The sequence below is a fragment of the Cryptomeria japonica genome, chromosome 6, assembly GCF_030272615.1.
Source record: "Cryptomeria japonica chromosome 6, Sugi_1.0, whole genome shotgun sequence".
NCBI classification, from domain to species: domain Eukaryota; kingdom Viridiplantae; phylum Streptophyta; class Pinopsida; order Cupressales; family Cupressaceae; genus Cryptomeria; species Cryptomeria japonica.
The window spans coordinates 459275168-459419346 of NC_081410.1; the positions used below are offsets into that span (position 1 = coordinate 459275168).

At 36.9% G+C, this 144179-nt stretch overlaps 2 protein-coding genes across 4 annotated transcripts; one reads left to right on the forward strand and one right to left on the reverse strand.

Moving 5' to 3' along the window:
* The first annotated feature begins 21484 nt into the window (after positions 1–21484).
* On the forward strand, positions 21485–102967 carry LOC131051017 (pentatricopeptide repeat-containing protein At1g52620). 3 transcript variants are annotated; one of them, XM_057985358.2, is made up of 3 exons: positions 21485–21730; positions 21845–24676; positions 102245–102967. In XM_057985358.2, the coding sequence occupies exon 2, from the start codon at positions 21940–21942 to the stop codon at positions 24325–24327; it is 2388 nt and encodes a 795-aa protein (XP_057841341.2). In that variant the 5' UTR covers positions 21485–21730; positions 21845–21939; the 3' UTR covers positions 24328–24676; positions 102245–102967. The 3 variants fall into 3 exon arrangements, with proteins under 3 accessions (XP_057841341.2, XP_057841340.2, XP_057841339.2); XM_057985357.2 differs by having other exon boundaries at positions 21485–24676; positions 102229–102967; XM_057985356.2 differs by having other exon boundaries at positions 21485–24676.
* On the reverse strand, positions 78417–79154 carry LOC131876659 (uncharacterized). Its single transcript, XM_059222102.1, has one exon. The coding sequence runs from the start codon at positions 79152–79154 to the stop codon at positions 78417–78419; it is 738 nt and encodes a 245-aa protein (XP_059078085.1).
* Positions 102968–144179: the final 41212 nt, after the last annotated feature.

Genomic DNA, 144179 nt, shown 5'->3' on the forward strand with positions numbered 1-144179 from the left:
TGCTCTAAATTCTTCTTAGACTTTCCATGTGATTCACCAAACTTCCTTAGTTCAAATGCAATAATCTTTCCAACCAGCATATCTCTTGTTATAGTAGTCACACTCTGGATCTCATCAATAGCAGGTACCTTATGTTTGTAAGCAGGAGGCAATGATCTGAACACCTTAGCAACAATTTCATCTTCTTCGAGGGTTCCACTGGCACATCTAATACCGAGGACAAGTTCATTCACTTTAGCCATAAAGGAATTTATGTTATGATCTTCTCCCATCCTTAACATCTCATACTTCCCTTTCAAACTTTGTAACTTAGAAACTTTGACTTGTTTATCTCCTTCATACAAGGTTTCAAGCTTCTCCCAGATCTCATGTACAGTCTGAAGTCCCATTACATTAGTCATCTCTGAATCAATCAGGGCACTCAGCAATGCTTCCTTTGCTCGAATGTTATTTTCAGCTTCCTTGATCTCATCTGCAGTAACTGGTCCCTTCGAAGGAACTAAATAGCATTCTTAGTAATATTCTAGTAGTCTTCTCCAAGACATCTCAAGTGCACCTCCATCTGGTTCTTCCATATATCATAATTGCTTCCATCAAATCTCAGACTCTCCTTCTTAAAGATAACACTTCCAGTTGTCATCCCAGATCACCTCAAATAGTTAAGCTTCTTCCAAAGGATCCAGCTCTAATACCAATTGTTGGCAACAACAATGAAGGAAAACTGGGGGGGTAAATCAATTTTCACTGGATTAACAAACTCAACCATAAATACAAATCTGATAATTTGTAACAACAACAAAGATAAGCAAATTGATAGCACACCACCAAAATTTTGACGTGGAAAATCCAGTTAAGGGAAAAACCATAGTGGGAACCTACCTACAATAAGATGATACTCTACAGTAGTATGTGAAAATATTATAATGGGGAATGCACCAACATTCAGGCACACTGCCTAGAGCTTACAACTCAAGATATAGTAACCCGTAAGGCTACAACCCTCAAGGAAGGTTCACTACCTTACAAGGAAGTCTCATTGACTTACAAAATGTTCAAACAACAATTCAGAATCAAATGAACTGCAATAACAACATCTTTTAATGCCTGATGACAGTTTCGGTTAAGTACATTTGTCTTCTCTACAACACCAATGTCTACTCAATACACCACATCAAAAGATGAATCCCTTTTTCATATAAACATCACTCTCTGATAATGCATACACAACCTCGACATCTAAATTACATGAATATGACACCTATTTATGCAAATCATCAACCTTGACAGCAAGGTCGGTTAAACCCTTAACTCACAATTACAAAATTATATCACACGATACAAAGATCGACCACCAGACCAATATAATGATATACATGATATAAAATAGACCTAATTCAAATCTCCAAATATGCAACACCACCGGAAATCACACCAAGGTCAAGCACAACATGCTACACCACCAAGGAATACCACATAACATGAAAAATATCACCGGTTCAACAAAATCACCAATAACTCGCACAACAATCAATGTGGATCATCAAGAGAAATAGGACGCAATTAGGAAACACCAACAAGCACGTTAGAATCATCAATAACAACTACACCAACACCACTTATCAAATCTTCATCAATCAACATCTAAAACTCAAGAACACTCAGACAACAACAACTGTCATGAAGAAAGATAACTTGTGGAGCACAAAATTATGAACCATCTGCAATGAAGATACACAGGATCATCCCAAACAATCTCCCAAAATCTCAGCTCAAGATCTGATCACACCAAAATATACCTAAGGAAATACCGAACTCTGCAAAGCACTCATCAGAAAAAACAAACTGCAAACCAAATCATATGATATGAACAATTAAGCTTTCCAGATCACTGAAACTAGTACAAAAAGAAATAATGATACTAGAAATACTCCATACACCAAACCATGATCCCAATAAACCAATCTGTAATCACTAGAGCAATAAATCACATGAATATGTTGACATCAATGACAACAACATATCCTAGTAGTAGCAATGTCCAACATTCACCATACATAGTAGGTCAAGAAGCATTTTGTGAAGAAACACATTGTATGTCTAATCCAATAAAATGATAAGACATGTTAACATTATCAAGAGATCTCTCCAATTTGATGCATGAAGTTGTCCATGAGTCACAAAGGAGATTGGCTCACGTTCACCTTTATTTTGATGAGGCTTACTTATAGCTTGTATGTCATTTAGCACGTCCTCTTGATCAACTTGGCATGTGCACTTAGCTTCCACCTTGCAACAATCAGAGCAACACATGGTTCAATCTTCATTTTTAAAATTCCATTGTCCTTAAAAATTGTCAATTATATGTTCTTATTCATCTATAGAAATAAAATTTGTAGATGCATGGGACAATGGTAATGGAAGATCCAGATAATTTATGTTGCATTCATTAGATGAAGGTGGTAGAAAATCATCACATTGGTTTGATGCAATTTCCCCACCAATTTCTTTTTTGGTTTGTAAAGTCGAAAGTGGGGGTCTAGGGGTGGCAACCCATAGTGGGGTCAAGGGGCAACACTCCTTGCAGAGTCCCAGGCGGTTGAGGTGTAGCACCCTCATCGCCAAGCACATTTTCCCTCTTGTGTGCCCTTTGGATTATTCATTTTTGAAGCACTTTTGACCCAAAATTGACATGTTTGAACTCCCTTGAAAATGCCAACTTTTTTTTATTGTTTCCTCAAACTTACGAATGACTCAAAACAAATAGTGATGATATATATAAATGGTGAGCTATCTTCTAAGATCTACCTACAAACTCAAACAATGCATCTATATGATTTAAACAACACAAATTGGGAGTAATCACCTAGGCGAGGTCGACAGTCATGCGAGCTTTCCTCCTAACACATTGGTCCTAACTCAACTCATCGAGCTAACAGGCCTTTGACACCTCTCCTCGGCAACGACGACAAAATGATAGGCCAACACTGGGGTACAAAATAAACTATGTTCGGCTTGGTCTAAATATCAATCTAGGGATCGTAGGCTTGTGAAAGGTGTCGTGGCTATCTGCACAAGGGTTGTAGGTAGCAAACCGAGTGGGGATGAAATGCAACTATGACAATAAATTAATTGAAAATCAAAGAGGTCTAGTGATAGGAACTATCACTTCCTGGCGACAAGAACTATTCTATTCTATTTAAGCGACAGGAACTATGAGGAAATTATGACAGAAAATTCTAAAACAGAAACTCGATCAAAAAATATTAGACATGAAAACCATAGTGATTAATTCTACAACATGGAAATGAAATGTAGATCATTAATACATGAAAAGTATTAACACATATCAAATGTAGAAATGTAACCATGCAAAATGTAATCAACTGAAATCATAACACATGTAAACATACTCTATAGAAAATAAATAAATATTTACACTTCATCAACAACTAAAGAGTGGGCACCCTTCCTCCCCGTCAATCAATGAATATAGAATTCGTGAAATTTTTGAAAGGGACTTCAAAACATTTCTTTCAATAATTATATCGAATGTATTTTGTTCATTTCTTAGCTTTCTTGTTATTACATATGAGATCTTATATAGTTTCAATGCACAAAAAGAAACACATTTTTTTGTTTTTAATTTTGTGGCTTAGATAAATCAGCCAGTTAAGAAAGATTTTGATGGCCTTGTGACCAATCTTTCCTTAACATAATAAATTGATTTCTTAACAATATATTGCTCACGCCTTTACTAAATTGATTTCCTAACAATATAATAATCATGCTTTGTTGTCATCAGAATAATATAATAGAAAATAACCATGGCAATTTATCAGATTTAATGATGTGGAGAAGAAGTTTAGTGTTGTATGGTTGGCAATTGAATTGTCTCAATCCATGGCACGTGACTGGAGGAATAAACAGGTGAAATTGAAGTCAACCATATTAAAGAGGAAACTATACCAATAAGCACGAGCTATATTCCTGTAAAGAAGGTGACAGGAAGTTCTTGTGATGAATGTGACAAAAAGTCTGTATGAAGATGACATGAAATTTGCATGCTACTAGGGGAAGAGCACCAATAGATAACATAGTTCCAATAACTGTCACCTTATTGTCATGTTGACCCCCTAATAGTCGTTATAGTGAAAACACCATTAATAAATTTGTTTTGTATCAGTAGCCGATCATTTTTGGTAATTAATTGGCCCATTTGTGCACAACTATTGGAACATTTGTCCCATTTGTGTACCACTATTGGAACATTTGTGCACCACTATTAGGATATTTGTCAACAAGTACTAGCGATTTTGAGTTGACGGTTACTGGAACATCTTTAGTTAGGTATCGAACAACACTTTGAAATGTGTACTTTTTGACCTTTGAGTGCATAACTGATTCCACAGAGTGCATCGTTACTACCCAGAAGCCAGATCAATAGCTATAAATAGTTAAGTTGCATATGAAGACAACTAAAAAAAAAAATCAAAATCCGATATACCGTTTAGGATTTGTGGGTGCGCAAAGTTAGCTATGACGGCTACTGGTGCTCTTCCCCTAGATATATTTTCCAAGGCTTAAAATGACAACACTTATTAGTAAAGATAATCAATAACTATTTTTCATATTTTTATCCCAAAACTATATTAAATACCACTCATATATTTAATCATATGTAGCGTAAAATGGTAAAATATTATGATAAATAATGGAAATGAAATATGAGGATGGGATTGAAGGGATATGGAAAAGGCTAAAATATGGCATAAAATATGACATAAATGGCTCTCATCAGAATGTGATACTAAAACTAATGAAAAATCAATTTGGTAAAAGTATTGTCTCTAAGCATTAGATCTCAAAAACTTAACACAAAAACTTCCATAATTTCATAAATGTGATAGACATTCAAGAATCACTCATTTTGGTAGGACTTTTAGTATTGTTGTTGGTTAATAATGATAACATTAACATTCTACAACTATCATTCCATCTTGACATCAATGAAAATATGTTTAACAATATCCACATAACTCCTTTGACATCAACGATAACAATAATGATAACATTAACATTATACAATTAGCATTCCATTTTGACATCAATGATAGTATGTTCAACAATCTCCACATAACTCCTTTGATATTAATGACAACACCATGTTCAAAAATCTCTCCCTTTGTCATTGATGGCAACAACAAAATGTAGTATGTGAGAACACACACATCAAGTACACTACCACCGCACATTCGAAACAATAACAACCAAAGATCCCAATGTTGCAACATGGGCTCTGATACTAAATGCAATAATCTATATGAAGGATGAAGACAAAACCTAATAGAACAATTTTTTTTGAAACACAACAACCACAACATTAAAGATGTGACACAACATCTTGCACTTAAATGACAACATGCACACGTGTCATGAAAATCAAAATAACAGGGAGGCAATAACAAGAAGGATGACCTCACAGTTTCATAAGCAAGGAGACAATAGAAAAAGACTAACAATCCTAGGACAAATCCATCACAATAAACAAGAGAGGAAGGACAACACCTCAACAATGATTGGATGCTAAATCATAATTATTTTTTCTTAAAAACCACACAAGTATGTGATGAGGGAATCATCAAACTCCAATCCACATCAAACCATATTTAACAACACTTAAGAACACACTCAAAAATCAACATCAAGAGAGAGATGCCTAGGAGCCAACATCGCTAGACTAGACAACAACTTTAGTGATTTCTTAGACAAGGAGTAGGATGAGATTCTAGTCACCTTAGTCCACTCAATGATAGCTCACGACTACCTCAAACAAAGGCCAACATGTACCAATGATTGCCTAACGAGGAGGTATATGTTGTTCACCCAATGGAAGGACAAGAAGTCATTTCCAAGGAGCTACACATTTACCAAGGTAATGAGATGTCCTAATTCTCATTGCAATACAGTCATCAACATCATTGACAACTTGGGAAGGTTATAGAGATCAAGGGGGGAAACATTCATACACATGGTCACCTTGAGAAATGGTCGATAAAAGAATACCGATGATCAAATTGTAAAACCAGGCAACCTAAGGACACTAATGCCTAGATAGGTTACTAGCACCCATATGGGACACTATCTCCTAGACAAGACACTAGTGCCTAGGTGTTGTGGTCATAGTCTGGAACTAGAGTCCCAATCTGGCACTATAGTTCCAGTCTAGTGTTGGAGTCCTTTGCTAGTGTTGTAATCCAAATAAAGCATTGTAGTCCCTACAAGGTGTTAGTGTCCAAACCAATGTGAAAATCCAGGTAGGGGTAGGATCTCCAAGACATTCCAAACACCCCAAACTATCCCAAGACAAATCTTGACAAACATTTAACCTTGAAATGCTAAAAAAGTCCAAATACAAAATTCTATCTCCTAAGCACACAATGACACTGATACATGAAGGAGAAGGTAGGGAGATGCATTAAGATCTTCCCAACAATCTTACTCACTACCATAAGAAAAATGACTTAATTATAAGAAGAAACAACACTAAAGGACTCATACAAGGCACTATAAGACACTACAAGAGGGTCTAATTTGGCTCGAAAAGCTCACAAGATCCTAGGAAAGAGAATCTAGGACCAAGACAAGGATATGATTGTAATACCCTAAAAATGGTCACCTAAACCATGGGCCCCTAACCTCGACTACATCACCAAGGTCCTAACCAAAGGCAAATTAAATCAATCATGAGCACCTAATTAATTAATTCTCAGTCATCAATGTCACATGGCAAATAAATCACTCAATATTAATTAAATAATCATTTAATTAATTAATCATTCCAAGTAAATCATTTTAATCAATTATCTTATTTATTCAATTAAATATCTTAGCATATTTAATTAATAAATCAATTTGCCATTAAATCATCAAAAAGGAATTAATTTGAAAAAAGAATTTAAAATTGAGAAAAGAAATCAAAATGGAATTAAATTCAAAAATCTCAGAAAAACAATTAAATGAATTAAAAATCAAAATTGAATATCAAAATATAAAATATGAAATAAATCAGTTTTTCTGATTCTATCTTAAAATTAGTTCAATTTCCTTTAAAGTTGAGAAAAGCAGCCAATCACATCAATTCACCTAGATTGTGCTTCCTCTTGGAGAACCTTTGCCGCTCATCGTTGATCGATCTTGACCATTGGTCTCTCTTTGGATTTTCTATAAATTCAGGCCTTCATCTCTCATAAAAAAAAAACCTGGAGATTATTGTTATTATGTTGTTTTTTTCTCTAGGCTTATTGAGATTTGTGCATTGAGATATTACATATTAGTTATTGCATGTTTAATGTTCATTAATATTTCTTAAATCATGTTAGATTAATCATGCATATCTAGCTTAATCTTGCATCCATTTACCTCAATTTCATACTCATATAGATTAAATCCTTCGTTTAGGTGTCGTCTAGTCATTGGTGTTGCATATGGAAATCTGAGAGCAAAACTAAACTCATGTCTACTAGAAGGCAATAGGTCGCTTTGTAATGGTTTATTGTTCATTATTGATTATTGATTTACTAACCATGCATCTAATGAATTAATTGAAGTGTTGTGTATTCAGATACAAATATAGATACAAATCCACTTTTCACACACACAATGATGAGTACACAACACTACTCAAGATGAGTCTAAGACCCATTACGTTCATTTTGAAGACAAATTAAAAGATTCCTACATTGATTTTATCTAATTGCATAAAAACTTAAAAGAGATACATGAAAGCACATGTGCTTAGTACCCACATCGATGCACATAAAAAATGATATAGTTGAGACCCCATATGTGGCACAATTAAAATATATCCAGTAATGTGGTCAAACAAATATTACAATTATAGGATAATAGGATGCAAATATCCTCAATTATACTTTTTACATATGAATGACAATAAATATATAAAGTAAATATAGAAAGAGAGAATTTAAGGAGCCAATTTTATCCACAAATCTTTAATATCTGGCCCCAATGATGGTTTACACACCACCCTACCATGTGGAATCAAAATATTTACTACCACCATGCTAGGAGTTTTCACAAGGCCCAAACAAAGAAACAAAACACATGGGGAGAAGGTATATACTCACACCAACCATGGAGTAAAAATAGCATCCAAGTATGCATCAAAATCATATTTTCAACACAAGTAAAAGATAGGGTATCAACTCACCTCCAAATGAAATAAATTTAAAATATATGAAAGAGTAGAGCCATCACAATGGTCTCATGTACCCACCATGCAAAGTACCACTATACAATTCACAAGAGATGAGGTTCGCAACTAATACAAAATGATAGGTTAGTCAATGACCATAAGAGGTGAAAAACCACTTCATACAAGAGTAGGTCAAGGATAGAAAACCAAATCATGAATGCATTACATATTCAAACTATAAGAGGACACAAAAATAAATGCAACAATAATTCTCATATTCAAATTTTACAACATGATTTCATTTGGTTTAATTCAACATCTCATGAAGGAGATTTATGATCCTACAATAAAATTCATTACGAAACTCTCACAATTTTTATTTTTCTAAATTATTTTCAATGAAAATACATACATTTTCCCAAAACTCCATTGAAGAAAAGCTTCAAAATTTAATTTTCAATTTAAAAAAAAATAAAGATACCTTTTTGCTCTAAACATGCCCATCACCCATTTTATATTGGAAACACAGTTGTCATTGCACCAAAAGATTGGCCTATTAATGCCCAATACAACCCCGAGACTTAATGAATCCACAAGAGGTGATTAAGCTATGTCACAAACCCAAGCATCGCATTGCACAACACAAGGAGACCAAGGGCACACACCTTGCAACAATCCCCCCAATGCAAGCAGGGGGTTTGAACCCATGACCCAAGCTTTGATACCACTTGTGTCATTGGAAACACAATTGTCGTTGCATCAAAAGATTGACTTGTTAATGCTTGATACAATTGAGAGACATAATGAATCCATGAGAGGTGGTTAAGCCAGGTTCCAAACCTAAACACCACACTACATAGCACAAGGAGACTAAGGGCACACACCTTGCAACATTTTAAACCATAAAATTTGATTTTTAATAAAATCCCCAAAATTGGGCATTATAATGTTATTTCACAAAACAAATCTTAAAATTTTCACATAATTAAAATATACGCAATGAAATTGAAAAAATGAAAGGCACTAAGAGGTCCTAATCCCCCCTTAATTTATTCCAATCATTTAAAATAAGAAATGATGAACAAACAAGAAGATATGAGAAACCTACCTATAAAGTGGAGAAAATTAGGGTTTCACCAATTAGGGTAGCAAGACCACTAATCTCACCAAATCAACATTAAATTAAAAAGGGGGTGTAAATATAATAGATATAGCCACAGTTTAATTAAGAAAAGGGCTTAGATATTGATTATATTTACTTGTTTGTTTATTTGTATTGTAAAGTTTAGGGTAAAACAATAGAGGATTGGAATAGAATAGTAATAACAGGATGCTACAGACTTCACATAGAGCCATAGATAGATTTCTTAGCATGGAAAGTGAATTAGAACTCATTGCAAAAAATTCAGGCTGAATTGTTAGTACAAAGGTGGTAGGTTGTCCTGGTCCTATAACTTCTGGACAAGCAAGTGGGATGTTTTCCAGATCAGGGAGATGCACATGACCCATTGTCAAAAAAAAGGGCAAAATTATTAGGACCAGGGTGGTAGGTCATCCTAGTCCTCCACATTTCTCTCTTGTAAGAGATGAACCTATTTGTCATCATCTATTCTATCAGAATCTTCAATTGTAGCTCCTAAATCAATTTCTTGCACACAAAAATAAAGAGAAAGGGTTGTGGATAGGGATTTTCCTTGGGTCAAACCCCGGTTTAGGAATTAACCTTTAATTGAATTGAAATAGAACACGTAAATACTGAAGTAAATGTTGGAAGATATACCTCAGATCTACAATGGTTGATAGGAAGATTGATGATGTTATGCTCTTTGGATGTGATCACAAATGTTGAATGCAATAACATGATAAACACATGAATATATATGACCCAATCAAACACACATGCTTGCATGAAGATTGATGTGAATTTTATCCATAATGCTTGAAGGATATGGTGGGATGAAACACTACCTTGAATGTTTGTGAATGTTTGATGGATGCATGAATGATGAGGTATGAGAGTGATCAATTGCTTCTAGGTCTAAAATGGATTGGTAGGATGTCCTTATATAGGGTTTCCTAGGTAAATTACGAATTAGGCCGACCTCCAATGGTCAAATGGAGCCACAAGGACCAAAATCCATTGAGGAGGGGAAATGATTGGCCATATTTGAAATGAGCCCTATTTAAGGAGGACTAGGGCAGTATAGCACTTTGGTTCGAATAGGGACACCATAATACCCTTGTCCTCCAAAAGTAGGACAAAACAACCAAAAAATGAAGGGGGATAGCACTAGGATGGGATCCACTCAGAAATGTCGACAAGTGACATCAAATTTGAAGTAAAAAGGGGCCAAAACGGGCCTTGGGGGAATGCAAATAGGACATGCTAAAGTAGGAGCACAAATATAAGGTGTGAATTGTACAAGGTTACAATTTACGATGCTACACTACCTTGAAATTTTGACCAAAAAATGGAATGGATAAAGCTTCAAACACACCTCATGATGCAAAAATTCATCCACATGAATGATTTCATAGTAATTCTCAATCCATTACTTCGAACCCCACCAAATTTACCCACCATTTTGTCCCACAATCACAAAAAACAAATATTGCTAAAGGAGGGTTTTTTATTTTCAAATTTCTTCTCCAAAAGTAAGTTTATGAAATTGAAAATGCCTTTTTTCCAATTCTTATTTTGAAAATAACAATAAATAAAATAATGCATTTCCTTTATTATTCTCCTTGATTATAAATGAGCCTAATATTCTCCAAAACCAATATAAGCATTTAATATATACATCCAATTAATAAATAGTAATTAAATCCATGATCTAAATCTATATAAGCATAATATGAAAACACTTGATGTGCACAGTTAAATTAGCTATAACAAGCAATCTGGACCCAAGAGATTTTCATGAATGAAATAACTTAACTTCACTTACACTTATTTTTCAGACCCAATAATCCATTTAAATACATAAAATCTTATTTTTATATTAAATTTATAAAAATATGAATTTAAACAAATATTGAAACACACATATATTATGTATTCACATAGGGTCGAGTCTACTGAAATCATACCAAAGATAGTATTTGAGTCTACATTGATAAACAAATAGTGCACTCATATCAACTATAAAAGGTAAGGCAAATAATTATGAACAATAATGCACCTCCATATAACCATCCTCGAGGTATGCTTAGACCTATGGAGCTAGATGAAGTTATACCTTGAACTTGTAACCACTTAACACACACATCAAGCATACCTGTTGAATATAAACATCAATAGCCGAAGCAACAAATAATCATCCAATGGCGTCTAACATCATGATCATAATCTCATTACATATTAATGGTACAATCATGGTAGCCTTTGATTACAACATCAATATTTATGCATATGACAATGTATAGAAACATGATAATAATAACTCAGAGAAGCATGCAACACATACACATCTTTTATGAAATATCTCCATAATTAAATTCATCCAACAAGAGCATCAAAATGTGATCATCTAGAATCACAACATACATCTAACATCTTAGTTATACATTTAGTATCCAAATACATCATATATCTTAGGCTAGGGATAGACAGGCATTACACATTGAGGTTGTCCACGATGGAAGATATAAGCATGCAGGGATGTGAGTACAATAGTTTAATTCTTCAACTCTAGTTCCTTGTTCACATGATTTAAAATTCTACCAATTTGGGTGCACTAGAAATTATGTCTCTATGCATTATCAATCATCCAAATAGATGTACTACACGAAGGAATTTTTTTTAAAAAGAAGGTGGCCTAGGTAGTTCTTTATTAGATCATCATGCCTATGCAATATTGCAAGATCAAGAATATCCTAGCCCATCTTATATGGTTCCTTTGATGTGTGAGTCACTTTCCTACTACATGGTCCTACATAGACTTAGTACCTTGAGTATTGAAGGTTTTGTTCGTCAAAATAAGGAAAGCATATATAACTACACATCAATCATTGTACAATGGTATAATTATCTAAAAATTTAGATGAAGTTGTGTAGATGACAAAAGAGTTTCATTCTCATATGATGAATAATTTCCATCACCCTATCAAAAATATTGTCTTTACACTAAGTAGAAGCTTCTGAATATAATATTTTATAAATTTAGTATTGTAAACTTTGATATTAAATATTTATATAAAAAATAAATCTAAAGATGTGTTTCTAGAAGTTGTAGAGACCTATAAATCTTTATAAATTTTCCAACTAATAATAAATAATTACTGTTGTCCTCGATTTCAGCATGACCAAAATCGTGAGGCAACCCTATGAAACTGGTCCATTTCGTACCTTACGACCTTCGGGAGAGCTTGATCGACTCTGTCGGTTAGCTCATTTAGCTTCCTGCTTTTCATTTTTAGTGTTTTCAAATTTTTTCTAAGTTTGCAATTTTACCTGCAGTTTGGACTTTAAAGTCCGAACTACAGGGTCCTTCTTTGCAAAATTTTGTGCACACCAGACTTTAAAGTCCGATGTGCACATGTTTGTTTTTAGGCCTACAATTTGGACTTTAAAGTCCGAACTGCAGGTAGTCTTCCTCTGCAGTTCGGACTGCAGACTGTTTGGCCGGAGAGTGCATGTCGGACTTTAAAGTCCGACTTGCACAGGTTTTTAGCTTGCATGTTGGACTTTAAAGTCCGACATGCACTGTGAGTTAGCAATCAATGCAACATTTATTATTAATTAAAGGGTTTATTTATTTAATTTTGTGTTTCATTTCTTAATTGTTGCTTGTGATTTCTTCTTCTCTGCGCATCCTCCTCCGTTTTCGCTCACCGCAACTCGGATTTGATCACATCAGCATTGGGTTTTTTGATCATTGTGGCAGAGAGGGTAGGGTTTTGTGTTTTCTTTTCGGGTTTTTTTCTTCTTCTTTTTTGTCTGCTTTTTTCCTTTTCCGCCTTGTTTTATTTTTTTTGGTTTTGCTTGGTGTGTCGAGAGGGCAATCAGACTTTAAACTCCAATTGTCCTCCTAGTCCTATCCTTCTCCAACCTACATGACGGGGTTTGAAACCCGGTTTGCAGCTGGATGGAAACTTCTTTGTATATCGGACTTTAAAGTCCGATATGCGGGATGATAACCTTCGCATATCAGACTTTAAAGTCCGATATGCGAATAATTGAGGATTTGATTGACATGTTGGGTTTTAAAACCCGACATGTCAATCAATTCTTTTTCCCCCAACAACACATCGAACTTTAAAGTCTGATGTGCTGGTTTTTCCAAAAGGTTTTACCCTCGCATATTGAACTTTAAAGTCCGATGTGTTGTTGATCTTCCCCGGATTGCACATCGGACTTTAAAGTCTAATTTAAAGTCCGATGTGCTAATTAAGATGTTTATCCCTGCACATCGTACTTTAAAGTCCGATGTGCAAATTTTGTTTTCAAAAGAGCATGTCGGACTTTTTTCCTCGACTTGCTGTTTTTGGCAGTTTTACTCCTAAGCCTATTTTGAGTCCGGTTTTTCGATCCGATTGAGAAAAATTGATTTTAATAATGATGATAACTATCAAAAGAGCTAATCCTGAGTGTTGAATGCAGTCATCGTGAATGTCAAAGCTCCCTCAAGATAGCCTTCCACGAGTCAATTGGAATCTTCTCCGGGTAAAACATCAACAAAAAAGATGAAGTACAAGTACAATAAGTACTTAAATATGTACCCAGAGAGTTTAGTAGACTCAAATATTAAGGAAATCAAAGATACTAAGATTGGACATGTCAGTATGCAAGAATTTATTGATCGAGTTGAGAAAGCTCTTGCTCGCTTAACCAATCTGATCAAATCTAAGTTGCATAAATATGCATCCTTCCCAGTTGCAGCTCATGACCCACAATTTGTACTTGCAATAGCGGATCACTTTGATCCGAATACAAGATAGGTGAAGGACGTAGATCAGAATGTCATCATGACTCTAGATAGTGTATTTTTCAATAGTGTCTTCAAAGGCTCTCCAGTTGAAGAGGTAGCTGACATTTCTCAAGAGAGTGCTCAAGAGTACTATGAGAAAAATGAAGTTAAATGCAAGAAAGTGGTCAACAGTGTGTACCTCTTTGCTTCCAGACATTCTACTACCTCACGATGGCCCAAGTCCTTCCATAGGAGTGACTTCAATGAGGAATACAATGACATGGTTACCGTGTTGTCAAGAGTGAAGGGGCTAAAAGACTCTCATTACTTTCAAACCTGGATGTGTTACTATATGAATATAATCAGGAAAGGGGCTACAAGAATTGATTGGGGTGAATAGATTAGTGATGCGCTATGTGCTCAATTGAAGGAGGTCAAAGTAACACTGAAATTCTACATGACCTCATACCTGGTTTATGCAGCTGCTTCTACGAGGCAATATCCAGGTTTGTCTACCAAGGGTGATAGAAGATTGGTGCATGTCTGGGAATATTATGATCAACTTACCATCAAGAATCAAGGTAGCCACTACAGAAGAGTTAATGATGCCTTCTTTGCTGTATGGAAGTGCATATTTGATAAGGGCCTACAGAAGCAGAGATTATTAGAGGCTGCTTATAACAGGGTATCTCATTTTGGATGTGTTTTCCTTCAATTTTCTACTTTCACTTACATCTGAATTGGATGTTTCTTGGGTGAGCCTTTTATTCTACCAAGATTTCCTTCTAAAAAGATCATTCTCATGGAGTTGTGTAGACAACTAATTTATGTGCATGAAAAACAATCACAAGCACATAAGACTGGGTTGAAGTTCTGGGAGTCAATCAATAAGTACTTAGTCCTAACCAACCCTAAAGCCAAGAACATGGAGGAAGAAATGCAATGGAATACTATGCGAAGATTCAAGGCACGAAACAATTTTGACTTTCATGGCATAAAGAACAAACTCAAGAGGAATTATATCCATATCTATAGGTTTGAAGATGTTTGGGTAGATTGTCAGAATGAGGAGGATATAAGAAGGATGGATTTCAGCCATCTTACCTTGGAACAAATTGAAAACTTGGATTTAGCAAAGATCCTAATGACCATGGAAGACACAAATGACATAATAGACCTTGTCTATTATGAGAAGAAGATTGTTGATTCTCCGCTTCTTCCTGTGCAATGGTCAAAGAAGGAAAGAAAATCTATCACTAAAAGGATTGCTCCCATCCTGGCAAACACCAATTCTTGGATGATAAAGAAAAATCTTAGGATGAAACAGCTTCCTGCTAGTTCAGGGGATGATGATAATAGTGATGGCCTAGTCGACAAGACGGCTACAACTGAGACAAGAACAAAGAGCAGGGCAGATCCACAAGCATTATCTTCAGCTTCGGTGATACAATCTAGGGGGAAAGGGCCCAAGATTAAATTCATGATTAAAGGTTCCAATAAAGGTGAATCATCATTGACAGTACAGGAAGCAGTGACAAAAGAACCAAAACAACCACCTGCCAGTGAAGTTGAAAAAGAGAAGGTGGTTGAAGAAGGTGAAAATCGTCAACAAGAGGAAGCACAAGTTGAAGAAACATCACATCCAGGTGGAGTTGATGCCCAGATCATTTCACAGGTACTGACTCATTATGAGGTGATCATCCATTCTATTGATTCCAACTCTGATCAGGAGGATGAGGATTTTCAAGATGGAGATCTAAGTATGGGCATGGAGCAGTCAGAGGCTACTGAACAGTTTTTCACACTAACCAATTTCTCCAATTTGGACGATTTTCCTTCATCCACCATTGAATCTACGATGCTGAATTTTAATGAAGCCTTGGAAGGGGCACTTGAAGAACAATCTACAGTGAACTTACCTGTTACTACAACCATAACAAAAATTCCACCATTGGTAAGTGTCGAAGTTGCATCCACGACGCCTTCATTCCTCCTATAAGTAACTGAAGAGGTGTCAGTAGCAGCAAATATCACAACATCGACAAGTGTTCCACTAGATACTTCAACATTGGTGCCATCAATAACACTCATAACGACTCTGAGCTCCAGTCAGGCTGCTCCTGAAACTTTAACTGAAAATCAACAAGGAGCTACTACTCCGTCGACCAATCCAGAATTACCCCCTTAGATGGAAGTAGTGGCCCCTAAGAGGAAAAAATAGGTAATTTCTCCAGATGAGTTTGACTTTGAGTGGTTGGTTCCTCCAAAGCCTAAGGGAACAAAGAAGCCAAAGACAATATCTCGGGTGTTAGTAGACCTGACTTCTAAGAGAAAGTATGCTGAGGTCATGGTGCCATCGTCAGATAAGGACAAAGGCAACATACGATCTGAGGATTACACCATGCAGATCGTAGAGCTTGGGGTAGAAACACATGAGAGTGTTAAATTGGATTCTCAGACAACCTTTGATTCTTTGTTGAGAAGATTGGACCAGGAGAGGGACGAGAAAAATAAATTGAAGCAGAAGTGTGAACAACTAACCAATGTTCTTCTGAAGGTCACACAATCTTCTCAAGAAATTGAGCCCATAGGATCCTTAATGGACACCGAAGCTCTAAAGAAGATTGAACAAGTAGGAGCTAAAGGTCGAGTGATGGATGAGTGGATTTCACGACTAAGGTCAGAAGGCTCTCATCTTCTAAGTTCAATAGTGGGACTATTGTCAGATTTTGAAGTAATCCAGAGTCAGATGCAAGGACTCAAAACTTCATTATCAGAGGAGATTGAGGAAGTTGAGAAAAGTACTACCTTTTGGAGCAAAATGGAGGACTTCAGGATAGATGTCCTTGTTGAAAATAAGGTAATTCCTACAAGGGAAAAGTACATCCAGATCTCGTCATTATTCTCTCATAAGAAAGAGACAATAAGGTTGATGATTGCAGAGCTGGACCGAGAAAAGAAAGAAGGTGATAACGAGATTGATCTCATTTTGGACAAAGTTGTCGATCTTCCTTGTTACTTATATGATGGCAATCAGAATCTCGTTACTAGCGAATCTATCACACAGGAATTCCTTGCCTTAATAGATCACTGCATGGGACAAGATTTCTCACTTGACACATTTGATAAGCTATTGGAGATCCAGGTTAGTTTTGAAGTCCTTGCATCCATGTTGAAGGACGGGCAAAAGAAACAGGTAAAGATTTAAGATGCAATTTCCCACGTTTGAGTGATCACAAGTTCTACCCCAATGCCGGACAAAGCAGAGATGAAAACCATCCTGGCCAAGTTCAAAGATTTCCAAAAATAAAGAGAGGAGAAAGATGAATAAAATGTCCCCTTTTTGGCTTTTTCTTTTTATACAGTTGCATCATTAGATGCTGCTAGTTTTCTTGCAGCTTCACGTTTTCCTTATGTTGTAGTTGTAGTAAAGTGGGACTGTGCAGTTGAATAAGTCAACTGTGCCCACATTTTTCTCCATTCTTTTCCTATTTAAAGAGGACCTCATTTGTAAATATTTATCTTTTTCATGCTTAGCAAAACTTTGTAGAATTTTTACCTCAACTGAGACTTTGGGCTTTTGTTGTGAAAATTCTATCAAGCAAATAAAGAAATCAATTTTGTTGATCTCAAACTTTGTGTTGTATAAGGAAAATTGTTTATATGATTTAATGTTCTTATGTCCATTAATTATATATGTTCTTTACTTCTTTGATATTGAAGATATTGTTATGTGGGTTAAAGAGCTCCTGAATCGTGCAAGTAGATTGTGTGCTCCTAGCATATTTGGGAAATCTTCTGATAAATTAGGTGATTAGTGGTAGGCTTTATATTACTGCAGTTACTTTTACTTTAAATAATTAGGAATTCATACTTGAAGACTTTGAGCTGCGAGTTAAATTTCTAACTTTTTGTAATAATCAGTTTGAGTTAAGATTACATTCAAGAGAGACTTTGTGCTACTTGACTGTAAGTTTTAGCGTAGTTTGTTAGATTCATTGTTCTTTTCTTTAAGTATCTAAAGAGATAGAGAAATTGTAACAAGGTAAAGGGAGAATACACAGACTTTGAAAAAAGAGAGTTATATGCCCAACACCAACCCACAAATTTTAATTTCTTATTAATTAGAGAAGAAATTTCCAAGGGAACCTCCCCTTGATGAGAGGAGAGATTAATTTCTCAATATAGTTGTGCGTGAATCATATATTTTGTCATTAGTACGCTGGTGACAAAATATTCACCCAACAATTACAAAAGCTAAAAGGCCTCCCTTTTCTATTTATTGTAAAAGTTCTAAAAGAAGTGAAGTTCAATTTTTGGCTAGGGGCTTGGAAATCTCTAAAAAAACATAAAGTTTCTCATTTTGTACAAAGGAAAGAGTTTGTGAGATCTTCAGTTAAACAAATGAATGAAGAGCATTTGTTAGGTATATTAATTAGGCGTGTTTTTCTATGTATTGCGGGTTCTTTTATTGTTAAATTTGTAGCGATTTATTTAAATGCTTTATCACATGACCAACTATAGTTATTTTCCTTCATATTGTATAAACTTTTTATGCATTTGAGAGATGAATCTTTGTGTTTATTCTCTTTGTATGAAGTTATCTTTCTTGTTTCTATTCTAATGTTCTTATCTTTCCTATTTTTTGGTTAAAAGTATACTTGTTAAAATCCAAATCTCATCTTACCAGGGAGTTGTACCTCTAAAACTTAGAACAATATCGCTAACACAATAATGTTCTCTCTAAATGTTGGTTAGTTTTTAGCTATTCATTGGGAAATTCGTGGTCTTTTCTCAACATAAACTACAAGGACAACTCTTTTAACCAACTATTCTAAAAATAAAAGTTCTAAAACATAGCATAAGAAGAAAACTAAAATATAGTACAAAAATATGGTTTTGAAAATGAAAGTGCTAAAACAAAGCATAAGCACTATTGTGGAAATACAAGTGCTAAAACACATAGCACAAACACCATTCTATAAATGCAATTGCTAAAATATAGAGCGTAAGTATCATTCTAGAACCTATGATGGGAAACTTAGAAAAACTCATGAAATGTTAGCTTTAAGAATGGCTGTCTCATTGGGCATGCCAAAATGAAGACAAAAAATGAAAAAGGATAAATAAAGAATTCAATTTCATGAAAATGAAACCTTTGACTTTGTTTATCCTCTTTCTCCTTGAATTGTGATAGAAGAAGATCTACACCAAATACTCTCTTGGCGTGCTCCTTTGATGTATGAAATGTGATTGCTTATGAAACCAATACAACATGATGGTAGGATTGAGATGATGAGAGATCAAATGTATAACATAAAGATATGATGATGATGGATTAGATAAGAATTGTAACAATATAAAACTAAGGTGATAGATGATGATCAAATGAGATGAGATACCTTTTATTAAAATATTTACAAGAGAGAAATCATTGGCTAAGATGCATTGGTTAATGGATTGTTGAGATTGATTGAGGATTAGCCTTGTAAAAAGTGTCACAAGATGGGTAAAGGTGTAAAATGTATGTTTGACTTTTAGATGTTTTCACATGTGTGAGAATAAAGGGTGGAGTGATACTTGTAAAATGATGACAAGTTTAGATTATGATCCATGCGAAATAATTTAGTGGATAGGATTAAATGGTTTTGAATATTGGAGAAAATGGAGATGGATATTAACTAGCCTAAATCATTTAATTAATTGGACATTAATTAATTGATTTAGTTGGAGGATTTGAGGATAAGGTTAGAATTAATTAAATAAATATAATTTATTTAATGAAAAGTGAAAGATAAAGGTAATGATGAATTAAATAAATAGCTATTTAATTGGACATGGTAGGGTAAAGTCAATTGTGGTCAAGTATGAGTTAATTTAGGTGTCTATAGACTTTAGAAATACATTGTGTATACACACATATAAAAACATAACAAATAGGTATTGGAGCTAGCATACAAATAGAGGTAGCAAAAAAAAGTATTGTTATTTTGTACTCACCCTATGTAGATTAGGAGTGAATACCCCTTCCTCTCAAAACCCTTTGAATGTCCATATCATGCTACTTGTTGAGAATGACATAATGATAAAGCCTCTAGCTTGAACACTTTAGGTTAACCATATTGTAGTAAATGCTAAGGAGTAACAATTGATAGGAACAACAAAAAACAAGGGAGTAACTTCACAAACAAAATAAAGAAACCAGGGTAATGAATCAAATAAGATTCTTTGAAAAAAATATACATACAAGCAATGGGCATTACCAATTTGGAGAGCAATCATAAGGTGTCTAAATCATTGAAGATATCGTGATGAGCAACGATTGGTATACGTAGTGAATATTTTTTGTTCAACATAAATATCTTGTTTCCTACTTCCCACTAACTTAGGGAAAGTAGCTAGTATCCCTCTCATCATATCAACAAACAATCTAGAAACCAAGGCTAAATATTTGAGAATATTAAAAAATGTCATCCTTATAAAAAATAGCGATTCAACATAATCTTCCATACACAATTCAAATATTTATTGAAAATGGATCTCAACATAAATATAAAGGTCATGTAAATCTTTCCTTAACTTGACAATAATATATGCTGCCATATATTCCGTGTCATTCCACATTGCATTACTTGTCGAAAATAGTACAATAAATATTGTGAATAAATTTTTAGATGTAATAATTTAGGTTTAAGTATTAAAGATTTAATTTATTTTTTTATATTTTATTATTACAAATTTCTTAATTAAATTTAGTGTGATCTTTAAAATTTATTTTAAGGACACCTTCCATTAAACATATTAGTATGATGAATTGCACTCCGAACCTTAATTATAAATAGATAAAAATTCATATCACATTTCTAAAACTAGGGGAAATGACCTAGTAGTTGAGCATGTACCAATTGTTGTGAGGGTTGTTGATACCTTTTGTTCCAAAAATTGAACAAATAAAACCTATTGTTTGAAACAAAAAATATCAATTTTTGTTAGGAAATGTACCAACAGTTAGGAAATGTACCAATAGTTGTTAAGAAATGTACTAATATTGTAAAAAGTAACCAATCAGGTGATGCCATGTCAGCTGCACCTATTGGGGTCTCTTTTGCACGCCTATTGGTCTCACTTTTTTTGGGGGCTGTTTTGGACACCTTGGCAAAAAGTATGCTGATGTGGCCTCGAAACCTTAGTTATAAGCAGGGGGCTTGCCAAGTAAGCTGCTGTAAAAAAAACGGAATGATTTGAAATTTCCAAATAAGATTTTGAGAAGCGCGAAGTTAGAGTGCACAACTACTGAATCCTTTCCCCTAGATATAAAATTCGCTGAAACTACCTATTGATCCCGCTCCCTTGCAAAACATTATCTTTGAGGACTGAAGTATCTTTAAAAGAACGTAGGTCATAAACCAACGTACATTTGAGATCAATACAAGGTACATTACTTTCCTCCTTCTTTGGGCCTAAAGTTGGGGAGTAGGGTTGAAGCCAGTAGGCAGGGTTTAAGCCAGAGCAAAAATAAAGAACACGTTTGGAACTCAGCAGGAAAATCGAAATAAACAGAAATCTAAGCTCTTCCGTTTGCCTTTAGCAATGCATTCTCAATGAGGTCAGTTTCTCAAATCTGGTTACAATTATACCATTTGAAATTTTGATAAAAGCTAGGTAATAATCATTCATTTTTTACATAGAAGTTGGCATGGAATGAATCGATTCATTGCAGCTAATTTTATCACTAAAGGGAATGCAAGCTTTAACCCAAAACGTAGTATTACTAGAAATAACAGAGTAACAGAAGAAGCAGACAGGGTATATTCAATGGTTAAGGACGCCTGTGAAATTATGACAACACAAAAACAGTGGCAGGAGCCTCTGAGACTCAGGCTTTCCTCAGAACTTATCAGCCACATGCATGTAATTCTCATTCTCAAACAACTACAAGATGTAAGATTAGGGCTTATGTTTTTTAACTGGGTGGGGAGTCAGGAGAGTTTGAACTTCAACCATCATCCACATTCGTTTTCTGCAATGTTAAGAATTTTAGCGGTTGCAAGGATGTTTGACGAGGTAGAACGAATCTTTGGGAATATGAAAGTCCAGGGCTCGATTCCCACAGAGAAAGCAATGAGTGAGCTAATTAGTGCATATTGTGATGACGGTTTGATCAACAGGGCATGCGATATGTTCGCATATTCTAGGAGCCATGGTTTGTGGCCCTCTGTATTTTCTTGCAACAGATTGCTTGATGCCCTTGTTAAGTGCAAGAGGATGGATGCTGCAGAGAGGGTTTATGCAGAAATGGAGGATAGTGAGATGAATTGCCCTGATGAGTACAGTATAGGTATAATGATTCGAGGTCTCTGCAGGGAAGGTAGAGTTTGTGAAGGGAGGCTTTTAATGCGGAAGGCCTGTGGTAGAAATGGGCGGGGATCAAATGGACCAAATGTTGTGTTTTATAATACCCTTATGGATGGGTATTTCAGGAAGGGTGAGGTTCAGCGAGCCTTTGGGGTATTTGGCGAGATGGTCAAAATGGGGGGTTTGCCGAATGTGGTAACTTATGGAACTCTTGTGAATGGTCTCTGCAAGGAGGGGAATTTGGGTGAGGCAGGGAGGCTGTTGACTAAAATGATAGAAGTGGGCTTAAGGCCTAATGAGTTTGTTTTCAATGCTGTTATTGATGGGTACTGCAAGGAGGGTAACGTGTTCGAGGGAGGCAGGGTGTTGAATAGAATGCTTGAAATGGGTGTTTTGCCTGATGTTGTTACATATAATTCACTGATCAGTGGGCTCTGTGAGGGTGGGAAGATGGCTGAGTCACAGAAACTTCTGAATGAGATGCTGTGTCGGGGCTTGGTGCCCAGCAAGTTTACCTATACCTGTCTAATGCATGGATATTGCAAGCAGGGGAACATGTCGAAAGCAACTAATCTCTTGATTGGAATGTTGGAGAAGGGGCATCAGCCTGATGTGGTCACTTATGGTGCTCTTATCAATGGCTTATGTGTATTGGGCAAGGTTCATGAGGCCTTCTTTATTCGAGATAAAATGGTGGCAAAAGGTCTGGAACCAGATGTTACTGTTTACAATGCATTGATTGATGGCCTTTGTAAGGAAGGTCTTCTGGCTGATGCAAAGAAAGTCATGATTGAAATGCTGGAGAAAGGTTGTCTTCCAAACAACTATACTTATGTTACGATAATAGATGGGTATTGTAGGGAGGGTAAATTGAGTGAAGCCATAAAGATCTTCAATTTTATGCTTGAAAAGGGCATTGAACCTGGAGTTGTCGGTTATAATGCAATGATAAAAGGCTATAGTAAGTTAGGTATGATGGAACATGCCTGTTCATGTGTTGTACAAATTATTAAGCAGCGACTGGTTCCTGATAATATCACCTTCACTACCCTCATAGATGGATACTGCAAGCTACAAAACACATCTAAGGCTATGAAATTGTTAAATCAAATGGCAAGACAAGGGTGTAAGGCAGATGTTGTCACTTATAGTGCACTAATTAATGGGTACTGTAAAGGAGGGAAAATGCAAGAGGCTTGGGCAGTGTTTGAATACATGCAAGAAAAGGGACTGGTCCCAAATGAGGTTGCTTATAGCACTCTCATACAAGGGTACTGCAAGGATGGCAACATTGTGGGAGCAATAGAACTTTTTGATAAAATGTTGCAGAAGGGTTGTATACCTAATGAAGTGACATATAATATACTTATCAATGGACTCTGCAAGGCCAGCAGCATGCAGTCAAGACACTTGGAACAAAGTATGCACACAAAATTGCCAGCCATCTTCTATAAAATGTTGCAGGATGATTGGGATTCTAAGACTGCAGCTTATAATATAATTATCATGGGTCTTTGTGTCAGGAAAAAATCACATTTGGTTTTCAAATTGAAAGACAAAATGTCCGCAGAAGGTTTTCTACCAGATGGGGTTACATTTGCAGCTTTGTTGCATGGTTTATGTGACGAGGACAAACTAATTGATATGAATAAGATTTTATCTGAAGAAGTGCAGAAAGATATGCTTTGTGTTGCGCTTAGGTACTCCATTCTAATTGATCAATATTTTTATCAAGGCAAAGCTTCTACAGTCACATTACATTTGAGCAGAATGCCAGGTACAGATTGTGGACAGGTCAATGTTTTCAATGTTCTTGAACATAAGGCTGCAGCTTTAGGAGTGGAGTGAGTAAATCACAAAGCTTCTCAATTGGACATGATTACATTCATCCAAAGACATTCCTGGAGGTTGAACACATACACCTAATAAGGCCTCAAGTGCACATGCTGAAGAAATCAACTTTTTGAAACATAGTTCTCAAGAGCTTTAAGTACTAGCTTTTGGGAAGAGAGTTGTGCTACATTCATCAGCAGGCATTTTTCTTTCTATGGACAATGCAAGCTAATGCCTAATCAGTGTATTATGACACCTTTCAATTGGAATGAGATCAGAAAATGGTTGAAAAGTGCCTGCCAGGTGAAAAGGTTGTGAAACTTCTGGATTTACAGTTATGTGGTCTAGATCATAAATCTATCAGGTACGCCCTCTCGCTTTGCTCTTTTTTTTCCAAGCTTATTTGATTCTTAGCATGGAAAGGATGGTCCTGTACACAACTAATGTTCACTTTAGCTGCCAAGGATGTTCATCTCTTGTATCTATGACTACTAGAAGAAGATTGTCTTAGCGTTGTGGACCAGGTTAGAAAGAGAAAGCTCTTTTTGATTAGATTAAGATAACTGAAATAAGAAATGCAACAGGAGGCCTTGGTTTGTATTCATACCACACATTTCTTTGCCTCCTGCTTCATTTCTTGATAAAAAATGTGTTACCCAAAATAGCGTGAAAGTGTTCGCAATTCATTTTAGGTCATTTGGTCTGTTTCCAGGCTATTTTAGACCAGTTTGGGCCGTTTAGAGGTAGTTTCTGGGCTGTTTTAGTTAATCTTCTATCATTCATACATGCATCTGAAATTGTAAATCGTGATGGTGACATGTTTGATGTCTTGCCTAGAAGCCTGTATTTGTAATGACAAATTCTTGAAAATAAATACTGTATTTAATATTAATTTGCAAGTATATAAATACAGGCATAATTGTTTCCATTTCCCATTCTATTTTTGTTTTTATATTCAAATTCAATTATATAATTATTCAAGAAAAGACAAAAATTCTGATCATGTAGTAAGCATGAACTGAAAAAGAAGCAAAATTGTCTTATACATCTTGACTTGTAGAATAGAGTCTTTTGCTTTGATTGGAGTGGTTAAATTTTGGAGTCTAACAAACTAATAGTATTTCCTACTGTTTCTGGTGTTCCATGGCAGGTAAGATTGGGCACCAATTTTTATTATCTCACTTTGTTTAAGACTGAATTGATAACCTAAAACTTAAGTATTGTTTTCAACATGGGAAGCATAATATTAATTTTGGTATTCTAAAAGTGTGTTTCCCAGCTTTTGTATTTTTCACTACATTTTTCTATAATTTCATGTATGCATATGAAATAAATCCTTAGTTCTACACTAAAAAAGTGAGTTTGCCAAATATAGAAAAAAGTGAAACCTGAAGTTTTTGTATTCATTTGCAATTATTTGTGTATGTTTAAGTATGTAAAAATTATAAATTTAATTATTCTAGATGATTTCAATCTGATGAATATTTGAGGAATGCATAACTCATTTTTGACTTTAATGTCCACCCTTGATTTTTGTCTTGAAATGTGTTTAGACAAGCTTGATATATTGCCAACATAATTTATAAAACAATGAGTTGATTGTTAGTTTTAAGCAATCAGATGTTAATTTTAGGTAATCAGATTGTAATAGATTGTAGATGAACAGTAACGGCAAAGAAAACACAAGACAAGACACACCAATACCCTGGGAAAACCTCCCTCTTGGAGGTGAAAAACCCAACCACCAAAATACAATATGTATTATCTCAAATGTAGGCAATTACAATACAACGAACTTATCTCAGATTGCTGTCCAAACAGCAAGTTAGCAGAACAGTGAAGAATGCAGCTCTTATCAACAGCAGATGACTAAAGGAGATCAGCAGCAGATCTCTAAGGGAGACTGGATGAGAATTGCACAAGAAGAGACTTCAAAATCTTGACAACTTTGCCTAACAACAGCCTTGAATAAGTTCGCACAAGTGAAGGAGAGTTCGCCAATATTGGAGAGCAGATTATATCCGTGGTGGATGATTAATTGAATGACTTCATTAGCTGTTAGTTTTATATCAACCTTTTGGCGCCAAATACCCCCAAGTCAGCTTGCATGTTTATTTAATTATATTACATTGTCATTATATATTCCTCACGTTACACATTTGGGTCCAGCCCAATAATTACATTTAATTGCCTTCAATGTTACATGCTTCCTCACATTACACATTTGGGTCCAGCCCAATAATTACATTTAATTGTCTTCCACGTTACATGCTTGGGTCCAGCTTAATAATACATTTACATGAGAGATAATACATATGAATTTTAATTGTCATTAACAATATTAAAATTCAATAATCAGGTATCCGAAACACTCCCTCTTAGCTAGGGAGGATATCTGCCACTTGTCATGATCCGTTCATGACTTTCATCTTGCATTGCCCGCAAGGATGAATGTATAAGCTCTATAGAGTATACCTGCAATAAAACACATAAATATCATGAACTCATTTCATGATGTCCATCTTGCATTGCTCGCAGAGGATGGATCCACCTTGCATTGCCCGCAAAGGGTGGAAGAGGTCTTATACCTCAGCCTTCTCCCAAAGAAGGATACAATGTCACCTTGCATTGCCTGCAAAGGGTGGAAGATGCAAACTAAATTGCATCACTAAGATTGAGACTCCCTCTCAATTAATACTGTGTTCTCCACAATTCCAAACTTCTTTCTGAAGTACTCAAACTTCACTCGAGCTATAGGCTTGGTGAGAACATTTGAAACTTGTTCATCAGTGCTGATATATTTCAGCTGGATGGCACCTCTTTGTGCCATATCACGAATATAGTGATAATGAGTTTCCACATGTTTTGACCTGTCATGAAACACGGGATTATTAGACATTTTAATACAACTCTGATTATCACAATGAATAACAGTGGATTCCCAAGGTTGTCCAAACAACCTAGCAAGAAGCTTGCGAAGCCAAACTGCTTCTCTAGTTGCCACACTTGAAGCAATGTATTCAGCTTCTGCAGTACTTAATGCAACTGAGGACTGTTTCCTACTGGCCCAAGAGATCATAGCGGAACCCAAGCTGAAACAGATTCCTGAAGTGCATTTCCTGTCAGTAACACTTTCGGCCCAATCAAAATCAGAGTAGCCTTTCAAATTGATTACTGTGTTGATTGGATACTTTAGTCCATAGCCAACTGTTTCACACAAGTATCTCAGGATGTGCTTGGCTGCCACCAAGTGAACATGCTTTGGTTGGTTCACGAATTGGCTAAGTGCACTCACTGCATAGCAAATATCTGGTCTAGTGTTGACTAGATACATCAAGGATCCAATCAACTGCCTATGCTTTGAAGGATTTGCAAAATCAAAGCTAGCTGCAAAAATACTCAACTTCTTCAAGTTAGTTTCCATAGGAGTAGACATAGGTTTACAATCCATCATACCAAATTTTTGTTGAAATATGTAGCTAGAATCAGATTCTAGTTTAAGTTATTTATGTAATCATGGGCGGCAACATGTAATTTGTGTAACTTGTAAAGCATTTAGGTCTGACCCTAAATGGGCGAACCCTTTGTGCAATTATGTAACTTGTAATTAGGGCCGACCTATATGTAACTTCTAATTAAAGGTCTGATCCTATTCTTGGCGCCAAAACTACAAGGCCGACTATGATCTATTGGAGGCATTAATTCATATATATACAATATGATTTGTGATCATTCTAATATCAATACAATCAGCGAATTTCCTATCTCTGCAATCAGCAAATCACCGAGGGTTCCTGAATCTGTCTAAAGGCTGGCGAACTTGTATTCCAAGCTGAGTGAACATCCTTCAGTGTTGCCGAATGAAGTTACAGTGACAACGATATGCATTTGAAGGATTGTCAAGATCATAGCATTTCAGATAAGTTTGCCCTAGCATGGGAATGTTGTAATTGTGCTACTGTGTTTGATCTAATATAAACTGAGATAATTGTTGCTGGGTTTTTCACCTCCAAGAGGGAGGTTTTCCTAGGGTACTACTGTGTTATGTGTATTGCGTTTATTGTTTTATGTTCTTTGTTATCAGTCTGATCATAAAATAAACAATCTTTTCAATATATCAATAGTATATTTACCTTGACTTAGAATAATTTCATTAGGTCTTTGCCACACTTCTAACCCTAGAAAGTAATGCTTTAGACCTAGATCCTTCATTTCAAATTCAGTAGCTAATTCTTTCTTACACCTAATGATGAGACTATCTTCACTAGTTAGAAATAAATCATCCACATATAAAACCAGAATTAGCATTTCACCATTAAATACTTTAAAGTAAAATGTTAGGATCAACACCATTCTTATAAAACCCTAAACTAACTAAGTACTTATCAATTCTTTCATACCAAGCTCTAGGAGCTTGCTTGAGGCCGTAGAGAGCTTTCTTCAGTCTGCACACATGAGTCTCTCTATTATGAATCTCATAACCTTCAGGTTGTTCAATATAGACTTCTTCCTCAATAACACCATTAAGGAAAGCAGTCTTTACATCCATCTGATGTAATTTCCAACCTTTGGCTGCAGCAATAGCTATAATAGTTCTAATGGAAGTATATCTAGCAAAAGGAGCAAATGTTTCTTCATAATCTATGCTTTCCTTTTGAGAAAAACCACGAGCTACAAATCTAGCTTTATATTTCTCTATACTACCATCAGCAATGTGTTTAATTTTAAACAACCATTTGGAAGGAACAACAGACTTACCTTTAGGTCTAGGCATAACATCCCAGACATCATTCTTGATGATGGATTGATACTCTTCATCTATAGCTAACTTCCATGCTTGCTGGTTCATAGCTTCTTCTATGCTGGATGGTTTAGCCTCAATGATGTTGCACATCATTGCAACATAGTTGGAGAGCATCTGAGGTCTCTTACTTTCTCTGAAAGTGCCACTAGGAGCTGCAAACTTTTCTGCATCTTGAATTGTGCTTCTAACCCAAAGTGGTCTTTTCTTGCTAACTGCAATATCTCTAGGTCCATCAGTTGGAACCAGAGGCTCAGGAGAATCATCATGCTCAATAGGTTTGGGAGGCTCAATAGACTCCCTTTGAATCTCAGGGTTAGTATCAGTATCCATATATTGATTATCATTAACTTCTTTATCATTATCAATAAGAGAACCTTTAGATTTCTTGAAAGCAATATTTTCTTCAAAGGTGACATCCCTACTTACCTCAATATACCTTTGACCAGGAATGTAGATGCAAAATGCCTTGGAAGATTCACTATATCCAACAAGGATACCCTTCTTCTCGGAAGGCTCTAACTTAGTCCTCTTTTCCTTTGGCACATGAACATAGACAGGACTTCCAAAGATCCTTAGGTGGCTGATATCTGGTTTGACTCCAGTGAAAGCTTCCTCGGGAGTTATGTTCTTCAGGACACGGTGAGGGCATCTATTCTGAATGTACACTGTAGTCTTGGATGCTTTAGCCCATAAGGATTTCTGTAGGTCCTGATCATGAATCATAGCTTTTGTAGCTTCAACAATGGCTCTATTCTTTCGTTCAGCTACACCATTTTGCTAAGGATTGTAGGGAATGCAAAACTCCCTCTTAATTCTTGTTTCTACACAAAAGTCATTGAAGCCACTTGAGGTGTAGTCACCTTCATTGTCAAATTTTAACACTTTAATCCTTTTACCAGACATATTTTCAGTTAGAGCTTTAAATTCTTTAAACCTACTTAACACTTCATCAGATTCTTTAGATTTTAGAAAGTAAATCCAAATCTTTCTAGAAAAAACATCTATAAATGTAACATAGTATAGAAATCTGCTAGGTGAAGGAACAAACGTGGGTCCACATAAATCAGAATGAACAAGTGCTAATTTTTCCTTAGCTCTACTTTCACTTTTATGAAATGGACTTTTAGTGTTCTTACCTAATGCACAACCTTTGCAAGCATCATCATGAAGTTGATTAAGTTTAGGCATACCTTTAACCATCTTTTCAAGTGAAGGAAGTGCCTGATAGTGAAGATGGCCGAGCCTTCTATGCCATAGTTGATAGTTCGCAAGATTCAGGAGCTTCATGAATGAGTGCTCGAATGGGGTTAGCTGAAAGCTTATACAAACTATCATATCTATTTCCAATAACACGAGCAGATTTAATACTAGATTTCTTAGGCCATGCAAGTACTTTACCCTCAGAAAATGCTATTTGATAACCTTTATCTTCTAGGGCATAAATAGAAATTAAATTCCTCTTAATTCTAGGAACAAATAAAATATCACTAAGATGCAAGGACATGCCAGATTCTAAATTTAATGAAGTGCTACCAAAACCTCTTACCGAATACTGAGCATCATCACCAATTACCACATGAAGGTTGGACTCTTTCTCCATCAAGTCTAAGAGATGCTCTTGATATCCCGTGATGTGTCTAGATGCACCACTGTCTATCAACCAAGTGTTACTATCGGTTGGCACATTGCTGGACAATGCAGAAATGAAGAGATAGTCTTCATTATCCTCTGAGTTTGCAACTTCATTCAGGTTGGCCTCTCCTTGCATGGGCGGATTTTGACATTCTTTGGCATAATGTTGTAATGTCCCCTACTAGGTTTAGACAACAATAACATGGATTATACATGTGAACACATTCTCCTTACCTATTATCCTATGAGCTTTTCTGAATTACGATCTAATATTATTATTTATCTGATTAAAGACATTATGCATACATTTATATATATGGATATGTATATATATGTGTATGTATATACATATATCATCTTATTGATATTACATCATTGTTATATATATATATATATATATATATATATATATATATTCTGATTCGAACATAAATAAACAAATAAAATAATTATATTACATTATAAATCATTTAATTATTTATTAGTTACCTATTTATTAATTCCTATTATATAAATTATCAGTACCATCACTTCCTAACAGCATTAATTATATTCAATAACTGTGAGGACAGACAGATCTGACATGCATTAGATCTGGTCTGCCACTATATATGGAATTAAGAGTGGCTGTCATACGTATTGCAGTTTATATTAATGTTACCCTTAAATTCTGCATAAAACATTATCAGACTCTATATATTAAGCTTACGTATTAAGCATGTTCCCATGCATACCACCAAACAAGGATGTTACTGTCTTCAACTTAATAGTTCTCATCTGATCGACGGCTATCCCATCATATATACTCCCCTAATATATCCTTGAGGGGAGGCATGGGTTCCCATCCTTTGCAATGATCGTCTTCCTTCATACTGGGGTGTCTTTCCCAAACCAGGTCGTCCCTTGATGTTGACCATTGCCCCTTGATTAACAAATCGCCACTCTTAATCTCTTTGTAAGCGCTGCACCATATTCTTAATCACGTCTCTTTATTGTTTACTCTTTGATCGATATCTCACGGTAATGATTTATTATGTTTTAACATTAATATATTATATAAAAGTATTATTAGTTGATAAATAATATAAGAACGTTATTAGTTGATTAAGTATTAATGAAGAGATATTACATGTGTTAAGGATAATATTTGTTTTTCATATGGATATACTTTATAATATATAAATTATGTTTATAATATAATATTAATTAATTAATTTTTTTATATAAATATTTCAAGAATATTATTATTAGTTAATATTTAATAAATAAATAAATTTCAAATAAGCATTCGTTGGTAATTATTATATTAATAATAATAATAATAATAATAATTGTTTCATTTAGGATATATATAACGATCAAGGAGGGGACGTGACAAATGTCCAAACTTGTCGCATCTGAAGCAACGGACACGTGAAAGATCCCTTGGCTTCTTCCTTCAATCGTAAGCAGGAGGTCTGAAGTCTCTATCTCTTTTGAAGTTCTTCTTCTTCTAATGGCCTCCCTTTCTTCTAACATGTTGGGATGCAAGCACATGTTGATCACCTCCATGAGTTCCTTTATGCATTTCTCTGGTAGCAAGGCGTGACTCCTCTTGAATGCAATATGACTGAAGGCGATCGAAGGAAGGAAATTCAGCTCTTCCACTTATGCTTTGAATGAAAGGATCCCAAGAGTCAGGAAGACCATTCAAAGCAATCATGGCAATATCCTTGTCCACAACCTCGCTTCCAATGGTGCTGAGTTGGTCCTTCAATTCTGAAATCTTCATGAAGAAGGACATGACTGAATCTCCTTTGCTCATTTTGACTTGAAGAAGTTGCTGCCTCAATGTAAGTGTCCGGCTGATGTTGTTGATCTCATATATCCCTTCAAGATGTTTAAACATCTCTTGGGCTGTCTTCAGTTTGGAGATGACTGGAACAAGATGATCCTTCATGGAATCAATAAGGAACTTCTTTGCTTGAGAGCATTCTTCTTGAATTGCTTTAGTTCTTCCGGATCCCAAGGTTTAGTCAAATCCTTGTCTTCCACAAACTGTAACAGCTCTAATTCTTCAAGAGTAAGGAGGACACGAACCTTCCATGATGTGAAATTGAGGGCACCTTCAAGTCTGTCCTCTACCTTTAGACCTGTAACCATCTTGCAAAACTACAACAACAAACTGAAAGTGAAGGGCAACTAATAATCTGATTATTTTGAATGAACCTAAAGCTCTGATACCATGTTAGTTTTAAGCAATCAGATGTTAATTTTAAGTAATCAGATTGTAATAGATTGTAGATGAACAGTAACAACAAAGACAACACAAAACAAGACACACCAATACCCTGGGAAAACCTGCCTCTTGGAGGTGAAAAACCTAGCCACCAAAAAACAATATGTATTATCTCTAATTTAGGCAATTACAATACAACGAACTTATCTCAGATTGCTGTCCAAACAGCAAGTTAGTAGAACAGTGAAGAATGCAGCTCTTATCAACAGCAGATGACTAAAGGAGATCAGCAGCAGATGTCTAAGGGAGACTGGATGAGAATTGCACAAGAAGAGACTTCAAAATCTTGACAACTTTGCCTAACAACAGCCCTGAATAAGTTCGCACAAGTGAAGGAGAGTTCGCCAATATTGGAGAGCAGATTATATCTGTGGTAGATGATTGATTGAATGACTTCATTGGCTGTTAGTTTTATATCAACCTTTTGGCGCCAAATACCCCCAAGTCGGCTTGCATGTTTATTTAATTATATTACATTGTCATTATAGTATTATACATTCCTCACATTACACATTTGGGTCCAGCCCAATAATTACATTTAATTGCCTTCCACATTACATGCTTCCTCACGTTACATATTTGGGTCCAGCCCAATAATTACATTTAATTGGCTTCCACATTACATGCTTGGGTCCAGCTTAATAATACATTTACATGAGAGATAATACATATGAATTTTAATTGTCATTGACAACATTAAAATTCAATAATCAGGTATACGAGCTAGCTATTATTTTCAACAATGATAACAACTAGTCTTCATTCAATCTTCATTAAATTCATTCAAGGTATTACAAATCAGATTGCGACCAACAGTAAACCTAAAATCGGACAACAATTAATTTGCAGACCTGATATAATCTCCATACATGAAAGATAACACTCAGGACATAGAGCAGCACCAACTAGGCGTCCAAATATGACAAGGGTGATTCTTGGGATGATGTTACAAGCCTCCAAACAGCTCCAAATCTGCTCTAGTAATCTCTATCTGCAATCAGCAGTATAAACTCCAATGCACATCACCTTTCCAATGCTAAAAATGCAGATTTTTCCCTATCACCAATACCCATGTGCCCAATGCTAGGGGCAATTTGGCATAGAAAATTCAGTTCTTTGTCAAAACCCACAACTGATGGCTCAAAAGATGGCGCTCTGCAAAGAGCAATGCAATGAAATGATACTCAGAATGATACTTGGCAAAGCCACTGAGTTATCAGTAAATTTTGTTTCCAGGTCCATGCAATACAATGTAAAATTATAGTTTGTGATGTTGTGATGATTGAGTTGTTTGAGATTGAGGGCAATGAAGAAAAACTGTAGGTTTATCTAGAAAATCCCATGATTATGCACTCTGATTACATGGAGGTGGACCAAGAAACATTTACACTCCTTGGTTCCAAGATTTGATAAGATCAATGATGGAGGTTGATATGAGTTCTTGGCATTCAGTTTTGGTATGTATGTGTGGATTGCTTGAGGACAAGCAATCTCTGGTATGGGAGTATTGTAATATTCCCGATTTATGGCTGGGTCGGCTAGCGTCAAAATATTAAATAAATAATAAATTAAAATTATTAATAAATGAAAATTCTAAATAATTTGCCTAATGGTTTCTAGGTTGACTTGGATAGACAAATATTCAATGTCGGTTTCCTTAATCTTGGCTGACTTTTCTATGCTTGGTGGTGTTATTTTTAAGATCAGATATAAACAGTAAGCAGATATAGAACAATGAACACAATATTTTATCCTGGGAAACCCTTCTACACAAGGGAGAAAAACCCAACAAAACCCTTTTAATGATATTCCAAGTACAACAGTGCAAGAACAACACTCGAGAATTATGTCCAGATTGTCAGAGTAAAGTAATTTCACCTAGTAGTGAACCTTTTAGAATAATAGTGAATCTCTATGCAAAATAGCGAATCTCCTTGATTTTCCAGTGAATATGAATCGAATGTGTAAAAAAGAGAAGAGTCTCTCTTCTATTTATACAAACCAGGAGTGAGTTAGGCGCAATTTCCACCTAAGTTGACTTAGCTATAATAACTTAGATTTTCTTCATTAGGCCGACTTGACTTGTGGAGTCTTTCGGGGTAATACCTCCTGAAGCTACCCAAAAAACACTCCCTCTTAGTTAGGGAAGTATTATCAGCAAGGACTTCTCCTCCTTATCATAGGAAGGTCTTCCTTGAGTCCTCCTCAAGGGTATCATGTCTCGTCATTGATTCTCTCAACGTGACGTCCACAATGACTATGCCCAGTTTGTGGGAAATACACTTTTAGCTAAACTTAGGCATTTAATAATGTAAATGATATTCAAATTTATGTTCAAGTTTGAATTTATATATATTATTATTCTCTTTACTGATATTTTCTGTTTCTTATGTCATAGGTTGCTGAAGATAACATTAATTATTTCGATGCATCTTCAACACTTCATTTGCATATACTTATAGTTCTATGTTTCAGTTTAATATAACCACTTACCATGTGTTATGCCGATAACTATCGGTCACACCATTTCTCTTTATCGTGTGTTATACCGATAATTATTGGTCAGGTCATTTAACATTCTTATGCTGATAACTATTAATAATCGGGTCAACGTGAATTAATATAGTTATTCGATAAATGATCGGGATAAGTCAATCATAACCAACAAATAAATGATCGGTATTAACATGCATTTTAGGATGATAACTATTATAGTTATCATATGATAGCTATGGTAGTTATAATTCTGGTCTGATCACAGCATGAGTAATATTATCGATTAAGCATATAAGATGATTATAACAAGTTCATTTATTTAATCATGATGTCTATACTTATATTGTAGTTATATCGATAAGGTAGATGATTGAATGAGAGATAAATGAAGTCTCTCATTCAATCATTTATCTTACTGAAGCTACAAGTTTCAACACTCCCTCTTAGCTAGGGAAGATAAATATAGACCTATGAAATAAGCATCATATTTCTCATAATAAAATGTATTATATGACTACATAATACAAAGGATCATATCACATATGCTCGTGACATGAAGCATCATATAATGAGTGACACATGAATATATCACATCATCTCGTGATATAGACATCACATAACACGCGATATCAGTATCACATAACACGTGATACCTTGGATATAAAATACTTAAGAATGTTGAATTCCCTTATATCCAGGTTATAGCATGTGCATTGACATTACGTCACATAATGTCTACCATAACATATCATGGCACATCCATGAGTCAGAGTGATGTCAAGTTAGCATGATATCGGCATTACAAGATCGTCACCTCATAATGTTTAATACAAGTGTTCATAGTCTAAAAGATCATCACCTTTTAGAATTGTACACAGGGGGTGGAGCCCATAAAGTCATAACACGGCAAAAGAAGTTTACACATTAAACATCTCATATATTAGTACAGATTACAAAAACTGATTATAACTCAATCATACCAAGACCTTTTCTGAAGTGTTCAACTTTTACTCTGGCTAGAGGTTTGGTCAGTATGTCTGCTGTCTGGTCTCTTGTACTGATATATTGTAACCAAATCACATTTCTATCCACCATATCTCTCACATAGTGATAAGGGATCTCAATGTGTTTGGATCTATCATGAAATACAGGGTTTACAAAGAGTTTTATACAACTCTGATTGTCACAATGAATTATAGTAGGCTTCATTGGTTCTCCGAATAATCCCACAAGTAACTTCCGTAGCCATACAACTTTTCGTGCAGCCATGGAAGCTGCGATATATTCAGCCTCCATAGAGCTCTGAGCTACTGAAGACTGTTTTCTGCTAATCCAAGATATCATGGCTGAACCCAAGCTGAAGCAGCGCCTTGAGGTGCTTTTCCTGTCAGTCACACTTCCAGCCCAATCTGACTCAGTGAACCTGTGTAGATTCAAATCAATATTCTCATACTTGAGTCCATAGTTGAGAGTGCCTTGAAGGTATCTCATTATATGTTTTACTGCCATAAGATGAATCTCCTTAGGTTCACACATGAATTGACTCAAGGCATTTACTGGATAACAGATATCAGGTCTAGTATTGACTAGATTCATTAATGATCCAATCATCTGTCTGTAGAGCGTAGGATTTACCAATGGGGAATCTGTTGCTGCCTCCTTCAGTTTGTAAAGATTAGTTTCCATGGGAGAAGTCATCGGTCTGCAGTTCATCATGCCAAATCTCTTCAATATGTCTAAGGTGTACTTCCCTTGATTAAGCACAATATTGTCAGAGTTTTGCCAAACTTCCAATCCAAGGAAGTAATGTAGAAGGCCTAAATCCTTCATATCAAACTCCTTCTCAAGGTCTTTCTTACATTGATCAATAAGGTGACCTTCTCCTGTAATCAAAAGATCATCAACATACAAGATCAATATCAACATCTCACCTTTGATTCGTTTGAAGTATAGATTTTGATCTGTGTCATTCTTTGAGAATCCTAATCCCATGAGGTAGCTGTCAATTCTTTCATACTGGGGGCTTGTTTCAGTCCATATAGGGCTTTCTTTAATCTGCACACGTGTGATTATGCATTGTGGATCTCAAACCCTTCTGGCTGCTCTAAGTAGACTTCCTCCTCAATTTTCCCATTCAGGAAAGCAGTTTTTACATCCATCTGATGGACTTTCCATCCTTTGGCTGCTGCAATATTGCTTTGACTAAGGTGTATCTAGCAACTGGAGCGAAAGTCTCATCATAGTCTATTCCCTCCTTTTGTGAGAACCCTCTGGCTACAAATCTGGCTTTATGTTTCTCTATGCTACCATCTGCAACATGTTTGATTTTGAATAGCCACTTGGGATGAAACAACAGATTTTCTTTTTGGTCTAGGAACAATTTCCCAAACACCATTGTTTAAGATGGATTGATATTCCTCTGACATGACATCTTTCCATTCTTGGTGTTTAAGTGCTTGTGATACATTAGAAGGTTTTGATTTGGAGAGATCATTCATTAAGGCTATATAGCTAGTGAATCTTTGGGGCCTCTTACTTTCTCTAAAGGTCCCTGAAGGGGCTATGAACTTCCTTGCATCTTCCATTGCTTTGTGAACCCATAGTGGTCTTTTCTTAGGGTTTTCCTGGTGTGGAATCTGAACTTCATTCTCATTCTCTTCTGAATACTCCCTTTGAACCTCAGGAACAGGATCCTTTTCTAGGTCTGAAGATGGAACATAAGTCTCTGACTCAATAGAGTATCTAGCCCTTTTGAAGGCTATGTCTTTTTCAAATATTACATCTCTACTGAGTTCAATATTACTATGTCCTGGTACAAATATTCTATAGGCTTTAGAAGTTTTACTATACCCAACAAAGATTCCTTTTCTTCCAGAAGTTTCTAGTTTTGTTCTTTTCTCTTTAGGTATATGAATATAAACAGGGCATCCGAATATCCTAAAGTGAGTGATATCAGGTCTATACCTGTGAAAACTTCTTTAGGGGTTTCATCTTCAATGTGGGAGTGAGGGCATCTATTTTGTATGTATACAGCAGTGTTGGAGGCTTCTGCTCAAAGATGAGTTTCTAAGTTTTGGTCAAGAAGCATGGCTTTGGCTGCCTCTACAATGGTTCTATTTTTTCTCTCAGCAACCCCATTTTTTGGGGGGTTGTAGGGGACAGTGAACTCCCTCTTAATCCCAACATTTTTACAAAATTCTCTAAAGATGTCTGAGGTGTATTCCCTCCCATTATCAGTCAAGGTTTTTATTTTCCTTTCGGAAGAGTTTTCAGAGAGAGATTTGAATTCTTTAAATCTCTTGAGAATCTCTTCTGATTCTTTACGTTTAAGAAAATAGATCCAAGTCTTTCTGGAGAAGTCATCAATGAATATTACATAGTAAAGGAACCCCCTTAATGATGGTACAGACATTGGCCCACATAGGTCAGAGTGAACTAGCTCTAAAACATTGCTTGTTTTCCTAGAACTATTCTGAAAGGAACTCTTAGTATTTTTGCCTAGGGCACACCCCTTACATGTACTAGAATGGTATTGTTTTAACTTAGGCAAACCAATTACTAATTTTTCCATTGAACATAAAGCACGAAAGTTTAAATGACCTAATCTTCTATGCCAAAATTCATTTGAATCTGTAATCTCATGAAGTAGGGCTAGGTTAGATTCAGTACATACCTCGTATAAATAGCCTTTTCTATGTCCTAGGGTTGTCGCTTTCTTGATGGAAGAGTTTTGTGGCCATACTAGAACTTTACCATTCATGAATGTTATTTTGTACCCATCATCTTCAAGTGCAGATATGGAGATTAAGTTCCTCTTGATACCAGGGATGTATAGGACTCTAGTGAGTTGAAGAGACATGCCTGTCTTCAGCTTAATGGTGCAGGTACTGACACCTTTCACTGGATGTGCAGAGTCATCACCAATGGTTACTTCCTCATCGGTTTCTTCTACCATGGAATCTAGTAATTCTCTATACCCAGTGATGTGTCTTGAATACCCACTGCCAATGATCCAGGTGTTAGATTTATTGGATGCTTGACTGGAGAGAGCAGAGTAGAATACATGCTTCTCAGAGTCATATTCTTCCCTTTTAACTTTTGCAAATGTAGCTTCTTGTTTGATTCTATCTGGACATCTTGCTGCATAGTGTCCATATTGATCACACCTAAAGCACTGAATGTGAGAGTTGTCTCTTTTAGATGACTTTTTGTCATGTCGATTCTTTCTCTTCTAGAAGTGTTTCTTCTTGTTTTTCTTGTTGGAGTTGGTATTTAAAACATGGAGATCTTCATCTATATTTTTTTGTTTTATCCCCTTCTTATTTAGCCTTGATTCTTCTTGAAGACAATCTGCTCTTAGCCTATCAAATTTTGGATATTTATCTCTTGCATTGATGCCTTGGATGAATGTCTCCCATGTACTAGGCAATCCATCTAGAGCAATGAGCGTTAGCTCTTTGCTCTGGATCTCATATCCAAGCGTTGCTAGTTCATCCCTTAGGGCTGATATCCGCATAAAGTATGCATTGATTGACTCCCCTTTGTTTATACTTATATGATTTATTACTCTTTTTAGTGCCAGGGTTCTACTTGCATTATTTATTTCAAATGCACTTTCGAGTGATTTGAACATATGATAGGCAGTTTCATGTTTTGTTATTATTGGCATGATGTGATTTCTTACTCCATCGACTATGATCTTCATAGCTTTTTCATTTCCCTCGATCCATGTTGATTTGTCAGGTTCATCCTCTGGTTCTTTAGATTCAACTTTAATAAATGATTCAACCTTGTTTTCTTTTAGAATCATTTTAATTCTGAACTTCCATGCTGAGAAATTGTCGCCTCCTTCAAGTCTGTCCTCAAATCTGATAGTGTTAGCCATGGGAAATATGATGTTTATATCTTTGGTTTGAACTTCTCAAATTTGAATGCCTTAGGTTCGATCAACATGGCTCTGATACCATGTAAATGATATTCAAATTTATGTTCAAGTCTGAATTTATATATATTATTATTTTCTTTATTGATATTTTCTATTTCTTATGTCATAGGTTGCTGAAGATAACATTAATTATTTCAATGCATCTTCAACACTTCATTTGCATATACTTATAGTTCTATGCTTCACTGATCAAGGCATGCCTTGATCGGTCATGTCTTTTAGACATGCCTGATCAAGACATGTCTTGATCGGTGCATAGACACCGTTTCAGTTTAATATAACCACTTACCATGTGTTATGCCGATAACTATCGGTCACGCCATTTCTCTTTATTGTGTGTTATACTGATAACTATCGGTCACGTCATTTAACATGCTTATGTCGATAACTATTAATAATCGAGGCAACGTGAGGTAATATAGTTACCTGATAAATGATCGGGATAAGTCAATCATAATCAACAAATAAATGATCGGTATTAACATGCATTTTAGGATGATAACTATTATAGTTATAATTCTGGTCTGATCACAGCATGAGTAATATTATCGATTATGCATATAAGATGATTATAACAAGTTCATTTATTTAATCATGAGGTCTATACTTATATTGTAGTTATATCGATAAGGTAGATGATTGAATGAGAGATAAATGAAGTCTCTCATTCAATCATTTATCTTACCGAAGCAACTAAGTTTCAACAAATAATATTGTAGGTATTTCTAATTATTAAATACACATTATCCCTTTAGGGTTTCTTTAGGGTTGCTAATCTCCTTTTATAAGGATTGTATTGTACTTTTTAATTCATTCCCTCTCTGAATGATAATTTTTTTCTTCAAAGCTATTATTGCTTTTTTGCCTCCATTCTTCTCTTGTGACAGGTATTTTGCTTGCAGGTGTTCTTGGGATCTCTGAAGTTGTATTTCTCAACTTCTTCATGGTATCAGAGCCTTCATTTGCTGCTACTTGTTGCTGATTTTTCAGAAGATTTTTTGGAGCTTTGAGGGTTTCAGATTTAAGAGGTTTTTCTTTTGGATCTAGGGGTAGCATTTTTTTGGGCATTTTGGGCTCAAACGGACCACACGGTTGTGTTTAGAGCACCCAAAAACCCCTATTTCCATATATAATTTGTCAAATTTGGACAAAGTTGATTTTTGGAGCAAATTTTTTTTGCTCAGGGTTGTACAATCCCCTTCTGCATGCGGATCGAGGCAATTTTTGCAAAAAAAATAAAAATAAAAATGATTTTTTTTTGTTAAGCAGTTTAACGGCTTGCAAGCTGACACGACTTACAAGCCATTACCGCTTCATCGGCGGTCAGCATAGCCGCTAGCGGCTTCTGCTACCGTTGAGCGATTAGCCTAACCGCCGCCTTGGGCTCCCTCCTCCGCCGCCTCCACTCAGCCGATCTGCCACCTCCGCCGGCCTGCGCGGCACCTCCGCCGCTGCTCCGCCCAGGCACCACCGACCTGCCACCAGCAGGGGGGGTTATTTTTTTTCAAGGTCTATTTGACCAAGGGTTCGTTTTTTTGCCATAACTTGGGCAAATAGAGTCAGATTTTGGCAAACGAATAGGTGTCGGAAAGCTCTTTCCGAGCTCTCTTCAGATTTGGAGCTTTGATCTTCTGTTTTTGCTGTTTTGATGTTTTGACGTCAAAGCCAAAAATTCTTTTTTTTCACTTCGAAAGGCATATCTTGAGCATCCGTACTTCATTTTTGGCACACGAGATATCGTTGGAAAGCTGGTTCTGTGCACTTTCTAGTGGTATGAGTCTTCTTTCCAGATTCTGCTCCAGGTACATTTTATTCAGTGTTTTGCATTTATGCACTTTGGTGAATATCTTAGATGTTTCAGCTCCTAGGATCCTTTTCTTTGTGTGGGATGACTCATCTTTGGCTATTATTTATGTATTTCTAGCCTTTTGTCTTCTTTGAGCATTGTATACATCATTTTGTAAGCATTTTCCTTTTTTGCAAACACACTAAGATAAAGTGCCACTATGCCTTGCATGTTTGGGATCTTGCACATCTTGTGCCTTATTGTACTCGCACTCCATTATAAAGTGCCATGGGGGGTTTGATGTTTGCCTTTGTTTTCCATCTACCTTTGTCATGTGAGTGTTCCTTCCACGACATTAGCCTCATGATGTGTGTCAAGTGAGTGTTCCTTCCACGACACTAGCCTTTATATGTGTTTGTACTTTTTGCTGCACTCTCATTGTTCCTAGTTCGTCGTCATACGGTTTTTCTTGGCATTCAGTTTCAGTGTACCTGTCACCTCTCCCTTCTTAGCATTATGGGGGGGTTTCATCTGTTGGTTGTTGGTTCTAATGCTTCCTTGATTCATTGGAGTGAGCTATGTATTCAGTATTTGTTCCTATGTACTAGGTGGATGCAGTGGCTGGTTACCTATGCATTTCAGTGAGATGGATCATTTACCATATGGACACTCTTTCATTCCTATTTTTGGAGGCAACCTTCCATCTTCGATTGATCAGCTCTTTAGACTTTGGTGTTTTTTCCCATCTGTATCTTCGAGTTCAGTTGTTTGCCTTGTTTGCCATTTGATTTGAGTAGTGTTATTTGAGGGCACTCATGCAGATTACAATCTTCTCTACTCGATCATCTTCTATTTCAGTGGAGGTTCTTCGGATCGACAGTTATTCTTCGACAGTGTTTGCAACTTCATGCTTCAGTGGTGTTCTTCATGTTCATCCTTTGTTCCTGTTTTCTGGAACATTCTCTAGTTTGGAGGCTTCTTTAGTCCTTCGCTAGCCTTCATCTCTTTTTGGAGTAGAGTTGTTTCCCATGAGGTTTTCTCTATTTCTCCGCTTTACAAAGATCTTTTGTACTTGGGTACCTCATCAGGCCTAGTTGCCGGGACCCATTTTGTTTACATGCATTTCTTAGTCCTTAGTTGTTTTCAGCTACTCCCTAAGTTCATCTTAAGGGGGGGTGTTAGAGTTATCATGTATTAGCTAATAATTATTTATTTAATTATTAGTCTATTATCCTCTATACTTAAGCTAAACTTAGGCATTTAATAATATTGTAGGTATTTAATAATTATTAAATACACATTATCCCTTTAGGGTTTCTTTAGGGGTGCTAATCTCCTTTTATAAGGATTATATTGTACTTTTTTATTCATTCCCTCTCTGAATGATAATCTTTTTCTTCAGAGCCATTATTGCTTTTTTGCCTCCATTCTTCTCTTGTGACAGGTATTTTGCTTGGAGGTGTTCTTGGGATCTTTGAAATTGTATTTCTCAACTTCTTCAAGGGCTTTCACCTCATATTTCTCTGTCTTAGAGAAATATACGCTACAAGGGCTTTCACCTCATATTTCTTTGTCTTATAGAAATATACGATATGACATATCAGTCCATTCCCTGACATAGGGAGAATATCCCAATGATGCTATGACTCCTCAGCGAGGGAGACATTCTCTACCACCCCAAGCCTGTCTCGGAAGTATACAAACTTTACCTTGGAAAGAGGCTTGGTGAAGATATCAACCGTTTGATCATCAGTATGAATGTATTGGAGCTGGATTGCTTTCCTTAACACCATGTCTCTGATGTAATGGTACTTAATACTCACATGCTTCGACCTATCATGAAATACAGGATTCATCGAGAGCTTTACATAGCTTTGGTTATCATAGTGAATCAAGGTCGGTTCTAATATCTGACCAAACAATCTTGCAAGGAGCTTTCGAAGCCATACTGCTTCACGGGATGCTACACATGCTGCAATATACTTAGCCTCTGCTGTGCTCAGTGCCACAGAGGTCCGCTTCCTGCTACACCAAGAAATCACAACAAACCCCAAACTAAAGCAACACCCGAAGGTGCTCTTCCTATTAGCCACACTTCTTGCCCAGTCAAAATCAGAATAACCCTGTAATCTTAGGTCCTATTGGTGTTTGTTTTATCATCTACCAAACATTAGAATAAAATACCCCAAGGATACTCTATCCTCTCCTGAAAAACCACCGCTTATGCTAAGATTGCGAGAAGATCATATGGCGATTCCAAGGTCTATATGTGCGAAAAAGCGACTTTAGTGGGATAGCTTCTTGGGTAGTGTATGCTGAAAATCTCAAGGGGGACTTACACTGTCAACTCATGTCATTTAAGCTGTACTTAAGCAGATTTAACAATTCATGCTTTGTGTTTTTGGATTTTCTGGTTTAGGATTTCAAAAAAGGATAAAAGAGGATAGGGTTTAGGAATTCTAACTAACTCTAGGAACTCAAGAGACAGTGTAGACTGGGTGAAACTAATAACAATACTCTGTTTCACCACACTTGGGACAACTACACAAAGTATGTGCAATCTTCTAGGATTGTGCTAATGATTTTCACACTCAGGAATAGTACCAACAATTGAACGATATTATTCCAAATAGAAGTTAAACATCCACATTAAAAACTCAGGCTAACTTTACACATTGAATGGAAATCATCCATCCAAAGAAAGTATGAGCAAAATCTCACCAATCTATACTATCAAATCTATCATTCATCTAACAACTTAAAAGCAAATAACTTAAGCGAATTTGATCCAAGTGTTGAAGGAAATATGCAACCATGCAACCATTTAGCAATAAAAAGATTTCAAGACAATACTAATAATGAACTTTTATTACTCAAATAGCTCTAAGCAACAATTTCATAAATCTCTCCACATTGAAATGAAATGAGAGAATGAGTTTATATAGAGTTTTTGAAAACAAATGAATGGCCTAGATCGATCTAAGATCAATGGTCGAGATTAAGACAACCCAACCCTAATTAGGGTTTCTTAAAATAAGATCCAAGATCAATTGCAAATGAGACAAGTGGCACAAGATGCTATCTTTTAGGATTGCACCCCCTTCCTCTGATATTCGATAAACCTGGACACAATCTGGTCAACTTCCTCCATTGTGACATGTGGCAACATGTTGATCCTGAATTCTAATCCTTCCAAGTCATCTGCACATAGAGCAAAAGTGATTTCCTAGTCTAGTTCTTTCTTCTGAAAAGCATCTCTGATGGACAGGAGGTTCGATGCCTTAGCCAAATTGCTATTCAAGACTGGTCCTGTGATGACAAAGAAGATGTCTTGTGTTTTGACTTTCAAATTCTGCAACTGCATATCCCTTTCTCGAATAGTTTCTTTCCCAAGTATCTCTGCAACTATAAGGAAAATCTTGTCCTGAATTGCCTTTATTTGTTCTTCTATTCTATTAGCATCACCCTTTACCTTTTCTAAGACTTCATTCCGTGCAACCAGCATCCAGTGCCAACTGTTGAAGTCATAAGCAACCCTTGCTTCAATTATCTTTCCGTTAACCAATTCTTGTGGTGGGACTCCTTTCAGTTCTCTAAGGCATGGGATAATTCCATCTTGGATATTCTAGAAGTCAACCCACACTTCTGCCATGTTCACAATCCTGGAAAGTAAAGAAGAGGTTTGTTCATACGCTGATGATATTCCTTCCATAAATATGACTGCTTCTTTCCTTATACTTTCCATCCAATCTTTAGTCTTTGTGGCTGTTATCCTTTCTTCCACAGTATTTTCAGCGACTTCTTGCGAATTCAAGAGCGGAAGAGCTTTTGGATTTGCTTGATCAAGTGGTTTAGTAATCAAATGTAAAATGTAATCCCTCAAGCTCTCAACTTCTCTCTTATAATCATTCTTCTTCCCTACTTCCTTATCCAGTCTTGCCTTCATGGAAGCAACTGAATTGTCCAAATCTTCAGCTTCCTACTTCTTGGTAGTTGGTCCCAAATTGAATGTAGTGATTTCGTATTCATGGGGACCAATATCTCCCTTTGCCTTGTCTACTTTTGGCATTGCAATCTGTACTGTCCTGCATCCCGTTTCATCTCTCTGGATGGTGGAGAATTTTCTGGCTGGCATCTTCACAACAATTTGCTCTAATTTGGCCAAGAAATCAGCCATGTCATCTTGTTCTTCTCCTACTTGTGTTTTTATTTTCAATCTCTCCCTCAGCCAATCAGGAACAACGGGCTGCTCAATGTCTTCTACTTCTTGGTTGTCTTCTATTTCTTGGTTGCTTTCTTTACGTGCAATACCCCGGATAGTGGAAATCATTCCCTCTTGAACATCCATTTCATTTTCTGATTCTAGGATCTTTGTGTCAGTAGGAGACGGTGGTTGTTCATCTTCTTGATGGACTGATTCTGCATTCTCTTCATGGACAGGGGAAGGAATTTCCATTTTTGCCAACGACTGATCAATGGCCAATACATCTATGTTTGCGGATGCGGCAGAACGAGATGGTTCCACCCTTTGTTTCTTTTGAACAGGTCCTTCAGTCACAATTGCCTTTCCTTTTGTTTTCGAAGAACTTCCCACTTTTTGTTTTGCACTTTCAATTTGCTTGGCACCTTGAGAAGCTTCAGCATTTGAGGAACATTCCTTTGCTTCTCCCATAAAGTCATACGTCAAGTTCACTTTTCTTCTTCTTAGCCTTTGGATCTGCTGATCAACCCACCAATGGGAATAGTTTTCTACTGGTCGCATTAGGGTAGCTAAGTCAGCATGTTCAGGTTCTGACCATTTGATAGGAGGGAGAGGCGCATCCCCATCAAAGCGTGTCTGAGTGCACTCTTCACTTTCTTCCACTTGATCTGGCACAGGGAAAAGTTTAGTGATCCTGATTAAACAAATTGGCAACCTAGACCACATCCTTTTCCTGACAACATACTCACCAACAACATCTGCCCAATAGTCTTCTATATCCATCCTATGTCTAAATCTTTCTCCATTCACTGATTCAATATTGCTGCGAGGATCAAAGTTTGCCCTGGATTGGTAAAAGGTAAAAGAGTACCATTGCATCTCCAATCCAGTTGTTTCAGCTGCTTGTGCTGAAGGACAAGATTCTAGCATGTTTCCAATAAAGAATGGAAAAGAGATAGCAGCCTTCTGTCTTATTTTCTTGAAGCTCTGATATGTTTCTAATTGTCTGAGAACTTCCAACAAGACCATCTTGTTGGTTGGATAGATTGGCAATTGGTAAGGTTGGCCGGTGTAACATGCAACAAACTATTGCAAATTTGAAATATCAACTTTTAAATCTTTCAACTGAAAAGATGGAAAAACGACCATTTTTTTTTTAAAGAAGATCAAATAACTGAAAGTAACATAACATTACAATGAACCAAATTATAAACAAGAGCTATAGTTATGAAAGAACTTAGATAATTAAAACATTTCATTTTTAAGGAAAAAGAGAGGGTTTATAAAGGTATATTTCATCTGTGCTAGCATCTTGAACTTCATAACTTTATCAACTTGCCAGTGAGGAGAGAAAGTATCATTAGGGTGCTTTTTGGCCCAACCATGGACTTACTAGTCCCCTGTGTCATAACGGTGGATAATCCTACACAAATCCCTAGTTGGTCATGCACTATAGGTTACCCCTAACTAGTATGACCTCTGACTGGATTGTGTATTTGGATTAACAAACTGGTTGACACTTAAAACAGATTTATCATCACCTTCACTGAGGGTTTCTATGTTATTGCAACACGCTAAAACTCATGAAGTCAATTGTTCATCATCCTACTCGGTTGGATTGAATTCCTAGAAGTAACCAAGCACTCGTGTCTGTCTCTATGCTACTGCATTCTGACTCTACAAGACTCATTGGTTATCATACATGTTTGGTCTCAAGTTTCCATGCTGGTCAACCAACTCGAGATGACTTTAACTCTTAGAATGTAACCTTTCTTTGGCAAACCCTAGGTTAATATAATACAGAGTTCATACTTGTGCCCTTGAGCTAGCAACCTGCTCTCTCTCATGTTAACAAGGATGAATCCATGCTTAATGAGTATGAAGAATTCATCGTCCTTTTAATGAACCAATGTTCTATACAAATTTACCAGTCTTAAATACAACAGTTGATTAGTTCGTATTTCCCCCAGTCTCAATGTTTTTTACATGAGAGAAGTAACCCATATTTGGCCTTTATTAAATTGCATCCGTCATTAAGTTGCAAATGATAAACATATGATACCCTTCTCCACATATGAAAATCACATGAATATCAATAGTCAATAGTTCTCATCCTTAGATCCAAGGCCTTACTTTATATAAGTTGTAAATTGTTCTTTTTAAGTTTTATTGTAGCATGGTTTTAACTGGTAAACTTACCTTAGTGAGGAAAAGTTGAGATAGGCAACCGACTGCTATCTCCCTCATCAACACTAGCTTCTATGTTCTGCGCGTATTATGAGTATTCGTGCTGCTATTAATCTGTTAAGAGAAACTATTAATTTTTTTGTTTGAATGTCAAACTGCATTAAGAAGCTGCGAAGCTATGTATTCCTATATATATGACGATCTGCATTGAGTAGCGTTATAAGTTTCCTTGACTATCAAATCTTTTCACACTACAGAAGGTTTGCTAAGGTTTAAGTGCACCTGCAACATTATTATGCCCAACTGCATTAATGAGTACTGAAATACTAATGTTGCCTGTCTTTACTTACAACACTGAATTAAACAACAAAAGTCAAGTTATCCAATATTGGGTTTAATTGAAAATAGTGGCCATTATCCAATCCCTTATTGAGATTTAGGACCATAACAGAATTAGATGTATTAGTTTATTCCTATTTCCTATATCTCCAACTTAATCTGAAATAGTCTTCCTTAGTTTGATAAAGGAATGACAGGCTTTAGAGCTATCAGCTCTCCTGCGCATTTAATATTTTGTATTCTTCATTTGTAATTGCTCTTGCCACTGCTGCAATTATTAAATGCTCTTATTTAGTTTCTAATATGCCAATCTGCATTTAGGAATGCAGAAAACTATTTAAGCCTGCTTTCCTTTATCCAACTAAGATAAGCTATAACCCATTCCTTTGGAAGTTATTCTTGAGATGGTGTAGACAACTAACTCTGCTGAAGTGTAATTTCCCATTTAATGAATTTCTAAATGGCTGAGTTAAATTCAAATCTTAACAGCTCAACTATATCCTTTATGATTAATTTAGAATATTACACACCTTTGAAATGCAAGGGTTTGTTGCAGTTCTAACACTGTTCTAAATTACAAGGCTGCATTGCTAAATAAGCATTCAAGTATTCGTTTATACTATAAATGATTCAGCTAAATCCCTAGAATGGGAATATAGGGGGCATAAGAGCCGCCAGCTGTACATCCAACTCATAAGTATGGAATGTAAACCATGCCTGATATGTCTCTGCTGTCCTTGCATCTTGAGAATATTCTTTCAATGGTGATGCTATCTGCATCGAGGTACAACGGTACCCTTCTATCCACTACCTTCCTAGTCTAGGGTATTAGTTGATTTCATAATCTAGAGATGATAATCTCAATTAGATAGGTCATCTGATTCTGTTGTTTTGGTGTTATTTTAGACTTAGACAAATCTGAAAATGCTCAATTAAGAGGTCAAAAGTCTTCTTAACACAAGACTTGGACAGGCATCCGCTCTAAATCTGAGGAATACTATTTGCGTTTTGATTTCCAGCTTATTATGCTGATTATGGATTCAATAATCCATATAATTTAAACATACCGGTATAGAGTATTATACAAACATGCTTACATACACACCACACACACATATATATATGTATATACTTTATATATATGTTTGTATATGTATAAGTATGTATATATAAATTCATCTACCCATATTCGTTTGGGTTCTTAAAAATGTTTAAACTAACAACCATCTATTTATTATAACTGATTAGGATGTATTGCTCCTTTCAAGAGACTTAGACTTTATCTTTTTTTTTTTTAAAACAACATCAAAATGACTGCTGTTACAGAGATTTAGCTAGTGAGAAGGGTCTATAACAGCCATTTCCCCAAATAGTGAGTATGCTTCTTTTCAATTTGAAGAATCCCCAAACCCTACTAGTTATCTCAGAGAAACCACAATACTCTGGAACTGTTTGGCATGTCTTTTTTAAATACATACCATCATTCACCCAAATGACCTTCAATCATACTTATACACACACATACATTTATATCTTTGTAGATACATTGATATACCTGTATGTAAATACATAAATCTGTATATATATCAGAGATATGTCTGATTGCAGAGATATATAAATTGGTTCAAACTTCTTAATATTCTTCCCTAACTAGTAATGTAGAATTTCCAGACACTCTTCCTTTTCATAATACAGGAAGCAAAGATTAAACACATTTCCATTCCTCTCTTTTTCTAAATAGGAAACAACATACCTGTTGTGACCATTTCACACATCGCCCCATTAAAATGGGGACCCCTCTTTTTGCTCGGTTTTGCCTGTTTCTCTCTCTGCTTTTAGGGTTTTGGGTTGGTGAGTCAGTCGTCTGGACCTGGGGTTAAGCCTTAGGGTTTCCGTTTTGATGTTTTTAAGCCAGAGTCCAGCCCATTTTTGAAGATTGTTGGGCTTCCTCTCGTAAGATGCAATTTTGAAATAGGGTGAATCTGTCAGGAGGTCAAAAGAGTCTGTCTAGGTTCAGTCGGAATTTTGAATGCAAGTCCGAATTTTTTGCCTAAGTGTTGATGATGGAATTTTGAAATTTTCTTTGAGTGATTTTGGCCAAATTTTGGAAATTTTGATAATTGATCCCAGGCATTGGAAATGGCCTAATTTTGCCTTGTGAAGTGACTGAAGTCTTAAAATCTTGGTATTTTGGCCTATGGAAGTGAAATCGCTCCTGTCCCTCAGCCAGGGACCAGGGCGAAAATGATATTTTATGCATCTTGGTTATTACTTTATTTCATTTGCCTTGTGCAGGGTCGCCAAGAGATGCAGTTGAACGCGAATTGGAGGTTTTGAAGATTTTCATCTCAAAATTGACAAGTTTTTTAAAAAGTTGAAGGTCAAATCGCTCATGTCCTTCAGTCAAGGACCAGGGCGAAATGACTCACTTAGACCATTTTGACCTCATTTGGATCAAATTGAAGCGTCAAGGGCGTAATGGAAGGTGAAATCAACATGATAGAGTGCCAGGATTGAGTCGTTTGCAATAAAAAGTTGAACTTTTGCCCTTAAGGACAAAAATCGCTCCTGTCCCTCACTGAAGGACCGGAGCTTGAAATCCAAAATTGCCTTGCCCTTGAAAGATTTGAACGATTTCGCGATTTTGAAAATAACAAGAGAGGTACATTTTATTCATTGAATATAATTTGATTGCACCTCGAAGGAGAGAATTGGCCCTAGAAGCAAAATCGCTCCTGTCCCTCAGCCAGGGACCAGGGCGAATTTTAATGGTAGCTCCCGTCCCTCTCTCAGGGACCAGAGCGATTCTTCCACAAGACAAGTTTTTGGCAAAAGTGAAATGAGTTTTTAAGTTTGAGGCAAGTGAAAGGAGGCATAACGAATCTATTGAAGATCATTTAGAGTTTGCAAGACAACAAATGAAGCCCATATTTGCCAAGTTCGCTTCTGTCCCTCTCCAAGGGACCAGAGCGATTTCTTCTCAAAACAAATTTCCCACCAAGTTGGAGCAAGGCCCACGTTAAAGATAAGTGAAGGGGAGCGTAATGAGTCCGTTGAAGACAAATTTGAAAGTTGGCAAAGCACGAATGAGCCTATAAATGAAAGTTCGCTCCTGTCCCTCAGTCAGGGACCAGGGCGAAATCAAGGTTATCTAATATTCCCCTCCAAGTTTAAGTCGCTCCAGGCCAGGATATAAGGTGGCAATGATGTTTGGAACGCCTCGAAGAGAAACCAAGTTGCAAGGACCGCGAAAAGTGATAGAAATGGTCAAGTTCGCTCCTGTCCCTCACCAAGGGACCAGAGCGAAATGTCTAAGTATGCCTAATTTTGAGATGCCACTTCCATTTCAAACGTTCAAAAGGGAGTAAGGAACACCATTTTATACTTCGAAGGCAATTGCAAGTCGATATGATCAAGGATTAGCACAATGAACAAAATATCGCTCCTGTCCTTCAGTCAAGGACCAGGGCGATATTCATGAAATCAATCTTTTTCTTTCTAGACCACGCCAAGGCAAAATTTCACAAGGTCGAATATGTCTTTGGAAGGATGATGGACAAGGAACCAAACGTCAAAAGGTGATCAACTTGAGCAAAGATGCAAAATCGCTCCTGTCCTTCAGTCAAGGACCAGGGCGATATTCATTAAACTAGTCATTTCCTTCAAAAAACGATAGCAAGGCGAAGTCATGCAAGGTCCGAAGTGTCATTAGAAAGGTGATGAACAAGGAGTTAATGTTAAAAGTTGATGATTTGGAGCTAAAATACAAAGTTCGCTCTTGTCCCTCACCAAGGGACCAGGGCGAAAATCACTCAAATATCAAATTTGCCTTGCAAAGAACAAATTAAATATGCGTAGAATGAATGGATGAAGTTATTGCTCGCCTTGTGACGTGAGTTGGCAACCAAAATGATCAAAGATCAAGGAGAAAAGTAAAGTTCGCTCCTGTCCCTCACCAAGGGACCAGGGCGAAAATGGTTTGAGAGACATTCATTCAAAAGATTGAATCGATCAAGCTCAAGGTTCCCAATTAAGATGCTAATTTGGATGTAAGGGAAGTGACTTTGAACGTAAAAGGCGTAAAAATCAAGATCAAAATGCTAAAGCGCTCCTGTCCCTCTCCCAGGGACCAGAGCGATAAGGTTAATATCCATTATTCTCCCATGTTTTGGCGCCAACATCATTTTCAAATCGCATTAAATGCAAAATTTCGATAAAATTTGAAATATTTAATTAAAATTTGCATTTAATAAGTGCGCACAAGACATTTAATTAATTAATTTTGCCTTTAAAAAATCGAAACTTTTAAATATGAAGGCATTAAATTAATTAATTATTATTTTAAATAAATAAATTGGGGCGCTTGGGTTTTATTTTTTTTATATTTTGTAAAAGTCGGCCTCCTCTTTTTATTTAAAATTTATTTATTTGCAAAAGTCGGCCTATGGGGATTGAAGAGGTAAGCGCCTATAAAAGGAGGTGTGATATCTCATTTTAAATCATCATTTTATCATCCTTTCATATGCGATTTGGAAGGCAAGGAGAAGTGCGAAATTCCATCCAAGGAGGAGTGCGAATTTTATTGCAAGTGAAGCGAATTTGTCCTCAAGGTGGTGAAATTAACTAAGGAGGCGCCTTTGCTAGAGGAGGATCGCATTGATACTTCAAATTTCGATTTTTGCCTAGGCGATTTCCTTATTTTGCATTTTTAGAGTTAGCTCTCAAGTGAGGTATGGCGAAGTCTTCCCTTGTCTCGAATTTTGAGTATTGATCTTAAATTTTGAATTTTGAAATTTTGAATTTCCTGTAGCTCAATCGAATTTAGGAAATGATAACTCAAAGACTTATCATGAAGTTTCCTAAATTCAATCTCTAATCTAATCTATGTTTATACATTGCAAAATCTATTTCTTATTATGAAATGTTGTGTAGGTGTTACGATGGCGACCCCGAAGGCGGGAGCATCCACCAGTCGTCCAGCTCTCATGAAGGAAGATCAGAAGAACGAAGAATTGGAGACCAAGATCGTGTCGAAGTGGAGCAACATTGGAGATACCAACTTGGGGAACTTCAGTACAAAGAAGTTTCGAGAGGTCCCTTACATTGGCAAGCCGTCACTTGTCGCAAGGAGAATAATTGAAAGTGGCATTATTAAGGCGGCCGGCTTCCCTCCAGCAATCCAGTGCCATGAGTTGATGATCAAGTGTGCTCACCATTATGATCCACAATCCAGATCGATAGTGTCCAAGGAGGGAGACACTTTTGCTTATCTTTCAGAGGAAGCTATCAGTGAAGCTCTTCACTTGCCAGAACATAAAGATATGATTTATAAAAGCTTAGAAGGAGCCAGGTCCATGTATGAAGATGATCCAGACACTTGCCTAAGCATCATCAATAAGAACTGGTTACTCAAGAGTCGTCCTCGCCTGAGCAAGATTCCGAACACACCACATAGGATCGACTTCCAAGAGGAGTACAAAGATTTGATAACATTACTCAACCGAGTTACAGGGGCTCCTCAAGCCTTCTATTTTGAGAAGTGGATGTTCTACTTCATCCAAGTGATAGTTCAGGGAAAAGGAACAATCCATTGGGCTAGAATGATTAGCCATTGCTTGGACGTACAGTTAAGGAGATTGAAGGCTACCAAGTCTTTCCACATGAGTTCATACATCATATATGCCTTGATCAAGAGTTTTGAGTATGCAGGACTGCCTCACAGGGGAGTGATTGGAAGAGGGCCCGGGGAAGTCAGAGTTTGTGATTCCTATGTTCACTTGCATCATCTGCCAGGAAGTAACTACAAGTTAGTCAATGATACATTCACGATGAACATCACCAGGACATTGCAAGGCGGGATTCACAACCGGCTATCTCAGGATGCACAAGAGCTTGTAAAGAGGTACGGTGCTTGGTTCATCCAATTTCAGAAGTTTACATATATTAGAGTTCATGGATGTCCTTCACCTCCCTACATGTTGCCGAGATATCCGACAGACAGAATAGTGTTACTTGAGGTAACAAGATAGTTGGCCGCTTATGTGAAAGCATTCAGACAGACATGGAAATGGAGTTCCTGTGCCTATCATATTGGGGAATTCTGTTGAGGTATGTCCTAATGCTCTAGCCATGGATGATGCAGAGAATGAGTTAGCTTTATATTCATTTTCATTCTTTGCCTTGAGAGAGAGCTTTGATCCATATGGGTATATAGAGGAGACAGTCGGAAGAAAATATAAGCATGAGTTTCAGATAGAGGACTTTGTGATGAATCTCTTGGATGACCTGGAAGTGAAAAGAAAGATGCATTCTAGATTGCCTTTAGACCTTATCAGAAAATGCAAAATTTACAGAGTGGCCGACCAAGCTTAGGACAGTGGCAGACATCTCCAATCATCTTATGATCGAGAAAGCAAATCAGTAAGGCTAGATTGGAATGAACCCGAGGTTGTGGATCTAGATGCTTTGATGGCTCCAGTCTTGTCTTGTACTCGCAGATGGGTTGATGTGCAGCATCAGAAGTTGAGAGAGCAAGGCATATCTATGACTTTCACTTTGGAAGAGAGACCAGTTGAAGGAGGAGCAAGTGTAAGTGAGGGTAATCCTAATCCCATAAATGCAAGCGAAAGCAACCTTCGAAGTGTAAGTGAGGGCAATCCCCCTCCAAGAGGCTCGAAGAGGAAAGAGAGACCTGAGAAAAGAGAATCCTCCAAGAAGAAGCAAGAGGCCAACCGAGATCGTTCATCCGGCACATCTTCTCGACCTGAGAAGAGGACACTTGAGATAGAGGAGTCTATGGAATCAATGGTACAGAACGATAAAGAAGGACAGGCACCTCGAAGGTCACCAAGTGGGTCTCTCCAAGCTAATGAGCTACATGAAGATAAGGAAGATAATGAAGAAACATCTCCTCTCAGAGAAGAAGAAACATTGCCTAATGAGATACAGGTTAGAGAAACAAGGTCTGCCATTCCAGATTGGTTAAAAGAGAGACTAACAAGGGTGATTGTGATCGAGGACGAAGATAATGTGATTGATTTAGAGAGCCTTGTTGGAAATTCTCAGGAAGTGACAGAAAAGAGGAAAGCCACTAAGATGTCCAAGATGATCAGAGATGAGACAGGATCCAGGAAGTTACAGATAGCTACACCAGCAGTGGACAAGTATGAAGGTGAGATCCTCGCAGAAGAATTTGATGTAGAGACATTTGAGCTTGGTCCACTCACAGCCGAGCAGACGTTGGATGATGCCACTGATTCATTTGAGGCACTTAAGGACAAGCTTAGAGAAGAAATGGAAAAGAATAGGAAGCTTGAGCGAGAGGTCAGTGCTTGGAGAGGCTACTTTAGCCATCTCAATCAGCCTTTGAGGCGTCAGGATCCAACAGTATCTCCTGCGCAGGCACTTCCCCTCGAATCAGTTGGCGAGGCAGAGAGAGTCAGGAGTTTGGTTCAGCTTATGAGCTCATGGATTGACAAATCCCATACAGTTGCTATTGAATTTGCAACAAGGATGATGCAGACCATTCACCGAGCTATTCAGGTTCTTGAGGTCATCCATAACCTAATGATAACTGTAGCTGCCTTTGCTCATACTAAAGATGTTATCATTCCTGTCTTGCAAGTAATCAGGCAAACATCAAGGAAGGTCCTAGTGCAAGAAAAGATAATGGATGGAGGACCTCATAGTTTACTTCAGTGGTCGACTTTACTCCAGATGAAGGAAGTTCTCTTCGAGGACATTAGTACTAGATGCAATCATGTTGAGGAGGTTATCCACCCGATCCAGGACAGAGTGTTTGAGGTACTACGTACTATTCTTGGCAGGAGGATCGAAGTTGAGACAGATGTGGATTTGCAGGAATTAGAAGATAGAGTCAAGGTCATCTTTTGCAAAGATGAGAATATTATTACAAATGAGCAACGGGACCAAATGTTTGCTACCATGCTCCTGATTGAGAAGACCAAGGAACTTGAACCTGAATGGGACGCTGCTCTTCTCAGGGCTTTCGATCAGGTCATCCACTTAGAAGAACGAATGAAGAATCTTCCCGAGATTCCAATTGCTGAGATCGAAGGAATCGTGTCTAGATTCATTGCATATGCTAAAAAAGAGCATTGGAAAGGAAATAGGATTCTAGATGAGAGGTTGTTATAGATGATGTGGCACCTTAATTGTCATTGGTCTATGTCTCCTAGATTTTCGTGCCAAATTTAATATTTGGCTATGCATTTAATATTGTTCAGTAAAAAGGGGGCTATTTGTAATAAACCCTAATTAGGGTTTAGGTGTCATAATCTTGGCCATTGATCTTATTTTGATCTGGACCGTTCATTGTAATTGAGGATGCTATATATACCCTCATTTCTTTTCATTTTAAAACGAGAAACTAGAGATTAGATACCAGCATTAGTGATTAGAGATTAGCAATTTGATAGAAGTAAGTATTTTGTAGCAAGATTGAGCTTTGAAGAAGGAATTTCAAACAATTGTTGTTCATGATGGCTTTGAGATCAATAAAATATTGAAGTTATGGTGTTTTATTGCAATTCTCGTGGTTATCTTCATGGTTGTTCGTTTTCTTGAATCATTCTCAATCAAGATAGTGTTTTAATTTGAAGGACAAAGTGTTGGACTTGATCGTCGGTGAGGTTCACTTTCCAAACCACTAGCTTCTTGCTGATTGTAGGAACGCCTTGCGTGGTCAACTGGATCAACTTGAATCACTTAAACTTTCAATCATTGTTGTATCTTAGACATGTGCCTTCGTGGTAGTGTTTATGATCCTTGATGAATTGAAAAATCATTTGTTACCTTAGAAGATCGCATCAATTTCAATTGAGTTGTTACTTTATGGCAATATTGAAGTTGGTAGAATCTTGCCAAGCCTCGTCCACATTGAGTCATTCTTAGGATTAGATTAGACTTTATCTCTTGCAAGCCCTACTCTTTTGATTTTTTTTTTTGAGAGCTTGTTAGTATTAGGAAACCCTGTTCCTGCAGTTCGGATTTGGCGTAAGACCCCTTGATGAAACAGCAATCACAACGACCACTGGTGCTTGTCCACACGTAGAGACCCTACTTAAAAGAACATTGAAGTCACCCTAACTGATCCTTCTTGCGATATCTTCAGCAGTTAGAGATTTTATTCAAGAGAGGATAAGGTACCCTTGGGTATTTTATTCTGTGTATGATTGTGTACAAAATACACGTCAACAAAATTGGCGCTAGAAGGAGGGCTCTTTTTGAACCAAGTAATCCGAAGGAACAGTACTATCCGGAAAATTTACCAAAAAAAAAGGAAGAGCACATTTCAAGCATGATCATGGATCACGATGGTGTTGCCACATGAAGGGTTGAATCAAGTAGTGCAACCTAATTTGCAGATAGGCGACATTCAAGAAGATATCGTTTCAGGGTTGAATCACTTAGCGTGGAACGTAAGGAGAGGTGAAGCTGAGTATAACAGAGTGAGAATCATCTTGGAACAAGAAGAAGATAGGGCTGAAGAACACCGAAGAGTCGCAGCTAGAGAGCTTCGCAATCAAAGGAACCTACAATAATCTTCGCAAGACTTCACGCTGGATCGCATTGGTTCTTTCTCGCCCGAGAAACATCAAAGACTATTAAGGTCAACACCAGGCATCAAGAATCTAAGTGAGCTTCAGTTTACTTCAAAGGTGAAGCGAGTCAAAAGAGAAGATACTCCCAAGGAATTTGAACTAAGATTGGAGGAATCCCCTGAGTCATCACAAGCTCCGTCTCTTCAAGAACAAGTACAAGAGGCGATTCAAGCCAGTATCCAAGCAATTTCTCAAACAAAAGGCCAGGCTAATTCATCAAGCCCCTCGACAAACCTCCAAGCCTCGAAGAGTACGATGGCACACCATGCTCCTCCTCCTCCTCCTCCTCCTGCTCATGCACTTAATGGCGCAACTTGGCTAATCAACAATCCATCACCGTTGGAATTTGCGGTCTATCATGATATGCCTAAGAATCCAGAACACTTTTGTTCAAAATTCAATGTCAGCGATTTCAATTGTACAGTAGAGGATCATATCAAGATGTTCGAGGATCATCTTTGCAACAGACAAATCGAATATGGAGATGTAGCATGTAGGCTTTTTCCCTACTCATTGGGAGAAGAAGCGTACTTTTGGTTCATTCATTTGCCTATAGGGTCAATCATGACTTGGGACGCCATGAAGGATGCATTTATTGCTAAGTTTGGTATACCAACCACACCAGCTGAGTTGTATAGACAATTTGTTGAGGTCCGAAGGAGAGAACATGAACCAATCACTTCCTTTAACAACAGGTTTCACCGCGCATACATGATGTTACGGCATCCTTATCTCATTGCGGACCCAAGGGAAATCTACTATGGGGCTTTAGATCATCTCACTGCTATGTTTGTAAGGACGCATCCTATCCCAAATGATCTAAACGCAGCATACGCGAAGGCTATTGAAGTTAGCAAGCACATGGGACAGAATATTACAGGGCCACTACTACACATGGGACCTGTCACAGCTCCAAATCAAATGCAAACGGTGGGAATGGCATTGGCTAACCAGACTCCAGTTATGAATCCGATTCCACAAGCAACATATCCGAGCGTGCAGCCAACAAGTCAGTTGGTCCTTCATCATGGAGTTCCAATTTCACAAGCTCCACCAGCACAACCTGTGTATCTGCAAAATGCAACAAACTCGTCAAGAACACAGGAAGAAAAGGACGAAATGAAAGAGTTGATTGAACAAGTCAAGAAACTGTCAACCGAAGTAACTCATTTAAGGAACCAAAATAATCAACTCCAAAATATGCAAAGGGCCAACCACGGCCAACATGCGAACAATCAAAATTTCCAAGGAAATAACAACCAAGGTTTTAGGAATAATTATCAAGGAAGTAATAACCAAGGCTTTCAGAAGAGACCATGGAATACGGCTCCCAATAATGGAAATGTGGTGACGCCACTAGATAACCCACCAAATTCTCAGAACCAAGAAAATCATTCTACCAGTAAAGTGTTTCTAGCAGAGGCGGCCTTGTCCAGTTGGAGTAGACTCCACAATACGAACCAACATTCTGAGTCGCAATGTCCTGAATTCAAAATCGTAGCCGACATATTCCAGCAGGAAATGCGTAGCACTGATCCACCTGAAAATCCACCAACAACTGGATATGAAATGGTCCCAACTACACGATATGATCAAGCCATGATTGTGGAAAGTTATGGATATTCACAAGAAGAAGATAATCAAGCACAAAATGGGAGATTTCCACCAGAATCTGCTAATGGACCAATGGTACCCCCAGGGTCCCAGTTCCCACCTGCATCTGCAAATGGACCCGTTGAAGACTCAGAATATTATTTTCCACCTTTGAACAACAGTGTCCTAGTCGAGGGAATAAAAGAGGTATTCCACCAATCTTTGGGAGGTGTGAACCAAAGGGTTTATCATAGAAGTCAGAGAAATCAAGAACCCCTAACTACATCGATCCCTCCGAACAATTTCTCTACTCCTCCAGATCCACAAGCCAGCAACAATCCAGAATATCCACAAGTTACGCAAGGCTATAGACAAAGGAATATTGCACCCCTCGTGGGCAATGATGTGAAAAGATTGGCCACGTTAGTGCTAGAAGAACTCAAGAAAGTTAAAGTTAGCCTACCACTCTATGAGTTGCTCAAAGTTTCAGAAATCAAAGATGCAGTGATCAACAGTTTGAGTGAATCTAGTACAGTAAGGTCAAATGTTTAGGACCCGGCCAACAAAGCTCAAGCTACCATCAATGTTACCCAAGAAAAAGCCGATAACGAAGGGCAATCTGAACAAGACGAATGCATGGTCCAGACCATAACCTTCCCAGCCAAAAGGGAAGATATGTTGGAAGGAAAGGTGTTACTCAAAAGGGGTGAGACTAAGAAAACTCAACATACTATCAAAGAAGGCCTCACCACTAGCCAGATTCTTCCAGAAAAGGAAGTTGCCATTAAGAAAGATATGGTCAAGAAAGGAAAATCTCCAAACAAGACCGATCACTCAAAAGAAGAGGGTCTAGTAAAAGACAACAATCCAAAGGTCAATGAAGTGAAACATCAAGAACACAGTGGGGATTCGTCAGCTCTTTCCCATGGAAAAGATGAACCAGCCCCGTTCCTGCTGTTAGTCAGAATTTTTGGGAAACTATTACACAATTGCCTCTATGATTCAGGAGCTTCCAGCAACGTGATGCCCCTGGCTGTCTGTCAAAGGCTAGGTATAACTCCCGCTCCTACCAAAAGAAAGGTCACTTAGCTAGACAAGACAGAAGTCCCAGTCATGGGCGAGTTGAACAACATCCACATGCAATTAGCCGCGGACCCGAGGGTTCAAAACTTCATAGACATATCAGTAGTAGATATTCCAGATTCATATGGGATGCTCCTGAGTAGAGATTGGTCACGAAAATTGAATGGATATGTGTCAACTGATTTCGCACATATGTGGCTACCATGGAGAGGAGTCCCAAATCAAATCAAAATCGACAGCACTCCTAGATTGAGACTTATGATAACCGAGTATGGGGAAGACAATGAAGTCCTGTTCTTAGAATCGGATTTAGGGACATACAAGCCTAAAGTAGGTGAGGTCCTGATGATACAAAACATACAGGATAAAGACGACCAGCAAGAAGTGATAGAATCTACAGAAATTGTCGTCGAAAGTGATCAAGGATCCGACCAAGAAGATGATGGAATGTTTGAAAATTTCCGAAGGTTTGTACATAGAAACATACAACAAAGTGTGCAACTTGGTAACTTGGCGTCAGTTCGAGATCTGCTCCTTCCAAATTGGTGTAGAATACATAATGCCGTCCATTCAGAACTATCTTGTGCTTTATGTCAGACCGCATTAGAACAGGTATACAAAAGAGCCCCGCAGACGTTGATTATAGAAGAAGTTCAAGATTCAGAGGTGGAAAGCTCTTCAGAAGATGAAACTCTATCCGACGCATCAACCGAAAGTCAAAGAGACCAAGAGACGGAAGATCTAGAAAATGCAATATGGACATTAAGGTTCAATGGGTCTAAGTCCAAACAAGGATCTGGAGCCGGTTACGAATTAATTAGCCCGACAGGAGAAACCTACCTTGCCGCTCACAGACTACAATTTCCTTGCACCAACAGCGTAGCTGAATATGAATCTTTGATTCATGGGTTATTGTTAGCTATCAAAAGGAAGGCAAAAATACTACAAGTGTATGGAGACTCAGAAATAGCTATAAGGCAAATCAGGAAGCAATATGTTTGCCATGACAAAAGATTGACCAGATACCGGAACCGAGTCTGGGACCTCATTGAAAGTTTTGAGGCCTTCAACATCAATTCTATATATAGGCATCAAAATCAAGTGGCTAATTCCCTTGCGCAAGCCGCTAGCTCTTTGATACCATTAGCGATGGACGGATTGAAGAAGTTCACAATAGAATTAACATCAGTCCCTTCGGTCCCGGATAACATCACCAATTTTCAAGTTTTCGAAGACGACAAGCACATAATGGATTTCCTAACCAACACAGATGTCTTCCTAGCCCAGATCATTGATGAAGAAGAAGTGGGAGAAACTAGAGATTAGATACCAGCATTAGTGATTAGAGATTAGCAATTTGATAGAAGTAAGTATTTTGTAGCAAGATTGAGCTTTGAAGAAGGAATTTCAAACAATTGTTGTTCATGATGGCTTTGAGATCAATAAAGTATTGAAGTTATGGTGTTTTATTGCAATTCTTGTGGTTATCTTCATGGTTGTTCGTTTTCTTGAATCATTCTCAATCAAAATAGTGTTTTAATTTGAAGGACAAAGTGTTGGACTTGATCGTCGGTGAGGTTCACTTTCCAAACCACTAGCTTCTTGCTGATTGTAGGAACGCCTTGCGTGGTCAACTGGATCAACTTGAATCACTTAAACTTTCAATCATTGTTGTATCTTGGACATGTGCCTTTGTGGTAGTGTTTATGATCCTTGATGAATTGAAAAATCATTTGTTACCTTAGAAGATCGCATCAATTTCAATTGAGTTGTTACTTTATGGCAATATTGAAGTTGGTAGAATCTTGCCAAGTCTCGTCCACATTGAGTCATTCTTAGGATTAGATTAGACTTTATCTCTTGCAAGCCCTACTCTTTTGATTTTTTTTTTTTTTTTTTTTTTGAGAGCTTGTTAGTATCAGAAACCCTGTTCCTGCAGTTTGGATTTGGCGTAAGACCCCTTGATGAAACAACAATCACAACGACCACTGGTGCTTGTCCACACGTAGAGACCCTACTTAAAAGAACATTGAAGTCACCCTAACTGATCCTTCTTGCGATATCTTCAGCAGTTAGAGATTTTATTCAAGAGAGGATAAGGTACCCTTGGGTATTTTATTCTGTGTATGATTTTATACAAAATACACGTCAACAATACCCAATCACTACGTAATGCTCAGACATAAACATTTCTGTAATTGCACACAAATTGAATAAAAAACATTCGATTCTAAATGAATAAATAGAACAAATACCACTAACTGGGTTTTGAAATAATACATGACCTTATATGTTTTTAGAAGAAGAAACTCTTTGAAGAATGCTTTCCCAAAGTCGTTCCTTACTGCAAAACCCTTATTCTCAGAAAACACAAGAAGTAAACCAATTTCGTAGAGCAAAAACCCTCTTTCTCGTGGCTACCAAAGTAAGAATGCATCGTTCTTTTCCCAACTTCGCTTTTGTATTCCCCAAAACATATTTTTCTTCCATCCGTTGCCCTAATACCGGGTGTTTCTCCAAATCTGCTCAAGGAGTCACAAGAATTCTCTCTTCCTTGCCCCACGCCATTTTCATGCTCTTGCGTGATGGCAAAGATAAGGTAGTCACGCCAAATGCCTGAGAGTTTCTCCTTCATATTTCGGCATATGAAATATTATCTTCCATGCGTTTTTTTTTTTAACATACTGTTGACGTGTATTTTGTACACTATCAAACACAGAATAAAATACCTGAGGGTACCTTATCCTCTCTTGAGTAAAGCCTCTGAATGCTGAAGATATCGCAAAAAGGATCAATCAGGGTGACTTCAAGGTTCTTGTATGTAGGGTCTCTACGTGTGGATAAGCTCTCTGTGGTATGATGTGATTTGCTGGAATCACAAGAGGACTTACACTTGATGACTGAACTTTTGATTTGCTTTGAATATTGCTGGAACACAGGATTTTACTGCCTTAGATTTGAAAAAAAAGGAAAAAAGAACGAGGGCGAGTAAAGGATCTAATCTTAACACTAAGAATGTAAGAGCAATGAATGATCTTTGATGGAATTCTAACTAAGTCTTGTTTTGACATCGCAGGACCATCTCCACAAGGTTAGTGCGATCTTCGAAGGAAAACTTTATGATGTTCAAATCATCACTGCAGGCATAGACACCATCAGGTTGATGCATATCAATGAAGAAGTGGCAATTGAAGTTAAGCTTAAGCTGAATGATTCCAGTTGACTACACAAGGCAAGTCTGCAATCAACAAACTGCTAGTAGTATGGATATACGAATTCCACCATTAATCAAGCACATTTCTCCCATTCATCTAATAACATGAAATCAAATATGAGAAGTATAAAGACCATGCAAATTGTCGAATCGACCCATGAATTTCACCATTTCTTCAATGAAGTTACAAGTCTCTTACAACATCTTGGCAACAATCTTTGCCTTCTCTCTCTACTCTATTCTAATTGCTATTCTAATCACCTTCTAACTACTCTCTATTCACTAACTCTATTCTATTAACTGCTTCCAACTTATTGCCTTTACAAAATGAAGAGTCGGGGCTTATATAGTGCCCATAATACAATTCGATGGCTGAGATCAATTTGAGATCAATGGCCAAGATTCAATAATGAAAACCCTAATTAGGGTTTGTTACAACCATTACATAACATTTAATGCTTGACCAATTGTAAAATTATATCCTTAGGACACATGTCTTCTCTGGAAAATCCGACCAATGGATAGCCGGGGTAGGTACATAAAAGTTTGTGCCACCTTCCATGAGTTAGGTACATTGAATCTGGACATGCGGAGGTGGACCAATCTGACTGGAGGAGTGATGACTGGGATGCCACCTCGTCCGACACTTGCAACTTGGTAGATATTCAATTTGATGATGCTGAGAATCTCGCTTTAATTAACTCTTCTGAAACTATCTGCTTCTTCAACGAACCCTTTGTTCTGACTTCTTGTGTCCTTGATTTGCAGGATGATGATGTACCTCGCCTTGGAATGCTGGATTGGAAGAGGTCGCCCTTATCCTGATGACGTTAGTCCAAAGAAGTCCATCCTTGTCGATGCTAGACTGGAGGAGGTCATCCTTGATCTGGCTTGATTTTCCAACTCCGGGATCTCCATTTGATGCCTACACAAAATATTAAAGTTAGTCTTTTGAGCATCACCTTAAAGCATGAAATTTAAGACCTTTCAAAGGTAAAACTTAAGATATTAATTTGAAAAAAGTGATGATAAATCAAGAATTATACATTTTCAAATTAATCACGAATGGAATTTGGATCTTCAAAATTGCAATGGGATCACAATAAGTCTTGAATAAGAACTTCAAAAATGATTCTTCATACCTTCCTTTGAGTATCTAAGTACAAAACCTTGAAAAATGAAGGAAGAGGACCGGATTTTGTTGGGCAAGATTTATAGCCCTCCCTTGGATGAAGTACGCCTCCTTTAGCCTTCAAAAGAGCTTCACCTTCCACTAGCTTCTCCAAAATCTGGAAATTCGCCTTCAAATACCTTCCAAAATCTGGAAATTATCCTCCAATCTAGCAAGAAATTCACCTCTCCAATTTGCTCCTCCAATTTGCATTTTAAAACAATGAATGAATGATTGGCATTTGTCCACAACACTCCTCTCTTATAGAGCGCTCACCCTCTTCAACCATGAGGCCGACTTGCCAACAAAAGGCTAAGAAAATAAATAAAATTGCAAAAAGGAGAGGCCGACTTGATAAAATAATAAAAATGATACCTCAAGCGCTCCGTCTTTTAATTTTAATTTAATAAAAATTAATTTTAAATGCCTTAATAATTAAAAAATCGATTTTCTAAGGCTCAAAATTAATTATTAAATACCAATGCGCCCTTGTTAAATGCCAATCTAATTAATTTTTTCAAATATTTTGAAGTTGGTAATTTTGGCATATAATGCGATTTGGAGGATATCAACGTTGGGATATGGCAAAAATAAAGAATGCCAATAACTTCGCTCTGGTCCCTTGGAGAGGGACAGGAGCGCTTTTCTCAATCTAGGCCTTGCATTCCTCATTTTCACGTTCAAAACTTCATCTAGGCATTTAAAATGGCATTTTCAACTGGAGTTTTGAGTTTAATTCACTTGATTTTAAGAAGGGAAGTGACTTAGGACATTTTTGCCCTGGACCCTGGGTGAGGGACAGGAGTGCCTTTTCACTTTTGTCCTCAATCCTTCATCTTTTAATTGCCAATTCTCGTTGTGGAGTAAGCAATGATCTCCTTCACTTGTTCCATGCATGCCTAACTCGTTTTTGCAAGGCAAAATGAGTGTTCCAAGGATTTTCGCCCTGGTCCCTTGGAGAGGGACAGGAGCACTTTTTGTATTTTAGGCTAGGATTCTCAAATTTCGAAGTCAAATCTTTGTTCACCATGCTTTAGAAGATCCTTCCCATCTTGCACAACCTTGCCTTAGCGTGATCTTGGAGGGAAATTGTTGATTTTGTAAAAATCGCCCTGGTCCTTCAGTGAGGGACAGGAGCGCTTTTGAGTCCATTGCACAAATTCTTGATCACATCAACTTCAAATTACCCTCAAGGCGTAGAACATCTTTCCCCACTCCTTCTTGAGCCTTGGAAACAAAAATAGCATCTCAGAATGTAAGGTAAATGGGCATATTTGGAGATTTCGCCTTGGTCTCTTGGAGAGGGACAGGAGCACTTTTGCCAATTGTCATCAAATTTTGCAACTCTTGCATCTCAATTCCACCTCTAAGCATTTTAAACATCATTTCAAACTTGCCTTGGCCTAGATTTGTCCAAATTTGGAGAGAAAAGCTAGATAATATGTTTTTTGCCCTAGTCCCTTGGTGAGGGACAGGAGCGCTTTTTGTAAATTCAAGCTTATCCGTCCTTTGCTAGCTTTCCAAATTATCTTCAATGGGCTAATCATGTTTTCTTTGGTCTCTTCAAATCATAAAATTACTTTAATCTTGCAAAGATAGTGCAAATTTGAAATTCAAGCTCCGGTCCTTCAGTGAGGGACATGAGCGCTTTTTGCTTTCTAGGCCAAATTGCCTCATTTTTCATCTCGAAATTCCTTTGCTAGGGAAGATATCATCTTACTTCACGCTATGAATAAAAGTTAATGTCCAAGAAAGGTCTAAAATTGTGCATATAAAGAAAATCGCTCTGGTCCCTTGGAGAGGGATAGGAGCACTTTTACCTTTCTAGACAAAAACTCCGTCATTTCATCGTCTTCAATCAAGTTTGGATGCTCTATCATGTTCATTTCGTCCTTCACCATGCCTTTGATGTTTCAATTTGACCAAACAAGGCCAGGAATGACTCCAATAAGCCTTTTCGCCCTGGTCCCTTGGTGAGGGACAGGAGCGCTTTGCCTTGGACCCTTGGAGAGGGACAGGAGCGCTTTTCGCTCTGGATCCTCAGTGAAGGACAGGGGCGAAATTTGACTTTTTGAACTCTCTATCAGGATAATTTTTATGGAATATAACATTTAAGTATAAGTGCTTATACTTTAAGTTATATTCCATATATACTTTCAGGATGTTTGAGAGTGGTTTCAGACCTCCAGGAGTTATATTGCAAAATCTAGTTTTTGGAGGTTTTTCAGTTTCCAGACTTAGTCAAATTTCAGGATCAGGACATTCCAGACTTAGCCAAAATTTCAGGATCAGGACTTTTAGACTTAGCCAAATTTCAGGATCAGGACTTCACTCAAGCAGGACTTGCTATCCTATTGATCTCCTGGGCGACACTCAAAATGCAAAGGCTAATTGACAAAACCCCAAAAGACCTAAAAAACAAACCCTAGAAAGCAAAAAGCAGGGGTCCCCATTTGCAATGGGGCGATGTGTGAAAACGTCACAACACATACAAACTTCATTTTTTTTGCCCGATAAAATGCAAGGCATGGTATATAGCATGCATTAATATATTTGGATTAAACATAGATTGATGTTTTTAATTGTTCATATGCCTTACGTTTTTTAATTTTTTTTTAATTCGATATATGTCTTTTTAATAACCAAGGCATTATGTTCTTTTACACATCCCCTAACCTTGCCAAAGTTGATAAAATATATCATCTCTTTGCTCATAAAAATAAGAATATTTTAAACAATGTGCCTTGCGCTAAGGAGAAGAGTAAAATGTTTATTTTACATCTTGCCATGCCAATACGCTTCACTTAGCAATATTACCAAAAGGAATTTGACCCAAGGTATATATATATATATATATATATATATATATATATATATATATATATATATATATATATATATATATATATATATATATATATATATATATATATATATATATATAAATTTAACTTTACCCTTTATGCTAGAATTGTGTAAAACATATTCATATATTTATCTATATGAATATATACGCCTTATGTATGCATGCCTATGGGGGTACGTATACTGTTGGTGTACGTACTCTCATACTCATGCTATGTATAAGATGTATATATTGATATATATACATATATTTACATGACTAAACATGAGCCTCTGCAGAATTTAAATAATAATTAATTAAAAATTCCTTAAAATAATAATGAGTTACCCCAAAACGCAAACAAAAACCTGGGGTTATGAACCCTAAAATCTCTGCACGAACCATCTAGGGTTACTTGACGCGATGACCAACAAGGTTTGACAAGGTCAATCATAAGTCTACCTGGCTCAGGGTTAGAGTTTCAGAAGGCCTGAGTTCTTTCTTCACTTTACCTCCCGACCTAATGATACTTTCCCTCCCTTCGCGGAGGACGACGATCTCTTGCACACACTTGGCCAATTAAATTAGTTAGATCAAAATCTTTGTCCTATTCTGACATTTCATAATTCATTAACAAAGGTAAAACATCATGTCATAACGTTAACTGAGCAGTCATCAATTTACCAATTAAGATTCATCAAATCATCATTATAAGCATAGTTGACATCATTCAAATAAGCATGAACATCTGAGCATATTCATTCAATTTAAAGCATGAAAAACTAGGGCACATTCATTCCATTTAAACATGAAAACTAGGGCACATTCATTCAAATTAAACATGAAAGCTAGGGTACGTTAAACATCTTGCAAGTTTAGCATAAATACACTAGGGCAAACATATATCATGTCGTAAACACTACATATTAACAACTAGGGCACAAGTGGGATGTAACAACCATTGAAACCTTGGATTCTGATATAAGTGAACTTTGGAAACTGGATAAACTAGGATCCGTACTTGCTGATTAGACTTTTTTATTCAGGAGAAAGTCTCTTATGAGTTCCTCCTTGCAATGTTCTTGTGATATACATGATGAATGCATCATTCACCCATTTGAAATGACTTTTCTCCTTGAGTTGCAGCTGAGGATAATAATCATATGACCGGAATTCATTCTCACCATCTCCCACTGTGCCTTTGCAAATCAGTCCTGAATATCTATAAGTTGCAGCCAGTAGATAGATTATGTAAGAACTCATGTAAAATGTCTTCGTTCTCTCCAAGTTTATCAACTGTTCATGAAGGTTGTTGCTGATTATGCGGGACTAATTGAATAACTTGGTTCCTGAGGTGATTTCATCTATGAAATAATACATCCATGTGTGGAATGGTGCACCTTAAAGACTGCCCATTATTCTGTTCAGTAGCAGGATGATATCACCATATTCTTCCTTGAAGTAAGGACACAACAGATGCTTTGGCACTTTCCCCTGAGATCTTTTCTTCTCTAACCAAGACTTGTTAACATTTGCACCACAGAGTTCAGACTGACTATCATAGACTGTCTTGGTTTGCTCCTTAGTCTTGTACGTGGTCTTTGATGAATAATGATGAACAAATAATACCCTAACTGGTACTGAGAAGGGGGGGGGGGGTGAATCAGTACAGACAAAAACTTTCTCATATTAAAACAATGCTGACTGGTTGTCTTCACCACTGAACTTAACCATGGGTATACCGGTTAAACACAGATACTTCAGACAACATTTAACAAATCCTAAATCTTGATGACTACTTCCTGATATAATCAAGCATGAGTTGTATCAACAATACCACAATCATTTAGCACTGCATGCATATTCAACTTTAATCAAAAACTACTCAATCATCACATGAAAACTCACAACCCATAACACACAAATTTTTCACGTAAAAACCCAAATGGGAAAAACTACTGTGGGGATGAATACCCACAAGCTTGTTTTGAACTCTTTTGAAGTCTGCTTTGTTAGGAGCCTAGTCCGGTTAAAGACTTTACAATAAGGTTTTGTTAGGAACCGATCCTGTTAGAGATCACCCGGTTAAGGGATGGCTATAAACCCTGTTAAAGGTTGAAACCTTGTTAAAGGTTACCTCGCTAAAAGATTTAAAGAACCCAATGAACTTGAGTCACCTGGTTAGAGGATTTGCAACAAGCCTATTAAAGCTACCCGGTCAATGGATTTTCCTTCTGTTGAAATGGTTAGAAGTCAACAGGTAAAGCTTTGATCTGATAACAACACTACTTGCTAAGACAGATCCTTTTCAGCTCCTTTCCTCTGCAATCACACTTTGCAGATTCCACACTCTGGTTTGGCAAGTATCTCAACACACAAACACATCATTTGCCAACACCAACAATAACAAACATCATCAACCTTATAGACAATAATTAGGTCGTAAGCATAAACCCTAAACCCTAAACATTTTAGGTTTACAATTACAAGCGGTTCAATCCTGACCGTTAAATCCATTGCATAGAATGTAGCGATCTAAAACAGATCTCAAGTCATTCTGCATCATCCAATCTTCACCTCATCTGGAAATCAGTAACCCATCACGCGCTCTTCATACACCGCTCAGAACATCGTGCATTCTTGAGGTAGACATTCAACACATTTGATCTTCATGTGCAAGATCCTCAAGGAAATCCTTCACATGCACATAACTGACATGGCACCACGATCTCATCCTTATCTCTTAACTAACTCATCACAGAATGTCATCGGTTGCACCGCATAAGCCAAACCGGAAACCCTAGAGCTGAACAGAGACAACCAACCGGTAGTCACACTTAGTGAACCCCAACACCGGTCCACTCCATCCTGATTGACTATAGCCGCTTCCAGTCTTCATACCAGTTCATACCGGTTCACCTATTGACATCAATGACAACATATATTGTCACCGCTTCATCATATGCCAACAGTCTTACTATGGCTTGGTATGCCAAATGTCTCTTAAATGGACAATTCTGAAAGATTAGCCAAGACTCTGCCATCTGGTGCAATTATCTCTCTTGATTGTGCGTTATAGTGCAAAGCACATTCAATTATCAGCTCAACACACTCCTTGGCTGGTGGGAATCCAGCTGCCTAGACGATTCCATTTCACATCATCTTGCAAGCAATGGGTGTTAGGATGTGTCCATTGTGCCCATACATTCTCTTTCTGAATTCTTCTATATCCACATGTCCAAGGTTAGTGTCTGTGATGTTTTTCCATTTTGATTTGACCTTGGATTTCAACTACACTCCCTTGCTGGCGAACTTCATTGGTGCTTTGGTCATCCACCTGAAAACACATGAAAACTTAATGTTATTTTCAGATTTTAATTCTGATTTTTAATCCTCTGTTTTGAAAATTTCACTTTCAGCCTGTTAAAAGGTTAAATTTCTGCGAAAAAGTAGACTGAAAGTGAAGGGTTTGGCCAAGAAATTGATAAAATTGAGGAAAATAAGACAAAAAGGTAATAAAATTCAGTCAAATTCATATTTTTGGGTCCTCTTTGTGATTGAAATTTACCTTCAACTTTGAAAATCTGTCTTAAAATCAAAGAAAGCACTTAATTTCTTGACCTCTAATACCTGGAAGATTTTCACTTCTTGAAAAATTTCTCTTGAAAATAAAAAATTCACAAACTTGAGAGAAAACTTCTTCTCAGTTGCTCCCCGAATTCTCAACGTGAATAATGAATTGTGAAAATGAATTGGTTGAAAATATATAGAGTCTAGGATTCTTAACTTAGAAGTATTTTTTTTTTTTTTTAATTATTTATTTATTTATTTTAATTATTTATTTATTTTTTTTGTTTTAAATCTTTACAAAATGGAAAGTTTTATTTTTCTCTCAAATTTCCATCCTTAGCTAATGAATCTTCTAGAACTTTCTTTCAAATTGAATTTTCTTGAATTTTGAAAATTTTCTATGTTGAAATTTAATTTCTTGAAAATAATAAATCTTAATTTTTGGAAAAAAATTCATGTGACAAATTGATTTTCCCACTTGCTGGTCTGATTTCATGTGGACTTTGATAAAAATTTATCTTCCTGGCATGGCAAATTAATTGTCTTCATGTATGATTAATGAGCAAATTTTCATCTTTCATCAAGCATCTTCACATATTCCATTTATGCCCGGATAATTGGAATGTCTGAGTTTGATCAACTTGCTTGGACAAGGGTTTGGACAATTCATTTTCCAATTTTGTCTTATGTCTTGGGATTTTGCTTGCCAATTTATGCTTTCTTTCTTTTAGGTTGTCTTAAACCAGAAGTTTGAAGGTGTCTTGACATCTTTATGTCTTGCATTAGGGTTTGTCTTGGAAGGAATTTGTTTCAGTCTTTATGCTTTGTCATTTTATGTTTGTCCTTGGACTTGGAATGTTCTTGGACAATCATCTCCTCTTGTGTTTGGCAGTTTGGAAAAGTTTGGACGGTCACATGTCTTGCATGTCTTAATGAGCCTTCTTGTCTTTGGCGGATTTGGAATATGATCAGACAATTTGTCTTGCTTTTATCCTTTATCTTGTTTATATGGGAACTTGGAAGAATTCATGTCATCCTTATGCTTGCTTAGCAGGTTTCATCTTGTGTCATGTTTATTGTCCAGCCCTAGGCAAACTTGGATCATGTTATGCCATGTTTTATAGGACAGATGTCAAACTTTGGATTGATTGTTATGCTTGAATGCTTGGCAAGGCGGAGTTCTCAGTCCATTGGACAAGTTGTTTTTTGCTTTCTTTATGGCAGACTTGGATAATCTTTTCCTTCCAAGGCGAACTTAAAGATGATCAAGATATGCTCTTTTATGAAAGGGAACTTGGAACATGTGAGTTTCATTGCTTTGTCTTTGTATTCAGCAAACCCTCAGTTTGCCATCTTCAATCTCGCTGATTATGGCACACTTGGATAAGTCTTAGACATGTCAAATTTATTGATTGCTTCTTTCAAACCCTTGGAATGTTTTGTTTCTTATCTCCATGCGAACTTTGCTGTCTCTGTCTTTCATGAATCTGATCCCACATTCTGATCAAATTTTTTCATATCGTCTTTCCATGTGCTGGGATTACTTTTCTGATCTTTTTAGCGAACTCATCCTCTTGTTTTGATTGCTGTTTGTGACAGACTTGGACAGAGTTTGGACAATCTTGCTTGGCTTTCACACAAGCTTAAACATCTCTCTTCATGCCTTGAGCGAATTTTAGCTGCCAGTTCTTTATACTTTGCCCTCTAAATTCTGCGAACCTTGCTTAGCTTTCCTCTTGAGCAGATTTGGATCGTTTGAAAAGGAAGTCCTTAATGAAGTGAATACATGTTTATACCTCCTTGGCGTCTCTAGAAGCTTCCATCTTTATTCGAACTTTAGGAAAGATTAATTTGTTTTATTCTAGAAGGCGAACTTGGGAAAGCTTTCTTTGTTTTATTCCCTTTCTTTTTTTGGAAGCTTCTTCATTATATGCGAATTTTAGAAGGCTTTATTTACTTTCTTCCATCCCTTTGCTTTCTTCTAGAATGCGAGTTTGGGAAAGCTTTATTGCTTTTCTTCTAGAATGCGAACTTGAAGAAGTTTTATCTTTGCCTTCAAATGACATGTCATCAAGCTTTATCCATTTTGCCATCTTCCCCTTTGTTAAGAGAATTTTAAAGTGCCATGTCATCATTTTTTTAATTCCATTTCCAAGCGAATTTGTTTTATTAGCTTTATTAGCTATTGGCGAATTTTAGGAGCTTATTGATGTGTATGCCAACTTGAACTTGGATGATTACTAGGCAAGGCAGAGTTTGCATATCCTTGGACATGTTTTGGTGGATTTGGCAAGGACTTTGCCATGTGCTCATGCTTTATCCACGCCTTGGGCAATCTTGGACAATCATCTTCCTATCTTCCTTCACATTTACATGCCTTAGCTCACTTTCAACTTGATTTTGCTTGACCTCAAGTAGGAGTTTAACTGACTCTTGCCAAGAGTTAATTAACCATTAGTAGGAGTTTACCAAGTGTTGGACATTTTTGCTTGATCATGAGGCGGACCTTGAAGACTTTTAGACATCCTTATGTGTGAATGAGCTTAACCTCTGGTAGAAGTTTGATTCACCAATGCCATGAGTTCGTTAACCCTTGGTAGGAGTTTACCAAGTGTTAGACATTTTTATTTGGACAACTTCCTTATGCCTTGGTGGACTTTGAACTTCATTGGACATTCTTTATCATGCCTTCGCCATTCTTCATCAACATACTTGGGCGGAGTTTATGCTTCATGTGCCATGTTTGACTTGAGTCTTGGCAGACTTGGCACATCATTAGCCATTCTCTCTCATGCTTTTGAGCTTCTAACTTAGGTGAACTTTATCTGGACAACCCCTTCTTCACATTTGCAATATCCATCTCTGACTTTATACTTGATCAACAATGTTCATGTCATACTGGTTCTTCTGGAACGAAACCCTAATAAGGGTTTCCACTTTGCTTTTTACTCTTGTAGACCTAATTTTCTAAATCTGAGAACATGGGCACTAATCATATGGCTGATCTTTTGGAACAAAACCCTAATTAGGGTTTGCATTTTGCTTTTTACCCTTAAAGACATAATTTTTCAATTCTGAGAACACGGGTAGTAATAATTTGGCATGGAGATCAAAACCCTATTCTCAGAAAAAAGCAAAAAGGGTAAACCCTTTCTTTTTATACTCAGAAGCAAAATTTCTCGAATTTGAAGACATGGGTAGTGATAATATGGCCAAAAGAACAAAACCCTAATCTTTGAAAAAAAATAAAATTTCAAAGCCTTGCTTTTTATACTTAGAGACAAGATTTTCAATTTCTGACAAAATGGGCACTGACCAAATGACCCGAGGAACAAAACCTAGATTCCACTTTAAAAAAAGTAGAAAAAAGCAGAAATTCCTAAAAATAGAAAGTTGTCAGAAATGATCCAAAGCAATTGCGATCCTCGTCCTTCAGACCTTCTACGCCCTTTGACACCACTCATACATGATGGACTTATGAAACTACAGAGCTCAGACAAAACCCTAAAAAGCGAAAAACTGGGGGTGCCCATCTGTGATGGGGTGATGTGTGAATTAGGTCACAATAGGTCCCCACTGGAGGCATATCTCAAGCCATATCCCATAGTGCCATGCACGTATCTTAGTACATGCTTTTTTGCAACCAAATGTATCTGTCTCGGTTCACACATGAACTGGCTGAGAGCACTCATTGCAAAACAAATATCTGGTCTAGTATTGATTAGATACATCAATGACCCGATCAATTTTCTATACATGGTGGGATCTACCAAATCTGAATCAGAAGCTGAGTCACTCAACTTCTTCAGATTTGTCTCCATTGGTGTAGCCATGGACTTACAATCCATCATCCCATATCTTCTCAGTATATCTACAATGTACTTCCCTTGACTTAGGAAGATCTCATTAGGTCTTTGCCATACTTGTAGTCCCAGGAAGTAATGCATAAGGCCAAGGTCCTTCATTTCAAATTCAGAGGCTAACTCCCGCTTACGCTGGACAATGAGCTTCTATGCTCCAGTAAGAAATAAATCATCAACATAAAGAACTAGGATCAAGGCCTCACCATCAACAATTTTGAAATAAAGGTTGGAATCTGCATCACTCTTGGTGAAACCCAAAATCACCAAGTATCTATCAATCCTTTCGTGCGATGCATGAGGTGCTTGCTTAAGTCCGTGCAAGGCCTTCTTCAATCTACACACATGGGACTCCTTCCCATGAATCACAAAGCCGTTTGGTTGCTCAATATACACTTCTTCCTCAATCACACCATTGAGAAATGCAGTCTTTACATCCATTTGATGTAACTTCTAGCCCATGGTAGAGGCAATAGCAATAATCAACCTGATGGAAGTGTATCGAGCAACTGGAGCAAATGTCTCCTCATAGTCTATTCCCTCCTTCTAAGAGAATCCTCTAGCCACAAATCTTGCCTTGTGTTTCTCAATGTTGCCATCAACTGCATGCTTGATTTTGTAGATCCATTTGGAAGTCACCACTAACTTCCCTTTAGGTCTCGGAACAACATCACATACATTTTTAATGATGGGCTAATACTCTTCCGTCATCGCATCTCTCCATACCTGTTGGCTAGTTGCCCCCTCATAACTGGACGATTCAGAATCAATGATGTGGCTTATTAATGCCACATAACTTGGGAACTTCGGAGGTCTCTTGCTTTCCCTGAAAGTGCCTCGGGGAGCTGCATATCTTTCTGCCTCGTGGATGGTCTGTTGAGCCCACATGGGCCTCTTCCGACCGACGACAATATCTAAGGCCCATCAGTTGGTTCTATAGGATCAACTGGATCAATTGGGTCAATAGTCTCAGCAGGCTCATCGGACTCCTTTTGAATGGCTGGAGTATAATCGGGGGATGAATCCATATCCTTTGGAGCTTCCTGCTCCTCACTGTCCATCTCCATGTGAGATCCTTTAGATCTCCTGAAGGATACCTCCTTTTCAAAGTAGACATCTTGACTATTTTCAATCTGCTTCTGCCTTGGGATTTATATTCTGTAGGCCTTTGAAGACTCACTATAGCCCACAAATGTACCCTTGCGCGAAAGGTCCAGTTTTGATCTCTTTTCCTTGGGTACATGTATGTACATAGGACAACCAAATATCCTTAAGTGACTAACCTCAGGCTTCACACCTCTGGAGTCATGTTCCCCAATATCCAATGAGGACTTCTGTTTTGAACATATACTACGGTCCTGGAGGCTTTTGCCCATAGGAAATTCTACAAACTCTGATCATGAATCATAGCCTTAGCTACTTTTACTATAGATCTGTTCTTTCTCTTGGCAACTCCATTATGCTGAGGGTTGTACGGAACACATAACTCCCTCTTGATCCTTGCCTGAATGCAGAAATTCCAGAATCCTCCGGAAGTGTATTCCCCTCCATTATCTAATCTTAGAACCTTAATCTTTTTCTCGGTCAAGTTCTCAACTTGTGCCTTGAATTCTCAGAATCTATCAAGGACTTCCTCAGACTCCTTGGATTTTAAGAAGTAAATCCAAGTCTTCCGAGAATAATCATCTATGAAAGTCACATAATACCAGAATCCACTTAGTGATGCCATAGACATTGGTCCACATAAATCTAAATGGATAAGATCTATGAGCCCCTTGGATCTACTATCATTGCTTCGGAAGGAACTCTTGGTATTTTTACCAAGTAGGCATCCTTTGCAGATGTCGTCATGCTCTATACTGAGCTTCGAAAGACCAGTAACCATCTTCCCTAGAGTGGGAAGAGCTCTATAATGTAAGTAAGTCTCCTATGCCATAGCTCATTCAAGCTAACAGAGTCATGTAATAATACTTGAACTGGTCGTATTGTCAATCTGTATAGGTTCTCCTGCCGGACCAATCACACGTGCTGAACTTATGCTAGAGTTCTTGGGCCATGCAAGAACCTTTCCTTTAGAGAAGGCAACCTTGTAGCCTTTGTCTTCCAAGGCTGAAATGGAAACAAGGTTCCCTTAGATTCCTGGTACAAACAATACATCACTCAATTGTAGAGGGATACTAGAGTCTAGCTAGAAGGAGGTGACCCCAGCTCCCTTCACAACATATCTAGCATCATCGCCAATTATAACTTGCATTTTAGACTCTTTCTCTACTAAGTCTGTAAGATGCTCTTTGTGGCCTGTAATGTGATGTGAAGCACCACATTACATTAATGTCGTCTACTAGAACACTATATTCTGAATCGTCTTTTGAGTGTCTTGACTTTTTCTAAGGTGTCTCTTCATTAATGTCGGCAGTAGAGACATGCTGTTTTAACTTTAATTTACAGTCTCGAGCATAGTGGCCAAACTTGTCACACTAGTAGCATTGAATATTAGAAAGATCCTTCTTTCTTGATTCTAGAACAAAATCTGTCTTTATTTCTCTTGAAGGTGCCTCTTTTTCCTCTTTTTCCTTTTCCCTTTTCTCTAGTAGCATGTACAGTAAGAACTTGACTTTCTTCATTATGGGAGCTTCGCCCATTTCCTCTTGCTGCCAGTCTAGCTTCCTCCTGAATACAATCAGCTCGTAGACGATCAAACTTTGGCAACTTGGATCTCCCACTGATGCTATGAATGAATGGTTCCCAAGATTGGGAAGACCATTGAGAGCCAACATAGCAAGATCTCTATTTGCAATTGTATCCCCAATAGTGCTCAACTGATCTCTCAGATCAGAGATCTTTATAAAGAATGAAGCATTTGAGTCTCCTTTAGTCAATTTTATATGATGGAGTTGTTGTCTTAGAGCGAGGGCTCTGCTGATATTATTTATCTCATATAGTCCTTTTAATGCATCAAACGTTTCTTTAGCTGTCTTCATCTTGGAGATGATTGGTACTAGGTGATCCTTTACGGAGTCTATCATGATCTTTCTAGCCTTTGTACCATTTTTCTTCCATTGGATTTTCTTTAAGTCTTCTATTGGCTTAGATATATCAACTTCTACAAATTCTAGAAGATCATTCTCTTTTAGAACAATGAGTACTCTAGACTTCCAAGAGTTGAAGTTGGAGACCCCATCAAGCCTATCTTCTACTTTGACATTGGTCACCATCTTCTTTTCCGAGTAACTGTTCTAAAGAACTGTTTTCCACTTAACTCAGAATTATGCTTAGTCAAATCTGATCAGTTTTCTTAAACTTGCTCTGATACCATGTTATTTTTAAGATCAGATATAAATAGTAAGCAGATATAGAATAGTGAACACAATATTTTATCCTGGGAAGCCTTTCTACTCAAGGGAGAAAAACCCAACAAAACCTTTTTAATGATATTCCAAGTACAACAGTGCAAGAACAACACTCAAGAATTATGCCCAGATTAGCAGAGTACAGTAATTTGACGTAGTAGCGAACCTTTTAGAATAATAGCGAATCTCCTCCTTGATTTTCCAGTGAATATGCATTGAATGTGTGAAAAAGAGAAGAGTCTCTCTTCTATTTATACAAACCAGGAGTGAGTTAGGCGCCATTTCCACTTAAGCTGACTTAGCAATAATAACTTAGATTTTCTTCAATAGGCCGACTTGACTTGTGGACTCTTTCGGGGTAATACCTCTTGAAGGTACCCAAAATAATTAACAGGTTGTTTTTATCCCATGTGGCCCACCTTGGGAAAATATGTATTTATATCGGTTGGTATTGAAAGAGAAGGCATTAAAGTGTTTTCCATTATTTTGCATTGAACAAATGCAAAAGGATGCTTAGACGAAACCCTGTGTGTTTTCACCTAGTGGGACGTAGCGCTCTAATAGCTGGTGTGGCTAGGAATACTGCAGGTGATACCAGGTGTATAGGAACTTGTGACAGACTGGGAGAATCAACTCCTGTGGGATAACCCCTACAAAACTTGTTTGTTTCGTAGCACACATCCTCTAAGCACACTTTACGAGGCGATTTTCGGTTGCCCTTATGCATAGTCTGACCCCTCAAAAGATGTTTCAATCGGATTTCTCAATTCGACTTCTGAAATTTTTAAAGTTAGTTTTTCTCTCTGTGTCATTTCGGATTTATTTCCAAAAATTGCATTTTTGTTTTTTCAATTATATGCACTCTGGGTTTTAAAATCCGACATGCATCCTTATCCAAAGCAACATGTAAATTGGATTTTGAAACCCAAAGTACGTGTCCTACCTTCACTTGCTTTGCATTTATTGCACTTTAAAGTTAGGTTTTATATTTGTTTTAAACTTGGTTTAGGTCATTTCGTTTTTTGTTCTTCATGATCTTTGGTGTCTTTAAGCTCGTTTCTTCCTTCTTTTCATTGGTGTGATTCGAGATTTTTCACACATTGCTTTCATTAATTGCAGGTATTTAGTTTTGTTTTCTTCCTATCTTCCTTTTGCATTTTCTTGTTTTACTTTTTTTTTTCTCTGTGCCTTTGTTTTGGGTTTTTGTAAGTGGGAAGGTGGGGTTTATTCCCCTTCCTTACCCTCTTCTTTATCTAGAACGCCATTAGCAGAAAGGTGTGGTTCGGGTTCCAAAACCTGAACTACACCCTTTTCCTCATCACGGTGTAGTTTAGGATTCGAAACTCGAACGACACCTTTGCATTTGTTAAACCACAACACCATATGTGTTGGTCGGGTTTTGAAACCTGACCAACACGATAGATCTTCGTTGGTCAGTTTTCAAAATCTGACCAACACAAATTCAATTAAATCGAACCACAACATTACTAAGCTACCATGAAGGTCGGGGTTTAAACGAGATTATTCCTACCAAGTGTAGATTGGGGTTCAATCCTCGACCTACACCAAAGTGTTCCCAGTGTGTACATCGGGTTCTGAAACCCGATATGCACAATGATGCGCTTCATATGTGTCCATCGGGTTTTAAAACCTGATGGACATGACATTGCTCTTCATAAGTGTTCATCAGGTTTTAAAACTCGATGGACATGATATACACCAAAAATTCACAAGTTTATATTGGGTTTTAAAACCTGATATACATAACCATGCACATTGACATGTAGTTTGGGTTTTGAACCCCAAAATGCATTTTTGAGCTAAAATGTAGAATTTTTTCAAACTTTGGGTTAATTGTTGAAATAGCTTTGCAGCTTCTCTTGAGATGTCTAAGCCCTATCCAAGCAAAAAGACAACGAAGTATAAGTATCAAAATGTCTTCTCGGAATGCTCAATGTCATCCAATGTCAATGATATCAAAAACATTGAGATTGGACATATCAACATGTTAGAGTTCCTAGATAGAACAAACCAGCAACCAATGCCAGCTCATATGCAATCCATCTTGAACAATGGTATCCATCTGGTGTCTTCATTTCTCGTGTAATCTTCCAATGTCCAGTTACAAAAGAATATGCTGACCTTATCGTGGAATCGTCACAAGACTACTTTGACAAGTTCTTAGACAAATGCAAGAGGACTAAAAGTACAATTTGGCTTCTGACTCCTAGGCAAACAATCACTAGGTGGTCAAAAACTCTTTATGAAAGTGATTTCAAGGAGGAAATTGTTGAATATCCGAGCAACTGAGAGGGGGGGAGGGTGAATCAGTTGGCAATAAAATTTTTCTTTAAACTTTCATTCATAGGTCTAGAACAACTAGCAGAATTAATCAAAACAGATAAAGCATGAAAACATGTGCACATGATAGATTAGACACAGAGAACACCAAAATTTATGTGGAAAACCCAAGAAGGGAAAAACCACGGAGAATGCTAATTCTCCATATAGAAACAGTGGTTAAGGTGATTTTTACAAAGGATGGTTCATTGCCATGATGCTCACTGTAGGTGGGCTCACTGCCCATAAAGGCTCACTACCCATAAAAAGACTCATTGCTAAAGAAAGGAAGATAAAGAGAATCCACCACTGAAACACAGTCTGCACTGTCCGAACTGCTTCCAGTAACAATCCACAACACAACTCTTACACATCAACTAGATTCTTTCAATCTTGCATGTCTTCAACACAAAAAAGGCCACACCAACTCATCCAGATCATACTCCTACATGTACTGTCTTCGGAAAAAAACATATTCCTCTAAGTCGACCAAGACAAAAATCTAAAATAGGTCACCACTAAACATTTCGGTGGTGGGAAGGAATGAGAAGTGGGCCAAATCACAACGTTCCTTATCGAACCCATCAACATGTTACATACATTGCCAAAGCCGAACCCAAAACATTATCCACATACTATATAATTGCCATTACACAACCTTAATGTCCGGACCAAAAGCCTCGACTTCCAGATCAATCCCGACCAAAAAATAGCACTGAGTGATATCAGCAACACATCTTCCGAAAAGCCAAGACATCCGGGAAATCTCCAAACACCCAACAACATCTCATACAAACACTGCTGCTCAACATACCACATCCAAACCTAATCCAGACCACAGGATTTGACCATACAAACACTGCTGCTCAACATACCATATCCGGACCTAATTCAGACCACATGATTTGACATCAATGACAACATATAGCATAATGGTAACAATCTCCCCCTTTGTCATTGATGGCAACATTCATTAACAACATCCATCAATCCATATTCTCTCTCCCCCTTTGACAACAATGACAAAGGCAAGCAAAAAACTCCCCCTACAAAACTCACTCCTGCTCTCCCTAAGAGGAAGCACCCAAGCATCAGTCCAGATAAGAATATGCAAGCTGCTCACTGGACCAATGCACATCAAAATGCACACTAGTTCAAATTGGAGAGGGGTAATAACCCTAACTTCTACCGAAGATACTCAAAAGTATCGTTGCACAATGTCTTAGTAAAGATAGTGCAATCTGCTCCTTTGTAGGTACATACTCAAGTCTGACTTCATTGTCCAACACTTTTTCCCTCAAGAAATGGTAGCAAATAGATATATGCTTTGTTTTGGAATGTTGTACCGGATTCTTTGAAATACTTATTGCACTGGTATTGTCACACATGATTGAGATAGGGTCATCAAACTTTACACCACCGTCCTTCAAAGTTTGCTTCATCCATAAGATCTGTGTGCAACATGAAGATGTTGCAATATATTTTGCTTCAGCTGTAGATAGGGACACAGAGTCCTTTTTCTTACTTGACCAAGCAACCAACTGGGGGGCCAAGAAATAACGCTCCTCCACTTTCGGCCCAGTTTGCATCTGTATAAGCTGTTAGGGTAAAATCTGAGTTCCCAGGACACCACAAACCAAACTCTTCTATGCCTCTTAGATATTTGAAAATCCTTTTTACTGCCACAACATGTGATTCGTTTGGTTCTTGCTGAAATCGGGCCGCTAAACAAATTGCATACATGATATCTGGTCTGGTAGCAGTAAAAAATAACAGTCCTCCAATCATTGACCTGTATTGACTTGCATCTGCCTTATGAGATTTATCATCTTTGGTTAACTTACATCCGGTGGTCATAGGTATACTCATTGTTTGGAATTCTCCAACCCAAACTTCTTTAACAATTTTTTGATGTAGTTAGACCGAGAAATGAAAATTCCTTTATCACTCTGATTAACTTGCAAACCGAGGAAGAAGTTTAACTCACCAATCATGGACATTTCAAATTCTTTCGGCATCTCATTAGCAAATCTTTTGCACATACCTTCATTTCCTCCAAAGATTATATCATCAACATACACTACAACTATTAGGATTTTACCTGAACCAGTCTTGAAGTATAAATTGTTGTCAGCCGAAGCTTTTTGAAATCCTTGATCAGTCAGGTACATCTCTAGTCTTCCATACATGTCTTTAGGGGCTTGTTTCAGTCCATACAGGGCCTTTTTCAATCTACAAACCTTTCAACCTGAAACCTTCTGGTTGTTCAATATAAACTTTTTCTTTCAATTCTCCATTCAAGAATGTTGATTTCACATCCATCTGATAAACCTTGAAGTCCTTAAATGCTACAAACGTCAAGAACATTCAGATTGCCTCCATTCGAGCAACCAGGGCATAAGTTTCATCAAAGTCGATGCCTTCAATCAGAATATAGCCTTTGCAAACCAACCTTGCTTGATTTCTTACAACCTTTCCATCTTCATCCAGCTTGTTCCGGAATACCCGTTTTGTTCCAATTACGTTCTTGTCTTCCCGTCTATTGTTTCATTGCCTTCATCCAATTCTCATCATTACAAGCTGCTTCTACTGTTTTTGGCTCAGTTTCAGACAGTAAACATAACAAAACTTGTTCTTGAGCTGCTCTGCTTCTTGTGATGATACCTTTGCTCTTATCTCCAATAATCTAGTCTTTTGAATGATCCTTCCGAACATACCTTGGAGTCTTGGATGTAGATGCCGAAGGATTTTGATCATTCTTTTCTTCACTTTTGATTTCTTCTTCCTTTTTCTTTTCTCCGAACTCATCAGATTCATATCCTGCCACTATTTCTAAGTCTTTTGAAATACTTACATCAACCTTCACATTTGCACTTTCAACAATCTTATTTAGCGTTTTGTTGTAACACCGGTATGCCTTGCTCTTTGTTGAATAGCCTAAATATATGCCTTCATCTGCTTTGCTGTCAAACTTTTCAAGATTATCCTTCTCTTCGGATATAGCACTAATATAACACTTGCTTCCAAATACTTTGAAATATTTCATTGTTAGAGTTCTACCATGTCAGAGTTCATAGGACGTCTTTCCATATTTCTGCCGGTATAAAATTTTTGTTAAGAGTGTATGTTGCTGTGTGAACTGCTTTTGTCCAATAAACTTTCGGTAGTTCTTTTGCTTTCATCATAGTTCTAGTTGCCTCTTGTATAGTTTTGTTCATTCTTTCCACTACACCATTCTGCTGTGGTGTCTGGGGGGCAGATAACTGTCTTCTAATGCCATGTTTCTCACATAAATCATTGTACTCACCAGAGATAAATTCTTAACCTTTGTTAGATCTTAAACACTTGAGTTTCCTATCAACCTCATTCAACTTTTGCCTTGAAAATCTTGAACTTCTCTAATGCCTCAGACTTTTCTCTTAAAAATGCAACCCAAGTCATCGTAGAATAATCATCAATCAGTAACATGAAATACCTCTCACCTTGCAAGCTTCTTGTTTTGGTCGGACCACATAGATCTGCGTGAACCAAATCTAGTAATCCGGTGGACAAGTACTCTTTTCCTCTGAATGTGCTCTTTGTCTACTTTCCTACTTGACATTCCCTGTAGATGTTATTTTCTGGTTTAGTCAATTCGGTAAATCTCTTACTGCACTCCTTGAATTGACCTGCACTAGGTTGTCAAAGTTGATATGACACATCCTCCTGTGCCATAGCCAATTGTCATCAAGTTGTGATATTAAACAATGTCTTGTAGCTCCTTCCAACTGATACATATTCCCATTTTTCCTTCTTCCAGCTGCAATGACTGTTCCGAACTCCTCCTAGATCTCACATCCATTATCCTTAAAAACAACATTATATCCATTTTCGCACATTTGTCCAACACTCAAAAGATTATGATGCAAACCCTTCACATAGTAAACATTGGTAGTGTTATGTTTTCCATCAAAAGTAATTGAACCAATCCCAAAAATCTGTGCTGTTTGATCATCTCCGAACCTAACATAACCTCCATCATACTTTTCAAGCATTATAAACTTACTCTTATCACCAGTCATATGATTTGAGCATCCACTATCAATCAACCATTCATTCTTGTCTCTTCTAGTGTGAAATGCATTAGCAACAGTCTTAGAAATATCAAACCTAGGAACATCCTTCTCTACCAAAAATAAACAATCACCTTCCTCATAATCCGATTCATCATCTGAAATGTCAACATCATCCTTAACATAATAGGCTTTCTTATTGAACTTTCCCTTGTTTTCCTTAAACTTTTGTCTTGTTCCCTTTTTCGGACATCTAGTAGCTATATGACCAATCTATCCACATCTAAAACATTTAAAAGGTAACATACCTTTGTACTTGCCGGTGCTTTTCTTCAGTTTAATCACAAAGTTTGCTTCCATCTCATCTGAACTCTCAACACCATTCAGATCATCTTCAGATGCTTTAAATGAGTCTTTGATTTGTCTTTGTTCTTTCCAAACTTTCTCACTTCAAATGCAGTCAGAGTACCAAATAGTTGCTCTCTAGTGAACTTCTTTGGATCATAGATTTCTTCAATAGCTGAGATCTTATCACTGTAACTTGTTGGTAAAGTCATCAAGATTTTGTCAATCACATCTTCATCATTCAAGGTGCCTCCGAGTTCTCTGATTTCATTAACCGCGCTGTCAACCTTCTCAAAGTAGCTTACTATGTCTTCTCCTTCTTCCATCTTTAGGTTTTCATACCTTCGCTTAGCTGTTAGCCTCTTTGTCAACTTAACTCTCTCATTTCCTTCATAAATGTCTTTTAGCTTCTGCCAAACCTCATAAGCAGTATTCAAAGAGATAACTTTTGTCAATTCAGTTTTTGATAATGCACTAAAGATAGCATACCTTGCCTTTTTATTTTCTTCATAAGATTGAATTTCTTTCGGAGTAGTAAGACCATTCGCCGGTTGAACATACTTAGTCTCCATAGCCTTCCAAGTATTGTAACCTAGAGAAAACAGATAACTTCTCATCTTTTCTTTCCAGAAACAATAATAGGATCCTTCAAAGATAGGAATGAATAATTTGTGTGCCATTGGATCAGGATCTACCTCAAGCAGTTAAGCTCTATATCAAGGAACCACAACTCTGATACCAATTGTTGAATATCTGGGCAACTGAGAGGGGGGGGAGGGGCGGGGGGTTTTTAGTTGACAGTAAAATTTTTCTTTAAACTTTCAATCACATATCTGGAACAACTAGCATAATTAATCAAAACAGATAAAACATGAAAACATGTGCACATAACAGATTAGACACAAAGAACGTCGGAATTTACGTGGAAAACCCAAGAAAGGAAAAACCACGAAGAATGCTAATTCTTAATATAGAAACACTAGTTAAGGTGATTTTTACAAAGGATGGCTCACTGCCAAAATGCTCACTGGAGGTGGGCTCATTGCCCAAGAAAAGGCTCATTGCTGAAGAAAGAAAGATAAAGAGAATCCACCACTGAAACATAGTCTGCACTGCCGGAACTGCTTCCGGTAACAATCCACAATGCAACTCTTACATATCAACTAGATTCTTTCAATCTTGCATGTCTTCAACACAAAAAAGCCACACCAACTCATCTAGATCATACTCCTACATATACTGTCTTCGAAAAAAAAACATAATCCTCTCAGTCGGCCAAGATATCTAAAATAGGTCACCACTAAACATTCCAGTGGTGGGAAGGAATGAGAAGTTGACCAAATCACAACGTTCCTTATCGAACACATCAACGCGTTACTTAACCGAAGCCTGACCCAAAATATTATCCACATGCTATACAACTGCCCTTACACAACCTTAACGTTCAGACCAAAGGCCTCTACTTCCGGATCAATTCCGACCAAAAAATAGCACTGTGATATGGGCAACACATCTTCTGAAAAGCCAAGACATCCGGGAAATCTCCAAATGCCCAACAACATCTCCTACAAACACTGCTGCTCAACATACCACATCCAGACCACAAGATTTGACATCAATGAAAACTTATAGCATAATGCTAACAGAAACAAATGATTTGATAACCCTTCTTAGTAGGGTTAAAGGCCTTCCCATGTCAACATTTTTGAAGAATGGATGTACCAATACATTCATACCATTAGGAAAGGTAACCCTAAGATCTTTTGGGGGGGACAAATCAGTGATGCCATTTGTGATCAACTCTTAAAGGTCACAACAAACCTAAAGTTTTACATGACTTCATATCTTTTTTATGCTGCGACATGTTGTGACCTAATCACACATCACCCCATCCCGGATAGGGACCCCCTTTGCTTTTAGGCCCTTTTGGTCGTTTGGCTTTCGTTTTGTGTGTGTTAGTGGCAATCTCTTTAATCTCTCCATGTTACGGGTGTTTGGGAGTCAGTTAGTGCTAATCTGCTTCTCTGTCAGGCGAGTTCTGTGAGGTCTAAAGCTTGTTTTGTTCTTTTTCTAGGGTTTTGCCTTCTGTCCTAGATTTCAGGGGTTCCTGTTAGGGTTTCGGGAAAACTGAGCAGATGACTGGAGTCAGGACCCTTCAGGGCACCTCCCAGCAAAATTTGAGCCCAAACGGAACAACTTTCTATTTTTAGAAAGTCCCTATTTTTTAGGGATTTTTTCAAGTCCCGGAATGTCGCCATTTTGCCAAAAATCAAACTTACTATTTTTAGTAATTTCTATTTTTAGTAAGTTTCTATTTATAGTAAGTCATTATTGCACTCGGTTCAGGGATCTAACGTTGACACCTGGAAAGTTTCTATTTTTGGAAAGATATTACAGGCAGGGTCAGTCAGCCAGAGCGACAAGGATCAGGCATTCACAAGCATTTCTATTTCCGGAAAGTCAGATAGCAGACAAAGGTGGCCAGAAATGGGTCAAGTGCTGGAAATCCATGCCTAAAATGGAAAGCTTGGGAAAACACTCCAAAAGCACAGAAGGTCAAAATAGGCTAAGTTTGGAAGTCATTCACAACTGCAATTTTTCGCCTCTCCATGGACAGGGTGAAAATGCACCCAGGTCAAGTCTGGGGCGCTGAAACCAAGAAGTCATTCACAAGAGCAATTTTCCGCCTCTCCATGGACAGGGTGAAAATGTGCCCAAGTCAGGTCTGGGGCGCTGAAATAAAGAAGTCATTCACAAGAACAATTTTCCGCCTCTCCATGGACAGGGTGGAAATGCGCCCAAGCCAAGTCTGGGGCGCTGAAATCAAGAAGGCATTCATAAGTACAATTTTCCGCCTCTCCATGGACAGAGCCAAAATGTGCCCAGGTCTGATCTGGGGCGCTGAATCCATGAAGGCATTCACAAGTGGAAAATTCATGAATCCTTGGCATGGTAAAATTTCACCCAAACAGAAAATTTGAAATTTTGCCTAAGGCATGGATTCCAAGGAGTCAAGGAAGAATAAAAAGCAGAAATTCCCTTCGGGCGAATTTTCAATTATGCTATTTTTAGACATCAAATCCCGGCCAAATATGGAAACTTTTATAGATTCCGAATTAGGACGAAATTCCCCATCCAATGAACCTGACTCCTAAAATTTAGAAAGATCCCTAAAAAATAGGGATATGAAGAAAAGCCGGGAAAGTTCCTTCGACGGCACGAGATAAGTCAGAGTGGAATTGAGCAAATCCCGAGAAAGATCCTGCAATCTCCCTCCAAAATTGGAAAGTATGGAATCAACGAGTTGGCAAGAGGAATCTTCCAAAGCATGACGCATGACTGGGAGCATTTAAGGAAGGTTCTAAATTCGAACTCACATGCATGGGAAACTGCCTTGCATGTCGTAGTGATTAAGGAAAGTATGACACGCCATAAATATAGTTACTAATTTGATGCTTCTTGAGAATTCTATATAAGTTGGAAAAAACATTTCATTTTTCACGTGCGAGATTCAGGAAAGGAAAAGTGAAGAAGTGAAAAGTTTTTTATACTTAGTCTCTATTTCATCATTTTGAAATATTCCCAAGATGGCGGAACCTAGCAGGACAGCTACTATCTCCAGGCAGGCAATGATCAAAGTAGAGACGAAGGGTTTTCTTCCCCATTCTCGGTTGAATTCAAGATGGGAAGAGATCAGTGATACCAACTTCGGCATGTTCAACTGGGCTGCATTCAAGATAAGAATGTTTGGAACTTCAGGACGCAATCCATCTCCGACAGCTGTCAAGATTGTGAGAAGTGGAATAGTTGCAGCAGCTGGCTTTCCTCCCGTCATTCAATGCCCAGATCTAGTCTTGGAATGTGCAACACCTTACAATCTAGAGCGGAAGACGATCTCAACGCCAGACGGCAAGTTACTGGCAACATTGACTCCAGAGGTGATTGGTGAAGCCTTCGGAATCCTTTCACATTACTCCATGACATACAGGACCAACATCGGAGCCCAAGTATTCTATGAAGTAGGCCCCACCAGGTGTGCTGATTTGATCAACAAGCAATGGTTGCTGAAACCTAGAGTACACGTTTCCAAGATGCCCAAAACTCTCACAATCTTTGAGTTCAAGCAGGAATATGTGGACATGATAAAAATGCTGAGCAGAGTAATGGGATGCTCACACACGGTGAACTTCGAGCCTTGGATGTTCTTCTACATTGGCGAGATCATGAATTCTAATACATTGATTGACTGGGCTAGATTGATCAGCCACTACTTGCACGAACAATTGAAGAACCTGCAGAAGAAAAAGTCTCAGTCTTTTTTCATGAGTTCCTACCTATTCTATATGTTGGCACGAAGGGGTGGATTTGATGGGCTGCCAACAAGAGGAATCATGGGCTGCGGGCCAGCTCAGCTAAAGGTGCATGAATGTTATCCTCAGCTACATCTCCACAACATGAATTCTTACAAGTTGGCGAATGACACCTTCACCATGTACCTGACACGACTTATGCAAAATAAGTTGCACATGAGGTTGTCTCCGCAAGCAAGTGCTTTGGTCTAGAAGTATGGTGCCACGTTCCTGCAGTTCCCCAAGTTCACCTACATCAGGACATAGGGTTTCTCCTTCCAATCTTACAAATTGCCTAGATATCCGTCAGATAAGCTTATATTGCTCGAGCTCATGAGGCAATTGATTGCCTACGATCAGCTGCAGAAGAAGAAGAAGAAGCAATCTATTGAATTTCCAGTTGTCTTGGGGGATTTCATGGAGATATGCCCAGGATTGGAGGCTGCTGAAAGTGTAGCAAGCGAGTTGGCATTCTACCGACTACCATTTCACACTTCCAGGGCCCAATATGATCCTTACAGCCAGATCAGGAAGGTTGCCGGTGTCAAATTCATACATAGATTTCACTTGGAGGATTACTGGGCCGATGCCGAGGATGACTTTGAGGTCCGGAGAAGAATGCACTCCAGACTGCCCCTCGACACCATCAGAATAAGTGAGATCCATCAAGTGCCAGACCAGGTGAAGGAAGACTCAGATTTGATGCAACCCGAATTCGAGAGGATAAAAGATCAACCTATCCTGGTGCCAGATTGGTCGGAGCCTGAGGTAGATGATTTGAACATTTTGGCTAGGCTAGTGCTAAAATTCACTAAGCATTGGATTGACAGGCAGACAAGAAAGTTGGTTGAAAACCATGTCCCTCTGACATACCGGCTGATGGGAAATCTGGATTCTCATAGCGAGGCAACTGAAGACTCTTCACAGGGTCAGGCAGGAAGAGAGGTCCGGATAGACAAAGGAAAAAGTGCCCCAAAGAGGCCAAGGATAACAAAGACGAAGGATGCCCAATAAGAAATCCCGTGCGAGGTTCAGCAGGAAGCCCAGCAGGAGGAGCCTCCACAAAAGAGAACGAGGACAGGAAGGGAACATTCACTAGTCAGCTCCGCGAGCGTACAAAAAGTAGAATTGTTCCCGCATCCCGCAGGCCCACTTCCAGGAAACGTTCCAGCACCTGATATACTCAGCATCAATGCTTCACAGGGCAGTCATCAACCAAGAAGTCAGAGGCAAGAGGTTTCCCCGCACTTGGAAGAAGTTCGCCAAGATAATTTCATAGAGACTATCCTTGGCGAAATGGAAGAGGAATCTCAAGAATGGGAGCATGTAGAGGATTATAGCCATTCCATCCCCACGCCGGATTGGTTGGTAGGCAGATTGGGAAATGAAGCAGGAGGGGAGCCCAATCCTGCTCAGGAATTAGAAGAATTATTGAAGAGGATGGATCAGCCACCGGAAAGAAAGGCCCCTCGAAAGTTTTCCAAGGTAGTCAGGGAAGAATCCGGAGCCCGGACCTTGCACATTGCTGAACCTGCGGTGGATAAGGATAGGAGTGAGATTAGGCAAGAAGATTACGTCATCAGACAGGTGGATCTTGGCCATGCTTCCACCGGTCAAGTAATGGGAGATTTCGACGATTCTTCCTTTGCCATGAAGGAGAAATTGCTGAAGTCAAAAGCAAAGTGTAAGCGGCTGAAGGAGGAAAACGGACTTCTATGCGAGTATGTCAAGAGTTTCAAGAAACCCCTCAGGGAAGTAGGTCCTTCATCCACTCCCCCTCCCTTCCTTCCCAAGGAAGTAATTGATGATGCAGAACTTACAAAGGCAATGACACAGAATTCTCGAGAATGGGTAGAGGATGTTTATGCTGAGGCAGGGAAATTTGTAGAAGATCTAGCTCAGCTCCATTCGAGGTTCGTGGCCCTCCTAAGTAGGTTGGAAACGGCGGAAGGACTATGGGAAGATGTTGATGTCTACCAAGACTTAACCATTTCCCAACTCAGGGCTTTGATGAGGACTCCAAGGAAAACACTGGTAGACGGGAAAGTAATCCAGGAGAATGAAGCCTACGACTTTCCCCGATGGTTCTACGCCATCTGTTCAGGGAAGAACACCCTTGATAAATTCAGCATTGATTCCGTCACCTTGAAGGAATCCATCAGAGGGATACAGGAAGAAATCCTTAGTGCCATGGAAGCTTTATTTTCAAGGAAACTCAGCGATGGGGGAATAACAGTGAATTCCTTGAAATCCCAGTTACATGATTTCTTCTTCGTCGGTTCGTTTCCCAAGGAACATTTTGCAAATGTTTCTTCATTCTCCGGTATGATGAAGAAAACACAGGAGGCCATGGTAGATTGGGAAGGTTTCTTTTCCAGAAGCGAAGAGGAGATTGCCTTGATGGAATTCAACATCGAGAATGTGCCAAGTGTCTCCATTGGAGAATTGGAAGCCGTTGTCGGTAGGTTCATTACTTACGCCATTAATGAGCGAGATAATGGTCGTCTGTTTTTGGACGAAAGTCTTTTGACTGAACCATGATGGCGTATTTGTGGCTGAAGGGAACATTGACTAGGCTCGGGATTGGTCAACGCATGCCACCACAGGATAAGGGAATCTTCTTGCATGTCGTCCTCTCATAATGGTTTTATGACGGATTCTTCTTGCATGTCGCCGTCGCTTGGAGAGTGATGGGCATTTATGACTACGTTAGTTATATTCCGAGCATGATCATCATCATGGGCGCTATTTTAGGCCCTTTTAAATTTATTGTAAGTGGGCATAATGGGTTATTTAATGCAGATTCCCACCTTGTTGCATCATGTTTGGAGAATCTTTTGGGCAAACCCTAATTAGGGTTTTGCATGTAATCTAGGCTTGAGGCCTATATAAGGGGGTGACCCCCTCATTTGTAAAAAAGGAGAGACTATCGTCAGAGATTGTTGCTAAGAGTTTTTGAAGCAAACACTTAATACATTGTTCAATTGTTGGTGTGTTCTTGTGTTGTTTTGGAACTCGCATGGTCTCGTTCTCTTCATAGATTAGATTTGTTTTCATGCAATTAGATGAACTGGATTTGATAGGATCGCTTGTTGCCAAATTTGTGCTCATACTTTTGGTGTGCAGCTGATTGTTGCATACCGTGCAAAGTTAGTCTGAGCCTCGTTATATGTGTATGTTCAACTTCGATTGTTAGAAGAGATTGTTCTATCTGATGGTTTCTTTTGACGATTTGAAAATCCTTAGCACTCCCCCTGAAGATTGCACTGCCTTCATGTAAGTTGTGCTTTGCTGGCAAAGCGAAGCGCGGTTGGATTTTGCACAAGTTTGTCCCGTCTCCTTGTTCCTAGGATTAGATTACCTTTAGTTTAGTTCCCCTCTACCCTATTCCTATTTACTTTTTGCATATTTCATAATCCGAAAATCTAAAACTTAGAACTTCATTGCAAATCATCCGTGTCAACAAAGTCTTGAGCTTACATAAATTTCTCTGACATACGTAAGGCCCCTTGGATTACTAGCAATCACATCCGCCAACTGAGTCACACCCGTAGCATAAAGGAACCTTGGAGTCGATTTGTCTGATCTTCCTACAATATCAGCATGCAATCGTACTTTGATCAAGAGAGAGTGAAGTGACCGTTGGGCAACTTTATTTCGTGTTGAACGCCGTCATAAAAAACACGTCAACACGACGTCAATGAGACACTTTTCGGGTTTGACTACTTAGGGTGATAGAAGGCAAGTTCTTTTGTTCAGGTATTATTTTCACTTAACTCTAAAAGAAAGCATCAAACATTTTAGAAGAGTTAACGATGCCTTCTTTGGTTCCTACATGTGTTTGTTTGACAGGAAGCTTGGGAAGAAAAGAGTTTTAGACAAGGCATGGGAAACTGTCAACAAGTATGGTTGTATGTACCTCCAATTTCATACCTTTACATACATCAGGATTGGGTGTTTTGAAGGCTGTCCATATATGCTACCCATATACTCAAGTGACGAGATTATACTAATGGAGTTATGTAGCCAAATCATGATTGTGCATGGAAGGTAGTCAGAATCACACAAAGTTGGATTCAAATTCCCTCTTGCCATTGGCAGATATTCAATGACAACATCTTACAAAGCTAAGGCCATGGCACTGTAAATGAAGTGGGTCAAAATGAAAAAGTTCAAGAGAAGGGAGGATTTTAATTACAAAGAAATGAAGGATAAGCTCAAAAGAAGCTTTACTCTGTTCATAGGATCGAGGGCATATGGGCTGATTGCAGATTTGAAGATGTGAGGAAGTTGGACTATAGCTAGCTGACTATAGAGAAAATTGAGAATCTAGATGTTGTAGATATTCCAGAAGACATGGAAGATGATGAAGATGTCCTAGACCCTACATATGATCAAAATAAGATTGCCAATACTTCTCTCCCTCCAATTCAATGGTCTCAAAAAGAGTCAATTTCAATAAGGGAAAGATTTCAACCTATTCTCGTGAATACAAATGTTTGGTTGCAGGAGAAAGGAATTAGGTTGAAACCTTTCAAAACAGGTTCAAAGGAAGACACGGCTGGACTTGTTGGCAAGAAAGCTGAATTGAGAACCAAGAATAAGGAGGATGTCGAGAAGACACCAAAGTATAAGTTTACAATGGGTAAGGATAAAGTTGCAAATCAAGGAGAAACATCTGCACAAGCTGAGAAACAGACTGAGGAGCAAGCTGAAAGCCAAGGTGAGCAAGAAGGAGAGGAACAAGAGGAAGAATTCCGAGAGGAGGATCTACCAGAACCTCCAGCTACATCGGGGCAAGGATCTACACCAGAGGTTGCTCCAAGCGTTTCTACTCTTGTTTCTGTCACAATATCTCCTCATGTCACCAGTGTGCAATCTCTTCCTTCTATTCCTATTGTTTCTACTGTGCAATCTTTGCCTTCCATTTCTGTTGTTTCATCTGTGCCAATTGCCTCAACTGTTTTTGTTGTTGCACCCAATTTTAGTTCAATCCATCCATTCTTCTACCACTAGTGAGTCCATTTTTGATACTCATGATAATATTGAAACTGTATTTGGCTCACTTTATTGATTTCCCAGTCTATTTGAAGTCTCTGCAACTATGCTTGATTTCGATAAGTTCATGTTCAAATCCTTGCCTAATGTCTCAACTGTAGAAACCCCATTGGCAGTGATGACTAGTACCACATCTAGTGACTGCTATTGCTCAAACTACATCTGTGCAAGCAGCGGTTACAAGTGCTGAAATAGATTCTACTCTTCCTCCCTGGTTGCAGTCAGTAACATCTAAAAGGAAGAAACAAGACAGCTCCCTAGATGATTTTGATTTTGGCCAACTCGTTCTTTCAAAGCCAAAGGTTGCAAAGAGGGCCAAGACACTTTCAAGGGTGAAGGTAGATCAATCAGTGAACAAATATGCAAAAGTAGTTGTGCCTCCACTAGACAAAACAGTTGAAGAAATTCAATCTTCTGATTATGTGGTAACAAGGATAGAGCTAGGCTTGCAGTCGCATGAAAGTGTCAAGGATGACTTACTTGTGGCTACGGAGCACGGACACACTTATTGAAAGATATGACAGAGACAAGGAAATCAAGGATATGCTTAAGCTTCAAGTAGAGCAGCTTACTGTCGTTCTAATAAAGATAACCCAATCTTTGGAGGTGGTTGAACTAGTAGGTTCATCAGTTGATGAAGAGGTTATCAAGAAGGATGAGCGTATTGGTGCACAAGGGAGGGCAGTAAGTGCATGGATTGACAAGATGCTTTCACAGGCATGCATTTGTTTAGTTCTTCCATTAAGCTGTTGGATAATTTGAATAGTGTTAAGTTTGAATTGGACCAAACACTTGATCTTCTATCTTAGGAATTACAAATACAGGAAAAAAACCTTGATGCTTGGTCAAAGCTAAAGGACTTCAAATTGGAAGTGTTGGTGGATAATGGAGTAATCCCCACCAGGAGGATGCACATTGAACAATGGGAAGCAATGAAGGATCAAAAGGACATTCTTGAGCAATTGATAAAGGATTTGCAGGAAGAGTAGGAAGAAAGTGTAGATAAAATGCTTGACATCACTGCCAAAGTCTCTGAGCTCCCCTGCAAGTTACTTGATGAGAATTAAAAGACGCTTCACGTAGACATAGTTATCCAAGAATTCAGCTCACTAATTTAGACCAAGATTAAAGCAGAAGATTTCACAATATCTTCTACTAACAAATTAGTGGATTTTCAGGCGATTCTGGATAACCTAGAGACCATTCTGAAGAAGCACAAGAAAGGATACATCAGCATAGAAGATTCTATCACGAGGGTTCAAGCCATTCCAAGTCATATCGTTGGACCCAATGAATTGGAGATGCAAGATACCCTTCAGAAATTTGAAGAGTTCTTGAAAAAGAACAAAGATGATGATGTGTCTTCGGATACTTAGCTATTTTTCATGCTTTCTAGTTATATAGTTTGTAATTTTGTCATCGACATTTTACATGTCTTTTTGTAAATATAAAATTGCATGTAGACACAAGTTCTAAGTTAAATTGGACTGTATTGTTGAATAAGTCAAAGTAGTTGTAGATTTCCTGTTTTTGCTCAAGGCTTTCCTATATATAAAGGAGGGAGCCCTATTGTAAATATTATCTATTAGCCTATGCATCAAAACTCTGCCGATTTGAGAAGCATTTTAAGACTTTGTGTTTAAAGTGAAAATCAATATTCAATCAAGTTGGCATCCAATCTTTGTCTTGGATTCAGTGTGCTATGTGGTTAGATTGTTCTTATGTCCATCTTATCGCATTATCTTGAAGTGATTGAATTGTGTATGTGGAGAAATCATTTATTTGAGGTGATCAAATCTAGTTTTGTAGACTTTGTGCTACATTATTATATCTAGAGTTCTTGTTACTTGCGATTTGGTAATAGTTTGAAGACTCTCTGCTGTATTCTATTATCTACTTAGAGTAGTTAATTTGTGGTGCATGTGATAGACTTTGAGCTACTCGTATATCATAATTCTGCTCCTTTGATCAGTTTAGAGAAGCAATGGAAGACTTGAGACTTGCGTAGGTTTCGTTGTTATTTAGAATTTGCTGGTACATATTCAGTTATTCTTTTGTGTAATTTGATTATATATCGGCAATTATTGCTCCAATTAGTATCTTGTGGTATATACATTTTGTAATTGTCACGAATTTGTGATTTAAGAATTATTGTAAAAGGAAGAACATTTATTTTAAAAGAAGAGAATATGATGGATGGAACACCCAATGAGTAAATTAGTATATATAGTTATAGTTTAGATACTAGTTGATTAAGTTAGCAATAAGAAGGCAGCCTCCCGTTTGTGACGAAAGATACAATCTCTCAATAACTGTGGCTGAATAAGTCATTTTGTAATCAGTTAATTGATTACAAAATATTCACCGAACAATATTGTAAACTGTTGTATAGGAGAGCAGCTGGCTATAAAGATCCTCTGACTGTTTGATTTCTTGGAAGTATGGTCGATCGGCGTGCACTAGAAGTGAAAGCAAGATAAGTTCTTATATGTAGGTGATCATGTGCAGTGAGATCCAAATAGAAGTATGCAGACGTAAAAGTATGCATAGAGATGTAATTTTGTTTCTAGTTCATGTGATGTACTTTCTCCACATGTTCACACTAAGGGGGTGTTAGGAATCAGTGTTCACACGGATTAGAATAATATTGCGTAATGTGAAGTGAGTTGTATTAACAGCTCACAAAGGTGAGAAAATAATATTGTTTGATTGTTTTATTAGTTGTTAGAATGAGTTATAATATTAGGGAGAGGTTCCTATAATGTAGTAGAAGAAATTTCTATAAATGTGGAATGTGTATTAAACGGGAGGCAGAGAGAACAATTATATGTAATAACCACTCTCAATTATTTTGAAATTTTAGCAACAATAAGCTCAACAAAAACAATGAAACATTGAAACAACTGCTGCGATAAGTCTAATATGAATAATCGGTGTTCATAGAAATGCTGTTTACATAAAGTTCTGATGACAAATCACTCCAAAGAGTGGCCAGTGTATAAGGAAACTGAGATTATGAAATACCCACAAGAGAATACCTTAAATAGATGACTGGAAACTTGTTTGCATGTCTAAATATGGACAAATAACATGCTTTTACAGGCAGAACAACTAAGGGAATTGCCCAGGAAGCCTCCCAACACATTAACAACACACCCAAAATGGTCATAAGCTGAATCAACACCGAGAAATGCAACTCCAGTGCACATCAAACTCCATGGAAGCATATGATGTCAAACTGGAAATGAAAATCAGACTGGTACAGGTCTGAAATACCTTGTTATTACGCTACTACAGGTCTGAACATGAAGCAAAGACCCCAGAAAACTCACCAACTCTCATCCAAACAACGAACATGAGCATAGGCTTACATATCACTTCAAATTTCATCATGCTTGAAAATCACTGTGAATGATGTCATAACAAACTGAACACATTGAGAGCACATCGAAGATTGATGAGATCTTCCAAAACTGGATTTTGCATTGTAACTCCTAAAAATCTGATATCTATCTCAAACACCTTGACCATAGATGGAATACTCACAGAGTACTCGGCGATTTTTTTGAGTTTTGAAAAACTCGCGAGTATTTACGCCATTGACTCGTAGAAGAAACTCACTGAGTTTTTGGCAAAAACTCGGCTGCATTAAAAAAAGAGGCCCAAACATGTCAAAAAATAATCTAATTTTTTCTTGTCAAGTCAGTCTCATTCTCTTCATCAGAATATATACATGAAATAGGCAGGATGTTTGAGAGTTGTTTCAGATCTCAAGGAGTTATAATGTAAATTCTAGGTTTTAGAAGATCTTCTATATTTTCTCACACAGTCAAATTCAGTAATCAGCTGGCTCCTATCAGCATTCTCTAGCTCTCTCCGAGCTTTTGGCAAAAACTCAGCTGCATTAAAAAAAGAGGCCCAAACATGTCAAAAAATTATCTAATTTTTTCTTGTCAAGTCAGTCTCATTCTCTTCATCAGAATATATACATGAAATAGGTAGGATGTTTGAGAGTGGTTTCAGATCTCAAGGAGTTATAATGTAAATTCAAGGTTTTAGAAGATCTAATATATTTTCACACTTGGTCAAATTTCAGTAATCAGCAGGCTCCTATCAGCATTCTTTAGCTCTCTCTATCTCACTCACTTTATCTGCCCTGAATTTTAGACCTATCTATCTCCCTATCACTCTTCCTCTATCCCCTCTCTCTACCACTCTCTCCTCTCTCCCCCAAGATCTAGACATATCTCTCTACCCCTCTCTCTCTCACCCTCAACCTCATTTTGGCAAGGTGGAGGATCCACATCGGACTCCTAGGACTAGACCCTCTAGTTCTATCTCTCACCTAGTTTTCACTAGCGCTGGGAAGAGGAATATGTAAAATGTTTTGATGTTGTATTTACTTTTAGTTTTACAAACAATTGGCTATTTCATTTTGTTTCAGTCTATCAGCCATCAGCATTCCACAAGAGGATGCCATTTTGTACCCAATTTGCATTTAAATCAATCAAGTATATCTAGACTCAGCTTGTTTCTTTTGTGTACTCGTTTATTGACTCATTGGATGCATCTCCTCACTGAATTTCGCAAAAAAAATGCATTTCTAATTAAATTTAAGCAAATTTTTAAGTTGCCGAGTTTTGCTGAGTTTTTTTGCGGGCCTTGGCGAGTAGTTCAACTATGATCTTGACAATATACATGAAATATAATTTGTATATGTTTTTCTTATACTTAAATGTTTATTCCATGTATGGCCTCCTGAATCATGATAACAACAAAAGTTCTACCCAAAGCTTTGTCAACTATCCTCCAAACAGCAAGGCACTTCCTGTCAATAAGGAAAGTTCACAGAAAGTGCAATGCTTAAGTTAGGAAATCCTCATGCCCCCCCTCTTAGGCAGCCCATTACATGGTACGACTCACACAAATCAGCAATATGCCTTCCTTAAACTTATATGGCTTGCAATTTTTGTTCTTTAGTCTCCACAATTCGAAGAACCCCCAATCTCATACTTGAAATATGCACAGCAATAGATACACTAACAACAGGAAAGGCTTGTAGGAAAGATTTACAGCCTGCCAATAACCTCCAAGATTGTCCTCAAGAAAACTTTTAAAAAATCTCTACAAAGATCATTAATCAAACACCATTAATCTGCAAACATCTAAGTCTCTACAAAAAACAACAAACTCCATTGAACCTTCATTATGATTTCTGAAGTGAAACCATCATAAACCAGCTGGGGAGGATCTTTCTCCAAAACGCAAAAGAAAAATCAAATCAATGGTGTATGCTTCTGGATTCGGTTGTGTGAGAATTTTTGCATGAACGTTTCGGATCATACTCCATTATCCATCATCAGGATGATAGAGAGCACAAGGAGAAAAATGGGTAAGGTAGCAAACCAAGACCAATCGAATCCAGAAGCATACACCATTAATCATATGGATTGTGGAAATTTACTCATGTTGAAAAATCAAATTCCTCAACAACCCCAACAATGAGCCCTCAATCTCCTTTTACAACTTTTTGAAGCAATAAAATATTTACTTTTTTCCTTTTTTGCTCCAAAACTCTCTTTTATAAAAATAAATAATTAACTTTATGGAGCACGTTTCACCTTTTTGAGGAATAATAATGTTTTCTCATGAATAAAGTTGCTTTTTTAAGGCGCCCATTGGAAATAACTTTTCAACACCTTTAAATCAGCTATTACACTTAGTTATCCCTTTTATTTTTTGGTCGGTTACTTATCCCTTTTATTAATGTTGGACAACTTAAGTGAAATGTTAATTAAATAATTCAATAATATCTCCAAGTTGTGGAAAGAACTCAAATGACACAATTTTGCAATTTTGATCATACCAAAGTGATATTGAAGACTAGGGATGATGGAGGCAACTGGGTGACTTCTAAAACTAGCTTACTCCAAGAAGTTTGGAGAGCAACCAAAAGGTCTGAAATTTATTCTGAAAGCATCAAAGGGCTTCATCTGACCAACTGAACTCAAAGTTAAGAACAATTGCTTTGCAAGACTGGCCCAAAGATTCTCCAAGAACGTTGGAGTTCTCCCTAACTAACCAGCTAGCATCTGGAAGATTTGGAAACTAGCTAAATGTGCACAAATTGACTAAGCACCAAAAAGGGGCATTACATAATAGAATAATATTATTGTTGTGTAAAATTTTATGTTTGCCTCTGCTAAATTTTTTAATACAATGAGCCATGTTCGTCCAAGCCTTCAAAGACCTCAAAACACCAGTGATAAGCAAACAATGAATGATAACAAGGCAAAATGTAGAATTTGGTGTACTGAAAAGTCACTACATAAGCCACATACAAGTAAAAAAGTCAATATGTTTATATGGAACAAATTCTAAGAACTACTCTACAAAAATGGCTTTGTCAAACTAAGAAGTTAATGTGTTTATAAATAGACTTTTTCCATTCTATAATGATTCAATTTGATCAATTTTTAGGATTAAAAGTATATATTTTTGACATCTGTTTGAGCAATAAAATTTTAATAGTGCCGTCTTCACTATCTTGTTAATTTTGGAAAGTAGAGCAATATGTTCATGTTTCTGGTTTCTATTTTGTTTTACATTGCAATGAATTCTCTATCCTACTAATTGTGGGAAGTAGCAATAGGATCATGTTTTTGGGTTCTTTTTTTGTTGTGCATTGTAGTGAATTCTCTATCTTGTTAATTTTGGGAAGTTAGGTTTTATACTGCAAAAATTTACAGATCATGATTCTTTTGGTATTCTTGGTCTTACTTTCTTTAGTGATAGTTTGCATCAATTGCAGGAATACATCATGGGAATTGAATAGCTATGTGCTCCGTGGCATTGATCTTCAGATATGAGCACTTAAGCAGATCCTCTTTGCCATTACAATTCATCAAAATATCTTCAGAAGGTACATGATAAGGAAAGCTAAAAATTTAGCTACACTTCCAGCAAGGTAAACTAAGGAGTGATTTGTTAGATTTGAGGCGTTTGACATGGGATGGTGCTCTAAAGGGACGGCTGGCAGATTTGGAAGAATTTAGATGGATTTATTACTTATGTATAACTTATTATGATAGTGTAGCAAGTAATAATGACCATCCACATAAACAAGCTGTGTATCTATCAGCACTAGAGCTCAATTTTTTTTTATGACTATGTCTATGTTACCATTTAGAAAATAGTGCTACACATATTCACAAAAGAAAGTGGGTGGAAAAAGTCACACCCTGAAACCAAACAGGGCAACAGCCTGGGACAAAACACAATTACATTAAGCAGCTATGCAACAAGAGAAAAAACACTGGGAGGAAATGGTTAGATTTATCTGAAAGGCCTTCTCAGAAACATGTATAAAATTGGGTCAAATGTCTTCATCTCAGAGGGGGATTACTACAGCATAACATGAGACAGGATATGCCCATAAAATTGTCACCATTCAAGGTATTATCTATTTTTCAGACTAGCAAGTAATTGATTCAGAGTTAATATTAAATATCGACTCACTAGATGTGTCATTCAACCTTGTCTAAAGATCAAACGTTTGCAACACGTGTTGGAAGGTCAGAGGAGTAAAATAAAATAAAAAAAGAACACCGTGAATAAAAAAGACTTGCTGTTTAAAATTAAATTTTGCCAAAATTTGCAAGAGCAATTAAATAGCAGCAAAAACAGGACAAAGCAAAAATCTAACAGAAGATAATACCATGATACACCACTCACTTTCTGCAGGTGAATTGTAGTCCTGTTTCTGGTCTGTGGAACCACAATATGTGTCATGTGCAGTTTTCGTGCAGTACATAGGTCATGTGCATTTTCTTTGCCGGTATTTGATGTTAATATGGAAAAATTCTATACATCAGTGTATTTGATTAGTTGCAAGCTTGAACTATTGCTGATTTATTTTGAACTTAGAAGTTTGTATCTTATAAATACCTATACTTAATATATGCAGAGGGGATATCAAACAGGTATCATCAAATGCAGCTAATATCTAAGAGTGTGATAATTGTATGGTTAAATCTTCTATATAATTTACTTTGGATCCTGGTTGTGACAATGTAGGTTACTGGAAAAACATTTTGTACATCACTGCAGTAATCTTTTCTCTCTCTCTGGTGAGCAATTTGATAGATGTTGTAGTTTTTCTTATATTTACCAGCCTACCTCCATTGCTTTTTGCCATTTATATTGTCCGGACGATTACTAATATTATAAAGTTTGACTTTATAGGCACAGGGAGCAACCCTGCATTACTTGAAATTTGCCATTTTGTTGTCAAAGAGTATTCAATTGATATCTCTACTAAAGGAAAATAATGGCGCAAACCTATGTAAATAAAAGCAATGCTATTTTTTTTCCAAAATGTAGTAGAAATATTTCATAGCACAAGCATTCTCTAACAAGATATCTTTTAGGAAAAAAACATAAAAAATAAGAGTCACTGTATTAACTCAATTGTTTACAAGATTATAAGCTATTTCACGTGTTTAATACTACTCTATGTGAGTTTTTGTAGACGTGCTAGCATAGGAAACTGCTAAGTTGTGTTTTATCATAATGACCACTTGCAAGGGGCCTTTTTGGGGGGGGGGGAAGAAGGATGTTCCTACCCTAGATTCAAACATCATATCTGCCAGTTAGGGTGATGCCTCAGACACCTCTAATTGTTTCCCAATGGACAATTTTTAAGGGTGTAAATAATGGAATGTATACATCATCTATCCAACAAATCTCCACTTGAATACTTTGTATAGGGGAACATCTATACACAAATCTACAACTAATGGTGGGTATGTTGTTTTGGATTGACACACTCCTTTGGAACAAAAACTAGTGAGTGGTGGGGAGAAGTTCTCATGAGAGGGAAACAGACTAAGTGTTCTCACTTATAGACAACTTGTAGCTGACAATTTTCATTGGCATGCATACCAAATCCACCCCAAGTCCACAATACTTTGTACTAGATCTAGCCAAAAAGATCTATGGATTTGTTAGCTCTGATAATCCTAAACAATATGAAAACTTGTAGGTATAGCTTTCATGAATCATCAAAGAATTTTTAGAGAAGAGTGACTTCCTATTCTAATATATTACTAAGTTATAACTAAACTATTGTAAAGGACTAGCATAATGGCTAATCCATTTTGATTTATCATGAAGGGGAAGAGAGTTAAGAGGGAAAGGATTAGATAGAATGAAAAGGGGTGATGTACCAAACGATTAGTGACCTCTCCACTTCCCTTCAACATTTAACCAACTTATCAAACAAGAAAATGTCAAAGTTTGTCGTTGTTGGTACAATTTAGAACCTACGTTACTCGGGGACGCGTCCCCGACTTAAAACCCCCCGTCCTAGTCCCGAGGACGTTTTGGGGACTTGGGGACGGCCAGGGGACGTTTCCCCTCGTCCCCAAATTGTCATGCATTTTGAGGGGACGTCCCCGAAACAGGGGGACGCTTGCCCTAGCTTTGGGGGATGTCGGTACGTCTCGAGGACGACTGGGGACGGCTGGGATGTCCCCGGGGACGTCCAGACGTCCCCCATATCTAAGGCCATTAAAAAATATTAAAAAAATTAAAAAAGTTGTATATTCAATTATTTAAATTTTTTTCTAATATAGGCTCCTTGTTAATTCAAATTGTTATTAAAAATAAAAAAAATGTTAGGAGATGCAGTTAGGGGCAGCATTATACTTTGCCAGGTTGATGAGGAGGAGACATCACGTAGACCATGACAGTGGGAGAGACTCAGAGGACTATGATTTTGATGCAATGTTAGGAGATGCAATTTAGGGGCAGCATTATACTTTGCTATTTTGTTAGTTTTACTTAGTACTATTTTGATTTTCACATCGTAATTGACAATGAAACTATATGGCAGCAGTGCAACCTTTGGACATTTTGACATTTTGTATGTTATTTCTTTAATATCTATTATGATATGCATATTGACAATGTGAATGAATTGAAATTCTGATTTATGAATGCATAATTGCATATTGTCTATTGAGTATTAACAATGTTGTATGTTCAAAATTTATATTCCAAAATGTTTTCAACTTTTAATAGTATCATACACATGCTATATCCATGTTTTCATATAAATATAATGTATATATGCATGCTTTATCCATGTTTTCATATGAACATTTAGAATTTTCCTATATATTTTAAATTTTCCCTATATTTTATATAGCCGTCCCCTTTGCCGTTCCCCGCCGTCCCCAAATTTGGCAAAACAATTTGCCGTCCCAGAAACACGTCTCGCCGTCCCCTGCCGTCCTTGTCCCGGAAACTCAGGGTAACATAGTTTAGAACTCCAAACAAACATTGTTATGGTTTGACTTTTAGATATGCATAAGCTTTTACTTTCCATCTTGGGGCCATAAGTAGGCAAATATAAACCATTCACAAAATTTAAAATAGATGATAGTCAATATTCTCAAGTTGAGAAATGAAAAAAAGCCAAAAGTAGCATTTCCTTTTATTTAAAGTTAGAGGATATTTATAAAGAGGGTGGTAACCATATTAATATATATTGTGGGATATTGCACCATGCAGTGGTGATGAAGGGACGTTCAAAAAATTTAACATTTAATAAAGTTGCCCAATAAATAAAGAATTGATAAATCAATTGAAGGGAAACTCTCACCCTTATTAACATGGGCGAGGTTAAACCTCACCCTTGATGAGATAAAGGAGAGATGGTATATGTCGACAGGTCCAAATAGCTAACAAGCAATTCAAGATGCTAGATTTGTGGCTAGGATGTGCTCACATAGGTAGATGGAAGTTCAATTGCCTTACTTGAGCCCATGATGTTTGTGTTGGCAACATCAATGAAGGAAATCTGAGGAGGCGGAGGGGGAGGGGGTGGGGGGATTCAATTTTCGTTGGATTATCAAACTTAACTTTAAATGTAAATCTGATAAACTGCAACAACAACAAAGATAAGCAAATTGATAGCACAACACACAACACCAAGATTTTGATGTGGAAAACCCGGTTAAGAGAAAAACCACGGTGGGAATCTACCCACAATAGGATGATACTTTGCAGTAGTATGCAGAAATATTACAATGGGGAATGCACTTGCATTCAGGCTCACTGCTCAAAATATAATAACTCGAAAGGCTACAACCCTCAAGGAAGTCTCACTGACTTACAATAAGATTTAGACAACAATCCGGAAGGAATGAATTGCAATGCATCTCCTAATGCTTGATGACAGTTTTGGTTAAGCACACATATCTGCTCTGCAACCCTCCAAGACTTTGCTCAAACACACTATCGAATGATGAATTCCTTTGTTCACTCATACACCGGATCATGAAAACCACCAGAAACTCGCACAATGATCAATGCGGATCATCAAAACAAATAGGACATAATTAGGAAACACCAACAAACACGTTAGAATCATCAGTAACAGCTGTACCAACACCACTCATCAAATCTTCATTGATCAACATTTGAACCTCAAGAATACTCAAACAACAACAACTATCACGAAGAAAGATAACTTGCAGAGCACCAAATCATGAACCATCTGAAATGAGGATACACAAGAACATCTCAAACAATCTCCCAAAATCACAGCTCAATAATTGATCACATTGGAATATACTGGAGGAAATACCAAACTCTGCAAAACACTAATCAGAAAAACCAAATTGCAAACTGGATCATATGATATGATCAATTAAGCTTTCCGGACCACTGAAACCAATATAGAAAGATGTAATGACACTAGGAATACTCCATACACCAAACCATGATCCCAATAAACCAATCTGCAATCATTAGAGCAATAAATCACAGGAATATGTTGACATCAATGACAACAACATATCTTAGCTACAACAATGTCCAACAATCTCCCCCTTTGACATTGATGGCAATATATGAATGTGAAAATCGATTAATGCAAAGAAAGAACACATCTCCAACAAACTCCCCATAAGATTAAGCAGATAAAACAATTTTTTACATTCTTCTCTCCCCCTTTGACAACAATGCCAAAGATGCTCAAAACAGAAAACCAAACTCTCCCCTCAAACAAATCATGATGCTTTCCCCCTAAAACATATAACCAGTCCAGCCACAGACCGACTACTCCAATTGAGGAGCAACATAAACTCATCAATCCGGACAAGAAGATAAGACTGCGAAGTTCATCAGATTGATGCAACTCGACATATCTAATTCCCATCAGGAGGAGTGGATACCCCTAACTTGTCTCTTAAATAGACAAATGTGTCTGTAGGCAAAGGCTTAGTGAAAATATCAGCAATTTGTTCCTTTGTAGACACATCTTCTAGCTTCACTTCCTCTTCATTGACTTTTTCTCTCAAGAAATGATACTTGATTGATACATGTTTAGTCTTTGAACGTTGCACCAGGTTCTTTGACATATTTATAGCACTGGAATTATCAGAGTATATGACAGTAGGCTCATCATAGATAACTTTGATATCCTTCAACATTTGCTTCATCCAAACTATCTGGGTGCAATTACTAGCAACAACAATGCACTCAACTTCAACAATAGATAGAGAAACTGAATCTTGTTTCTTACTTGCCCATGAAACCAATTTCTTACCCAAAAAGAAAGCACCACTGGAGGTACTCTTCCGGTCATCAACATCACCAACCCAATCAACATCAATGTAAGCACACAACATGAAATCATCAATCCTCGGATACCATAAACCATAATCCACAATTCCTTTCAGGTATCTGAATATCCTCTTTACAACAGTGACATGACTCTCTTTCAGATCAACTTGATATCTAGCAGCTATGCACACATCATGCATAATGTCAGGTCTAGTCTGAGTTAGGTATAGTAGTCCACCAACCATAGATTTGTATAAAGTCTAATTAGCTTTCAAAGATTCATCATTTTTAGACAATTTACAGCCAGTCACCATAGAAGTTCCAACTGATTTAGAATTTTCTAACCCAAACTTCTTCAACAATTCCTTCACATATTTAGCTTGAAATATAAAAATACCTTTTCCAGTTTGTGAAATCTGTAATCCTAGGAAAAATTTCATCTCTCCTATCATAGACATCTCAAATTTCTTTCTGCATATCACCGACAAACTTTATGCTGAAGTTATCATCTCCTCCAAAGATAATATCATCAACAAAAACTTCAACAATTAAAATGTTATCATTCTCAATCTTGAAATATAGATTACTATCAGCAGTATCTTTATTGAATCCCAATTTCAACAAATACTTATCCAATCTAGCATACCAGGCTCTAGGGGCTTGTTTTAATCCATAAAGAGATTTCTTTAGTTTGCATACCATGTGTCCATCATCTGATAATGAAAATCCATCAGGTTGCTCAATGTAGACTTCTTCCTCAAGATCACCATTCAGAAAAGCTAACTTGTCATCCATTTGATATACCTTGAAATTCTTATAGGCAACATATGCAAGCAATAGTATAATAGCTTCAATTCTAGCTACGGAAAAAAAAGTCTCCTCAGAATCAATTCCTTCTTTCTGTGAATATCCTTTGCATACCAGTCTTGCTTTGTTTCTGACAACTTCACTGACTTCATTCAATTTATTTATGAATACCCATTTAGTACCAATCACATTCTTGTCTTTAGGTCTAGGTACAAGCTCCTATGTGTCATTCTTTTCAATTTGATTCAATTCTTCTTCCATAGCCTTAAACCAATTTTCATCTTTGCAAGCTTCAACAACATCTTTAGGTTCAATTTTAGAAATCAAACATACCTCTTCAACCACTAACGTTTTTCTTGTCATCACACCTTTGTTTTTATCTCCAATGATCTAATTTTCAGAGTGATTCAATAATACATACCTCAGGTTCTTCTGATTATTCCGATTTTCAGGTTCTTGCACTTCTTCACTGACAACAACATCCGGATTAACAGTCTCTACCAGATCATTTTGCTTCAATTCTTCAGTCTGATTTAGTGTTAAAACAACATCCCAATCATCATCATATCTGCATGTTCCGATCTCTTTCCCATAGTTCTCATCAACCTTCATATTTGCCCTTTCCACTATCTTTCTCAATCTCTTATTGTAGCACCAATAGGCTTTGCATTTTGTTGAATATCTCAAGAAAATTCTTTCATCACTTATTGCATCAAACTTTCCTATATCGTTATCTCTCTTGATATAACACTTGCTTCCAAAGATTATGAAATATCTCACACTAGGAACATGCCCAAACCATAGCTCATAAGGAGTCTTACCGGTATCACCTTTTATATGCACATGGTTGAATGTGTAAACAACAGTGCTAACAACTTCTCTCTAGTAGACCTTCAGAACATTCTCTTCAATCAACATAGTCCTTGCAACATCCAAAACAATTCCGTTCTTCCTTTCAACAACTCCATTTTGCTGTGGGGTTCTAGGAGCAGATAATTGTCTTCTAATTCCATGCTTCTCATAAAATGAATCAAACTTACCAGAACAAAATTCTCCTCCTCTGTCGGATCTCAGACATTTCACCTTCAATCTTGTCTCAGTCTCAACCTTTGCTTTGAATATCTTGAATTTATCTAATGCTTCTGATTTCTCCTTTAGAAAGACAACTCACATCATTATGGAATAATCATCAATTAGTAACATAAAATATTTGTCACCTTGCACACTTCTGATATTTGTAGGTCCACATAGGTCAGTATGCACAAGATCTAGCAATCCATCATGCGTATACTGCTTACTCTTGAAACAAATTCTTGTTTGCTTTCCCATTTGACATTCCTTACATATCGGATTAGCGTACTTAACAATTTTAGGCAAATCTCTAACAGCTTGTGTAGAACTGATCTTAACCATTGAATCAAAATTAAGATGACACATTCTTCTATGCCACAACCAACTTTCTTTAATCTGAGCAATCAAACAACTTTTCTCAGTAGCATTCAAATGAAAGATATTACCTTCAATCTTAGATCCTGATGCAATCTCTATACCAGAGACATTTAGGATTCTGCATTTTTCATTCTTGAATTGCAAATCATAACTTTTGTCCACCATCTGTCCAACACTTAAAAAATATGCTTCAAACCTTCAACAAACAAGACATAATCAATGTTATGCTTACAATCAAAGGAAATAGAACCTCTACCACGTATCACACAGGCTTTGTCATCTCCAAATCTTACTATTCTGCCATCATACCTTTTCATATTCACAAATTTTCTTTTATCACCGGTCATATGATAATAACCATTATCAATCATCCATTCATCTTTCTTTTCAACTCTAACAACTAGAGATTTTTTTTCTTCTTTAATAGCAATAAACACAACTTCATCTCCTTCTGATTCATCATCTGTAACACCTTCATCAACAACATAATAACAGTTCTTCTGATGCTTATACTTCCAGTTAGGCTTGTAAGGCTTATCATACTTCTCATGCTTCTCATATCTATTATTCCTATCATGTTTATCAAATTTATCATGCCTATCATATTTAGACATTCTCTTTGGGCATCTAGAAGCAAAATGTCCTATCTTATTGCAACAGAAACATTTCATAGGCAATCGACTCCTTTAGGCAATCTCTGGGCAATCAATGCTTCAAGCTCCTCCAATTCTCTTTCTTGCTCTTCCAACTCTTTTCTCTCTCTTTCATATCTGGATATTCTACATTCTTCAGGGTCATACTTTTGCTTTCCGGATACAAAATCTCTAAATGTTGTCTCAGATTTTCCATGCGATTCACCAAACTCACTTAGTTCAAATGCAACAATCTTTCCAACCAACATATCTCTTGTCACAGTAGTTACACTTCGGATCTTATCAATAACAACTAACTTATGTTTGTAAGCAGGAGGCAATGATCTCAGCACCTTAGCAACAATTTCATCTTCTTCAAGGGTTCCACCGACACATCTGATACCTAGGACAAGTTTGTTCACCTTAGCCATAAAGGAATTTATGTTCTCATCTTCTCCCATTCTTAACTTTTCATACTTCCCTTTCAAACTTTGCAACTTAGCAACTTTGACTTGTTTATCTCCTTCATACAAGGTCTCAAGCTTCTCCCAGATCTCATGTGCAGTCTGAAGTCCCATGACATTAGTCATCTCTGAATCAGTCAAGGCACTCAACAATGCTTCCTTAGCTCTAATGTTATTTTCGGCTTCCTTGATCTCATCAAAAGTAATCGGTCCATTCGAAAGAACAAAATAAGCATTCTTTGTAATCTTCCAGTAATCCTCTCCAAGACATCTCAAGTGCACCTCCATCTGGTTCTTCCATATAGCATAGTTACTTCCATCAAATCTCAGACTCTCCTTCTTAAAGATAACACTTCCACTTCCAGTTTCCATCTCAGATCACCTCAAGAGGTCAAGTTTCTTCTAGAGGATCTAGCTCTGATACCAATTCTTGGCAACAACAATGAAGGAAAACTGAGAAGGGGGGGGGGTGGTGGTGAATCAATTTTCACTAGATTATCAAACTTAACCTTAAATGCAAATATGATAAACTATAGCAACAACAAAGATAAGCAAATTGATAGTACAACACACAACACCAATATTTTGACGTGAAAAAACTCGGTTAAGGGAAAATCTATGGTGGTAACCTACCCACAATAGGATGATACTTTGCAGTAGTATGTGAAAATATTACAATGAGGAATGAAACCTGCATTCAAGCTCATTGCCTAGAGCTCAATGCTCAAAATATAATACCCGAGAAGGCTACAAGCCTTAGGGAAGTCTCACAAACTTACAATAAGATTTCAACAACAATCCGAAAGGAATGAACTACAATGATAACATCTGCTAATCCCTGATGACAGTTCTGGTTAAGCACATATGTCTCCTTTGCAACCCTCCAAGACTCTGCTCAAACACACTATTGAAAGATGAATCCCTTTTTTCTCTCATACACCACTCTCTAATAATGTAGGCATAACCTACCTTAATCACATTACTTTATCACCTATTTATACAATTATCAACTTTGACAACAAGGCCGGCTAAACCCTAAACTCACAATTACAAAATTACATTACACGATACAAAGATCGACCATCGAACCAATAAAATGATATACACGACATAACATGGACCTAAATCAAAACTCCAAACACACATCACCATTGGAAATCTCCCCCAGATCAACCACAACACGCTACACCACCAAGAATACCGCATAACACGAAGAACATCATCGGATCATGAAAACCACCAGAAACTCACAACTCACCGCATAACACGAAGAACATCAATACAGATCATCAAAACAAATAGGACATAATTAGGAAACACCAGCAAACACGTTAGAATCATCAGTAACAACTGTACCAACACCACTCATCAAATCTTCATCGATCAACATTTGAACCTCAAGAATACTCAAACAACAACAACTGTCATGAAGAAAGATAACTTGCGGAGCACCAAATCATGAACCATATGAAATGAGGATACACAAGAACATACCAAACAATCTTCCAAAATCACAATTCAAGATCTGATCATACCGAAATATACTAGAGGAAATACCAAACTCTGCAAAGCACTGATCAGAAAAACCAAACTGCAAACCATATCATATGATATGACCAATTAAGCTTTTTAGACCACTGAAACCAATACAGAAAGATGTAATGACACTAGGAATACTCCATACACCAAACCATGATCCCAATAAACTAATTTGCAATTATCAGAGCAATAAATTACAAGAAAATGTTGACATCAATGACAACAACATATCCTAGCAGCAACAATTTCCAATAATTTGTACAATTTGGTAATATCTGTTGATGAAGATCATTCTCAAAGATCAATATCTTAGAGAATGATAATTGTATGGTTAAAGCTTTATATATTTTTACTTTGGATGTTGAGCATGGAAATGTGTATTATTGGAAAAAAAAAATTGGGCATCATTGCCGTAATCCTTTCTTTTTTCGGAGAGCAATTTGATAGATGTGGTGGTAGTTTGTCTTACATTGACCAACCAACCTCTATTGCCTTTGGCCATTTATATTGTCTAAAAAATTACTAATATTACAAAGTTAGATTCTATAGTCATAGGGAGCAACCTTATATTATGTCTTGACATTTGTCATTTCATTGTTTAGTTGATATCTCAGTGTAAGGAAAATAATATCATTAAACCTACATAAATAAAAGTAATGCTAACAAAATTTGAGATGTAGTTGGAATAAATCATAGCACAAGCATTGTATAACAAGATATTATATTGTGAGTGGGAGTGAGAACGGAAGGAGGGGAGGCACTAGGGTTTTGGGGGAGGGTGCAGAGGATTCTGAGGATGGAGACGACTATGGCGAGACTGTGCCCTGTCACTATCTGGATCCCTCTGGCATCCCTTTCCACTCGTGGGCCTTTGGCGAGCGTTGGGGAGTCTTCGACGAACAAAAGCAAGGCATCTTTGGGTTGCCAACAGATGCAACTTGTTTTTGGTGGGTCATGTGGTCTTTCTCTTCCCTTCGGTTTGCGCTAGGGTGGATTCTTGTGAGCATGATTCTTGTGGCGTTGCGGTCTCTTGATGGTCCTTTGTCATGATGGACCTCTCTCTTTTGTGCACTAGTGGTTTGCAGTGTTTGGTTCTGGTTCGGGGGATGGCCTCTTGTTTCGACTTTTCTCTTTCCTGACTGTGGATGCGAAGAAGATCTGTTTGGAGTGGGCAATGTGTTTGTTGACACGCAGACGCCCAAGGTTTGTTGTGTGGGTATTGGAGAGGAAGATGTGTCCTCTTAGTCAACAGTTGTGGGCTATGCCTCCCCTCTCCCATCCTCTGTGATCTCTATGTCGACTCTAATCTTGTGGTTAGAGTGTTAAGATTTGAGGGGGTCTAGTGATTTTTTTATGATCTATGTGGATTTATTTACTTTGAGGCTAGCCTTGTTATCTGGTTTCCTCCTGAGCTCATGGGTTCTATTCTTTCCATGATGCTCAGTGCTTGGGGTGGATCTCTTCTGGAAGTGTGGGAAGAGGCATGTAAGGTTTACCTTGTTTTGTGAATCCTATGCATCTCTGTCTTCCTTCTCTCTTTGTGGGGCTTTGCAGCTGCTTTGGCTCTCATTCCCTTGTTCTTGTCTTAGAGTTTGTTGTTGGACCTGGTTAGGGTTTGGAGCTCCTTTCCCCTTTGTCTTTCTTGGCTAGTTCTATTGAGGTGAACAACTCTTCTATAGAGGTGGAGAGTGGTGGGTTAGATGAAGTTGGTTAGACTCCTAGTGGGGCTTTTGATGCCATGGTTCCGGAGGTTTTGGGAGCCTTTTAAAAACCCAATATTTCAGAATAATGGTATAATGTTGTTATCTTGCTTCTGGTGTTGGTTTGGCTGATCGATTCTTGGTTTTCTCAATTGGAGGTCTGTCTCTTTCTAGTCCCTATTGAGGTGGTTCTTTTCCTATTGAGGTGGAGAGGTGCAGTGCTGGATGGATGCTAACTTTAAAGAGGTTTGCTCGGGCTCATTTCATCTTGTTGGTTTTGGGAGCCAAGGTAAAACCCAATCTGAAGGTTTGGGGAGCCTTTCAAAACCCTCTGGTCCCAGATTGCTCCATTAAGCTCGTCTTTAAGAATCTAGTTGGTTTGGTTTTGGGAACCATGTTAAAACACAAAGTTCAAGTTATGGGTGCTTGGGAAAATCCTTGGTATTTGGTGAAGGTTAAGAGAGTCTTGTTAAAACCCTTGGTCTTTATTGTTTTGGCTTGAGTCTCTTGGGCTTTGGCCATCTTCTTTCAGCTGGTTCTTCAATGTTTTTTCTTTTGTAAGTTGAGTTTGGGCTTCTGGTAGGCTTTGTTATATCTCTTGGCAGCGTTCCTCTGTGGGTTCCAGATCCAAGCAAAATCTGAGGGTTTCAAGTCCCTTCAAAACATGTTGTAAGGGGTTTCGGGTTCCCTCAAAACCTATTTTTTCTTAATAAAAAGTAAGATATTATATTGTAGGAAACTCTTTTAGGAAAAAAACAACAAAAAGAAGAGTCTTATTAACTCTATTGTTTACAATATAGTGAGCTTCTCTACACATGTTTAATCGTAATCTATCTATGAGTATTTATAGGTGCACTAGTATAGGAAAATGCTAAGTGGTATTAGATTTAAAAGACCACTTATAAGGGGCCTCTTTCATGGTGGAGGAGGGGGGGAGGAAGGATATTCCTATCCCTAAACTCCAACATCATATTTGCCAATTGTTGCGATTCCTTAAACTATACAATTTGTAAGGGCATAAATCGTGGAATGTATACAACACATATCCAATAAATCTCCACTTGAATACTTTTCATATGGTGCCATCCATACACAAATCAATTGCTAATGGTGGGTATGTTGTTTTGGGTTGATACACTCCTTCAGAGGGTATGCACAAAAAGCTACTGGGTATAGGGGGAGTTCTCATGAGAGGAAAATACATTGAGAATTCTCACTTAATAATTTTCTTTGCATGCGAACAAAACCCACAACACCAATCAATGGATCCAATTAAAAAGATTTGTATTCATGGTTTTGTTAGCTTTGATAAAACTTGAAAATATAAAAACTCGCATTTATAACATTCATAAATTTTCTAAACTTTAAGAGAAAGTGTTGGCAAATGTACACTCCAATGAGACATTGTAGGTGATTGAAGGCTTTGTCATTGATGGCAACCTTACAATCCTATGACACCGGTAAGACAATTTACCAGCACCAACAAAGACAAACTCTACACCGACACAGAGACCACCGACAGTAAAAGGAAGCATATCGGCACAGAAGCCGACAGGAATTTTGTTTGTAATATATTTTGTTATTTATTGTAAAATCATTGTAAGCCGACTTGGAAAGTTGTAAAATGACTCATATATATAAGATATCATTGTAGAACACTTTGTAATAGATGGAAGAAAACATATAGGCGAAATAAGGCATACCTATTATGCGAATTATAGGTTAAGGGTTTATGTATGAAGCAAAGCTATAAACTGGTACTGGATCTGGCATAGTAGATGCTATTTTGAAGCAGTACAAGACATTGGATTTATATAATCCATTTTGTAAGTCAGTGAGACTTCCCATTTTGTAATTGAACAGTGAGCTCTAGGCACTTGGCCTTCCTGCATGTGCAGGCCCCTATTGTAGCAGTACTATTCTCTTATTGGCCAATAAGTGAATATTGTGGGTCACAAATCCCACTAAGGTTTTTCCCACACTGGGTTTCCTTGTTAAACTACTGTGTTATGGTGTGTTTTTCATGTGGTTGCTGTTATCTCCGTTCATTGCATTATTTCTTGTTTATCGGTATACAGTATTGATATGCTCTACATGTTTTAAGTTAAGAAAATCTTATACCCGGTTAGATACTAATTCACCCCCCCTCTCAGTGTCAGTGGGAATCTTAACAATTGGTATCAGAGCCTGGTCCGCTATTTTCAGAAGCCTAATAGCTTGAGGAAGATCTTGACACCGGTAGAGATGGAAAACTTGATGAAGCAATTAGAAGCAACTCTCTCAGACTATGATGCAGAAAAATTGAAAAATATCAAACTTGAAGATGATCTAAAAGCTGCACAAGATATTATTCAAGCACTTCAAGAAAATCTTACCATTACAAGAAACAAGAGAAGAGAACTTTGTGAAAAGATGCAAAATGAGAATGATGAAAAGGAAACTCTTAGTGATCTGATGAATAAGCTGAAACAAGAAAACATGACAACAAAGAATGAGATGTAGGATATGACTATGAAATTTTGTAAAGAAATTGAAGATAGGAAGAAGAATGAAGAAGACTTGACTAGAAGACTGAATGATGCTGCAAATGAAAACACAAGACTTAGTTATGAAAATGACATTTTAAAGACAGATCTGATGCATGCATAGAATGACTCAAATGAACTCATGAGACAAAAAGGTATCTTGGAAGGAGAACTGGCTGCTGCAAATAAACACAAAGAAAAATTCAAGAAAAGCTCATAAGAACTTGGTGACTTGTTGAAAAATCAAAAACCTAATGGTGACACTAATGGTCTTGGCTTTGAAGCTGGTGAAAGCTCTGGTACTGCAAACACATAGGATCAAGGCAAACCGGTAAGACAACCCACTGCTTATAAATTTAATGGCAAATGCTTTAACTGTAACAAGTATGGTCATAGAGCAAATAAATGTAGATCTAGAAATTATCAGAATACCAATACACCCATCGGTCAATGTTCAAAATGCAACAAAGTTGGTCACAATTCAGAGAATTGCAGAATGAATGTAAGATGTTATGTTTGTGGAAGATTTGGACATTTATCTAATCAATGCAGAACACAAACCGACATAGGATATGGAAAAGCTATTCAGAAAAATAATGTGACTTGTTATGCCTGTAACAAGATTGGACATATTGCAATATTTTGTAGAAGCAAGTCCTCACGGACAAATAACAAAGGTCGTAGTTTGAAAGGTAAAGAAAAGGTTGAAGAAGTAAAGCAGGAATTCTCAAAACAATGGATCAGGAAATGAAATCTAAATGGTGATAGGAACACTCCTCCACCGGCAAAAGAGAGTAACACTCCACCGACAAGAGACTCTTCATCTAACTGAAGAAAATTCCCTTGAGGGTTTAGCAATCAAATGTGAAACATGCTATTATTCCCTCGGTTGATGGTGAGAAGTTGAAATTACTTCTATACCAACAAATAAGTTAAGTTATCACTTAACCGACAAGCATTAAATGTGGTGGTTGGCAAAATTAACATTATAAATCAAGTGTTTTGGCTCCAATTTCATTTCACTGAGCATTCAAACATTCGAAGAGTGCGGAAATTCCAGAGCAAAGGCATTTTGAGCAGAGAAGTGAAGCAATTCAGCAAACAATCATTCCTAAGGCAGATAAAGGTATTTATAATCATGGCTTCTTCATCTGTTCCTGAATTCATAGCAAACCCTACTGTAGTCGAAGTGATTAAACGCCCTAGACCCGTATTTTAGTTAGTTCCTGAAATTGCTAAGAAGGATGATAATGTTGGTGCATTTTCTCAAATCCCCAAAGGAGTAGTTTTTGCAGAAGACCCTAAAATGTACGTTCATTGTCACATAGAAGAATTAGGTGATGAGGAAATCAAGAGCATGCATAAGACTGTAATTTGTGATGATTCCGGTAATGTGAAACCTGAACACAAAATAGTTGAAACCCTAGGGTTCACTAAAATTCTCCGTATTTCGGATTTCCCTAAGGATGTTATAAGGATAGTTCTAAGCAGGGTTCATGGTGAATTCTTTTGGTTGGACTCAGTTCACAAAATCACAAAAGAGGTAGTAAAGGCTGTGACAGGGTTACCCTCCACCGGTAACAGACTTGATAAGACAAAGAAGGTCTCAAATGACCTAGTGACTAACCTAACAGTTGCAACATCTGATAAGAGATCCTTAAGAGTAAATGATGTGACCGACATCAATGTCAGACTCATTAGCATGATTTTAGGCTACAAAATCACACATGCAAATAGGTTAAACTCAATATCTAGCCTATGCATAAAGAGTGCTTATGATATGATTAAAGATAATGCAAAAATAGATGTACGTGAATGGTTGAAAGATGAACTTATTGACAATCTTGGAAAGATAAAGAAAGACAAAAAGGGGACATTCAGATTTGGAAACCTACTTGTCTGTTTAATGCTACACATAACAAAACAAGTGCCTGGTATCAGTAACAAAAATCTTGGTTTTGACATACCGGTAGGCAAACAATTGTTTGATTTACTAAATAACATGGGAGAGAACAGAGAAAATAATATAAATGAGTACTTTCAGGAATCAAAGGCCCAGATGAATACCAGAGTCATATTATCACAAGCAATTATGCTTTGTTATTAAGAAGGATGAAATTTGGATGGAGGCAATTATCCCAAGAACCATTTGGGTTACTGAAATAGGTTGTGAAACTGATGACCACATAATTGAAACATATGCAAAAGCCCTCCTGGAAGCACCTAAGGAACCTAAAGAAGAGGTATTTGGCAGTGCTGAGACTATTGAAAATCAAATCCAATCAAAGAAAAGGGTAAAGAAGGTGGAAGCAATAGTTAGAAGAGGATCTAGACAAGCTAAAGCTATCAAAGAAGATGTACTTAAACAAAATGGTATTACTGAAGATGAGTTAGAAACACTTCAGCCAGAGACTCACCTTTCACCGATTGCAACCTCTTCGGAAAGTGATATGCCAGCTGAATTTAAAAGAGTTGTGAGAAAAAGGAAACCTTCACCAGTATCTACACCTTCTCCTAGAAGAACCAGACAAAAACAACAAGCAGTAAGGCCCCCGGCTAGAAAAGTAACTCCAAAGAAGAAGTTAACACCCAAGAAGAAGACTCAACAAACCATTGCTCCAATTGAAAAACTTCTAAATGAAATTACAGAGGATGGAAAGCTAAAAAACATCAATAAATTATATGATTCATTATCAGTTGATGACAAGGAGAAATTTGAAAATAGTGTAATTCTATAACTGGACATTTACAAGAAATTTCTAATGCAAGTTGTAGATGAATTACCGACAAAACTGTTTAAAAGACTTGAAGCTAGAAGGCAAGCTGTTGTAGAGGTTGATAAGAAAATGAAAATTGAAAAACTACTTGCTGTTTATCCTATCAACTCACCAAAAGAGATAGATGATATGATCTCTAAGGCTAACCGGTCAGTATTTTCAATTGCACACTGACATGTAGCACTTATAGTTGGTAGAGTGAATGAGGTAGCAGAGGAAACTGCTAATGCATGGGACATATTCCTTGTAGAGGAAGAAAAGCAGGAAGAATATAGAAACCCTAAACCCATCAAAGTATATCAGAAAGATAAGGATACAACTGGGAAAATAGATATGGCTAATGAGCCATCGGTAACAAATGGTATAGAAGGTAAACCGACAGATGACAACACAGAGCAACAAGCTCCATCATAGTAACAGGTTCATACATAGACAGTGCCATCGACATCAACTGAGCAAACCAAACCTTTGCTTAAAGAAATGGAAACACAAACTGACCTACCACAGGTCACCACAAGCAAGGAAATTGCTCCCACCGACGGAATACATATTGTTGGCTCTTCAAATGCAGAATTCAAATCAACTAATGTAACAAAAGTTCTTTTGAATTCCATTAAGAAGATAACAGATTGTAGCTCACAAGCATACAAGGCAATAGATGATACCATTCCAATTTTGAAAATGATTGCACCTAAATGTAATGTAGATAATAAAGATTCCTTGAGTCAACTTGACACTTTGTCTAAGTACATTTCTAACAACACTGTGACAGTTGAACAAATAAAAGAGGAAGCATTCAAGGAGAGACTAGAGAAAGAAAAACACAAATTCTTTGAGGAGGAAATAAAGAAGTGTACAAGGCAATTTGACACACTTTTACCGGAACTGTGTAGTACACCGAAGGAATTTAAAACTTTGTACAGGGACACATGTAAAACTAACTTTTTGATAGTTGATATAGACAAGAAAATCAGCAAGATACAGGAGGAAATAAATCAACTAGCTGATAGTTTCATTAATTCATCTGATTCATTATCAGTTTTTGAGCAGAAAATAATAGGTTTTGAGGAAGAACTACTAAAGTTGGAAAGAGAGAAGGAAAGAATAAAAGGAAAGGCTAAAGATCTACAATGGAGACTTAGTCCAAAAGTGGATTACCTCGCCTCCTTAAGAAAATAAATATTTGATGCTTTGATTCAAGGACAGAAAACACCTGCAGAGCAAATGCAACACCTCACCGATACAGTTCAGAGGACTGAGGCCGCAATAAAAGACAACAAAAAGTTCATTGAGGGCCTGAATCTGGTTTTGGTAGATCTTTTTCAGATTGTAACCAATCGGTTACAAGGATGAAGCAGGAAACCACACTCAATTGACACTTTGACAACCTTTGTCATTGATGCCAAAGGGGGAGTAGTGGAATGAGAAAAATAACCAGAAAATGACTCATCAGCTCAGGGGGAGCACATATTCTTTTGGTACACAAATTTTTGCTAAGACAATTCCGGCAAACTCTTTTGGATAACAATTTTTGGATTTTTCTCATGAGTGTTGCCATCAATGCCAAAGGGGGAGATTGTTGGCAAATGCACACTCCAATGAGACATTGTAGGTGATTGAAGGTTTTGTCATTGATGGAAACCTTACAATCCTATGACACCGGCAAGACAATTTACCGGCACCGGCAAAGACAGACTCTACACCGGCATAGAGACCACCGACAGTAAAAGGAAGCATACCGACACAGAAGCTGACAAGAATTTTGTTTGTAATATATTTTGTTATTTATTGTAAAATCATTGTAAGCCAACTTGGCAAGTTGTAAAATGACTCATATATATAAGAGATCATTGTAGAACATTTTGTAATAGATGGAAGAAAATATATAGGCGAAATAAGGTAGACCTATTATGTGAATTATAGGTTAAGGGTTTATGTATGAAGCAGAGCTATAAACCGGTACTAGATCTGACATAGTAGATGCTATTTTGAAGCAGTATAAGACACTAGATTTATATAATCCATTTTATAAGTTAGTGAGACTCCCCATTTTGTAATTGAGCAGTGAGCTCTAGGAACTTGGCCTTCCTGCATGTGCAGGCCCCTCTTGTAGCAGTAATATTCTCTTATTGGCCAGTAAGTGAATATTGTGGGTCACAAATCCCACTGAGGTTTTTCCCACACCGGGTTTCCTCATTAAACTACTGTGTTATGGTGTGTTTTTCATGTGGTTACTGTTATCTTCGTTTATTGCATTATTTCTTGTTTACCGGTATACAGTATTGATATGCTCTACACGTTTTAAGTTACGAAAATCTTATAACCGGTTAGATACTGATTCACCCCCCCTCTCAGTATCTGTGGGAATCCTAATAGAAAGATGATTTCCTCTTCTAATACAATGCGAAGCTATAACTGGACTATTACAGAAATACTAGACTAATGGCTAATCTACTTTAATTTATCATGAAAGGGATACGAGTTAGGAGGTAATGAGATAGAGAAAGAAAATTAAAAGGGGTGATATTCCAAGACTAATGATCATTCAACTTCCCTTCAACATTTAATCAACTAACTAAACATGAAAATGCAAAGTTTAAAGCTAAAGTTAGCTCAATTTGGAATTCTAAGTAGACGTTTGCTATGATTTGTGATTTTTAGATATACATAAGCTTTTCTTTCCCATCCTAAGGTCATCAATAAGAAAACATAAAGTATTCATGGAATACGAAAGAGATAATATTCCATAATCTTCAAGTGGAGATATGAAATATAAAGCCAAAAGTAACATTTCCATTCATTTAAAAGTCAAAATATTAAGGCAAAACTCATATTGATACATACTATGGGATACCACCCTGTGCAATGCTAATGAAGGGACCTTGAAAAAAATTAAAAAGAAGAAAAGAGAGAGGATAGATGTCTAAAGGTCCATAACATTTGGCTAATGATTGATTGAAGATGCTAGATTTGTGGCTAGGATGGTGCCCATGTAGGTGGTTAAACTTTTTACTTCATTCAAGCCCGTGATTTTTTTGTAATATAATTAGGTTTGTCAATGTAGATCATTCATGAAGGATTAATGAGAACTACTAGAGAATGCATCTTATATTCATGAGGACACAAGTGGTAAATGTTGCAATGATAATTTGTTGGGGTAGTTAAGGTGCATGCTAGACATGGGTTGAAGTGACCACTTAGATTCAACATTGAAAACTATATTGATGTAGAGGAGCACATTGGAGGTTGAGATGTACTTATGTTAGGAGAATCTTGGGAACTTGAATAAATATTTCCCATGGGGATTTGGACCTATAGACATTCGTTAACCAATGATTGGTGCAAAGTGAAAATGCTAGCTAGGGAAGGATCTCCAAAACCTAAAAATAAAGGGAAGGAAGTTTAGAAAATTTGCAAGGCCCACACAAACTATATTGCTTTGAGAGAAGCTACCCACATTGTTAAATTTGATGATGGATGATAAATAGGAATGTGAAACACTATGTCAACAATTTATTGGCTTGAAAAGTTCTATAAAAGAAAGAAACATTAAAAAGAGAAGAGCTTTTTCTTGCTTTCATTCCATGAAATGCAAACAAAAAGTTTTATCATTGCTAAAAGGGATTCATTGGAGTTCTAAAGGAAAATTTGTTATAGAGAATTAGAAGTGAAAATCCATCAAGGAAAGAAATTAATCATCCAAATAAAATTGAAAGGAGAAAATATCCTTGAAGGGGATAGAAGGGGGTGCAATAAAACACAAACTATATTTGTGGAAATTTTGTGGGGAATTCTTAGAAGATAAAGATCTGAGAATGAAATAATTTCCTTGGGCTTAGAGTCACACCTTTTGAAAAGAATGTGGTGTTGGGATGTGACACAACTTTATTTTTTAACCTAGATGAAATGTGTAGGTGGAGGGGGCCTAAGTTAATGAGGTTTGTAAGCCCACATAGTTCACTAGTCCTCTCACTATGTTCTTTCTTTACACTGCTCGATTAGGGAAGATAGGATTATGGGAACATGAGTACAATGACCTATGTGGAATATTAAGAATTGACTCAAAGAAACTCTCTATTGAGACAAGCCCTATCCAGATACTACTAGAGAGGTTTCCAATGAGGTATAAACCACATGGGAACCACTTTTGCACTTGTGAGAGCATATCCCCTCTCTTGAAAATCCTTTTTGTTCTTTTATCTTTTCTTGACATCTAAGAGGATTAAGGCCTAGGAAGGCTTGAGTATCTATAGACTAGGTCCTTACAATCATTTGTAGCTAGTATAACACACTATTGGGATGGGGTAAACACATCTAGGGTCATACAATTACTTGTTTTTTGAACTATGATATTGTTGTGAGGAAACATTAGTGCTTGCAATGTGCTCTAACACATTAGGAGGGTCTGGTTAGTGTTTATTCTTTTGTCAACTTGTTAGTGTCTAACAAGTTGAATGATAGTATTTCTTTCACAATAAAGAGAGAGGTGTGTATTTAGTAGAGTCTAGAAGGTATTGTTATAAAATATCTTTAAGGACAACTCTCATCTCTAGAAGAATTGATGAAGGGATTGAACCTTGTGACTCATATAGACAAGTTCTACATTCTTCATACTTATAGAGATAGCAAAGCTCACATGAATGTTACCACCACTACTTTGGTATACTTGGTACGACATTGGGCTACCATATTTATATACAAGTATTATCTTTGAACAAAACATCCTTCCTTATCTAGAGTCTAAATGTCAAAGCTTCACATGCTTGAATTGCATCTACGTTATTGTACTATAAATTTCCATTACTGACCAAATCTAATCATCTTTACAAAAAATCTTGTTCTTAAATTTTGTATTAATAGGATTGATTAAGTATTTACCACCATTCCCAAATTTTTTGGTTATCTATCGTACTTGGAAGCTAAGATTAGGTTCATTGAGACAATGCAAGTCTTTTCCATGGTCTTATGACTTTATGCTTTTAACCTACATTGTCAATTGAGAGGGGAAGAAAATCTATTATGGAATCACCAAAACCTTTATTGGAGAAGGAGCCTTTTACCTACCCAAATAATGAGAGATTAAAGAATAAATAGTAAAGAATGATATCAATGCATGATTACATTGACAACAGATAGTAGAGTCTCCAATTGATCACTTGGTAGGAACCAAGATTTTTTAGAGCATTGGTCTCTATGAAAAATTTGATGGATGTCATGTAGTAAAAGTGTTTAAATTTGTTTGATGTGGCATTAATCTTAGCCTCTAAGATCACTAATGGGATTGAAAGTTTGACAAAATACTACACCTTGGGGCTATTTTGTCACTCTTGCATAGAAGTAGTGATTTCTTCTTAGCTAAATTTGATGAGTCCTTTGTAGTTAGGGGAGTATAGTCTACATTCCATGGGACCAAATCTTCAATAATTGCTCTTAAAAATTGCACTCGTAATCTTTTGTGTTGTATAAGGAATTTAAACACGAATCAATTTGGTTTGTGTACATCATCACCTAGGTGGCCACTTTAGTCACCTTGAAGTGATTCTCAATGTTGAAATTTTTATAAAATTTGTTGTGAAGATAATAAAAATGAGTCAACCATTTGGTTAGCCTACTTCAACCACTAGGAACTCTTTGATTTAGTTCTGGGAGAACAGATTGAGCTCTCACAGCCCTTGATTCTAAGTTTCAAACTATAGGCATTTTATCAAAGAAAAGAATACTACAAATGCTTATCTTTTTTGGAAGTGATACGATACATTGCAATGAATTTTAAGGGGGTTAAGGCATTAAAATGATGTTAAAAACATGTAATGAAAACTTTTAATTAGGTACTCAAACTTGATTTCTATTTATCTAACAATGAATTACCATTAAAAATTATGTGAATGTTCAAAATCAAGAAACCATAAAGTTCAACACATAACTATAGATGTGCATGGAGAAAACTTTTTTAGGAAAAAAATCCACCATTAATGAGAGGATCCATAATGTATTAATATTAAAGAATAAAATACATATATACCACTTTAACTCCCTTCAATATGATAGTATTTCAATAACATTTGTGTACTCATAACATAACATACTTAAACTACAACATCAAATAGTTTCCAATTTAATGCACCATTAAGCCATGACAAGATATAAAAAATTTGACATTCAAAATGAAGAGGATCTTGTGATATTGGTAAAAAGTAACTCCTAATGAGTCATGAATAGGAAAAATAATCTCCATACTAATAATAAATATCTTTGACTTGAAACACTTCCATAGTTATCCATATATAAAGGTAGCCATCCAAATTCATCACCTAACTCATATGAGACCCATCAACAACACACAAGATGTAACAACCCTTAATTTGTACTTGATATTTTGCAATTTTTTCAATGTTTATAATTTTTTTTTATTAAGTTCTTAAGTTTTCATTAGATGTATGTATAGCTAGTCTTTTATTCCTATGGGACATGCATCCATCCATATGAGATATGCATGCATTCATACATGATAACACATGCATAATTTATCTTCAAGCTTGGATCTCTTGTGACCTTCGAAGGGCAAGCCTTTATCACACAATATTCCTCGAAAACCTTATGAGTTCTAGTAGGATTAGTAGTAGGGGATGAATTTTCCACAACTAGCATTGAAGATTTTTTGGGGAAGAAAGCATAAACCATTTCTTGAGGGCCTACCCTAGGTTGCTCGATCTAGAACCAAAGAAAACTAGCAAAGTAGAAGAGGAATGCACTAGATAAATATTCCTTTGTGCTTCCATCCATAGATCCAAGAGAGAAACATAATCCTCATTAGAACCATAAAAAAATCCCGTAGGCTTCCAACTATGGAGCCAAAAAGGAATTATCATCTTCATCTACAAAAGAGTTGCAACATTCATTGACTTACTTTCCATCTTCTTCTTCCTCCTCCCCTTCATTTGATCCATTCTGAGTCCTACCCTGCATGCATTTCGTGATTCCTTTGTAGCCTAAGCTTGCACTCCCACTCTTGTATTCACACTTGTTCTTGCCTTTGCATGTGCCTCTAATTGCTATCCTCTTCATTGCCTATTAAAAATAAAAAATTAATTAATTCATTTATATTAAGATAATATTAATATATAAGACAAATTAATTTATAATACAAAATTTAAAGTTTTATCCACTCTATCTAATTTTACTTTGATAACATATTTATCTTAATATTTATTTGATTTGATTTAATTTAATTTAAATAAATAGTTTGATATTGTTAAAACATTATTATTAAAATTTATTTATTTTCATTATTATTAATCAATTATATTATAACTAATTAATTTTATATAGTTAATTTAATTAATAAACATCTTTATATATTTTTTGATATATTACTTGGTTTAAGATTTAGGAACCCAAAAAAGATCGACGAAACCAAGCATTAATGCCACAAAAACTAGGTTTGACGAGAAGTTTGACTAGAATTATTTCTAATGAATATTCTATTATCATTATTTTACTACCAATTTATGAAACCCTATCAGATACTACTACTTATATGTTCATATATAGTTTGAAGTATAGATATAGGGGCTAAGGAAAATTACACATGCCTCATGCCCCCCCAAACATAACATACATTTTTCACAATGTACATTAAAACCTAGAACCTTCTTAGCCACCATTGTGTCTACCAAGCTAGAAAACCTTCACCACAAGCTCCTCTTGGACTACATAATCATCATTAGAATAATGTAGCTCCATAGGGGTGGATTCTACATAGAAAGAAATCTTCAGAATTAGGGTAATTAATTCAATAACTTATTGGAGATTGATTTGATGCCTCTTGATGGCATATAAATGTTCCAAAAAATAATCAAAAGGGACATCATATTGGTGAACATCACCAATATTTTCATATAGCAAGAAGGATCTAGATACCATCAACAACATGGAGGCACATGCTAGAGATTGCACTACATCAAAAGTATTGCACCTACCATCGGTATAACTAGGGCGTAGAAGGAGCTTAGCCATCATAAATCAAATGCTAATCTTAAGGGACCCATCTATATCCTTGTTGAGTACCCATACTCTTCCCATCTAGAGAATAAGACTAGGGTTAGAAATATCTCTATCCACTACAACCATAAACTTGGCCAACTCCTCCCCACTAGAGAATCATCACTTCCTTTTCTTGGAAATATTGTTAATGAAAACACCTTTACCCTTAGAGTATCTAACCATATATTTTTATGCACATAGATATATTCAGAAGGAGTTGAGTCAGTATATACCAAGTTGAATTTTAAAATCACATTAACAATTACTACCTCTCACAATATCATTGAAACAATTATGCAAGTGATAAGAACATCCACACATCAACACATGATAACACTAGATTTATGTGGAAAACTAGAAGGGATAAACTATTGTGAGAAAAGTTGCTTGGATATACTACCCAAATCTAGCTCCATAATGTAATAATGAACTTACAATTATTTTGCGGCACCAACCCATAGGAATTTGAACTTAAGATGGAGCCACCAATCCCTAATTTGATTTATAGGAACCAACCAAAAAAACCACCAATCCCCTAATCCAAAGAGTTGAGCACCAACTCATATAATTGGGAACTAGCGCCAAATACAATTAAGCTATATAAGTACAAAAGATATATTATGCATACCTTCCAAAATTAACCTTCATTATCTATCTGATTTGATCTGCTTCAAAACACTCTCATTATGTTTATAGGATATGAATCTTAGTTCATACTCTTCATCAAATCTAGACTTCTCTTTATTGAGTATACAAATTGCACAACTTTTGCCACTTCTCTAAAAATTAGAATGGAACCAAGTGGAATTATATATGCATTCTAATATTAATTACATATCCATGTTAGTCTCAACTCTAATTTACAATGTCACCAAGTTTGCCAAGGATAAATCCTTTATATCAAACATACAATCAACTCAATTAAATAGCAACACATTACACCAAGATTAATATCACACTATGCATTACCCAACATGAACTCCACTAGTCCCACACTACCTTTATATGCTTCCTCCAACTAGCACACATTACCTTCCTCTGGCCCATCCATAAATTTTTTTTTGTATAGACAATGAACTAGCATTGTGAACACTCTATTATCTCTAAGTTTCGATCTGCTTGACCAAATCCACTAAAACCTAGATATAGCGTGCTTCACCTATAATTTAATTTACTTCCAAACTGCATGCCATATCTACCAACTGTAGTAGAAATAAAGACCAAACACCACGACAACACATCCAGCCAATTAGGAACCACTAACATAGTATACAATGATAACCATTATTCTACAAGAGAGCCATGACATAACTAGACTTTGTCCTTCATTGTATTCAAATACTTATACTTAACACAATCTCTTTCACATCAATGGAAACACCTTTGACATCAACGAGAACACTATGTTCAACAATATCCCCCTTTGTCATTGACGTTGACTAACACTCTATTCTCTGTCTAACTCTTCTCTCTAAATAGTTTTGAAATTCTCTCTTGATGTCAAAGGGATAATTAGATCCTTCCTTTGAGACATTCTTTCCCCCTCTTAGATACAATCCATGCACTATTAAACTCTGTGTTTCATTACAAGACCAACTTGTGTACTTCTAGTAGGGATTCAATGCTCCCCCTGAACCTACAATTCCTCTTGGGTTAAGAGGAGGGAGATATCACTCCCATATTTTTCCTAAGATACTTGTCATTACACTCCCTTTTTCTGTATCAGGAAAAATTTTCATCTTTTTTCCCGTAAGGCATTCCATTTCTTTGACCTCCATGAGGTTATCAGTTTCTATCTTGCATCTCTTTGCAACAAGTTTTCCATCACTTGCTTCCTTAATTTCTCATTCTTTCACATTGGATGAAGAATTTTAGCCTTTGTCACTTGATCTACTACTCTTCTCAATTTGTGAATGTAATGCAGTATGAGAAATCATTGTACTTTTAATTTTCTATTTCTCTTATTTTATTTTCCACACCTTAGATTCATTATTTTGATCAACATTGGTACATTATTTTCCATACAATATAGAAGACTTCATAAAAACTCTTCTACAATGTTTGGCAATATGTCCAAAATTGTTGCACTTGTAACATATGACATTGAAATCAAACAAAGTTGCGAATGCATTTCTACTCACAACATTATTCTTCCTTATAAGGAACCTTCTACAATTTATTTCATTACAAACAAATTGATTGTAATTAAAATAGTAACAAAAAATGAGTAATTGAACCTAGTATTATATGCTCATCCTCTTAGATTTTTTCTTCTAGATCCCCTCTTCTAGCTGTCAAGCTGAATGAAAGAATCATCTTCTTTCTTTCTCTCCTTAGTCACCTTGTATTGATTAGATCTTAAACTTGAACAATCATTGTCATCCAAATCCTTTATAGTTATTTTTATGGAATGGTCAATAGCTCTATTGCCCTAATTTTCATTAAATCTAGTGTTGGTCTTGATGTGCAGTGATATTTGACTATTTATGATCTCATCTAAGATCTCAATTCTTTTTCCAAACTTAAAATTCTTGCTCAGATAATTATTTTCTTTCTCCAAATTCTTTCTCAATGATACTACTACTTCAATCTTTTCACAATACTTCTCCTTTTCTTTTAATATCTCTATTGTAACATCTTCTCTCCTTTTTGCTTCCATTTGAACTTTCAGATCTATGCTCATATTCTCTGTTTTTTGTTTAGCTTTAATATCCTCTAAAATTCGTAATTCTTGTTTTGAAATTCTTTTCTTAAGATTCTTGATCTCCTTGTGAGCATAGTGTATTTATTTCTCAATACATACTTCAACATCTTCTTCTTCATGTTTGGAAAACACAATTTTTGCAACATTGTCTAGGGTTTCCATAACCATGCATAGGGCTCTTTGCTTTTTACTTTCACTTCAAGAGGTGCACTGATCATACTCATTATATGAGTAGCCATCTTCCTTAGCATAGAAGCTATGGTCATGCATATTCCTCTTCTTAATTTGTGACTCCTTATGTATCTTCTTTTGTTTATTACTACTTACCTCAAAGGTACAATTAGAATAATTGTGACCAATTTCATTACAATTGAAACATTTTGAAGGGTATCTTACCTTTATACTTCTCAAAACCCCTTTTTAAATTCCTCACAAAATTCACTTCTTCAATATTTGATTCATAATTGAAGCTTGAGTCTCCATCCCCATTAGATGCCTTGAAAGTTGGCTCCTTTCTTGAAGTTTTCTCATTCACAATTCTCTTCTCATATGCAATTAGTATCCCATATAACTCATCCATTGTCCAACTATTTATATATTTGGCTTCTTCTATCATAGGAATTTTTGAATCAAACTTAGAGAGAAGGGATATAAGTACCTATTTAACAATTACCGATTCTTTCATTTCTTCACCAACTCCTCTGATGCTATTCACAATTTAATCAACCCAAAGTAGGTATGAGATAAATTTTTTTTCTTCCTTCATCTTCAAAATTTTGAACAACCTTTGATAGGTCTAAAGTTTTTCTTCCTTGAATTTATCATCACCTTCATAGATATTATGGAGTTTGTCCCAAATCTCCTTTGTAGTCCTTTAGTGCATTATATTTCCAAAGTTAGATTTAGATAAACCACATAAAATAACATTCCTTGCTTTAGCATGAGTCTCACAAGCTTTCCTTACTGCCTGATTTCTTGGAGGATTTTCTAGAATCTTATAACCATCAACAAAGGATTGACAAACATGAAACCCTCAAGCCATTAGAGAGGTTTCCATCACACTCTAAAATTCATAATTGGATCCATCAAATAGTGGTGCCTTGTTTGAAGAAAGACATTCTTGAACTCAATGCTATTAAATTTCCACAATCCATTTGAATATATATATTTTTTGATCGGTGACTGCTTTTGACTGAAACTTGGACCAGTGGGGCCATAGAGGGGGACCCCATCCCTGAGTACATTATGCTGAGGTATCAACACCTCCTAAGTGATTCTCACACACTTTTCTCCTTATCACTACGTTCTCCCCTTATCTCTCCATTTTTCTCTCCTTATCACTTCGTACTCCTTATCCCTCCGTGCTCCTTATCGCTCTGCTCTCTCCTTATCACTCCAATCTCCTTATCTCTCCATGACTACCTCCTACCTCTGGCTATATCCACACACAACAAGAAGAGAGGGACATTAATGTCTCAACATCGTGAACCAGAACATCCGCTACATTGTCAACACCAAGGCTCAAGTTAGCACTAAAGACTACCACATGATCAACAAGCATAGAGAGGCATCAACACCTCAGCACAAAGGACACCAATCATGGACAGGGCCAATAGCAACACGGTGGGCCAGGGAACAACGTGGCATACGTGAGAAATTTGTTAATAATCAATATTTTGGATCACACTTCGTTATCCATCATCAAGATGTAAGAGATTTAAAGGAGATGTAATATAGTTTATTTCAAAGAAACGATTCAATATATAGAGGGGTGAAAGGAGCGGTGGAGAGAGGAGGGAGTGAGCATGAGGACCAAGGATAACAAAATTAACAAATGAACCCAAAAACCCATTTAAATGAAGAAAATATAACCCGCAAATGAAAATAAGGGACAAAATATCATATGTATATTTAAGATAATATATGAGCACATATGGGAAAGGATAATTAAGAAGCTTACAAAAGCTTAGGAATGTTGAGAAAAATTGAAAAAAAACACTTGATAAAAAAAAATTAAAGTAATAAAGGGAAATCGATATGTGCTCATATATTACATTAAATATATATTTGATATCTTATGCCTTATTTTCAAATATGGGTTCTATTTTTATTATTTTATTGGAGTTTTGGGTTCATTTATTTATTTTGTTATCATTGGTCCTCATTCTTAACCCTTCCTCTCTCCATTCTCCTTCCAACCCTCTTTATATTGAATCATTGGTTTGCAACAAACTATCTTACATCTCCTTTAACTCTGTTGCATCTTGATGATGGAATATAGAGTGTGATATGAAACGTTGGTGGTTAAATATTTTCTCACACAATCAAATCCAAAAACTACATACAAAATTCTTTAACTAATATGTGTGCCTTCGTAGATCCACCTCATCTTGTTAATCTTCTCCAAGGAAGTTAGCTCTGATACCAATTTTTATGCACATAGATACCAAGAGGCAGGGTGAATCAATATATCAATTTTAACTTTAAAACTAATGCAAAATTAAAACCATTACTACATCTCACACTATCATTAAAAATAATTATGCAAGTGATAAGCACATCGATACATCAACACATGAGAACACCATATTTACATGAAAACCTAGAAAGGAAAAACCACAATGAGAAAATTTTCTTAGATGTACTTCATAATTCCAACCTCACAAAGTAATAATGAACTTACAATGATTTTTCAGGCACCAACTCATAGGAATTTCAACCTAATATGGAGACACCAATCTCAATATAATTTATAGGCACAAACCTATAGGAGACACCAATCCCTAATCCAAAGAGCTCAACACCAACTCAAATAATGAGGCACCAACCTCAAGTATAATCAAGATATAAAAAATACAAAATATATATCATGCAAACCTTCTAAACTCAACCTATGTCATCTATTTGATTTTATTTGCTTTAGTACACTCTCACTGTGTATAGTAGATGTATCTTAGTTTGCACACTTCATCACATATATACTTCTATTTATTGAGTATACAACTTGTACAAATCCTACCACTTCAAAAAAGAAAATGTAATTGATTGACATTATATATGCATTGCAACATTAATTATATCTCCATGTTGGTCTAGACTCTAATTTACAATGTTTGCAAGTTGGCCAAGGATAAATCCCTTCAATCAAACATGTAGTTGGTTTGGTCCAATAGAAACACATTATACTAGGATTAAGATCACACTATATGTTACCCAACACAAACTCAACTAGTCCCAAGATACCTCGACACACTTCCTCCAACTAGCACATGTTACCTTCATCTATCCCATCCATCAAAACCTTATGCCTAGACAATGAACTAGCACTATGAACACACTATCATATCTAACTTCCCATCTACTTGATAAAATCCATTAAAACCTTGATATAGCGTGCTTCATGTGCAACTTTACTTTACTCCCAAATCTTAAGCCATATCTATGAAGTATGGTAGAATGTAGTACCAAAAACCATGACAATGCATCATAATATAAATACTATTTTTGAGAAATATATCTCTATTAGAGACACTTTAAAAACTTTGTAAATACACTAGACAATCAATAATTTCTAGTAGTGATATAAAATGAAAACCATTATTCTCCAAGAAAGCTATCCATAACTATAATAAACTCTGTCATTTGTTGTAGTCAAATAATTTGGCAAAATACAATCTCTTTCACATCAGTGACAACACAATTGACATAAATGGCAACACTATTCTCAACCATTATGACTCCCCAATCTATGTGTGGTAATGAATATACCATTATTAATATTGAGTTTATCAAGATGTAACAAAAAAGATAAATTTTTGCGAATTCCTCCTCATCATACTTAAATTGATTCCCAAATTATTCATAGCACAACATAATTACTATGCATGTTCCCCTTCATCATTACGATGATACCTATTTCTATGAAGACAAACCCTTATCAGATTGTGTCAGACCATAAGATATTGAACCAAGGGAAATATTTGCAAGGTTAAATTGTTAGTTTAAGTACAAATAAGCATAAGAAATCCAAATACAACATAAACCAACAATGCAATTATACCTTGCAAGAGAAGATCTCTCTTGTTCCTCCGATTGAGCTTGATGAAGTAGAGGTGCCCTTGTGCTCCACTTGTTTGGATGTGCTATTCTTGATGGATGTGTAATGCTCTCCAAATGCATAATAAGATTGGTGGACTAGGATTGGATTTGGATTATGTGTTGGAATTGTGTTGTGATAGATGTCAACCGGTATAGGATGGCTACCGATATAGGAGATGTATGTGCAACACTATCATTGATGCATACCAGATGTGATATCTTTGATATCACCTAGCTTAGTAGGCCACCGGTAATGAAAGAATGTCATTCAGTGCAATGACCATTGGTGTCACTGGTATATAAGTTAGTGTTTGACTTGTATGGAAGATATGGATAGGAGACCAGTATGATATAACAACGGGTAAATGACATCTGTGAGTGGGCAAGATGTTGGGCTATTGATTTTGATGAAGAGGTGAAATATTTTCATGAATCACATCAACACCGGAGGAGAAGGATGTACAGGTCACTGGTATGCTGTATGGATGAAAAATAGTAGGACTCCCACCGAATAAAGATGCAGACACAAATTGAAGAGAAGACTAACAATGAGTGTGCCCAAGCAGATCACATGTGCTTGTTTGAAGATGCACTGCTCAAACAGGGAAGCCACATTGGTGCATTGTAGGATGCAAATGACAAGGATCCACTCCCATCGGTAAGTGGAGCTTATCTCCTATTATGCATGAAATGCATCATAGTTCTTGGAGATAAGACAACAAAGTTGAAGGAACATGATTGAAGGTTCACACCGAATACACCAGTGAATCACAAATATGCCTTAGGGGCATGAAATCAGAGATGTGCATTGGATTAGAAAGAGTTGGCATGCTGTGCCACCGAGATAGAGAAGGAAGAGTATAGAAGTGATGGGTTTGTCACCTTGACAAACCGGTTGAGATAATGTTCGGTTTGATGATGAAGAAGGCAAGGTTGAGCAGATGTAGATAGAGAGTGCAACCAGAATGCAAGTGCCTCAGATGGAAACCGTTGAAAGTTGATGGCATGGTGTCATCAAGGGTGCCTATCGGTAAGTATGAGAACTGGTAACAGAGAAAAGAGGCTAAGTGATGTTCTCCTTCCTAATGAATATGAGCATATGGTGGATTGATATGTTTGGCAATTGACAAAGGTGCTCTACTGGGAGAGAATCCAAGTGCAAAGTGATAACAAACCTGTTAGGGTATAACTGATAGGGTTAGTGAGCCGGTAGATGAACCTAGTAATGGAGTTGGTCAGTGATCCCATCCATACCGACATAGATGATCCAACAAAGGTGTATGCTGACACAGAGGTCATGTGGAGGTGAAGTTGCATGCATGCACAATTTGGCATGTTGAGTTGGTAAAGTGTCAAGTGGTGAGGTAGTTGGTGATAGGTTGACATTTATGTCGACTGCATGATTCACGGGATGTGTAGCAGAGGTTTGTGGCTCAAGGTCAAATGGACAACAGAGATCCAACACAAACTATTTGAGTAGATCGAGGTAGGTGAAGGGAACCACAAAACCATTCTTGGTGATTGATCAAGAAATCAACTGACAGGTTAAATGCAGACTGGTAAATGAGGAAGGCGTGTTCTGGAAGGCACGACAATGGCAGGGTTGATTGATGTGTTGCTGTTCATCAATCTAGGCAATCAGATCTGATTGGATTTGGGTTGCCTCGGGGTCAAAGAAGAAACCCTAACTGCCCCAAGTTTGAATTGGTTTTTGGCAGGAAAACCAGTTTATAAATAAGGAAGCCAAAATCGATGAAGGTTGCCGCTGAATGAGAGAGTGTTTCCGCATGCGAGAAGAAATTAGTCAAGTGATAAATGAGTATCAAAGGAGAGACTAAGTGTGAGAGAGAATCAGGTTGAAGGGTTCAACTAGGATCAGTTAGACCACTGACAATTAGCCACTGAGTTTGAAAGAGGAGAGAACTGATACAGAAGAGTTGCAGAAGATTGCAAAGAAGACAAGCATAGGTTCGACAGTGTAGTACCAGTAGAGAGTAGCAAGGTAGAAGAGAGAAGAGAGAACCAACATAGAGTAGAACTGACAAAGAGATGAACCGACAAAGAAGAAGAAGAGGCTGCAACAGTGAGAGTCTAAGCAGAGAACAGACTGTGAGCTAGATAAAAGATCTAATGAAGAGATTTGCAAAAGAGTTACAAAATTCATTTGTAACAAGAATATTACTTTTGTAATTGAATATGTTCATTGAAGATCACTGAGTTGGAGCTCAGTGTAGGGGTTTTAGCTCCTTGGGTTGGTACCCTAAATCAGGGGTTGGTGCCCTAAACATTGTAATCAAAGATTCATTGTGAGGCTGGATTAGAGCAGTACACTCCAACAACATTTCTCACTGAGGTTTTTCCCATCTTGGGTTTTTCTCATATATGTTGTTGTTATGTGATGTCTCTTTCATGTGTGATTGCATTTGTGTTAGTCTCCCCTCTAATTGATAAGTTAGCTTTCTGTTAGATCTTGTTGGTAAACAGATTTGTCCTTCTTAAATACCTTTAAATAATGACTCTCGAATGCCCAAATTGAAAGACAAAAACTAGAACCAACAGTTGAGCCACTTGCAATGGTGAGTGCAAGTGCTCTCTGAATTTTGATATGAAGGTACAGCTCCCTTCGTTGGATAAAAATATATATTTTCTGAATATGCTTTTAACCAGAAAGCAATAAAGGTAGCTAACATCCACTCATAGCCATGACACAAATGCGAATAGTAGATTTATAATGAAGTGAATGAAGACAATTAAAACACAGTTTAATTATCCACACCCAGGAAAATACCCTTTCCAATAAGTAAAAATGCTCTGGGCTCTGATCGGTTCTCTCTCATGCCTCAAAGGACAAGGGGGATCAGAATACCCAGACAAAGAGTTAACAACAGATTTCTTTCCAAATACAAATTATTTCTGAAATCAAAGTTTCAGAATCAAATGCATATACATAGTTTGATGTAACATAAAAGACAATGAAAGGAAATTACGAGAGAGACAAAGCTCATTGTAATCAAAATAAAATATTGACAAATCCACAGATCAACAAAATCTTCTTTATTCTATCAATGCCAAAAAATGTGAGCTCATAGACTCAACACTTCTGAGAAACAAAACTGTGCAGTCCAAAAAAATAATGCTACCTCTTCCCTTTTTACAGCAGAAAGAAAAAGAAAATAAAAGAAGAACCCTCTCTCCTTTCTTTCATTACATATATATAACTGAGAATTTCAGTTATCAATAACTGATTCTTGAAAAGATTATTAATTAATCTTTTCTTTTATCTTTCATCCTTTTTTTTTTTTGCTTCGAATCTTTTATCTCAGAATTTTTAATAGACTCGTACTCAGAGATTAATAACTTTTGAACAGAAAAACATTTGTCCAATCACTCTGGTGAGGATTTACAAAACTAGGTTTTCTAAAACCTTTCAAAATTTCAGCCCGATCCAATGACGCAATTAAAAGTTATGGCCCCCACACCAAGACTGATTTTTCTGTCTCAGAAAATCCGTGGTTTTGGATTACATTAAAAATTACAAACATTAGACATGCCAATGTTAATGGATTATTAAAATTGTTAAAATTTTGAACTCACACACTCTGAACTTGTATCTGATGAATCTCTGAATTCTGAATTTGAACCTTTGAAATCGAACCTCGAACTTTGAACCTTGAACCTTGAACCTTGAGCCTTGAACCTTGACCCTGCGAGGTTCAAGCAAATGGTTCAAAAACACAAACTGCACCCACAGTATAATGCATTGATTTTTCTCTTTCCATTTTCCTGCACGTTGAACCTTGAACCTGAACCAAAAAGGTTCAATGGTTCAAATTCAATGACCAAAAATTAGAAAGCCCGAAATTTGAACTTTGAACTTTTTGAACCTACGCGCTTGAACCTGCGGGCTTGAACCAAAAAGGTTCAATAGTTCAAGTTCAATGAACAAAAATTACAAAGCCTGCTCCAGTTAAATTCAAACTTTGAACTTGAACCCGAACTTTGAACTTTGAAAAGGTTCAAGGTTCAAGTTCAATGAAAGTTGTTCTTTTGGGCTTCCATAGAAAAACTTGCATAACTTTTTATTGAGAGCTCTATTTTTTATGAAATTTTAACTATAGAATAAATGGGCATAGTAGAGCATAACCCAGAAATAATTTTTGCATAGGAGACATAAGACTTAAGATTTAATTGTTTGAGTATATGGGTAAGCCAAAAATAAAATAATTAAAATCTCTTAGTTGACATGAAGTTTGGTCATAAAAACTTCAGCATTAAAACATTAACAATAACTGATTTTAGCTAATTATGAGACTTTAGGCATGAGCAAAAATATGGGGGTAACATTGGCTCTGATTGGGGACCAGGACTATAAAGGAATAAGAGAATCCAGAATGTCTCTGGGAGAGAAGAAGAATAGTGCCTAGCCATTGGGTAACAGAGTCAAGGAGAAACAGAGCATGGGGATCTTATTGCAGGCGAGGGAAGAGGCAACAAAACAAAACAAACAAGTCAAAACTCACACTAAAACAAGACTGAAAACTAAGACAAGCTACACCTAAATCACACCAAAAATTTATTTACAATAGATCAAGCAAGCAACCCATGTCTCCAAGAATGCAACTGGTTGTTCATGTAAAGCCATCAACTAGTTGTGAGAAGTATGTGCCGGTGCAAAAAAGTGGTTGATAAGAAAGAAGCTTCATTTCCAACTGCCATTCTGCAACCACCGTGAGAAGAGACCCAACAACAATGTATTGTAAAATATTTTCAAATAAAATATTGGGTCCAAAAAGCCACTCTGCATTATGAATTTCTAAATCAAACTGAGATATCTTGACATTATGTTGTACATGCTGATTTAAATTTGCATCAGAATATTGTGCTAGATTGTCTAAATAATTAACCAGACTCTAAATTGGGAAGCCCCTATAAAGATTTTCAAAGCAACACTCATCCTCATGTGTTGGTTCCTAAGATAGAGCTGATATGACATCATTTTCAAAATAAAAAGACTCCAACATTGGGTAACTGCATGACTCTTCTAAGTACAATTTATTTTCAAAACTCTCATCACCAAATCTGAATGTTTCAAGGTCTGGTTGCATATTAGATATTGTAGCAACAATAAATAATGCATTACCTTCCACTTGTTTTCTGACACCCTCATAATTTCTCAAAGACTCAGTCTGCAAGTGTCCTTCACCATAGCTGCAAGTGAATTGAAAAGAATCATAATCCATTGGCATAACCTCTAGCTGTCCACAATTATCTATTTCTTTCTCATGCTGGCCCTTTATGCTTGTTTGATCATTTGCTGAAACTGCATCAAAAGTTTTAAATGTGAAAGATTCAAAATCAGTAGAAGAAAAATTTTCTTGAGAGCTTTTGCATAATTCCTCATTATTCATATAATCAAAAGTTGGTTTAATAATAGATATGGCTGGGCAAGCTGCCAACTCTTTTGGTTGAATAACATGATCATCTGCATCTCCAGAAAAATCAAATCCATTGGCCTGAAAATAATAAACTCTTGCAATGTTAGAAGTGTCATTCTTGGTTTCAGAAGATGCTCGAAAATCCTTTCCATTAAAAACTGTCAAGTTTTGACAACAAGAAATAGATGATGTTGGAATTGTTTCTTTCATGACAATATTCTTTTGTAAGGGCTGCTTTCTTGGGTAAAATTTTTGATTATGAAAGTAAATTTCAGATTCTAGAACTTTCACAACATATTTACTCATGCATTTCATCCCACTCAAAATCATATCATCCTCTATCTCAACAACCTTTTTATGTGCATCTTCTAGATTTTGCACCTTCTTACATTTCAACAGAAACTGAATCTCAGGATGTAATGTAGCAATAAATACACATAATTGATTATTTTCAGTTGGTTGACATCCATGAGGAATCTTTCCAACACATCGGTTAAATCTTTCAATGAAACTTCTAATGGGCTCATCTTCTTTATTTTGTATTTGAAAGAAATTAAGCAGCAAATCATATGTATCAATCACAATTTTGAATCTTTCAAGAAATTTTACCTTTAAATCATTCCAGCAGGTAATGCATCCATATTCTAAATTCTGAAACCATTATGTAGCATTTCCAACAAGGCTATCCACAAATAGTCTCACAAAGACATTCTCTTCTTGCACTCCAAGAATCCCACAGGTAACCATGACTGCTTTTATGTGATCATTGGGATCTTGATTCTTATCTCCAGCAAACTTTGGAAAGAATTCCCTTGATCCTTTAGGAAGGGCTGAATATTGAGGCAAAGCAAATGGACCAAAATGAGTCCCCCATGGCTGTGTTACAACCAAAGCCATGATTTCAGACTGGAATTCTTCAACCAGACATAAACAGAGTCGCCAATCTCCTTGCACATAGAGATTTCTTTAAAACTTGGGGAAAAAACAAAAATGACTGATCTTTTGATTTCGAATCCCCAGCAGAGTTGCCAAAAATCTGTTGGTAAACAGATTTGTCCTTCTTAAATATCTTTCAACAATGACTCCCGAATGCCCAAATTGAAAGACAAAAACTAGAACCAACAGTTGAGTCACTTACAATGGTGAGTGCAAGTGCTCTCTGAATTTTGATATGATGGTACAATTCCCTTCGTTGGATAAAAATGTATATTTTCTGAATATGCTTTTAACCAGAAAGCAATAAAGGCAGCTAACATCTGCTCATAGCCATGACACAAATGCGAATAGCAGATTTATAATGAAGTGGATGAAGATAATTAAAACACAGTTTAATTATCCACACCCAGGAAAATACCCTTTCCAATAATTAAAAATGCTCTGGACTCTGATCGATTCTCTCTCATGCCTCAAAGGACAAGGGGGATCAGAATACCCAGACAAAGAGTTAACAACAGATTTCTTTTCAAATACAAATTATTTCTGAAATCAAAGTTTCAGAATCAAATGCATATACATAGTTTGATGTAACATAAAAGACAATGAAAAGAAATTACGAGAGAGACAAAGCTCATTGTAATCAAAAGAAAATATTGACAAATCCACAGATCAACAAAATCTTCTTTATTCTATCAATGTCAAAAAATGTGAGCTCACAGACTCAACACTTCTGAGAAACAAAACTGTGTAGTCCAGAAAATAATGCTGCCTCTTCCCTTTTTACAGCAGAAAGAGAAAGAAAATAAAAGAAGAACCCCCTCTCCTTTTTTTCATTACATATATATAACTGAGAATTTCAGTTATCAATAACTGATTCTTGAAAAGATTATTAATTAATCTTTTCTTTTATCTTTCATCCTTTTTTTTTTTTTTTTTTTTTTTTTCTGCTTCGAATCTTTTATCTCAGAATTTTTAATAGACTCGTACTCAGAGATTAATAACTTTTGAACGGAATAATATTTGTCCAAACACTCCAGTGAGGATTTAGAAAACTAGGTTTTCTAAAATTTGTCAAAATTTCAGCTCGATCCAATGGTGCAATTAAAAGTTATGCCCCCCACACCGAGACTAATTTTTCTGTCTCAAAAAATCCGTGGTTTTGGATTACATTAAAAATTACAAACATTAGACATGCCAATGTTAATGGATTATTGAAATTACTGAAATTTTGAACTCACACAGTTTGAACTTGCATCTAATGAATCTCTGAATTCTAAATTTGAACCTCAGAAATCAAACCTCGAACTTTGAACTTTGAACTTTGAACCTTGAACCTTGAACCTTGAACCTTGAACCTTGAACCTTGAACCTGGGAGGTTCAAGCAAATGGTTCAAAAAAACAAACTACACCCACAGTATAATGCATTGATTTTTCTCTTTCCATTTTCCTACGCGTTGAACCTTGAACCTGAACCAAAAAGGTTCAATGGTTCAAGTTCAATGACCAAAAATTACAAAGCCCGAAATTTGAACTTTGAACTTTTTGAACCTGCGCGCTTGAACCTGCGGGCTTCAACCAAAAAGGTTCAATAGTTCAAGTTCAATGAACACAAATTAAAAAGCCTGCTCCAGTTAAATTCAAACTTTGAACTTGAACCCGAACTTTGAACTTTGAAAAGGTTCAAGGTTCAAGTTCAATGACAGTTGTTCTTTTGGGCTGCCATAGAAAAACTTGCATAACGTTTTACTGAAAACTTTGTTTTTAATGAAATTTTAACTGTAGAATAAATGGGCCTAGTAGAGCATAACCCAGAAATAATTTTTCCATAGGAGACATAAGACTTGAGATTTAATTGTTTGAGTATATGGGTAAGCAAAAAATAAAACAATTAAAATCTCTCAGCTGACATGGAGTTTGGTCATAAAAACTTCAGCATTAAAACATTAACAATAACTGATTTTAGTTGATTATGAGACTTTAGGCATGATAAAAAATATGGGGGTAACAGATCTGATAACCGGTATACACACATAGGATAGTTAAAGGGAAAAAGTTTGGAAACCACTGATTCACCCCCCTCTCAGTGACACATTGTGTCTAATAATTGGTATCAGAGTCTAGGTTTCCGATTGATAAGATTTCTGTAGCTTGGGTAGATTCTGGCTTAAGGACACAACAATTTGTTTAGTGTCAATCCTTGCTCCCGTATTTGATGGTTCAAATAATTCCATTTGATGTTGTAGAATGAAAGTCTACTTGTCCTCTTTAGGGTTTGATGTGTGGATGTTTGTTGTAAATGGTTGCCCTAGTAAAGTCAGTCCTCCCACTGATTCAGATGCAGAAAGAAGAAACCTATGCAATAATGCAGCAATGAAGGCTATACTTTGTGGGTTATCGGATGATATCTTCTCACAGGTGGACATATGCAGATCAACAAAGAGGTTATGGGAGAGATTGAAGAAGATCTATGTAAATGAGCCTTGGTGCAAGAGCACCTCCTGACTAAGATGATAAAAGAAATAAAGGCTAAAGGTCACACATGGGAATGTGACCTTCCAATCAATGTAATAAGATAGTCTTGTTTGTTTGATTTTTGTAATAAACCCCACCTTGTCACCCAATGACATGGATATGGCAAATTGATAAGCCACCATGGGCATATGGTCCTAGGGGTATTTATTTGAGTTTTATATAGGTGTTTATGTGTTGGAGATGTGTTAGGAAGGTTTAGGACACGTTGAAACATCTCTAGGTAGGCGGATTTAACATATGTCAAAAGTTGCTCAAACTTGACAACTTTTGTTGACAATTTTTAATGACAACTTTTGGTTGCAAATAACAACTTCTTTCCAACATTCACCTCAGTTCAAAAGGTTGTTGATAACCATTGAGGAAGGTATAAAATTTCATTCCCAATCATCATTAAGGGGAGAGGATGACTTTGTAAACATTTGGCATCATTGAAGTAATACAATTCTGAGAATTTCCTGCAATTCTGTTAAT

Excerpts from the sequence above, each read along its gene's own strand:
- LOC131051017 (XM_057985357.2), top strand. The coding sequence starts at position 21,826 with ATGAATCGATTCATTGCAGCTAATTTTATCACTAAAGGGAATGCAAGC.
- LOC131876659 (XM_059222102.1), bottom strand. The coding sequence starts at position 79,154 with ATGGTGACCAATGTCAAAGTAGAAGATAGGCTTGATGGGGTCTCCAAC.